Consider the following 144,179-nt stretch of genomic DNA (forward strand, 5'->3'; position numbering starts at 1 on the left):
AATTGCAGCGGTGACTACCACAATCTTTTCTGTGGCAGAAAACATGATCCCTCGCACTGTGGAGTGCCTCCACCCTCACCCTTTCCGGCAAAAGACAGTCCCTTAGTGGTCGCCGGAAGTCGCAATTAAAGAGCGTCGGCAACCTCTACAGCGACACCCTTCCCTGGAGCACATCTTAGCCTTTAAATGGCTCCATTCCTGTGTTCACCAGCTTATTAAAAGACAGTAACAGGAGTGTTGGGAGAGATAAGTCTCGATCATTGGGTGCCATACACCACCTTTCCTAGTCTGTACAAAGATCAAATGTGCTTTTGGGTACCAGACCCCAACAGGTGTTCCCGGTGTTAACATAAATGGCGTGCTATGTACCGACGCAAACACGATTGGCGAGAACTTTGCTGAGCACTATGCTCGAGCCTCTGCATCGGAGAACTACCCCCCAGCCTTTTGCACCCTCAAACGGCGGAAGGAAAGGAAAGTCCTGTCCTCTCATTCGCTACACACCACAGTGAACTCTATAACGCCCCATTTACAGAGTGGGAGCTCCTCAGCGCACTTGGACATTGCCTCAACACAGCTCCTGGGCCGGATTGGATACATAGTCAGATGATAAAACATCCTTCGTCTGACTACAAGCGCCATCTCATCATCATCTTCAACTGAATCTGGTGTGATTGCGTCTTTCCATCGCAATGGCAGGAGAGCACTATCGTTTCAGTGCTCAAACCCAATAAAAACCTTTCTTTGATGTGGATAGCTATTGGCCCATTGGCCTCACCAACATTGGTTGTAAGTTGCTGAAACGTATGGTGTGGTTGGGTTGGGTCCTGGAGACATGGCCTGCTGGCTCCATGTTGGGGCCGCTGCTGCCTAGGTCGCTCTACCACTGGGTCCCTTGAGTCTGCTATCCGAACAGCCTTTTCCAGACCCCAACACTTTGTTGCCGTCTTTTTTTAATGGATAAAAAGCGTATGTCACCATCTGGGACACCATATCCCTGCCACATACAGGTTGGATCTCACAGGCCTGTTCCTGATTTTTATCCAGAATTTCCTGTTACTCCGCACTGTCAGTGTCAAAGTTGGTGACGACTTCTGCATTTCATACTGCTCCACCAGTACTGGTGTTGCTGAGAGGCAACTACAGGGAGCCATCCACAAGGTGCAATCATGAGCTCTAGCCCACAGCTTCCAGTTTTCGGCTGCTAAGTTGTGTATCATGCACTTCTGTCGGCGTTGTACGATTTATCATGACAATCCACTCACTGTAGTGGAGAATTATCGGTTCTTAGGACTGGTTTTCGACACCTGATTGACTTGGCTATCTCACCCTTGTCTGCTTAAGCGGAAGTGCTGGCAGCACCTCAGTGTCCTCCGCTGCCTGAGCAACACCAACTGGGGTGCAGATCACTCTGCTCAGCTGCAGCTGTACAAAGCCCTTGTTCAATCCCGCCTTGACTACGGGGTCTGGTTTATGGTTCAGTGGAACCCTCAGCATTGTGTGTACCCGACCCAGTGCACCACTGTGGCATTCACCTGGCGACGAGAGCTTTTAGAATGAATCCTGTCACCAGTGTCCTGGTGGAGGCTGTTGCACAACTACTCACCAGTTAAGTTGCACACATTCGTAGTTCTCCTGATCATCTGAATTACCGTCTCCTTTTTCCACCTGCGGTAGTTCATCTCCCACATCGGCCCAGGTCAGGGCTAACGATTGCGGTTCGCGTGAGATCCCTTCTGTCCGAACTGGAGTCCTTCCCTTTACCACCTCCCATCCAGGTTCATCCTCATACACCTCCATGGTGTACACCTAGGCCGCAGATTTGTCTGGAACTTTTGCATGACCCTAAGGACTCAGTTACTCCTGTCGCTCGCTGTGCCTTCCTCTCGATTCTTGGCGTGTTCTGCGGCTCTGAAGTGGTTTACACCGACAGCTCGATGGCTCATGGTCGTGTTGGCTTCGGCTACGTCCACAGAGGCCATTTTTGAACAGCATTCCTTGCCTGATGGCTGTAGTGTATTCACTGCAGAGCTGATAGCCATCTCTCATGCACTGCAGTATATCCTTTCATGTCCTGGGGAATCGTTTCTTCTGTGTACTGACTCGTTCAGCAGTCTACAAGCTATCGACCAGTACCACCCTCACCATCCTTCGGTAGCGCCCATCCAGGAGTCCATCTATGCCCTGGACCAGTCCCGTCATTCAGTGGTGTTTGTGTTGACCCCAGGATGTCCCAGGCAACGAACTTGCTGACAGGCTGGCCAAAGAGGCCACGCAGAAACTGCTTCTGGAGATGGGCATCTCTGAACTTGACCTGTGTTCTGACTTATGCCGTAGTGTTTTTCGGCTTTGGGAGACGGAATGGCATAACAGTATACACAACAAACTGCACGACATTAAGGAGACTACGAATGTGTGGGCCTCTTGCAGGGAATCAGTGTCGATGCGGCATCTGGTTGACAGTGGGCCACATTCTGGTGCACTGTCCCACTTTGACTGCCCAGCGACGAAATCTTGGGTTGTCGTACTCGTTGCTGCTAATTTTATCTGACAATGCCTCATCAGCTGATTTAGTTCTACGTTTTATTTGTGAATGTGGGTTTTATTATTTGATCTAAGTTTTAGTACATGTCCTGTGTCCTCCACCCTAGTGCATCTAGGGTGGAGGTTTTAATGTGTTGCAGAGCGGCTGGCTTCTTTTTTTTATTCTCATGGTCAGCCAGCCAGGGTAATCCGCTTTGTTGTTTTAATCTCTTCATCACGTTTCTTGCGTTTCTGTGGTTTTCTTGTCCCCTTTCGTCCATTTACATGTTTGTTGTCCTTCATCATTCTTGTGATTTTTTTTCCTTTCATTCTGTTTTGAGTTGTCAGTCTCGTTTATTTTATTCTCACTCTTGTGGCATTATTTTATTCGGAACAAGTGACTGATGACCTCATTGTTTGGTCCCTTTCCCCCCTCGTTCAATCCAACAAACTACATCTGTTCTGACAAACAGTGGGTACTCCACAAGTTCTTATGTGTCACATCACACTAAGATATGTCCAATATGTACATAGGGTGACGGGCACCGTAAAGTGTATGCTACATATGTGGAAAAGTCAAGCTGGAATGACTGGAAGATACAGCAATAAGAGTTCATGAGCATAACGGGTATTACAGACGGAGAAATCAGCCATGGTGAAGCATGTGCTGCATGAGACCTACTTCATTTGTGTACACCTCAATTCTCACTGTGGAAAAGGGTTTGGGGAAGCCACTGAAAGTCATAAAAATGACAATAGTTGTAACAAGAAGAAAGAAAGCTTTAAAGTAAATGAGCTGGATTTCCATGCTGCAATGAGTGCAAGTGACAGGAGGGACCACAGTGATGTGATATTGATCAGAGTGATCATGCAGTGAAAACCTGTGTGCATGTGTCACCACACCAATTTTCAATATTAAGTCGGCGAAATGCATCAGCAGTCTCCAGTATGGTGCTCATCTGAAGCTGGTACGTTGTTAGCTGAAATATTGTGGCGAGAGTCATCTGGCTGCAAGCCCCAAATCTCATGGAATACTCATGTCAGGGAAACTTTAAGTAGTTTCTGGTTTTTGCCTTGTATTTATGTCCTTATAGATAAACATTATGCAAATACCTATGCAGTGCACCATTGAGGTAACCTTTCTAACGGTATTAACCCTTCTCTTGGTATTCCATTCATAAATGAAGTTAGAGAAAAATTAGCTTCTTTTGCCACCGTATTTAATACATATCCTAGTCCGTTTTCTTAACATGTCGTCAACCCTGGACACTCTCTCTTTGACACTAACAGTTTAAACTTCCCCACAATCATGTAATATTTCTTCAAAGGTTTCATACAGGCTACACCAAGTGCATGATCCTCACAGTTCATTTCAGTATTCATTTGATGTCAGCTCTATTTGGTAAGGACTTAACACTGGAGCAGTACTTTCCAAGTATCTTAGATTGTTCCATAAGACTTTCTCTGAAGTTTTACAGTCAAAGTCCTCCATCCACCTTCCCCCACTCAGTTTCAAGTGACTGATAGGCACTCATTTTACTTTCTGAGATCTTTAATGGTATTTCCCTGTGTGTGTGTTTTGGTGGGGGGGGGGGCGGGGCGGCATAATTTTCCAGCTAACTAGAAAGACTGGAGATCATGACCTGTCAAACTTATTTTGAAGAATAGGAGCACTTTAAAATAAATAAAAAAATATGCAAATGAAATAGAAATGTTGCATGACTAACGAGTTGTAATTAAGTGGCACGTATCCTTCATCATCCCTGCTTGCAGCAATTAGAACAATCTGTTCTGTGATGTGTTAAACACTTCAAAAGGAAATACAAAATTGTTTAAAAACTCTTTATGTGCTTAATCAACTGCAACTCATAGGGAATTGAAATTGTTTTATGTGATGCAGTTACAGTATTTAAGTATCATTAGATATTAATTTTTCAGTGCAATGCCCCTGCCCACCTAAATTTGCAGTTTTGTATTTTCTTATATTTTCAAATGAATGATGATCCTCTGAAGTCCTAAAGTTTTCTTACTTTCCTGGAATGTACAATTTTTAGTTGTAATTATTTCCTCTTAACATTCTACATGTTAACAGAGTTGGTGGCTACTTTTTACCTGCATTTTCTCATGGTGTTTGGTTGTCCAGTTATGGTTAATTACTCTCAGATGTACCCATATTTTCTGATCCCCTATCTTACCTTAGTGTTTGTTATCCAATCATATTCTCCTACTGCATCTGAGTATTTAATCCTTCAAAGCTGATTTTTCTCCTGGTATCCCCGACCCAGATTTGTGACAACAGATAAGTCATTTGTGCTGAAAAGAAAATGGCCTTTCTTAGGCCAAGAGGAAATTTTATTGTATCTTGTTATATATTGGCTTTCAATAAACTAAATTTCCATTCAGCACCTTTTGACTCTAAAAGAATCATCCATAGCTCTGAAATTATAGTTGATGTTTTGTTCAGCTTTGAAACAGAGGACATTAAAAATGTATACATGGATAACTGTGTGACAACTCCATGTCTTTGCATGACAATATAAAAATAGATAATACAGAAAATTTCTAAAGTAGGAAAAAAAGACTTGTTAGGTCATTTAATTATGCTGGAAAAAAGTGTGCGATGATAGGAATCTGACAAATGATTGTCACCATGGCAAATATTACCTTGTTTTCACACGTTCACAATGTGAAATTTAAAGAATTGTTAACAGCTTTCCAGACTGTCAGGATCATGTGAAATGTGGCACATATTTACATAAAAGCTTTTATTCACAGGGCATGTCTACAAGCAAGTGTAACTGACACATGTATGAAGAAACGATAATATTGAAATAGTATGTGGTACAAAACAAGAGCAGGTGACACAAACCACTGTAACATCACTGTTCTGTACATAAGAATGGCTCATAAAATGAGCTATGTGCTTAAGTCTAAGTTTTGTACACTTTGATGCAATTTTTTTTTAAATATCAATAATTACAAACACTTCATGCTGTCCTTCATTATCATGAACCTGCATGTTTGAATAGGTAATTGCTTTCACTTCTGTGCCCTGTGGATGCTTCCCTAGTTGGAATTCTTCACCATATCCTCGAGCTTTAATGTGAAAATTTGCTCGATCAAATTCAAGGATTTTTACTTTCTAAAACAACAAAAGAAAGTCAAGAATAAATGTCTAAAACTGAGAAACTTCAGTAAAAGGTGATCTATACAACAGTTCTTAAACAACATATGAGAACTACATTTTAGTTATAGCCTCTCTAACAAATGTGATCTCAGAGGAGAAGCATTTTATTTACTTAAAAACAGCAAATGTATTAAAAATACACTAAGACAAAATATAGAATGACATTAAGAAATATATTAGAAACAAGCTCATTAAGTACAGGGCAAATAATAAAAATATGAACTGCAATTGTGGTTAAAGTACCAACTCTAGGAAAAGAATTAACACGGTCAGCCACCCCGAGAGGAAGGTCAGCTTTGTTGGTGCTCAAAGATTATTTTCACTTTATAAACTGACGCAGTGTTCATCTTCAACAAGTTAGTGTACAAGGGTGTGCTGAAAAGTGAGGCCTCTGAATTTTTTATTTGAAAAAACTTGCAGCTTTTTAAATCAAACAAACTTTATCAACATTCTACATATATATTCATGTCTACATATTTAATTTTCAACAATAGTCACACTGACGTCGAACACAATTTCTCCCAATAAGAGACCGGCTTGTTCAACTGTCATTGTAGAATGTTTGACCTTTTTTTGACAGAGCCACAACTGAAGGTGTTCTTTCTGTTTTGAAAGAGATGAAAATCGGATGGGGGCCAAATTGGGACTTTAAAGAGGATGATCCATGAAAGTGAACTCAAGATGTCTGATTACTGCAGTACTTGGGTGCTGTCTGGCATTGTCATTCTGAAGGAGAGGGTACTCCACGTGTGGCACAAACTCTTAAAATCGAACTTGATTACAGCACATTGTTTCTCATGCACTGCCATAGTTACATGCTGCAATTCAGAGTCCTCTAAGTTTAAAGAGTTTTTGTGGAAGGGTTACCATAGATTTCACAACATAAGCAGAGTTAAAATAATAATAATTCATCCATGCATTTCAGACATTTATGTACATATATAAGTTTACTTCCTGTGTGACCATGTGTGCCAGATCACATTCAAATTTCTACTACTTGTCAACTTAATGTGTGTTTTGTAGGAACAACAGTATCCTCACTCATAACCAGTCGTCCCCAAATTACACTGTCTATTTATATGAAGAAGTTGTACTTTTGAAATTTTTCAGATGTTAATGAGTGTTGTGCATAATGCATTCCATAGTAAATTTGACCTTCTGTTGAAATAATATTTTCACTTTTTCTACTCATTGATCTAATTCTTCGAGTCAGCGTTTGAGGTATTATGATCACAATTACAAATTCAACCTCTGTGTTGCCATATTTTGTTTTGCGCACATTATAACAGTCTTACCATATACCGTTCTATAGTAGTAATTTTTATCAGTATTTATTGTACATTTACACTGTTCTCAGCATTGTTATACGAGTTTGTGAGTGAGCATAGCCTTGAAGAAGGAAAAAAAGTTTGAGGAAGATCGTGTAAATTTTATCCTAGGTTTTTCATTCATTATTTTACCCAACCAATTTCTTGGGTGATGAAGCTTCAAATTTTACAGGAAACATGCAATACTTGTAGCACAACAAATCCAAAACTTAAACCAATACTACTGAGTGTGATTTAAAGTTTATTGTTTAGTGTTCTGATGCACATTGCAGCAGCAATAATGCAGCCTCACTGTGGATGCTGTTCAAAAGCAGCTGGAAATTGCTCTGACTGCTCTCCAGCAATTGGAAATTTTTGTGAATGTGCGTGTTGGATGAGTTGCTGAGAGGAATGCAGTAGAGATACAAAAGGCACCTCTCAAGTCTTGTCCTCTAAAATGGATACTGCTGTCTCTGCAGAAAGCACTTAATTTGTTGAGAAACCTGCTGTCCTGAGGAAGAAAGCACGTAAGGGTAGGGCTCTCTTAACTATTATCAGTTCAAATATATCAAAATTCCAGTGAAAGATTACACTTTCACAGTCAAGTACCTGGATTTAAAGCAGCCTTAAAAAGCTGTGGAGCTCATATGATAACAGTTACAGAAGCTGGCTAAAGTATAAAATTGACTGTAGTAAGAATTTTGGGGTAAATCTAAATTCATATAGAATGGATAGGCTAATGGGAAATGTAGGTGGTGCAGCAGACATGAAACTTACGTCAAACAAGATAGAAATTGAAGTTGCAGACAAGAGCCAATATCAAATGTGAGCGTAAACTTGATTGGATCTTTAACATAACAGACATAACCAAAAACTTCAGACAAAACTGCAGTTTGTTATTATGAGTTAAACTGTCAACAATTTGCCCAGTAACCGGTATGGGAAATTAAAGAGTATTAATGTGGTGGACATGACACGATATCCTGCAATAAGTAACTAAATGCCTTCTCTGAAAACTAACAACATTTAGTTCAGAAACCCATTCATGTTGGAAATATATTAGACATAATGGCAACAAGTAGGACTGCCCTCTTCCAGGATATCCATACTGAAGGATTATAGTGACTGTGAGGTAGTTGTCAACAGTGACAACTACAGTACAAAAAGCAGCTAAATCAAGGGGGATGAATTACATATATCATAAATTCGATCAGGAAACAGTCATGTCACATAGCCAAGAACAATTTACCAACATTTACCTCTACACAGGAGATTGTAGTAGAACTCTGACTCAATTTTAAAGGATGATGCATGAATAGCTACGTATATAGAAGAACACAATTATCGTGAAAGGAATGATCCATGGTATAGTCACTATGAAGAAAGTTCTAGAGAAATAGTGACTTCTGCACAGTAGGTGTAAAATACAGGATAGGGCTATAACTAGATATATGCTGAATAAAACAAATTTAGCTGTTAAGAGAGTAACGTGCGAAGCCTTGAATGACTACTGTATCCAAATCTTATTGCAAATTTCTTTACTAAGGACAATGGAGAAGTAATGCCCTAATTCACAGCTCACACCACAGCAAACATGGGTGAAATGGACATTAATTGCCAGTGGCATTGAGAAACAGCTAAAATTAATCTTGGCTCCAGTGACCTATGGGTCTGTCGCGTCCTGTATGGAATTTGTGGTTCAGTTAGCTTCCATTTTAATAAATACATAACAAACATCCCTCCAACAAGAAACTGTGTCGAATAGTTGGAAGGAAGTACGTACACACACACAGCATGCATAGGAATTATCCTTACAACACATTCTCTGCTCCTGTAATTGTCCTAGCCTCAACCTGTGGTAACATACTGTCCCCACACCCTGCATCCCCTCTGTCCTATCATTTCCTCCCCGTTCTCGTGTCCCACCCGCCCTCTGCCAAATCATCTGCTCATCTTTCCCCACTCCTCTCCTTCTTTGCTCCACCTTCCTGCCAAACAAAATTCTGACACTGTGCCTGTTGGCAGTCTAGTCCCTGCACACTTGACAAGACAGGGTTTGTTTCTCTCCCCACCTGTACACTACTATCCCTTCCCCTTCCCCACCCCCTCCAGATTGCTGCTTGCATCTCACGAGATGTTTCATTCTGGCCCGAGATGTTGGAGTTGGCAGGTGTGTGTGTGTGTGTGTGTGTGTGTGTGTGTGTGTGTGTGTGTGTGTTCATTATGCCTGTCTGCAACTTGACGTGTCTTCTTAACAGTAGGTAGTAATCTGTCTTCTCCTACACTGTTGGTGTAGAATGTTATTATTGTTTGTTTTATTTAGAAAGCTTTAATGGCTTTCACATAATTCATAGGCACTACTTTTCAGCAGCCTCTCATGTATTAATGATGTTGCAGACAACATTAATGTAATCTCATAAGATGCAATCACCTATGATAAAATGACCAGATGTCCTTTTTTGGAAAGGCCAGTACTGTTTTTCAACATTCATTCCTGGTGTCCTGAAAGATTTTGCCAGTATGCGACTTTGCCCCATTTTGTTAGAAAATGGCATTTATTTTTTATTCTCTTTGTTATACTACATAATACGAGGTGCGACAATAAAGCAATGAGACTGATTTTCTTTGCAGGATGTGGCAACCCTGCAGGCTTGCCTAGGCACAATATCTTTGACCTTGGTCTATAAGCTGCTTCTAGTCCAAGCGGCACATCGATGCAACTGCTCAGTCGTGAGTTGTGCTGTTAATAAGGTAACACGTGTTTGTGTGTCTTGTCACGGAAATGGAACCACATAATATTGTGCAATGGTATGCCATTTCTTTTTGCGTTAAATTGGGTGAAAATGAGACTACTTACGGTAAGCTTCAGAAGGCTTTGTCATGAGGTCAAAGGGATCACCCAACCAAAAAAACTCGCATGTCAAAGTCAAAAGTGAAATGCATACTTATGTGCTTCTTCGATTCCAACAGAATTGTTCATAAAGAGTGAGTGCTTCCTGGACAAACAGTTAACCAATATTACTACAAAGAAATTTTAGAAAGACTTCGTAAAAGAGTTCATGTCCATGTCAACATTGCTGATTATTGCATTCTGCATCACGATAATGCACCATCCCATACTGCTCTGTCAGTGCAACAATTTTTAACCTCAAAACAAATTTCAGTACTACCACAGCCACCTTATTCACCAGATATCGCTCCATGCAACTTTTTTCTATTTCCAAGAGTCAAAACAGCAGTCAAGGGACACCATTTTCAAACAACACAAGATTTCCAAAAACCTGTGACAAGGGTGTTGGAGGATATCACAGAAGATGAGTTCCAGAAATGTTACCAACAATGTCAGAAGTGCTGAAAAAAGTGTGTGCAATCAGAAGGGAGCTACTTTGAAGGAGACAACACTAAACTTAACTAAAACGGTAAGCAACAACCCCCCCCCCCCCCCCCCACACACACACACACACACACACACACACGTCTAATTACTTTGTCACACGTCATATTTGAATCTTTATGTCCATAATACTAAGAATGAAAGTTGTGTCGATGGACAAAATTAGTTATGAAAAACAAATATAAATGACCACAATGCTGACAACGTTTTGTTTCCTGTGCTTCACTTTGGCAATTCAATTCCGATCTCTCAGTAACAGTTGGAGTGTGATGTTCATTGTTTCAGCAGTTCCATGACAGATTAAAGATGACAAAATGGCAGTATATGCTCACTGCTGCATTGGAAGAAAAGTAAATTTCTTAGCATGTGATATAGGACTTGCAATTCATAAGAGACCTTTGAATTAACTTGCAATAATTATGCATAAAAATCAACAAATACACCTTTTTTACTTATAATTTATAATGCAGTCAGATTCTGATGCTCATTGCACCATTTGTAACACTAAGTTATGCACACGTCATGGAGCAACATCCAAATTCAAGTAAACATAAAAAAAACAGAAATTGCTGTTGTGTCATCCAAAAGCATAACTTCATTTTTCTAGCCAAATTCAGCAACAGACTGAATTGCAGTTGGCTGGGATTGAAGGAGCCTGTGCTTACCATATGGCTAAAGAAAATGATAGTTTTTGCTCAAATGACACTGCTTTGAACAGAAATTCTCTGAGTCACACAAAGACTGAAGCCATTGTTTCGAACATATCTACCCCTCCTTGTGAAATGTTACAAAAAGAGTGACAAGAAGTCAGTTATGTTATAGTGTTAAATGCTCCCAATCATGGGGAGAGGGAGAGAGAGTTTTTTTTTCCTGTTATGATTAGGTACTTTTTATCACTACATGGTGTCCATGTCAGAATTTTTGATCCTGATGGACGTTCCGGCGAAACAGCAGATACTGTTACCAACTACCTGACTGATGTGCTTGCAAAAAAAAAAAAAAAAAAAAAAAATCACCTAAATAGCAAACTAATCATGCTCTGTGGTAATAATACCAATAGTTCTTGGTTGGAGCAACACGTAACAGAACAAGAAATATTTTTCACAAACTTAAAATGGTATAGAATTTGTGAAATGTTTGGGGTTTAATGCGCAGCAGATATAGCGCAAAACACAATTAAGACTGCTGCAGATTGTATACCTATTGATGTACAAATGGTTATTCACAAAATTTACCACCATTTTCACACAAACGCCCCATAGAACAGGGCTGGCCACGTTGTGTACCATGTGAAGGCCAAGGTCAAGCCTGCAGCTTGGCTTTAATAGGAAATACCCAGAACAGCATGACATTTCATTTAGTATTGCGATGCAGCATTTTGCAGTCGGCACAACTCTCAGACTTTGGCAGAATCGTGGTGTCAGCACTGTTTACACTTTGCTATTTGTTCATGGTATGAATGACGTTCACAGGTCTAGTGGCTGTTTGCACACAAATGCAGTCTAGCAATCAATCACAATCCTTCAAAATAAATGCGAGTAACAGAAGAGAAGGATGAGAATTGAACGGGTACTGCTTATTTGCTATGAAGTGAGATAGTACCATGGGTAAGGAATTTAAACCTTTCAATGACAAAGAGAAAGAAATTATAGAAGCACTTTGTGCTAAATTTGCAGGCATGGAGCACTTCAAGAAACTGGTGGTATGAATATTAAACATTTCTGAAGTCACTCATTATTCTATTTTCATTTGCAACAGTTTTCAATGGAAATGAAGTGTGTACATAAGACTCGCATTACAAGCAGTGTACTGTTATTGAATTCTTGTGTGCAGTGTGTGGCAATGCTGCAGTTGATAGGACTACAATTGGGCAATGGATAAAGAAAGTTACAACCTCAGGATATGCAGAAATAGAGCTCCGTGATCAGCCACGCTCGAGACGTCCTGTCACAACCACTGCTCCAGACATACTGAATTGCGCAGATGCCAACTGGCACATCATAACTCCACAATTGAGTCTACAGATTTCGGTCAGCATTGGAAGTGCATCTGCAATGATTGAGACTCTTGGATTTTCAAAGTGATGCTCACAGCGGACCGTAAGATTAAAAGAAAGGCCATTTTCATCTGAATTGTTTGAGTGTTTTGAGACAGATGGAGGGGCCTTTCTGTCACGGATCGTTACGGGGTACCAAAGTTGGTACACCGCTTTGCGCCGGAAACAAAAAGGCAGTCCATGGAGTGGCCTCATCCTCATTCACCACAAAAGAAGAAATTCAAGACAACCTCCCCGCTGCCAGAAAAGTCATGGAGACAGTCTTCTGGTATTGTGATTGCGTCATTCTCATGGCTGTGATGTCAAAAGGGTCAACCATCAATTCCGAGGCCTACATGAAGACTCAAGAACCGTTTCCGCCGTGTTCAACTGAACAAGAATCCAGCAGGAAATCTTGCTCCAACAAGATAATGCATGCCCACACACAATTCTAAGAACCTGGGAACACATCGCCAAATTGGGTTGGACATCACTGCCTCATCCACCCCACATTCCAGACCTGGCACCCTCGGACTTCCATCTCTTTGGGCCACTTAAAGATTATCTATGAGGAACACTCTTTGAAGATGACAAAGAGTGTCAGTCATGCAATGAAAACACGGCTCCGCCTACAGGACAAGAGCTTATACCAGCAGGGAATATGTGCTCTTCCACAGCATTGGCGTATAGCCATACAACGTGATGAAGACTCTGTAGAAAAATAGTACATGGACAAGACATGTTGATGTATATTGTCACCAAATTCTGACGCTCAACAATAAATATGTTCTGAGAAAAAAAGTGGGGTATTACTTTCCAAAGGACCATTTTATTGAGTCAAGGAGGCACACCTGGAACGATTTTTTAACTTTGATCTCCCGATTGTTGTATTTATGAAGAAAAACAGAGTGCAAGAACAAAAATTAGAACATCTGTAGTGGATAGCAGACTTCATATTTTAAGTAGACTTTCCCACACTACGACACTGCACCGTAACTTCCTCCTGATGTGATGGGGATGCATTTAAAAAGAAAATTGCTTTGTAGAAGCAAAGGCAATCCAGTTTCCTAAGCTCACTGGCATTAAAGAAAGTGCAAGGTTTGATGAATTCATTGTGGCTTTGAAAGAATTACAACAGTTTTATAAAGTGTTTGGTGACAATGACAATCTTACATCTGTTTTCAAGACCATTTGCTGTTTCAATTAAAAGTGCCCCTTGCATGTGCAGATGTAACTATCCTGGACGTCTACATTTTACAAGTCACCATAATGATGTTGCAAAACTGCTACAATATTTCAATCAACATTTGTGTTAAAGGCCATTTTTTGATTATGAAGCTAAATAAGTCATGATTAGATGGCAACTTGAGTGCAAACCTCTGAAAGTGTCTGCGCCTGTACCAGATAAAAATTATACATCTTCAGCATGCAAAAAATAATTAATTAATATTGAAAACTTGTTTTGTTTGTGATATACATTGTTCGCCCCCCTCACCCCTTGCACTCAGACAGCACGGCTTGGTGGTGAGGGAAATGTAAAGCGAAACTGAGCGCTTTGGCACTCGGGGCCCGGGCTGAAATCCTGACCGCCCCTGGTACAGAATCACTGAAGGAGTTCTGCAGATTTTCTGAGACTAAATACAGAAAGTTATTAGGTTACAGTAACAATAAAGCCCACGTCACCTAGGACAGCAGCACTTCCGCACATAGTCAAAGTGAAAAGGAAGTGGATTGGGGGGGGGGGGGGGGGGGGGATGATGAGAACTGCGCATGCGCGGCAGCAGAGTGCTGGCAAACTTAGTCCACATTGCCGAACAACATTGTTGTAGATAACAGTCAGGCTAATTTGCCTACGGCACATTGTTTTATAAGTTCAAATCTATGAGGGGAATAATACATACTAAAACCAATTTTGATCATCATGAGAGAAATGTTAATTCACGGCCACAGCTCCACAGATTTACTCTGTGTGATGTCTGGAGGTGAGAACAGCTGACATGCTTTGTGAAGATGTGAAGTACAATTCTTCTGAAAGCGACATTGAAAATGCTTACAATAATTACCATTTAATGCAATTTGAACTGCATTATAAGTAAACATTTAATACACAACAAAATTAACTTCAAGCACAAACCAAAATCATATTTGCTTAACAACTACTTCTGCTCAATAGAATTTTTAAAAATGTGTAAGGTGTGTGCGTGCATGTGTACGTGTTCGACGATAGTTAAGTGTAATCACTGCGTGTAAAAAAGAATTACTGGTAGGAAAGACTACCGTAAAAATGGTCAGTAAATTGTCATATGTTTTGTTGTTAACGGGCGTTACTAGTGTAAACTAACACGTTCAATATTACAGTGAGACACCGCAATATAATCCATTGAACAAGCAAAAAACCATCATCTGCAAATAACTCCAGGGAATCTGATTGATAACATCATAAACAAATGTTATTGCGACAGGTAACAGTTACTGTCATTTTAGGGCCTTATCCAGTTTGTGCCTCGAAAATGACAGAGGTTTGCAACATGGTGGGAGAAGCTCAACTACTCCCTGGGCAATGTGTTTAACATTATAGTCTGCATAATTAAAAGGATACAAAGTCCTAATCAAAATAGTTAGTACATTCTCATTATTATGTATGGAACTGATATGCGGACAAACATTTTTTTTAAACCACGAGTCTTTAAAACTAAGAAATATTATTACTTTGTTCCAAAGTCTACATCATAATACCATCGTCACTTCTATTTGAGTCTGTTTCTGAAAAATCTAATTTTAAATTTATGATGATAGAGGTTCAAGGCTTATACCCATCATCACTTCCCTGTCAAAGTATTCTTTCTGAAGCGTCTCAGCTTGCCACACACAGTGCCCATGCTACAGGTGGGACTTTGTCTATTGCCTCACGCACAAGCGATTCACTGTATGTTATCTTTAATGTTGTGGTTTGTTTATTTTTTTTCCTCCCACATAGACTTAAAACCCTTAGCCCAAATTAATTCCATGGGGCTACAATGACAGTGGGCATGTGGGTAAATGCAAAACTGTGTGATCCCATTCACATACAAGGAAGTCAAGTTTGTACATTCTGTCATCTGACTTGTACAGTATAAATTAACAAGCTGCAGGAGATTGGCACAAGTCTGGTTCATACGGCGCTTAATATTTTTATTTTTAAGTTGGGGAAAAATATCTGCTTTTCTGGTGTTTGTAATTGATGGTTTCTTGGTGTTTGTAATTGATTGTTTCTCTATAACAAGTAAATTATAACTTGCATTGACAGACTCAGAAGCAAGATATGGCAAGAATTGTGAAAATCACGTCACAAAACTGACAGCATTCATTGCCGAACGGTAATCACTGCTGTTTTTCTTGCACTCAAATACAAGTTTATTCTCAGAAATAAAACTATATGAAGAGTCAGCATGCAGAATAATTATCTGAGAACCTATCCCTTTAAAACTGCCAGTACCATCACTCATTTTCCAGCAGATTATCTTGGACGGATTCTAATTGACCCATGTTTCATCAAGGTAATACACTGTTGACCTATCTCCTCTTCTTTTATCATGGATCTTTATATGGGATATAGTTCATGCTGCACCTAGGTCACTTCTTTGAACTAAAAACCCTCTTCTCAACATATCTGGAACCAATGTCTTTAAAACCCTTTATCTCGACCAAGTGGTCAACATTGAGGCCTGCACAACTGTAACACATTTTTGTTATGTTGGGCATTCATCAATCACATGAAGCACTTTGCGTTACAGGTTCCTTGCAATTTCGATGCTTAGCAGGTGACATGAAACCAACTCTTTCTATAGTTCCTACAGCTCTGACTTCACTCTAAAGTTCTCTTGCATGGTTCTGAGTCTGTCCTTGTGTTTCTTCAATGTCCACAGTAGTAGACCTGCTTTTAAATTCACGTTTGAAAAAGTTATAAAGGCGGTAAATAATCCACTTTGCTTACTTGTGAAGCACTTCACCATCACCTGACATTTTTTTTTTTGTTTTTCATCGCACATTTACAAGATACACATTCACACATCTATACTGCTGCAAGAAAAAAAATTGAAACCAAAACATTAGTAGTTGACTGAATCATTAAACTGTCGCGAAGTGCAGCAACAGTGCAGCATGTAGGAGTGACATTCTTGCTCTCTAGCTGTAACTATCTGCGAGCCGCTTGGAAAGAGAATGAATATGAATATCATTGGCCGCCAGTGGCTAGTGGACGGGGATGCGCAGAATGGCTGAAAATTGGACTGCCTTCTTACATGATGCGAACAATAGATGACTGAAGAGATCTTGCACTTTAAGAAGGACTGAAGTCCTATTTTCTTAGAGAAAAATGTACAGTAATGATAATACAGGTATCCTTTTTTGAAAACCCATTTTTTTTCCATAACCGAGCCACAACTTCTCACCAGCCAGTTCTCCAGGTAGAAGGTGAGCATAAAAGAAATGTAGAAGTAGCTATGGCTCTTTCCAAGCTGAACAGAGAAAAAGGAGAACAATTTTATCTCACATTTTTATTGATCTTGCGTAACAATGTTCTAAAATGAGCTTACGTTGAAATATGTATGCCAAAGATTAGAAATGCATCTGCCGAATCAACAAATATCAATGATAGTACCATTTTCAGCGAAGTTGTTTATGTTAAGCAAATTGCTACTGCATACAAGGTTGGTTAGTGGAATAATGAGGGAATGTTTCAGTATCTCTCTTCTCAAAAGTTATTCAGCAGCTTTTCTAAGGTAGTAGAATTTGAATTATCACTGCCATCTTACTAATGCGCCCCTAGTGTGTGTGTTTTTGCAAGCATGAGCAAAATATGAACATAAAAAAATACAATAGAAAGCATTGTCACTTACCACAACCAATTTCAAATACAGTTGCCTTGAGTTTTTCAATAACTCTGGGCAGAATGAGAAACTTCTGAAGAAAATTTATTCTTCAGAAAAATATGTCCAATAAACAACATTTTTTATAAGTGATATAAATGCCAGAACAATTGTCATATTATATTTATAGTAATGTAATACACAATATTATTTCGTATACTGTAATAACGTTGCCTTTGTCCTAATGAATATGTTAAGTACTCACTCTAATAATCATTTTGTTTATTAATGATAAATACATAAATAAGGTTATATTTTTTAAAATGAGATCAGTTGAGAAGTGTTTGTTTTCTGCTTCAGAAAATATGGTCACATTATCTATAATGAAGTACTGGGTGATACAAGCAGCACGTACATTTACATACATCTTGCAGGCATTTCTAAGTAGTGCAAGGACTGGCAACTGGCTTTCAGTGTTCAGAAATTTAAAATTCTGCACTTCACTGAATGAAAAAAACTTGGTACCCTACAACTACAACAGCAGTAATTGGAATCAGTCAACTCTTATAGATACGTAAGTAACAGATTTGTACAGATATAAAGTGGAATGACCAGAAAGGTATGGTTGTTGGTCAGGCAGGTGCTAAAACTTCAGTTCAATGACGATAATGTGAAAATTCTGTCGATCCATAAGAGCGATTGCTTACGAATCACTTGTTCATCCCAGCCTAAAATAATGCTCCAGTGTGTCAGATCCATACCAAATAGGTCCAACAGGAGATATTGAACATATACGAAGAAGGGCAGCATGAATGGTCACAGAAACTGTCAATACTGAAAAGTAGTTGATATGAAGGATGAGATAAAGGGCGGATGGTATTGTTTGAAATTGTTTCTTGATGGTTCCATCTGTTACTTGGTACAGCAAGGATACTTTTTCTTCAAACTCAATTTTAGGGTCTGCTTATAAACAGAGCAACGAAACAATCAGTATAAAGTTAACTGAATGGAAAATTAATGACAATTTAGCAGCACAAAAAGATTAAAAACTATGTTTTGAAATTTTGGATTTGTTGTTACATTTCCTTTTTTGTATGCTGTTTTTTAACATACATTCAATATTGAGATTATCCATGAGTTCCAAAGATCAGCTGAATGACAAAGGAGAAAGGATAAAATGTGGCCACATGCACCTCTTGGTTTCAAATAATGACTTTTTAAAAACCCTACACTCCTCTTCTGCAGGCAAACAATGATATAACTCACGCTGCACTTTCTATTATTTAGCATTGCTTCCTATGCCTTCACACACTTACTTTCTTCCACTGTCATTGTCAAATGAATGTTTCAGTGAAGCAACAACTGTGTGGAGGCTCCCTGACACTGTCTAGAGTTAAGAACACTGCCTTATAAAGTGCCATTATGTTTTTCGTGAAACTGTGGTATAGCATTACTTGTAAATAAAAGTTTGTGTATTTAGAGATGCTCATCATCAATTTCATCAATATGTGAAATTAACACAACTCACAAAATACGTAACTTTACGGAGCTGCTGAAATATGGAAATGAAACTTAACAGGGCCTCTTCATGCCAGAAATCACTTCTGTGACATTATTACATGAATATGAATAGTCTGATGGAGAAAAAATTGTGACCAAAGGGAAATCTTATTAAACAAGTTTGGGAAGTGTGTAAGTAGCATGGCTTTTTCCTTTGAGAAGTCCAAAATCAACATGTCAGGATTTGCCCAAGTTACAATGTAAATGTAACTGCTTTCTAACATTATCATTTACTTTGACGTCTACAATATATAATATCAACTAAAAATACTTACCTTGAGGCAAAATAAAAAAAAAATAATACGTTCTTTTGCAACACCCCCTTGTTAAGTTTCTCTTAAGGGGAGATGGACCGCCCTATCCCGGTTATGTTAAATTTAACGACTTGGCTTCCCTGTATTTCAGGAACCACTTTACCCATTGACATGAAACTTTCACATGACATTAAACTGTGTGTTCTGAGTCTACTGAAGTACAATAATTGCATTTCAGACACTACTTCAGAAATACAACTTTTTAATTAAACAGTTAAAATTATTTAGGATAATGTACAAAAAAGTACACACAATTTTAATTATACATAACATTATGTTCTCTCAGGATATGTACGTTATTACTCCCTAAAAATTTGAATACTCGAAGTGGTTTCTGATATTTAGGGGAAAATGTAAATTTTCAAGAATGACTTCTAAAGTTTCAAAAGACTAACTCTCTTAATATATGCCTATTTTTTTTTTTTAATTTTTAGTCACTCAGAAGCTCCCTGCACCGTACTGTATATCAACCTCTTGATCTTTTTCCATGTTTTTTCTTCTTTTTGGACAACTGTGCTGCATACCCTGCTTTATCAATGCAAACCCTGACCATCTGTTCAAGTTCTCTGATGCAGTTTGCTCCAGGATTAATTCCCATATGCTGCAGCACTTTCACCCTACCAATGTCCCCCTTTAATGTCTTCATTCCAACAAAAACATTTTTTGGTAAGCAAATTCATATACAATTATTGAACGACTCATTGGGATTTTTAGTCTGACCATGCAGACACTTCTTCAGTAATTCAGGATTTGCCAAGTCTCTGTAAATAGGTTTTATAATATCTATGACTGCTGGGATGGAATGTTTATGGCTGTATGAACTGTAAGTACTGGGCATTGCGGTAATTGCACCATGAATCAGGTCCAGGAGTGCAAAGGTGGTGTACTGGATTTTCATCAGTTGACAGTCTGTGGAAGAAGGTAGCCCATACTGCCTACTTCATTTTCAACAAATCCTCAGTAGTATTTCTAATGTCCATTCCATAATACTGCTGTACTTGATCAATCATTTTGTCTGTCAGCCTGCCTCTTATGGTTTTACCATCAGGAAGTTTCTTGTCTCTCAAACTTTGTTTCAACTTCCTCAACCTGGTGCCCATCCTTTTCTGGACATGACCAACACAATCCAGTTTTGTGATAATCTTCTCACCATAAGGCTGAGTGGCTACTACAATGTTAGTTGAGTCTCCATTACCTAAGAACTTAGTGTAACACACACCCCTTTTGTTCACAGATCGACTAAAAAATTCAACAGCTGCAGAGGCCTCCATACCACCACTTGTTCCTTCATTATTTCTGTCACAGATATGCCCTTCCTTTATTCAATGATTTACACTTATAACAATGTTTGGTTAAAATCTGGAAATTATTACCCTTCCAGTATCCACACTGGTGTGTGTGTGTGTGTGTGTGTGTGTGTGTGTGTGTGTGTGTGTGTGTGTGTTGGGGCTTATGGGCGCTCAACATCGAGGTCATCAGCGCCCTGACACACATTAAAAGGAATGAATGTGGGCAGACCTAATAAAACTGAAGCACACACTCAAAGAAAGCAGGAAAAGAAGGATAACGCTACATAAGAAAGTAAAACCTAAGGAAAGGCAAAACATAGCAACAAGAATGCCACAGGAAATCGTCATTGGCTGGCCACTTACATGTGTGTTGGGGCTTATGGGCGCTCAACATCGAGGTCATCAGCGCCCTGACACACATTAAAAGGAATGAATGTGGGCAGACCTAATAAAACTGAAGCACACACTCAAAGAAAGCAGGAAAAGAAGGATAACGCTACATAAGAAAGTAAAACCTAAGGAAAGGCAAAACATAGCAACAAGAATGCCACAGGAAATCGTCATTGGCTGGCCACTTACATAAAATGTGGGCGAGCTTGTCACACAGTGAGCAAATTAAAATCCTCTCCCTAAAATCTTTGTAAAAACATTTGACATGGCACAGAACTTTAAAACTTTAACCACATTCGTCCGAGTGTTGCCTAAAAGAGATGGCAGGTCCGCTGGCAAGTCAGCTGCGGCCCACTGGTCAGAAAATAAAACACAATCCAATAAAACCTGGCGCACAGTGACCTGAACGCCACAAGCACCACAAATTGGAGGGTCCTCCCACCGGAGCAGGAAGCCATGCGTCATAGGGCTGTGGCCTATTCGAAGCCGAGTGAGGACAATCTAGTCCCGTCGATGGGGCTGAAAGGAAGTACACCACACACGCGTTGTGGGCTTGACTATACGGAGCTTATTGTCAGTCACTTCCAGCCACTCATCCTCCCACCGACGCATGACTCGGGAGCTCAACAGCGAGGTGAGTGCGTGCAGGGGGATAGCACACTGAGAGACTTGTGGGGCGAGACACGCCTCCTTGGCTGCGAGATCTGCCCTTTCATTCCCAGCAATGCCGACATGCCACAGAACCCAGCAGAAAGCTACAACCTTCCCCAGTCGCTGTAGTCGGAGGAGGGCATCCTGGATTGTCTGGACTATTTTATCTGCTGGATACAAATGGTGCAATGAGTGAAGGGCACTGAGTGAATCGGAACAGACAAGAAATTTAGGAGAGGAAAAATGTCTCATCTGCTCCAGTGCCCGCAAGATCGCAGACAATTCTGCATCAAAGGCAGTAAAAGTCTGAGGCAGTCGGACCTTGAGGACATGATCCGGAAAAACAACAGAGCAACCAACGGAATCCCCTTGTTTCTACCCATCCGCAAAAACAGCTACACAGTCGTGGTGCTCAGATAAAATGGCAGAAAATGCTGCATTAAAAACGGTGGCAGGAGTGCAACCTCTCTTGTACTGCAATAAATCTAAAATCACTCCGGGCCTCTTCAGTAACCAGGGTGGCAGGCGGTTAAAACCCCCTGGATTTGAGGTTGTACAGACTCCACACCAAGCGACTCTAGCACACGTTGCACACTGATCCCAAACGGCAACGTAGCCTGGGGGCGGCGGGAAAAAAAGGCAGTCCAGAGGTGGATGGGCAACAAGATGGTGAGCAGGCGTGCTGGGAGCTGCAAGAAAGTGACAAGCCTGGCGCACCAGCAGGAGCTGCCGCCGGATGGTAAGTGACGGATCGCGAGCCTCAGCACAGAGGCTGGGTATGGGACTGGTCCAATAAGCACCCGTGGCCAGTCGAATCCCAGCATTGTGAACAGCGTCAAGGATCTGCAAATAAGACGGCCTTGCTGACCCATATACTGTGCACCCATAGTCCAGCCGTGAACGCACAAAAGCTCGATAAAACTGAAGGAGGCGCGCCCTGTCCGCTCCCCAAGACCTGTGGCTGAGGCACTTGAGGATGTTCAGGGTTCTGGCTTTCAAGTCACGTAGGTGTGGCAGCCATGACAACCTGGAGTCACAAATTAGGCCCAGAAACCACACTGTGTCTCTCAAATGTGGGACAGTATCCCCCATATGCAAGGCAGGCAAAGTAAAAAGACGATGAGAACAATTAAAATGAACACAAACACACTTATCGGCAGAAAACCGAAAACCCGTCTTTGCAGCCCACTCCACACTGGTCACTGTAGCAACAGAATTCTTAGAACTGTAGCCACGCTTCTGCCATGTGCCATCAAAAGCTGCTGGTATGTCAGTCATACTATCTTTTACTTCAACGGCTTCGTTTGCAGCACCCTTCATTGACTCACATTCAACAGATGCCATAGCAGCTCCAATAAATCCTGCATACTTGTCCATTTTACAACATGGTCATGCATATTCACCACAGCACACATTGCTTCTGCTGCACTGTGTACTTTGCCAATAGATCTCAATCCGTAAAACCACCTAACATTTACTTCAAAATAATTATCTTCACACTTACCAGAATTCCAAAATGAATGAGGATATTTACAACTGGCACAAGTCATGATAAGTTTCCTGGTTCCATTTGATACCTCACTGTCTTCATGCAAACTAACTGGCCCCCCACATATGTTACAGCACACACATTCACCTAACACCCTTGTTAGAATGTGTAAATTTATCAGAATATATCCTAACCTAACATTTCCTATGTTGAACTAATGGAGTTGCTGGTAATGGCTCTTGTGGAAAAAACAAATCCTTAAATTCCCACAATTCTACCATGTGGTCTTTTTTCTCTCCTCCTTTCAAATGCTTAACTTTGTTACACAATGCAGTTCAATCGGCAGTTAGGGGTTGATCGCTATGCCTACCTATAGAACACCAGTCTTCGTCATCTGGTAAATCCAAATTCACTATTAAAACTAAAACTCCCTTTTCTCAAATCCGCAGTTAGGGGTTGATCGCTATGCCTACCTATCGAACACCAGTCTTCGTCATCTGGTATATCCAAATTCGCTACTAAAACTAAAACTCCCTTTTCTCAAATCCACATCTACGGCGCTAAAATTATCCACGTTCACAGGACTGCTCGCCAGTCATTTCCCTCTTGCATGCGTACATTACTACATTTCACAAAACAGCCTCATGGATCCAAAAATTCATTATCTTCAAATGGTTCAATAACACATACCGTACCCAAAGCGAATTCCCTGTGCCACCAGACATATACTCACGTGAATTAAGCCTTAATGCTAATGTACGCGGTTCAATTGGTTTATTCATTACATAGAACGCCCCTCACGACAGCTCTGCATTCACAACAGTTTCCCCTAGCGGAAATAACATTCCACAGTTTGATGTCCAAGGTCAATTTTGCCATGATTTTGATGCAACAAATTTACTCCTAGGATCGTGTCGTAGCCCTTGCTTACCCATGGTACTACCTCCATGCATGCATCAAATCGGACTTTCTCTATACGAAAGTCAACTGCCACCGACTCCAAAGGCGTGACCTCCTTATTCCCCACCCCACGCAATCTATAACATGGTGGGTTTAACTTCCTTCGTCCCATTATATTCCTAGTAGCCCCTGAGACTTGCACCCCTGTGTCCAACAAAATCTTGAACATTTTAATTCCTATGGATCCTACCACTGAACATCCCACTTCTGCATACGTATTTGTACCATTGAAATTAAACAGGAGCCCCCTTAGGTGGGTCTTGGGCCCCCTCTGCCATTTAACGATTGTCCACCTCTACTAACTCCACTTCTCCATCATCCATGCTGCTGATTTCCACCCCTTCCTCTATTCCTTGGTGACTGGGTACACTGCCTCTGCATATGTCCCGTACGACCACACTTATAACATTTTATACCCGTTGTGAACACTGTTTGTCTATCACATACCCCCATTGCCACATCTATTTCCTCACATTGGATTGCCATATGAATGGCCTAATACAAATCTTTCGGAGTCCCTTCACGCACTTTCCGCAACATATGCGCCAGTAACTACCTTAAAAATACATCAAAAGCCCTTTGCTCAGCCTTCTGCAACAGAAAACCATTCACTTCATCACTCTGACCCAACTCTTAAGTATATTTGTTAATTTCTCTTATCCTGTCCACAAATTTCTCTACCATCTCCCCCTGCCTCTTCGTCATTGTACTCAACCTCTCCCTGAAGTACCGAGCGCTATACTGTTTCTTGCACCTCTGTAAAAGCCCCTCCTTCAACTGCTTAAACTGTCCTGCCTTCCTTAAGGCCTGAAACTCCTTGCATATGTTTTCGCTTCACCCGATAATCTAATCTTGGCTACATGTAGCAACACCGTCAGGTGGCTTGTGGAGTATGGATGTAGATGTAGAACTGTTCATCAGACCAACCATTCATCACAGCTTAAGTTTCCAAGTCCTCCACAAATGAACACACAGCTTCATATGCCTTGCCAGAAAATGGAATAATCAAACTCGTGGCAGGTAGATCAATCTCCTGCTGCGGCGCCCTAGGCAAAAACGACTGATCTGATGCGGTTTCCCGTGCACTCCTAGATGCTAATTCACTTCTCAACTCCGTACTGTCCGCTGTCGATTGTGCTACTTTTCCAACAATATCTGTACCGCTTCTGGTTCCGACACACTTCATGTCCCTGACTCTACCATTGTGTTGCTTTAGTTTCCAGTTAGTCCTGAAACGAAGCATTTAAGTACGAGAATAACCTGACTTCCTGCAGCTCCGTATCATCATACACCAATACAAAAGTAATCAAATGCCATGAAAAACAACATCTTACTGCCCCAAACACACTAACACTTACTCTGGCAACACAAACAAAGAAAACGTCCAATAATCGCCTTCTTTTGTGACTGTAATGCATGCAGTGAGCTCAAACATCATATTGTACAGACGGATGCCCACTATTCTGACACCAAATGTAGAGGAATGTTGGGCGTGGACGGAAACTGTCAGGATGCTCCATATTAAAACTCATCCACGTTTCCCAAGTGATTTATTATTTCCAGCTACAGTGCCCCCATTCCTCTCGGTCTGTCACCAGGTCCCGCAATGCTGAGGACACCACTTTGATGTCTGCGAAACGGCTTTGTGCAGAATGGCTGCCTCAGCTACCCGTGCAACGCCCTGCGGTGTGTTGGCCTTGTACGGCCGCAGACTTGTGACGACGTCAGGCTGCGGCGGCAGTCGACTCAGCGATCTGCGTCCCTGTTGCCTCAACACCACTCGCAGGGCGGGCTGCTGCGTGTTTCTTCAGACATGGTTAGGATCGCAGCAACAAGCGCCTACGATCCGAGAGCCAAATCTGTGGCCCTCGCCTCAGGATGCCTCCAGCATGTGTTGGGAGCCAACAAGACTGCCCACAGTGTGAGCCATGGCGTGGTCCGCCACTAGCTGGCTGCGGAACCCACGTTGGCCTCAGAGGGTCGAACTAGCGACCTACCTTGGAGTGGAATGCTGGTACCCCAGCTGCTGCTGCACATGTAGCAGGTGGTGTGACATGGCCCTGCTGTCCAGGAGAGCTATCACACTTGAATCCCCCGTTGGAAAATCAGCACCTATTTCCACACGGCTGTACGCCTCTGTTTTGCTAACACGCCGCTCCGAGGCATGTACTCTTAACACCTAGGTCGGGCAAGTGGGCCCCTTCTGTCTGTAACTTGCACCATGCAAAGTGCTGCGTTTACTCTTTTCAGCGGTTCGATGGCCCTGTGGCCTCAATTCCACTTCGCAACCGCTGGTCAGTGTAACTTACTGCCAACAGGCCCGCGCCATACTATAACTTGTGTGCTCAGAAATATTGCACCGAATCTAACTTTCCTATCTTAAACAGTGGTGCCGCTAAACCAGTGAAAGCATCAGCCTGCATGTGTGGAATGTTCTGGAATACTTCTAAGGAAAGCTGGAACTGCAAGTCAGTGTCAAGTGCACAACCTCTTCGCATTTCACACTTACATACATTTCCCGACACGTTAGCAGAACAAACCATACTAAAAATGACATTTTTTGGACTTTTGGAATATACATGTATAAATATGAAAACCACTCAATATAGCATGGCTACTTGGTTACCTCATATTCTCTTCTGTTCACTCCAGTGTAAATGCCTATTCGCAAGTACAAGTATGGATGGTACACACTGGCGAATCCTTGCATACTGTACACACAAATGCACATTCACTCTGTTGGTTTGTGATCACTTCGGTGTAAAGGGGACTTCATATGTAAGCTTACCGCACTACAACACTGCAACATTCCTTCTGCCACATCTAGTTGCCACAGTAATACTGCCAAGTACTCATCATTTATATTTCATGAAACAATGACTAACAAATGTTTGATATGGATGACTCCACACTGTGCTCAGCTAAAGTTCGTAGTAATTCACAAATTGAATACATTATCAGCCTATGTAAGTAATGATGAATAAAACAAACATTTCTTATTTAAATAAGTGTCAAATACAGCGAACCAGTCTTGTTTAAACTGCTCTCCACTGCTCTGAAAACATTAGAGTCAAAAGCTGTATCAGAGTGTGCTCTTCAGTCTGGAAATCATGAAGTGGACTTTTCCAAAATCAAAATTTTTTCTACAGTGAAGACTTATTATCAATAGCTAAATATCTATACAGAGGAGAACCATCAAAATATATAAACATGAGAATAATTTTAACAGAGAAGAAGAAGCAACAAAACTTACGTGATACTGGCAGAACTGCTCTACAGATTCAATACATATGTTTTATCTGTGACAGATGACAGTCTATAACTAAGTTTTATTTCTAACAAGAATTATCTCTGACAATCACATGCAAACTTCGACTACAACCCTCATCCACAGTATTTATGCCCTCTCCAACATCTGACCCCTCAATTAACAAGACTCAGCAGAACAAGGAGCACCTCTGAAGATGTCAAGCACAGCTCTGGATGAAATGTATGAGGAAATAACTGTACAGCATGGGAGATTCGCCAGTGGCCATGAAATGCAATTGTGAAACCTTTAATTGTATTTCCATGGTGCTCTCCTTTGAGATAAACTGGGCTGTCCCCCCTTTTTAATAGATATTCAGTACACACTGAGGTGACAAAAATTGTGGGATACCTCCTAATATCGTTTCAGATCTCCTTTTGCCTGGCACTGCACAGCAACTCGATGTGACATGGACTCAACAAGTCGCATGAAGTCCCCTGCAGAAATATTGACCCATGCTGCCTCCATAGCAGTCTGTAATTGTGAAAGGATTGTAGGTGCAGGATTATGAGCATGAACTGACCTCTCAATTATGTGCCATAAATGTTCAATGGGGTTCCTGTTGGGTAATCTGGGTGGTCAAATCATTTGCTCAAACTGTCCAAAATGTTATTCAAACCAATTGCGAACAATTGTGGCCCGGAGACATGCTGCATTGTCCTCCATAAAAATGCCATCATTTTTTGGGTATCTGAAGTTCATGAACGGTTGCAAAAGGTCTCCAAGTAGCCATGTTGTTGTGGTCTTGAGTCCTGAGACTGGTTTGATGCAGCTCTCCATGCTACTCTATCCTGTGCAAGCTTCTTCATCTCCCAGTACTTACTGCAACCTACATCCTTCTGAATCTGCTTAGTGTATTCACCTCTTGGTCTCCCTCTACGATTTTTACCCTCCACGCTGCCCTCCAATGCTAAATTTGTGATCCCTTGATGCCTCAAAACATGTCCTACCAACCGATCCCTTCTTCTAGTCAAGTTGTGCCACAAAACTTCTCTTCTCCTCAATCCTATTCAGTACCTCATTAGTTACGTGATCTACCAACTTTATCTTCAGCATTCTTCTGTAGCACCACATTTTGAAAGCTTCTATTCTCTTCTTGTCCAAACTAGTTATCGTCCATGTTTCACTTCCATACATGGCCACACTCCATACAAATACTTTCAGAAACGACTTCCTGACACTTGAATCAATATTCGATGTAAACAAATTTCTCTTCTTCAGAAACGCTTTCCTTGCCATTGCCAGTCTACATTTTATATCCTCTCTACTTCGACCATCATCAGTTATTTTACTCCCTAAATAGCAAACTCTTTTACTACTTTAAGTGTCTCATTTCCTAATCTAATTCCCTCAGGATCACCCGATTTAATTTGACTACATTCCATTATCCTCGTTTTGCTTTTGTTGATGTTCATCTTATATCCTCCTTTCAAGACACTATCCATTCCGTTCAACTGCTCTTCCAAGTCCTTTGCTGTCTCTAACAGAATTACAATGTCATCGGCGAACCTCAAAGTTTTTACTTCTTCTCCATGAATTTTAATACCTATTCCGAATTTTTCTTTTGTCTCCTTTACTGCTTGCTCAATATACAGATTGAATAACATCGGGGAGATGCTACAACCCTGTCTCACTCCTTTCCCAACCACTGCTTCCCTTTCATGCCCCTCGACTCTTACAACTGCCATCTGGTTTCTGTACAAATTGTAAATAGCCTTTCGCTCCCTGTATTTTACCCCTGCCACCTTCAGAATTTGAAAGAGAGTATTCCAGTTAACATTGTCAAAAGCTTTCTCTAAGTCTACAAATGCTAGAAACGTAGGTTTGCCTTTTCTTAATCTTTCTTCTAAGATAAGTCGTAAGGTTAGTATTGCCTCACGTGTTCCAACATTTCTACGGAATCCAAACTGATCTTCCCCGTGGTCCGCTTCTACAAGTTTTTCCATTCGTTAGTATTTTGCAGCTGTGACTTATTAAACTGATTGTTCGGTAATTTTCACATCTGTCAACACCTGCTTTCTTTGGGATTTGAATTATTATATTCTTCTTGAAGTCTGAGGGTATTTCGTCTGTCTCATACATCTTGCTCACCAGATGGTAGAGTTTTGTCATGACTGGCTCTCCCAAGGCCATCAGTAGTTCTAATGGAATGTTGACTACTCAGGGGCCTTGTTTCGACTGAGGTATTTCAGTGCTCTGTCAAACTCTTCACCCAGTATCATATCTCCCATTTCGTCTTCATCTACATCCTCTTCCATTTCCATAATATTGTCCTCAAGTACATCGCCCTTGTATAAACCCTCTATATACTCCTTCCACCTTTCTGCCTTCCCTTCTTTGCTTAGAACTGGGTTGCCATCTGAGCTCTTGATATTCATACAAGTGGTTCTCTTCTCTCCAAAGGTCTCTTTAATTTTCCTGTAGGCAGTATCTATCTTACCCCTAGTGAGACAAGCCTCTACATCCTTACATTTGTCCTTTAGCCATCCCTGCTTAGCCATTTTGCACTTCCTGTCGATCTCATTTTTGAGACGTTTGTATTCCTTTTTGCCTGCTTCATTTACTGCATTTTTATATTTTCTCCTTTCATCAATTAAATTCAATATTTCTTCTGTTACCCAAGGATTTCTATTGGCCCTTGTCTTTTTACCTACTTGATTGTCTGCTGCCTTCACTACTTCATCCCTCAGAGCTACCCACTCTTCTTCTACTGTATTTCCTTCACCCATTCCTGTCAATTGTTCCCTTATGCTCTCCCTGAAACTCTCTACAACCTCTGGTTCTTTCAGCTTATCCAGGTCCCATCTCCTTAAATTCCCACCTTTTTGCAGTTTCTTCAGTTTCAATCTGCAGTTCATAACCAATAGATTGTGGTCAGAATCCACATCTGCCCCTGGAAATGTCTCACAATTTAAAACCTGGTTCCTAAATCTCTGTCTTACCATTATATAATCTATCTGATACCTTTTAGTATCTCCAGGATTCTTCCAGGTATACAACCTTCTTTTATGATTCTTGAACCAAGTATTAGCTATGATTAAGTTATGCTCTGTGTGAAATTCTACAAGGCAGCTTCCTCTCTCATTTCTTCCCCCCCCCAATCCATATTCACCTACTATGTTTCCTTCTCTCCCTTTTCCTACTGACGAATTCCAGTCACCCATGACTATTAAATTTTCGTCTCCCTTCACTACCTGAATAATTTCTTTTATCTCATCATACATTTCATCTATTTCTTCATCATCTGCGGAGCTAGTTGGCATATAAACTTGTACTACTGTAGTAGGCATGGGCTTTGTGTCTATCTTGGCCTCAATAATGCGTTCACTATGCTGTTTGTAGTAGCTAACCCGCACTCCTATTTTTTTTATTCATTATTAAACCTACTCCTGCATTACCCCTGTTTGATTTTGTATTTATAACCCTGTAATCACCTGACTAAAAGTCTTGTTCCTCCTGCCACCGAACTTCACTAATTCCCACTATATCTAACTTTAACCTATCCATTTCCCTTTTTAAATTTTCTAACCTACCTGCCCAATTAAGGGATCTGACATTCCACGCTCCGATCCGTAGACCGCCAGTTTTCTTTCTCCTGATAACGATGTCCTCTTGAGTAGTCCCCGCCCGGAGATCCGAATGGGGGACTATTTTACCTCCGGAATATTTTACCCAAGAGGACGCCATCATCATTTAATCGTACAGTAAAGCTGCATGTCCTCGGGAAAAATTACGGCTGTAGTTTCCCCTTGCTTTCAGCCGTTCGCAGTACCAGCACAGCAAGGCCGTTTTGGTTAATGTTACAAGGCCAGATCAGTCAATCATTCAGACTGTTGCCCCTGCAACTACTGAAAAGGCTGCTCCTCCTCTTCAGGAACCACATGTTTGTCTGGCCTCTCAGCAGATACCCCTCCGTTGTGGTTGCACCTATGGTACGGCCATCTGTATCGCTGAGGCACGCAAGCCTCCCCACCAACGGCAAGGTCCATAGTTCATGGGGGGCAAGTAGCCATTCATAACCAATTCCAGTCAATGATAGATCCACTTGGACCTGAGGTTTGTTCATTCCATGTAAACGCAGTGCACACCATTATGAAGCCATCACAAGTTTGCACAGTGCCTTGTTGACAACTTAGGTCCACAGCTTTGTGGGGTCTGCGCCACACACTAACCCTATTATCAGCCATTACCAACTGAAATCAGGACTCGTATGACCAGCCCAAAGTCCAGGATCCAACTGACATGATCACGAGTCCAGGAGAGGTGTTGCAGGAAATATTAGCAAAGACACTTGGGTCGGTTGTCTGCCGCCACAGACCATTAACACCAAATTTCACAGCACTGTCATAACACATACGTTCATCTTACATCCCACATTGATTTCCGAAGTTACTTCATGCAGCATTGTTTGTCTGTTAACAGTGACAACTCTATGCAAATGCTGTGACAACACTATGCAAAAGCCGCTGCTCTCAGCCGAAGTGTTGTGTGAGCCAATGCCTGAAATTTGGTATTCTTGACACACTCCTGACACTATGGATCTCTAAATACGGAATTCTCTAACGATTTCTGAAATGGAATGTCCCATGCATCTAGCTCCAACTTCCACTCCAGATACAAAGTCTTAATTCCCATCGTGCAGCTGTAATCATGTCGGCAACATTTTCATGTGAATCACCTGAGTACAAATGTTAACTCTTGCCAATGCACTGCCCTTTTATACGTTGTGTATGCAATACTACCCCATCTGCATATGTGCGTATCACTATCCCATAACTTTCATCACCTCTGTGTAATCCTTCAGTTCTATTTGATACAGGTCTAACACACTCGAGCAATATCTTAGTATGCGTCGCTGAAGAGTTTTGTAAGCAATCTCCTTTGTAGACCCGGAACCCTAACTACCGTATTTACTCAAATCTAAGCCGCACTCGAATCTAAGCCGCACCTGAAAAATGAGACTCGAAATCAAGGAAAAAAAATTTTCCCGAATCTAAGCCGCACCTGAAATTTGAGACTCAAAATTCAAGGGAAGAGAAAAGTTTAAGGGTGCACCTCCAAATCGAAACAAAGCTACTTCATTGTAATATGAGACTCAATTTAGGTCGAATGAATGACGATACAGCTACAGTAGTTTGGTTCGAGTCGTAAGCTTAGCAGTTAAGCTTTACCAGGTAACGATTACTACGCGTCAGCCGCTCCGTCCGTATTTATACAGGTTCCCTTCTGTTTTCACATGCTTTGTCTGGTTTGAATCGATTGCTTATTTTTCTTCGATCTGATAAGTGCTGTTCTCTTTGTTATGAGTGTTTACGTCACTCTAGCTGAAAATGCATTATTGTACTGTGTCATGCATTGTTTGTCGCATTCTGATGATGTGTGTTTACGACCTGTCGCCGCTCGCGGCATGGCTTGCTTTTGTGCGCCCTATAGCCGCTTACAATTTAAAAAAGAGAGGAATTGTCTCATTAGTGAAACAATGGCAAGAGACTGTTATTTGCTGTTACTTACACTGATGCTTTCTTTGATAATGATCAACAAGAACCAAATAATAGACTGCGTATGATAGAAGATGTTCTGAACGAGAGTTTAGCTAAAAATTTTCTCCGTTTGAAAATCTTTGCAGATGCATCTTTTGTACATTACATTCTGCGCAGAAATTAGAGTCATCTTAGAATTAAAAATCCAGTCAATTGCCATGCTTCATTTCTGACTGTATCACTATTCGGCATAAGAATAATACGAATATAGACATGACATGATATGTATATTCTTCCGCGTTTGCTGTTGTCTCACACTAGTTTTGTAGTTTATTAGGCAGACAGGATTTAAACGAGACAGCAGCAAACACGAAAGAATACATGGCAAAATTTTTATATTCGTATTATTCTTATGGTGAAGAGAATACAGCATGTGATTCACAATTCATAAAAGTTCCTATTAGCAACCATCTCTTCTCACAGGGAGCAAAAAATTCAGAACGTAGAGTTGGCCATATTTACAAACATCCCAAACAGTCTTGCCAGTCGGATTTTCGTAGTACATCGAAATGCTGCTACATTCGAAGATGAACAATATGGAATTTGTATTTACTTTGTTGCACAACGTATGAAAATGCAGTGGTCGAAACTCGGGGCGGAGAAAAAAGCTCGTCTTCCACTTTTTTTTTTTTAATTTTTTTACTGATGCAGAGGTTTTGGCGCCAGTATTTATCTTTATGCATCCAAAGCGTGCCTCTGTAGCGCTACATATTTTCGACGGCAGAAGTTAGTTGTGGCGGCACCTACTAACATTTTTCAGAACTTCCACTTACTTTGCACTCGATTCTAAGCCGCAGGCAGTTTTTTTTTTTATTACAAAAATCGGAAAAAAGTGCGGCTTAGATTCGAGTAAATACGGTACATTTTCCCAGTATGCTGTCAACAAAGAGCTGTCATCTGCTTTATCTGTGAGTGCAATGTGATTGTTACTCCCAAGGATTCATATAAGTTTGTATTGATATGGAAGTGTTCTTTTTTTTTTTTCATTTTGTGAGTGCACATTTTACGTTTCTGAACATTTAAAGCAAGTTGTCAATCTCTGCAGCACTTTGAAATCTCACTAACATCTGACTGAATATTTGTGCAGCTTTTCCCCCAGAAAGTACTACATTATAACTGTTTCATATGCAAAATGCCTGAGGATACTATTAATATTGACTGCAAGGTCATTAATATGCAGTATGAACAGAAAGTTTCCTAGCAGACTTCCTTGTGGCACATCTGAAGTTACCTCTGCACCTACTGATTACTCCCCATCCAGTAAATCACCAGTTCAACAATTATCACTTTATACACCCATGTGTGTCAATGAATGTTAGTACTGTATTGAGCCAAGTGCTTAATGGGATAAAAAAAATAGTGCATCTACCTTATTACCTTGATTGCTGACTTTCAGAATGCCATACACAGATTGGTTTTTGCGTCACCCACATTTCTGGAATCAAAACTTGTTAGCGTGGAGGCACTCCATCTGTTCAAGATACCTCATTAAGTTTTAGCCTGAATTATCTACTAAGATTCTCTAAACAAATGGGCGTAAAACATATTGGATGGAAGTTTGGTGAATCACTTCTGTTACTGACTTCACAGACAGTGACCTATTCTTTCCTTCAACCTACGGAGGGAGGGGGGGGGGGGGGGGGGGGGGTGAATAAGAGAAGGACTAACACAGGTGCAAATCCTATACAAAATCAGACAATATCTCTACCACTCAACTTGGCAGAGGTAAGAAAGACCTAGTAGTACTGTCTCTGTTTAATGGCAGTACTGCTAAATCTCTCTCTTTAAAAGAACATTTTTAACAAGCATTTCTGCATTTGCTTCATTATCCTAAATTTTGATTCCTGTTTCATCCATCAGTGTTCAAACATTAACTTTGGAACCACTAACAGCCTTAACTAAACCAGAAATTATTTGAGTTTTGTGAGAGGTATTTTAATATGATTCCACTATGGCAGTCGCTGAAGGCTTCACACATTGCCCTTTTGGCCGCTAAGCATGTTTGCTGTATGAACCTGCCTACAGATGAATGTGTGAAGTCTTGAGAGATGAAACTAATATCTCTCATCCAGTTTACTTAGTGTACTTTTTCTCCTTGTTTTAGTTTCTCTTTGTACTAGGATAATATAGGTAAAACTACTTCATGGTGACTGATACCAGTTTGTATGCGGACACTCTCAAAGTGGTTCTTGCCAATGGGATGTAATGTATTTCCATTGTGAGTGGGCTTTTAATGTACCTGTTCTAAGCAATTTTCAGAGAAAGCATTAAGTATTGTTTTTCAGAATGTCCTGACACACTCCCCAACTAAACTGTCATTTCCCAGTTGATTTTTGGATGATTAACATCTCCTCCAATTATGGGCGTATTGTTGGGAAACTGTACATACAAGCAAACTGAGGTTTTCTCCGAAGTTTTTAGTTTCATGGTTGGTAGTGGGTTGTATGTCCACCACTGATACTGAATCTTGCCAAAACACTCTAATGCAGCTTCCATTGCTACTTCACTGGATACAAATTTCTTGCCTACAAATACACCACCTCCATTCCCCACTGACCTCTCCTTTTACACACACTAGGATTATCCCGAATATCTCACTGCTGTCAATTTCAGGTGTTTTCTGTACCTAGTTCCACTGCTTCAAATTTTGAGGCTTGGTTGCAAATCCTGCAGCAGCAGATCACTAAGATTTTAAGTCTGATCTACTGGCAGCATTTCTTTGGGTCCCAGACTAATGTTTGGGCTCTCTTACAGATGTAATGATTTGTACTGAAGTAGTGGAAGGAATGTTCAATTAGAATGATAACATCTAGAAACAACTGTTGATATCTAAAGTTATGTTTAACTTTTATATCTTAATAGACTAAAAGAACACAATTGGTACCCTGTACTCATGTTCACAAATCCTTTGTACTGTCCATTCCTTTTGTGGCAGGATTTATAGAATCCTGTGGCTTTTACTTTTGTCATAAAACTTGTTCTCACTTCTTCTGAACAGTAAGTTAAAACTGCTTAACAGTACAGTATCTTTCAAACAACACATGTAATAAATATAACAATATGGCATTTTATGTTTAAGGGTGAGAAAATTTAACAACCTGTTTTGTGGTGAGATCACTTTAGAAACATCAAACCAGTCAGTCCACTGATACCACACTGTGCTGAGGTATACAAAAAGATCCTGGAGAGCAGAATCTAAACAAGGGTCAAAAATAAATTGAGAGAGAAGCCACATGGCTTCAGACCTGGGAGGTCAACTGCTGACCTCATATCTGCAGTGATCCAGGAGCACCACTATGAATCTGGGTATGACCAGTAATTGCCATACAGAAAGGGTATCTGTCAAAGAAAGGTCTGCAAAGCACTAGAAAAGAAGGAAGTGGAAAGAGGTAAGAAGAAGAGTGGAGGAGATGTACTGTGGAAGTCTTGAGTTGGGTGAAAGTGGGAAATGAAAGGATAAATTTGTGTGAAATAGGGCAGTGCATTGTCACATCTCCCCTTCACTGTAGTCTTGTATGAAATAGTAACTAAGGTGGCAGGAAAAACTGGAGAAGATGAAAGCAGTGCTGTCCATGGATGACTTGACGATCCGGAGAAACAGCGAGGAGGAGATTCGGAAACAGCTGGATGCTTGGGAAGAAACTGTGAAACAGCATGGAATCAAGTTTAATGTAAACAAATTTGAGACCTTGGTTGCATCTAGAAAGTAAGATGGACCAACTAACAAAAGAAGGATTGATGGTGAATAATTGAAGAAGGTGGAAAGCGTCAAGTACTTGGGAAGTGCGACGGTGGAAAATGGAAGAAATGAGAAAGATGTCAGTAAATGTGGCAGACAGGCAGAAGCACTGAAGATATCCCACAAAAATGCAAAGAAGTAACATATAGAAGTTACTACATCCCAATACTGATCCATGCATCTCAAACAAAGGCAACAAAGGAAAGAGTTGCAAGCAGATTGCATGTATGTGAAATGAAGTTCCTCAAAAGAAAATAGGATTAACAAGGGGGGAGAGGATGAGAAATTGAAGGGTAAGGGAAATAGTGAAAAAGGAACCCCTTGCACAGCATGGTAGAAACATCAAGGTTAACATGGTATGAGCACTTAAAGAGACTGGAAAAAAAGAGGATTTCCAAGAAGATACATGAAATGGGGATGTGAAGGAAATGACCAAGAGAAAGACCAAGGACTACCTGGCTGAAAGTGTGGAGGTGTATGTTTAAAAAGTAACCTCAGGCTTGACCAGATTGAACACAGAAATATGGTGGGAAAACAGAATTAGATGGCGAGGCTTATGTTCCAAACAGGCCCGGCCTGATGAAACCAATCATTCACTCTTCCTGTTAATTCTGGTTTTAATACTGCAAGAACAACTCACTATTCCTGCATGTTACAAACATCACTGTGAATGAATGTCACTTACAATAAAGGAAGAAGAATATTCGGAACGAAACAAGTGGTATCTAATACCATTATTCAATATGCAGTCGTACCAACTAGTATTTGATTAAACAATATCTTACAGCTTCCAGTATAAAATTTCTCAATTTTCTCCTTTTAAGGACTATAAAGCGGCTCCAGTGGTACACTGATTTATTGCTTCGACTGGTTTTGACTAGTTACTAATCACTGGATTGTATGAAAAGTTGTACTCTTAATGACTGTCTGCAGCATTGGTGTCCATCTAGAATAGTGGTTTTTGAGGTATTTAATGACACGTGAACACGCCACTGGATGATGAATCTGTAACAACTTAAGTGTTTGCTCCACACTGAATGTTATCTACTTGTATATTCCTCAGAAATAAACTATTTTAAGAGGACATTAGCTCAGCAGACACTCATTAGAGGTACAGTTTTTCATACTAATTGAGAATGACTAGCCACTAATTGGTCATTGTAATAAATCAATGTGCAACTGGAGCAGCTATGTTAGAGTACTTATGGACAAAACTATATCCTAAACTTCATTTACTGTTCCCCTTTCTATCTTATACATTTATTCTCTCAGAGGTATACTGAAGTTTATTACCTTGTTTGTAAACAAAAACATAAAATTTCATTTCTCCTGTTCCACTTTAAAGTCTTATTCTCATATCTCACAATATAGTTAATTAAAATCAAATGCACAGATGTTGGAGCAAGTGGCAAAAACCACTACCGAACATTCAGTGTAAATATTGAAATAGATTGGTTCCTTTGTTACAAAATATTGGTATATCCTTCAGTAACTGAAAAAAAAAAAAAATAATAATCTGCCATTGTTTCAAATTCTTCAGATTTCCACATACAAGTGAAAGGTCCTGTCCAAAATACCACATATGAGGTATGTATGTACATTAAGTGTTTCAATTCTGTATCAGTTTATTGAATGTGTGCACGCATGCCCCATGTACACACACGTTTTCTGAATTATATACTGTTGTGTGAATGTGGGTGGTCTTTGTTCCACATTAGTCAACTTTTATGTTAACCTGCAACTGTCACAGACCTTTCCTGAACCCAGCAATAAAGGATACTAAGAAAGAAGTTTGTGAGCTTGTTCCCTACGCAACCTGCAAGTCAGGACAAGGACCAAAGTGATACAAATAAAAGGATAAAAGAGCAGGAGCTTCCAAAGTGTGATTTTCATATCCAAATGCCACCTCTAAGTGCAATGGACTAAAATAGACTCAGGTATGTAAATGCACTTACCCTTGCAATAAAGAATGGTTCAGCACAAAATAGAAAAAGAAATTCATCCAAAAAGTGGAACAGCAGAGACAGCATATCATGACCAGTTGCTTCAATTTCTTGTGCTTCCTTCATTTCCACATATTCAATTTCTGTCATGTAAGCAAACATTGCCATTGCACACTGTTCAAATGCTTCTTCCAAGTTGTCCCCCCAGGCATGCAATCTATAACAAAAAAGAAATCACACACATATAGCATACTTTAAATGCACAAGTAAAGGAGAAATGTTAATTTGAATCACTGTGAAACAGAAGAAACATGGTTTTAGGCTTTGGCGTTGCTGCTCGCTGAAGCCACCAGAGTATCCTCGCATCTTCATCTGGAGCAAGTCTCTGAGATGACGAGATTCCACGCATTATTCAGGTGGTAGCTATTGTTACGGTTCATTAGATTTTCCACGACGTATATTTCAACTTATTCTTTTATAATGGAGTCTCAAAAAGATGTTGCTGTGGCCAAAATTAATGTATTGTCTTACTCCATTGAATGTCCATTGGAGTTTAAATGTTCTGCTGTTAGACGTGCTGGGTTGCAAAAGGGGAGTGCAACATTTATGTTCTGTGCAGTGTTCTTCCGCTGTGCATGCTGTTTGCCTTATATAAACTTTACCACACTGGCCAGGTATTTTGTAAATTCCTACCTTCTGTCCAGGTATTTTGTAAATTCCTACCTTCTGTAATAACAAACCTTCTGTAATAACAAATTATCATTCATTGGTCTCAGCAGGCCCAAAATCTTAGTAGAAAATCACTAAGGATTCTTGCTATTTTATCAAAAATATTTCCAAGGAAGGGAAGAAAAGCTAGGGACTTTGCTGAAGCATTCTCCTATTTATCTATTTCCCAGTTCTTGGTTTTAGCTGAAAATGCCCCGTTAATTTGACAGGCAGAGTATCCACTGTCTCTGAATGCTTTCTTTAAATGTGCAAGCTCTTTAGGCAAACTCTGCGTACGACTCTGTATGGGCTCTGTGTACTAAGGTTTTAAGCACATTCATGTTCTGGAATGGGTCATGGCAACTTTAAGAGTAAGTAAAAATCAGTGAGAGTGGGTTTAAAATAAACAGAATGTCCCAGAAAGCCATCACTCTTCTGTCGAACTGAAACATCCAGGAATGGGAGACAACCATCCTTCTCCAATTCCATTGTAAATCAAATGTTCTTATGAGTGGAGTTGAAATGATGTAAAATCTCCATTAATTTATCTTCTCCATGGTGACACACTGTGAAAGTATCACCCAAGTACCTCCAAAAACACTTGGTTTAAGAAACACTAATTCACGTGCTCTTTCCTCAAAATCCTAAATGAAAAAGTTAACGAGATGTCACAACTGTGGCATAACGCTAAAATTTACCAGCATGACATTTTATTAAGACTGCCACTGCATGGAAGACAACGTGCAGTGGAAGACATGTACACTCTTGAATTATTCCTCATTACCTCCAGAGACCATCAAGCGGATAAGACAACATGGCAGCATTACCACCAAGACTGTATGGTCTTCCGTTACGACCCATAGTGAGTAATATTGATGGCCCCAGATATGATTTTGCAAAATATCTTGCTTTGTTGCTGAGTCGATTGGTTGGCAGATGTCCACATCATATACAGAACTCAGCAAATTTTATCAACAGGCCCTACACTTAAGTGGTTCAGATCTTTTAGTGAGTTTTGATGTAGTATCTCTTTTTACAAAGGTACTTCTTGCCGATTCCTTGGCGCTGATTGGTAAACAATTTCAGGCGGGCATCACTGCTTTGTTTCGGCAAGTTCTTTGCTCAATCTATTTTATGTTCAACAAAGAATATTTTGAACAGACTGATGGTGTCACCATGGGCAGCCCCTTTCCCCCTCCGTGGTTAACTTTTTTATGGAAGATTTTGGGGAAAGTGCACTTGAATCAGTGGTTCGTAAACCAACAATTTCTTTTTTTTGGGGGGGGATGTATGTGGATGATACTTTCATAGTGCGGCACCACAGAGAAGATAAGTTAATGAAGTTTTTACATCATCTTAACTCCATTCATGATAACATTCAATTTACAATGGAATTAGAGAAAGATGGTTGTCTCTCATTCCTGGATGTTTTGGTAAGATAGAAAAGTAATGGCTCTCTGGCACATTCTGTTTGTTGTAAGCCCACTCATACTGATTTGTCCTTACACTCTTCATGTTGCCATCACCATCCCAAACCATGAGTTTGCTTAAAACCATTGTACACAGAGCCCATACAGCATCGTATGCAGGTAGTTTGCCTAAAGAGCTTGCACATTTAAAGACAGCATTCAGAGACAATGGATACTCTACCTGGCAAATTAACAGGGCATTCTCAGCTAAAACCAAGAACCGGTGAATGGATAAAGAGGAGAATGCATTGGCAAAGTCCCTAGCTTTTCTTCCCTTCCTGGGAAATATTTCTGACAAAATAGCAGGAATCCTTAGTAATTTTCAAGTGAAAGTAATTTTCTGCTCACTACCTAAGATTTTGGACCAGCTGGGATCTGTGGAGGATAATTTGTTATTGCAGAAGGTGGGAATTTACAGAATACCTGACCAGTGTGGTACGGCCTATATAGGACAAACAACACGCACCGTGGAAGAACACTGCACAGAATATAAATGTTGCACTTGCCTTTTGCAACCCAGCAAGTCTGCAATTGCTAAATATTGTATCGCCAACGGGCATTCAATGAAATATGACAAAAACATTAATTTTAGCCACAGCAACATCTTTTTGAGACTCCATTATAAAAGAATCCATTGAAATACGCATCCCGGAAAATCTAATGAACCATGACAGCAGCTACCAGCTGGGTAATGGATGGACTCCCTCATCTCTGAGATTTGCTGCAGATGAAGACGCCAGAATACTCCAAAGGCTGCCGCGAGTGGCAACACGGAAGACAGCTGATTTTTGCAGTTCCATCAGCGAGGACTGCCGCTGGGCGGTGCGGTCCATCTGTCACCGTGTCTCTGACGCATGCACAATACTCTCAGCGAGCCGTATAGGACAGAGGGGAGAACGCCATCAGTCTTCGATGGCTCACCTGAATAGGACTGGCAGGTGTTCAGTTGAAATATCATGGAGGGAAGTTTACAATGAACAGTTGTAATTCCAAAAGCTCTTCAAACATTTAGTTTGCTAGGAAAATTTTAAGTTTCACTTCAGATCTGTTGTGTTCTCTAAGTGTTCTGCCAATAAAACACAGTCCTTGTTTCATCTTCCCCACAACATTATCTATGTGATAGTTCCAATTTAAGTTGTTTGTGATTGTAATCCCTAATTGACAGCCTTTAGATTTGTGTAATTTTATCATGGCACCAAAAGTTGGATGACTTCATGCTTTTCATTATTCAAAGAAAACTGCCACTTTTCACACTGTTACAGATATATTACCTAAATCATTTTGCAATTGCTTTTGATCTTCTGATGACTTTACTAGATGGTAAATAAACACACTCATTTACAAACAATCTAAGAGGACTGCTGATATTATCTCCTGCATCATTTGTATAGATCAGGAATAGCAGAGGGCCTATAATACTTCTGTTTTACTTCATGACTTGCCATCAACTATTACAAACTGTCACCTCTCCGGTAGGAAACTGTGAATCCAGTTGCACAACTGAGATCATATTGTCGCAGAAGAAGCTGAGTGGCATAGTCACCATGGTGTAGTGGTTATGATACTAGACTTGCATGGAAGGTTGCAAGTTCAAAACTCACCTGAACTGTAAAATTTTAATTTCTATATTCGGTTTTGGTACATTCTAGAAGTATCCACAAATGTCAAGAATTATAGTTACTGGAATGTTCTGTAACTGTATATATACCGTATGTGTTCTGGCCAGAGGCAGTTCACTCCTCGCTCTTGTATGGGCAAGTGCTGAATAAACCCTCGTTAAGTGAAGTTAGAGTTCATCATTCATCTAATTACACCTTCTTCTAGGTGACATTATTCTGGTGGAGGCACTGGATATTGGAACTTGTGACAGCGCACATTATCGACGACACAGGGGCTCCCATCAGGCCATGACAGAGCCGCCATTTATGTGGCGAGAAACCAGAGTTCAAGCCATATTCAACAGATCGCAATCTAATGGAGACAGAGGAAGAAGAGGACATTACAATGACACCAACTGTGTGCCACCACATGAGACATCCTTCCGGGTTCTCTGGTGACGTGGCGAAGATCCAAACAAGAAGCTGAAGGTATATGAGCGTATAGTCAAATTTAACAAATGGGATGACACCATGTGTCTGTCTAACATATTTTTCTACTTGGAGGGCACTGCCAAGCAATGGTATGAGAACAACAGGGAGAAGTTCACAAGCTGGGAAGAATTCCAGGCAGAACTGCGCAAGTATTTCATCGACGCACAATGACAGAAGTGCAAAGCTGCAGATAAATTAAAGTGCAGGGCACAGCGTCCAGGGGAAACTACAGCATCCTAAATTCATGACGTCTTGGAGCTGTGTAAAATAGTGGATCCTAGAATGAAGGAGGAAGATAAGCACATCTCATGAAGTGTGTTGCTGAGGACATGCATCAAGCCCTACACCTGAAGGAGGTTTTGACAGCAGACGACTTCATGAAATGATGCCAGTATATCGAGACAATGCACCAAAAAAGAACTACAAGCAAGAAATTTGAACGGCTTCCAAACATCATATCAATGTCTGTGATGGAGGAAGCAACTGATTTCACAAGTGTTCTTCGTCAGATAGTGAGAGAGGAAGCTCAGAAAGCACTTGGATTGCACAGTGAGCAAAAAACTGAGACACTTCAAGAGGTCATAAGGGAGGAAGTGGAACAGACATTGAACCCAATCTCTTTTCTTTCATTTCCCTTTAAAATGGTGAAAAAGTCGAGACCAAGGCGAAGCTGCGCTTCCACAATACCGCATGAGGGAACTGTTTGGGCACCAAGGAAGACTGACGTCTGGAGGACCCAGGATAACCAACCAGTATGTTTCCACTGCGACACTGTGATACGCTATTGTCGAGAAAGACAGCGGATATTTAATGACGCCCGCACCAGAAGACAGCAGATCGATCTTAGCCGACGCCAACTCCTGGACGACGAAGATGAACAACAAGATGAGTGTGCAGGACAACGTGGGTCTCCATCACCAATTAGAAGCTCCAGCCGATTGCCTTGTTGCCGCATCTTGGAAAACTAAAGGGTGTGACCTTCCTTGGAGGTGAGGCCGCCGAAGATGAAAATCCTCCGTCGATCACTACAAAAATGATAGGAAACTACGTCGATATCCTAATGGATGGCTGACCAGCCCAAGCTCTTGTGCACTCTGGAGCATCATATTCAGTCATTTCAGAGAAGTACCGTCATCAGTTGCAGAAAACCGTATTCGTAGACAACAATACATCTCTGCTGAAGGTGGCTAGTGGGAAATCTGTAAAACCTACAGGAAGATGGGTCATTCGTGTGGGTATAAGTGGCCATACGCAGCCCTTAGAATTCATCATCTTACAAGAGTGTAGTCATGACGTCATTCTTGGATGTGACTTTTTGAAAGCTCCTCAGGCAGTTATAGATTGTGGTCTCTCGAAGATTATGCTAGACGAGATGAGATACTTCAGCCTTCGCAGAGCCCATGGTTGTCACCAGTGGTTCTCGTCAGGAAGAACGATGGCAGTTGGCACTATTGTGTTGATTACAGGAAGCTTAATAATATAACTAAAAAGGACGTTTACCCCCTTCCATGAATTGACAATACACTAGATTGTCTGAAGTGGGCTAAGTTTTTCTCAACCATGGACATGTACTAGGGTCACTGGCAAATCGAAGTAGATGAGGCTGATCGTGAGAAAACTACATTCATCACCTCTGAGGGCCTGTATGTGTTTAAGGTAATGCCGTTTAGTTTGTGTAATGCACCAGCAACTTTTGAACAGATGATGGATAATTTTCTAAGTCACCTAAAGTGGATGATGTGTCTGTTACTTAGATGACATTATAGTGTTCTCAGAGACATTTGATACACGTGTAAAAAGACTGAGGGCTATACTTAAGTGTCTCCAACAAGGCGGACTGAGACTTAATCTATGAAAGTCTCTTAGGAGCAAAATAAATCAAAATACGTGGACACCTTGTGTCAAACAAAGGTGTGCGGCCAGACCCAGAAAAGGTGAGATCTGTAACAGAATTTCCTATTCCTAAAAGTATTAGAGATGTGAGAAGCTTCCTCGGATTATGTTCTTATTACTGTCGTTTTATCAAAAACTTTTGTGTCAAAGCCGGGCCACTCCAAGAGTTGTTAAAAGCCAATGCTAAATTTATCTGGGATGGTGCTCAACAATATTCTTTCCATGTGCTGCGTAAAGCTCTGACGACTGACCCTGTACTTGGTCTGTATGATGAGAGAGCACATATAGAACATTCCAGTATAATGATTCTTGACATTTGTGGATACTTCTAGAATGTACCGAACCGAATATAGAAATTAAAGTTTTACAGTTCAGATGAGTTTTGAACTCACGACCCTCCATGCAACAGTCTAGTATCATAACCATTACACCACAGTGACTGTGCTACTCAGCTTCTTCTGCGACATTGCTCCCTCCTTAAGAGAACAGCATCTTGGTGTTACATCCTCCAAGTCCGGAAACAAGTCCTCAGTCCTGCATACTCCGACTCCCGATGACTGGTGTTTGCCCTGGCAGTGATCAACTGTTATCAATACTACTTACTGTGAATTTAAGCTGAATCTGCTCTATGGTTATATTGTTAGTTGCGAAGGAATGGAGACTCTTTTAGGAAGATTTCAAACACATTTTTATCAGCCTTTAAAAAAAAGAAAAAAAGGAAGAAGCTTGTTAGATTGAGTAACTATCAATATTCAAAAATTTGTAATCACAGAATTATTTTTTGCAGTAAATGTAAGGACTCTAAATGGAGGAGTGACAAACAAATGAAATATTAATGTAATTGTATTTTGTGTTCATTTTCATACAATATATCCCGAGGAAATAAGCAAAGCCAATGATGAAATGTTCTTGGAGCAATTCAAAGAACTATTCAATCTTTTGTGATGCCAGAAGTCTGAATTTAATCAGGCAGACTACAGTAATCAGGCAGACTACAGTAATCAGGCAGACTACAGTAATCAGGCAGACTACAGTAATCAGGCAGACTACAGTAATCAGGCAGACTACAGTAATCAGGCAGACTACAGTAATCAGGCAGACTACAGTAATCAGGCAGACTACAGTAATCAGGCAGACTACAGTAATCAGGCAGACTACAGTAATCAGGCAGACTACAGTAATCAGGCAGACTACAGTAATCAGGCAGACTACAGTAATCAGGCAGACTACAGTAATCAGGCAGACTACAGTAATCAGGCAGACTACAGTAATCAGGCAGACTACAGTAATCAGGCAGACTACAGTAATCAGGCAGACTACAGTAATCAGGCAGACTACAGTAATCAGGCAGACTACAGTAATCAGGCAGACTACAGTAATCAGGCAGACTACAGTAATCAGGCAGACTACAGTAATCAGGCAGACTACAGTAATCAGGCAGACTACAGTAATCAGGCAGACTACAGTAATCAGGCAGACTACAGTAATCAGGCAGACTACAGTAATCAGGCAGACTACAGTAATCAGGCAGACTACAGTAATCAGGCAGACTACAGTAATCAGGCAGACTACAGTAATCAGGCAGACTACAGTAATCAGGCAGACTACAGTAATCAGGCAGACTACAGTAATCAGGCAGACTACAGTAATCAGGCAGACTACAGTAATCAGGCAGACTACAGTAATCAGGCAGACTACAGTAATCAGGCAGACTACAGTAATCAGGCAGACTACAGTAATCAGGCAGACTACAGTAATCAGGCAGACTACAGTAATCAGGCAGACTACAGTAATCAGGCAGACTACAGTAATCAGGCAGACTACAGTAATCAGGCAGACTACAGTAATCAGGCAGACTACAGTAATCAGGCAGACTACAGTAATCAGGCAGACTACAGTAATCAGGCAGACTACAGTAATCAGGCAGACTACAGTAATCAGGCAGACTACAGTAATCAGGCAGACTACAGTAATCAGGCAGACTACAGTAATCAGGCAGACTACAGTAATCAGGCAGACTACAGTAATCAGGCAGACTACAGTAATCAGGCAGACTACAGTAATCAGGCAGACTACAGTAATCAGGCAGACTACAGTAATCAGGCAGACTACAGTAATCAGGCAGACTACAGTAATCAGGCAGACTACAGTAATCAGGCAGACTACAGTAATCAGGCAGACTACAGTAATCAGGCAGACTACAGTAATCAGGCAGACTACAGTAATCAGGCAGACTACAGTAATCAGGCAGACTACAGTAATCAGGCAGACTACAGTAATCAGGCAGACTACAGTAATCAGGCAGACTACAGTAATCAGGCAGACTACAGTAATCAGGCAGACTACAGTAATCAGGCAGACTACAGTAATCAGGCAGACTACAGTAATCAGGCAGACTACAGTAATCAGGCAGACTACAGTAATCAGGCAGACTACAGTAATCAGGCAGACTACAGTAATCAGGCAGACTACAGTAATCAGGCAGACTACAGTAATCAGGCAGACTACAGTAATCAGGCAGACTACAGTAATCAGGCAGACTACAGTAATCAGGCAGACTACAGTAATCAGGCAGACTACAGTAATCAGGCAGACTACAGTAATCAGGCAGACTACAGTAATCAGGCAGACTACAGTAATCAGGCAGACTACAGTAATCAGGCAGACTACAGTAATCAGGCAGACTACAGTAATCAGGCAGACTACAGTAATCAGGCAGACTACAGTAATCAGGCAGACTACAGTAATCAGGCAGACTACAGTAATCAGGCAGACTACAGTAATCAGGCAGACTACAGTAATCAGGCAGACTACAGTAATCAGGCAGACTACAGTAATCAGGCAGACTACAGTAATCAGGCAGACTACAGTAATCAGGCAGACTACAGTAATCAGGCAGACTACAGTAATCAGGCAGACTACAGTAATCAGGCAGACTACAGTAATCAGGCAGACTACAGTAATCAGGCAGACTACAGTAATCAGGCAGACTACAGTAATCAGGCAGACTACAGTAATCAGGCAGACTACAGTAATCAGGCAGACTACAGTAATCAGGCAGACTACAGTAATCAGGCAGACTACAGTAATCAGGCAGACTACAGTAATCAGGCAGACTACAGTAATCAGGCAGACTACAGTAATCAGGCAGACTACAGTAATCAGGCAGACTACAGTAATCAGGCAGACTACAGTAATCAGGCAGACTACAGTAATCAGGCAGACTACAGTAATCAGGCAGACTACAGTAATCAGGCAGACTACAGTAATCAGGCAGACTACAGTAATCAGGCAGACTACAGTAATCAGGCAGACTACAGTAATCAGGCAGACTACAGTAATCAGGCAGACTACAGCTGCAGATTTAAAGAGATACACAAAATGGAAATCAAAGGACTAATAATATTGTTACTCATTGTACTTTTTGTTTAAAGTTAAAGCAAAATGTTGGTTATGCAGAAAGTAATATCCAAGAGCACTCTTTAGAATACCACCTTTTTGACAATCGTATTGGAGTGTACAGGTGTCTGGCATGGGCAGAATTGAAACATCTTTGTTGCGAACTGGCAACAGCTTTTATATATATTTTAGGAATTGTATGATATCCAGCAGTCTTTGTTTTATTTTTTATTACTAATAACTCACCCTGGCTTCACACAGATGGCACTACGTATCTACAACTGGACGTATTGTTTTTAATGTGAATGATATACACGAGCCTTCCTCGTGACTCAGTCTGTCTATTGAAATTCATATCAAAATTCTTTCCGTAGTTCCTGAGCATACTAAAAAAAAAGAAAAAAAAGAAAAAAAAAAAGAACCACAGTGGGAACTTACACTTATAGTATGTCTACATCCTGGTTAGCTTCACTACTATCTGGACTTGCGGCGGCTGTTACATTGCGGCACTTTTCCTACCGAATACTGCCTCCTCTCATACTGACCAGCTTTCAGCTCTCATCACTACCACAAGACGACTCTCCAAATGCCAATTATATATAGAGCAGATAGAAACACATATTCCACACTCATTACTTAGTAGTAATAAATTTTATATGTATAAATCTTCCTCGTTGATCAATCTGCCAGTGAAAACATATCAAAATCCCTACAGTAGTTCATGAGATTACCCCAAACACAAAAATAAAAATCACAATGGTACTGTTTCGTAATATAGAAGGTTAAAACCAATCTGTGAACTATCTTCACAGCGTAAAAATCATTGTTATGTGTCATGTTGATCTTCGACATGGCACGTTTAATAATCACGTTTATTAATCAAGAGAAAGTACAATGGCAGTGTTCAAGATGTGAAGTCATAGTACTTCATCTTGATTATGTATTGTCTGTTGGATATTCCTCTTTTTTAAGTTGTGGCGAGATACAAATCTGTAATAATAACCTTTCCATGTCTATGATCGATGTAACAGTAATATTAGATTTTTTTATACTGTGAAGATTGCTGATAACAGACCGGTTATAATACTAAAATGCTGACAGCTGTATACCATGCTCTTCTTCAACCAGGCACCATTTGTTCCTTATTAAGGCTTAGCATAGTCTGGGACAATTCTGTTCTATTTAGTGAGAACAATATTTTCATAAACGTAAAATATATGAAATAGAAATAGGTAATTTTCAATTATGTAACTTACTTTATGAGCTTTGTTCAAGCTCAAGACATTACAACCCCGTGCCAGACCAGGACTAAAGCTGTAAGGGTGGATTGTGAAACATGCCTAGATAACTCAATTGATAAGACATTACCCGGGAACATACAGGTTCGAGTCCTAGTCCAACACACCTTTTATCCACCAGGAAGTTTCAAAGTGCAATCAATTTCTAGATTATGTAGTCTCACCAGTTAGCAAACATGCCTCAAGAGCTGAGTGACTAAAATACCAAGACAGTTGCTCCAGAATAGGTCAACACCGTAGAGAAATTAATCAAAGGGTGAAACTTAGCATTCCGCACATCATCTACCCACAAAGCAGGAAATCCAATGACTGCTTGTCATACTTGTGGAGCTAAATTTTTGTGGGACATCTGAAATATTATCATGGAATATATAGCCTTGAATTCTATTGTACATTAATTTACCATCAAAACAAAATGTCTGATATAGCTGTGTGGAGAAACTGACATTGTACTGCAATAATATTTAAGGTGTTTTCACTAGTCTTAAGTGTTTAGCTGTAAACTACAATACTGATATGTAATTCATATAAAAATGGGCATGTCTGAAATTAATACTACAGCATTCATCCGTTATCAAATGGCTGGTAGCAGGTAATGTAACGTAAATCTGAGTCTACATATGTAAACTGATATCAGCCCACCAGATATTAGGCTAAATTACATACTGTGGTATTCAATATGGAACAATTATTTAGGTTAAGGATTCTTGCTAAGAGATTCACATTTTCCTACACAACAGGGATGTAACTAGGCTTGGGAAGCAGTGGAGATGGTGTCCTACATTACTTTACTTTACTTTACCTTACCTCCGCTCCCCCCCCCCCCCCCCCCCCCCCTCCCCTTATCATACCAAGTGACCCAAAGCAGTCAAAATAATAAAATCAAAAACTAAGAAAAACAAAGTCAAAACTAAAGAAAATATGATCTGCATCAATCTATATTTTCAAATTTTCTTAGAATGCTGACAAACAGCTGAGCCCCAGATCCAGTCCTTTGATAACACAAATTAAATGAATTTTAGTCTATTCAGACAGTAGCACTAACTCAAAGACAGCCGACTGGTATACAATGGGCACTTTATATCTGCTAACACACTTTTGCAGGAGAACCTAAGCACTTCACTTCATGGACAGTGAACAATAGACACATGCAGCAGATTTCCACAAGTGCAATGTGGTGCCACAAAGTATGTTTTGCAGAGTAGACTGCGGAAATTACTGACTTTCTAAGGTTCTTCAACTTAATTACCTGTATTATTTACTAACAGGCAAAGCTCACACCAATGTGGGATGACAAAATACTCTTTTTTTTTTTTTTTTTTGTGGTTTTTAGGGCGCAAAACTTCTATGGTCATTAGCGCCCAGCCCGTGACGTAGAAAACAGGAAAAAAACGAAATTTAAAATCAGCAGCAATGGAAACAAAGTCAGAAAATTTGAGAAACTAAAGGCAGAAGGAATGCTTAAAAGTCCACTATAGAAAGGGGTTGGTTGTCCCCCTAAAAAAAGCTTCAAATGACTGACGTCATTTCACTGTCACTAATAAACTGTACAACGCGGTCAGCTGAGCGCGTGTCATCTGCTAAAATCGACGATAGATCAGGCGATAGCTGTAGACGGGAGCGTAACGGATTAAAATAGGGGCATTCAATTAAAATGTGTCTGACCGTCCACAGCTGAGAGCAGTGGGGACAGAGTGGGGGAGGATCACCGCTTAAAAGATGTCGATGACTAAAAAGACAGTGCCCTATCCGGAGTCGAGCTAAAATTACCTCCTCCCGACGACGCGTTCGGGAGGAAGAGGTCCAAGCGCAAGGAAGGGCTTTCACTTCCCGCAATTTATTGTGGGGAAGTGTTGACCAATGCGCATGCCATAAATGAGTGACTTGGCGACATAAACCGCTCCGTAGATCGGTAAACGGAAGAGACTGAAGAGCTGGCCGAGGAAGAGAGACTGCAGCCTTGGCCGCTATATCGGCCGCCTCATTTCCACAGATACCAGCGTGTCCCGGGAGCCAGAGGAACGCCACTGAGACGCCCCCCAGGTGGAGCAAGCGCAGACAGTCCTGAATCCGGTGGACCAGAGGGTGCACAGGGTAAAGAGCTTGGAGACTTAGGAGAGAGCTGAGAGAATCGGAGCAGATTACGTACTGTATCCGCTGATGGCGGCGGATGTAGTGGACAGCCTGGAGAACAGCGTAAAGCTCCGCAGTATAGACCGAACACTGGTCGGGAAGCCGAAAGTGATTTGGGGTGTCGCCAACAATATAGGCACTCCCTACACCTAACGATGTTTTCGAGCCATCGGTGTAAATAAATGTGGCTTCCGTCATTTGTGCACATAGAGCAGCAAATGCCCGACGGTAAACAAGTGTAGGGGTACCATCCTTGGGAAATTGACATAGGTCTCTGAGCAAGTCGATCCGGGGACGGTGCCAAGGCGGTGCTGTACCCCAAGTTGTCAAGAAGGTTTTAGGAAAGCGGAAGGAAAGAGAATGGAGCAGTTGACGGAAGCGGACTCCCGGGGGTAGTAGGGAGGAGGAGCGGCCTGAATACCAGACATCAAAGGAGGCGTCGAAAAAAAGGTTATGGGCTGGATTAGCAGGCATGGAAGACAGATGGCTAGCATAACGACTCAGAAGGATTGCCCGCCGATTGGACAGCGGAGGTTCAGCAGTCTCAGCATAAAGGCTTTCCACAGGGCTGGTGTAAAAAGCTCCAGACACTAAACGTAATCCACGGTGGTGGATAGAGTCGAGTCGCCGAAGAATAGACGGCCGAGCAGAGGAGTAGACTATGCTTCCATAATCCAATTTCGAGCGCACTAAGGCGCGATAGAGGCGGAGAAGGACCACTCGGTCCGCTCCCCAAGAGGTACCATTCAGGACACGGAGGGTGTTAAGGGAACGCAGACAGCGAGCCGAAAGATAGGAAACGTGGGAGGACCAGCACAGTTTTCTGTCAAACATAAGACCCAAGAATTTAGCGACGTCGGAAAACGGAAGGTTGACAGGGCCTAGATGTAAGGAGGGCGGAAGAAACTCCTTACGTCGCCAAAAATTAACACAAACGGTCTTACTGGGTGAGAAACGGAAGCCGGTTTCGATGCTCCACGAGTGGAGGCGATCGAGACATCCTTGAAGACGTCTTTCAAGAAGGCTGGTCCGTTGAGAGCTGTAGTAGATCGCAAAATCGTCCACAAAGAGGGAGCCCGAGACATCAGGAAGGAGACAATCCATAATTGGATTAATGGCGATGGCAAACAGTACAACACTCAGCACGGAGCCCTGGGGTACCCCGTTTTCTTGGGAGAAAGTACGGGAGAGAGTAGTGTTCACCCGCACCCTAAATGTGCGCTCTGCCATAAATTCGCGAAGAAAAAGGGGCAGCCGGCCTCTAAAGCCCCAAGAGAACAGTGTACGGAGGATGCCTGTCCTCCAACAGGTATCGTACGCTCTCTCCAGATCAAAAAATATTGCTACCGTTTGGCGTTTCCGGAGAAAATTGTTCATGATATAAGTGGAGAGAGCAACAAGATGGTCAACAGCAGAACGATGCTTTCGGAATCCGCATTGGGCAGGTGTTAAAAGACTGCGGGACTCCAGCCACCAAGCTAAACGGTAATTCACCATACGCTCCAAAACCTTACAGACACTACTCGTGAGAGAAATGGGGCGATAGCTAGAGGGGAGATGTTTGTCCTTTCCAGGTTTCGGAACGGGAACGACAATAGCTTCCCGCCATCGCCTGGGAAAGGTACTGTCGGTCCAAATTCGATTATAAAGGCGAAGGAGGTAACGCAGGCTATGGGTTGATAAATGCAGCAACATTTGGACATGGATACCATCCGGTCCTGGGGCGGAGGAGCGAGAAGAAGAGAGTGCATGTTGGAGTTCGCGCATGGAGAAAACAGTATTGTAGCTTTCGCGATTTTGAGAGGAGAAAGCAAGATGTCGCACTTCCGCTGCACGTTTCTTCGGGAGAAACGCCGGCGGGTAATTTGAAGAGCTCGAAATCTCAGCAAAGTGCTGACCCAATGAGTTAGAAATTGCGACGGGGTCCACTAAGGTATCATGCGCGACAGTGAGCCCAGAGACCGGGGAGAAACTAGGCGCGCCTGAGAACCGTCGAAGCCGACTCCAAACTTCCGAGGAGGGAGTGAAGTTGTTAAATGAGCTAGTAAAGAATTTCCAGCTTGCCTTCTTGCTATCGCGGATGACGCGACGGCATCGCGCACGGAGCTGCTTATATCGGATACAGTTAGACAAAGTTGGATGGTGACGGAAAATGCGAAGAGCACGTCGCCGCTCACGTATTGCGGCACGGCATGCCTCGTTCCACCAAGGGACTGGAGGGCGCCGGGGCAATTCGGAGGTGCGTGGTATTGAACGTTCCGCAGCTGTGAGAATAACGTCGGTAAAATGTGTGACCTCATCGTCGACGCTGGGAAAGCGACGGTCATCGAATGTCGCTAGAGACGAAAAAAGTGTCCAATCGGCTTGGGCAAACTTCCAGCGTCGCGAGCGCATATATGGCAGTTGAGGCTGCAGTCGAAGAACACATGGAAAGTGGTCACTCGAGTGTGTATCATCAAGGGCGAACCATTCGAAGCGCCGAGCTAGCGGAACAGTACCGACCGCAAGGTCCAAATGGGATAAATTTGCCGTGGAGGCAGACAAAAATGTGGGGACCCCAGTGTTGAGGCAGACTAGATCCGCTTGGTGGAAGACGTCTAGCAATAGTGAGCCACGTGGACAAGGATGTGGAGATCCCCAAAGCGGGTGGTGGGCATTGAAGTCCCCAACCAGCAAATAGGGGGGTGGAAGCTGATCAAGAAGATGAAGGAGATCAGCTCGTGCCATTGGTGTAGACGATGGAATGTATACCGTACAAAGAGAGAACGTGTATCCAGAAAGGGAAAGACGGACGGCGACAGCTTGGAAGGAAGTGTTTAAGGGGATTGGGTGATAATGGAGAGTATCATGGAGCAGAATCATGAGTCCTCCATGGGCTGGAGTGCCTTCAACAGAGGGGAGGTCATATCGGACGGACTGAAAATGAGGGAGAACAAAGCGGTCATGGGGACGCAGCTTTGTTTCCTGAAGACAGAAGATGACCGGCGAGTAGGATCGTAAGAGGATCGACAATTCCTCCCGATTGGCGCGAATGCCGCGGATATTCCAGTGGATAATGGACATAGGGTGAACAGAAATGGAGGAACGTCACCAAGGGTGCTGTCAACTCAACGACTGCTCAGAGCTTGCGACCGACAGGATGGAATGGCATTCAGTCGAAGGCAGAAGATCCTGATCCATAGGTTGGTCAGGAGCAGCTCCTGCCACCAACGATCGGCCAGTTGACCGGCCACCAACAGTGCGCCTCGGCGACACAGAAGATGGCCGAGGGCGATTTCCGCCAGGTGGTGCTGTAGATGGGACACGCCTTGGCGGAGAAGGAGAGGAACTGTGTTTCTTCGTAGCCTTCTTGGAGGTATGTTTAGATGAAGGAGGAACCGATGGTTGTGAAGTTGCAGTACGTAAAAACTCTTCACGAGAATGCTCTTTTTTGGAAGACTTGGCGTCTGACTTTTGGGCTCGAGATTTAGCAGAACCCGACGAAGGGTGAGCCATAGAGTGGGCAGGCGAAAGAGGTGAGGTTGAACGGGCGATCTTTGCGCTGGCCGATCTGACGACCGTGGTACTAAATGTGAGATCGCAAGTCTGCGTGGCCGCCTCCTTTGTTGGCCGAGGAGAAGCAAGGACAGCGCTGTATTTTCCTTTCTGAGGCACGGTGGGCTGTCGACTGGCGAGTAACTTTCGAGCAGCAAAGGTCGACACCTTTTCCTTCACTCTTATTTCCTGGATCAGCTTTTCGTCCTTAAAAACAGGGCAATCTCGAGAGGAAGCAGCGTGGTCACCCATACAGTTGATGCAGCGAGGGGATGGAGGTGGACAAGCACCCTCATGGGCATCCCTGCCACACGTAACACATTTGGCCGGATTGGAACAGGACTGGCTGGTGTGATTGAACCGCTGACATCGATAGCAACGCGTAGGGTTTGGGACATAAGGGCGAACGGAAATTATCTCATAGCCTGCTTTGATTTTTGATGGGAGTTGAACTTTGTCAAATGTCAAGAAGACAGTGCGGGTTGGAATGATGTTCGAGTCAACCCTTTTCATAACCCGATGAACAGCGGTGACTCCCTGGTCAGACAGGTAGTGCTGAATTTCTTCGTCAGACAATCCATCGAGGGAGCGTGTATAAACGACTCCACGCGAGGAATTTAAGGTACGGTGCGGTTCCACCCGGACAGGGAAGGTGTGGAGCAGAGAAGTACGCAGCAATTTTTGAGCCTGGAGGGCACTGTGTGTTTCCAACAACAGGGTGCCATTCCGTAGTCTGGAACAAGACTTTACAGGACCCGCAATTGCGTCGACACCTTTCTGAATAATGAAAGGGTTGACCGTGGAAAAGTCGTGACCTTCGTCAGACCGAGAAACAACAAGGAACTGTGGCAACGATGGAAGAACCGTCTGTGGCTGAGACTCAGTGAACTTACGTTTGTGAGCAGACATAGTGGAAGGTGAGGAAACCATTGCGGAAGAATCCCCCATGATTACCGGCGTCTCCGATGGCGCGCTCCTCCCTTGTGGGGGCCCTCACCGAGGGCACACCCGCCTTAGGTGATTGTTCACACCTCAGGTCACACCTCCCGACAAACGGACGGAGGGACCAATCGGCACTTTCGGAAGGTATCAGCTCGGGTAATCACCCCTCCCTGGGCCTGGCCTTTACCAGGGGGTACGTACGTGTCCTACCTGTCTACCCGGGGCGGGGAATTACGCGTTACCCCGTCACCGGCTACGCATGGAAGTGCGTGGGTCGGCCTTCAGACACGCACAGGGAGGAAGAAAGAGAAAGGGAAAGGAAAGAAGAGGGGGTCTCAAACGCCGCAGCGGAGAAAAGGGTAAAGAGAAGAGGTAAGGAAAGGAGATGGACAAAGGAAGGAAGAAGACATACAAGCAAGGAAGAAGAAGAATGCGGTACATTTACAAGCGTCCGTCTCCGGACGTAGGCGCAAACCATACTCCCAGAGGGGGAGAAAGTGAAGGAATCAGCCAGAGGTGAGGGGGGGGGGGGGGGGGGGTGAAGACAGGGGATGGGGAAGGATGCGGAAAGGGAAGGTATGCAGCCCGGAAAGGAAGGAAGGCCACATTAGCTCGGGGCCCCGTGCTCGCTACGCACGTATCCACAAAAGAGTTGTGGATCCCCTGGGGGGGACAAAATACTCTGTGTGTGTGTGTGTGTGTGTGTGTGTGTGTGTGTGTGTGTGTGTGTGTGTGTGTGTGTGTAAAAGAGGGGGGGGGGGGGGGGACAGCGGCACATGCAGCAGTCTTCAGATGAAATGCTGCTTCAACAAATAAGATAACCAACCCAACCGCCGACACACCATACGTTCCAGCAGCTTACAAAGAACGTTGGTGAGGCTGATGGGCTGATGATAGCTATCCACATCAAGCAAGTTTTGACCGGGTTTGAGCACTGGAATGATTGTGCTCTCCCGCCATTGCGATGGAAAGACACCTTCGCACCAGATCCGGTTGAAGATGACCAGGAGATGTCGCTTGTAGTCACACGAGAGATGTTTAATCATCTGACTGTGGATCTGATCAGGCTCAAGAGCTGTGTCTGGGCAATGTGCAACGGCGCTGAGGAGCTCCCACTCTGTAAATGGGGTGTTATAGGGTTCACTGTGGCGTGTAGTGAACGAGAGGACATTTCTTTCCATCCGCCGTATGAGAGTGCAAAAGGCTGGGGAATAGTTCTCCGATGCAGAGGCTCGAGCATAGTGCTCAGCAAAGTGCTTGGCAATTACGTTTACATCAGTAGATAACATGCCATTGATGTTAATGGCAGGGACACCTGTTGGGGCCTGGTACCCAAAAAGACATCTGATCTTCATCCAGTCTTGGGAAGGTGACATATGGCACCCAATGGTCGACACATACCCCTCCCTACACTCCTGTTTCCATCATTTTATAAGCTGGTGAATGTGGGCACGGAGCCACTTAAAGGCTATTAGGGCGCTGCTTATGTCACTGTAGAGCTCACCATTGCCCTTTAACTGCCTCAGCGACTTCCGGTGACTACCAAAGGACTGTCTTTCGCTGGGGGCACCCTAAAGAACGAGATAATGTATTTTCTGCCGCAGAAGCGATTTTTGTTGTGACCTGCTCAATGACAACATCGATGGCACCATGTGGGGGAGATTCAATGGTGACAGCAGAGGTGAAGGCTGCCCTGTCTGCCTTGTTTAAAGCCCATCTGGTTAGGCATCTGTGGGCATGACGCTGGGGGAGTTACAGGAAGATGGAGAAGCAGTCACTACCATACAGGTCATTATGTGCTTTCCAGTGGATAGATGGGAGAATACAAGGACTGCAAACCAAGAGATCAATGGCCAAATATGTGCCATGTGCCACACTGAAATGCGTGGGGGCAGTTGTATTTAAGAGGCAGAGGTCGAGGTCGAGTTGCGACAGTAAATTTTCGACGTCCCAACCTCGGCCAGTTAGCACGGCACCACCCCACAAGGTGTTATGAGCGTTAAAATCTCCCAAAAGTAGGAAAGGTTTAGGGAGTTGAGATCAATCAGTGCAGCCAATACGTTGAGGGGCTCTGCACCATCTGGAGGAAGATATACATTGCAGACAGTTATTTCCTGTGTCGTCCTTATCCTGACAGCCACAGCTTCAAGAGGCATTTGAAGGGGCACAGGTCCACTACATAATGAGTTCAGGACATTGACACAAACTCCACCTGACACTATTATAGTCGCTACGGTTCCTAAGTATCCCTTATAGCCGTGGAGGACAGTGGTCCGCATTGCCCAGAACCAGGTTTCCTGGAGGCAATGCAGAAAGCAGGTGTAAAGCTTAACAGTTGCCGTAGCTCAGCCAGGCGGTGGAAAAAACTGCCGCATTTCCACTGGAGGATGACATCATCGTGAGACTGGCAAGGCATGGAACATTCAATGAGGCAGTTTACGCCTCAGGGTCACCTGATGCCTGTGCAATTGACATCCATTGTATCTGAGGGCCCAGCAAGATCTAGAACCTCAGCGGATGCCAGAATCTCCACCTCATCCTCAGACACAGAGTTTGTAGGTAGTGGTGGTGAGAGTGCCACCTCAGTGCCTTAGTTCTTGAGAGTCTGTTTATTTTTATGTTTCTCTCACTACTACTTAGGTTTGCCCGGCTGGGAGGACTTCACTGCTTTAGTCTCAGGGACTGAAGAGGACCGTGAAGCCTTACGACCAGATACCTGTGGTTGCTTAAGCCACTGGCGTGTGTCAGCTTTGCCACTGGTAGGAACCTGGGAAGGGAGTGACCCAAGGGATCCCTTCTTGGCGAGAGGAGCTGAACAGACTTTACGCTTCTCCGGCTGAGAAGTGGGGACTGATGTCCCAGATGGGGGAAAGGGGGTGGGGGGTGTTGCTCCTGAAGTAGGTTGTGCAGGAGCAACAGGTAGGGGAGAGTCCCCACCATCAAGGGGGCAGGTGGAGTCTGACAGCTCTGAAAGCCAACTTTACATGACGAAACGGAAGACGGTAGCACTGTTGTCACAGCGGCAGTGTAGGTTGTTGTCATATGCAGAGGATGTAGGCTCTCATATTTCCTCTTCACCTCAGTTTAGGCCAGTCTGTCCAGGGTCTTGTATTCCATTATTTTCCTTTCTTTCTCGAGAATCCTGCAGTCTGGGCAGCAAGGTGAATGATGCTCTCTGCAGTTGACACAGATGGAAGGCGGGGCACAGGGGCTATTGAGATGTGAAGGACATCCAAAATCCCGACAGGTGATCTGGAAGTACAACAGGAAGACATATGGCCAAACTTTCAGCACTTAAAGCACCGTATCGGGGGAGGGATTTATGGCTTTAGGTCACAGCGGTAGACCATCATCTTGACCTTCTTGGGTAATGTGTCACCCTTGAAGCCCAAGATGAGGGTACCAGTGGCAACCTGATTATCCTTCGGACCCCGGTGGATGCGCCAGACAAAATGTACACCTCGCCGCTCAAAATTGGCGTGCAGCTCATTGTCCCTGTGAAATATGATACCCTGGACCATATTTAAGATCTTATGGGGCGTGATGGAAACAGAAACATCCCCCAGCTTGTCACAAGCAAGTAGCACCCATGACTGGGCAGAGGATGCTGTTTTGATCAAGACCAACCCTGACTGCATTTTGGACAAGCCCCCCACCTCCCCAAACTTGTCCTCTAAATGCTCCACAAAACACTGAGGTTTCACTGACAAAAAAGATTCCCCATCAACTCACGTACATCCAAGGTACCAGGGTGAATAAGCTTCGCTGCCATCCTTAGCCTAGTGTTCCTCCCATGGTATGGCCAGGGGGGCAGGGAAGAGGGGGGGGGGGGGGATGACGATTTGGGGTTGTATTTCTTAGCACTGAAGTTAGGTCTTGACCGCTTAGAGACTGCTGGTGTTTGACCACCAGCAAGAGATGATTTGCTACACTTCATGGCGAGTCATCCGCCCTGATGCCACCCACTCCGACCAGAGGTCCTCCCTACAGGCGCCACCAACCCACAGCAAAGGTCACCTGGCAGGATGGCCATTGCCGGGAGTCCCGATGCCCCAGGGTGACATGTATCTACTCCTTGGCATATGTGGGGAGTTAACAGCGCAGGCATCAGCAGAGCGATCCCTGTGTGGTCAGGGGGCTACAACAAACAGGTTACATGGCAACCCCACAACAAAGGACTGGCTACCGTGCTGGATATCAGGCGCAAACGAACTAAGAAGTCTTGTGATCGACAGCGCAGAAAGCGATACTGCACAGAGGATGGAGGAAAATGCACCTAGGAGAGTGATCTCAACCAACAGCTGGAGAATGGGCGGAAGTGTAGATACAAGTCAACGAAGGATGCAAGAGGTCTCAGTGCATGATGAACACTATGCACCATGTAATCTTACAAAAGGCAGGAATACCTCAGGCCTATTCTAACCCCCAGACCCACAGGGGGACCGGACACCTGGCTGAAAATGACTCGCAAGATCGTGGCGTCCCTCCATCGGTAATGCTGGAATTCATTATGGTGTTGGCCCGTTCTTAGCCTTGATGACAGCTTAAATTCTCACAGGCATTTGTTCAATCAGGTGCTGGAAGGTTTCTTGGGGAATGGCAGCCCGTTCTTCACGGAGTGCTGCACTGACCAGAGGTACTGAAGTCAGTCGGTGAGGGCCTGGCACGAAGTCAGCATTCCAAAACAAACCAAAGGCATTCTACAGGATTCAGGTCAGGACCCTGTGCAGGCCATTCCATTACAGGGATGTTATTGTTGTGTAACCACTCCACCATAAGCTGTGCATTATGAACAGGTGCTCGATCATGTTGAAAGATGCAATCGCCATCCCCGAATTGCTCTTCAACAGTAGGAAGCAAGAAGGTGCTTAAAACACGAATTTAGGCCTGTGCTGTGACAGTGCCTCGCAAGGCAACATGGGGTGCAAGCCCTCTCCATGAAAAACGCGACCACACCATAATATCACCGCCTCCGAAGTTTATTGTTGGCATTACACACGCTAACAGATGACGTTCACTGGGCATTTGCCTTACCCACACCCTACCATCGGATTGCCACATTGTGTACCATGATTTGTCACTCCACACAACGTTTTTCCACTGTTCAATTGTCCAATGTTTACGCCCCTTATACCAAGCAAGGCATCGTTTGGCATTTACCAGCATGATGTGTGGCTTATGAACAGCCACTCCACCATGAAATCCGAGTTTTCTCACCTCCCGCCTAACTGTCATAGTTCTTGCAGTGGATCCTGATGCAGTTTGGAATTCTTGTCTGATGATCTGGATATATGTCTGCCTATTACACATTACAACCCTCTCCAACTGTCGGCGGTCTCTGTCAGTCAACAGACAAGGTTGGCCTGTACGCTTTTGTGCTGTACGTGTGCCTTCACGTTTCCACTTCACTATCACATTGGAAACAGTGGACCTAGGGATGTGTAGGAGTGTGCAAATCTCGTGTAAGAATGTATGACAAGTGACACCCTATCACCTGACCGCATTCGAAGTCAGTGAGTTCTGCGGAGTGTCCCATTTTGCTCTCCCCAATGTGTAAAGACTACTGAAGGTGCTGATATGTAGTACCTGACAGTGGGTGGTAGCACAATGCACCTAATATGAAAAACATATGTTTTGGGGGGTATCCGGATACTTTTGATAACACTGTGCATCTACAAAATAACATTTTCTGCCAGGAAGCAATCTTCCACACATGTGGAAGGTTAATGGGTAAAACATTCACATCTGGGAGTGAACTAGTTTTCCAACTTTTCAGGCAGATCTTCCAGTTATGCACATGGAAGTTACAGGTTTATTTCGATAGTGAGATGATGTAACAAGAAGATAGATAAAAAGACTAATATGTGACCATAAGTAATGTTTATATGGCAAGTTGTATTGAAAAAATAATTCTGGTACTTCCTGGATGAGTGGGTGGCATTTTAATTCATATCCCCTGCCAGCTTCCGTTGTGATAGCTAACTGGCACTGATCACTCACTTTTTACTATGCATAAAAAAATATACTGATTGTCAAGATAAAATTCTACACAACTTCTCATATAAACATTACTCACGGCATTATATTCACAATTTAGTAACTGGCAGCTAGGGTGTACCTCAACTGGCAGAGAAGGTGCTGCCTCATGATTTTTCTGAATTTTACCACACAGAACTTAAGTTTATTTCATTGGAACATGTTGTTTTTGCAGCAACATTTTTTTTGTCTTGTTTCCTAAATGGAAATAGAATTAGATGCTGTTGGTACTAAATATTGTTTAAAATTTAGTTTCTCATTGAAAATTACTTAGTTGCATTTGCCTTAGTATGAAAAATTTTGAAGGATTTTGGAGAACAATGTCCTATGTCATATTCTTCACAACACTACCTGTTATTTTTTTATTGCCACATTGGCAGATTTTGTCTTGCTCCATTCTGCACAAATCTTTCATATCCTCTGAGAGCATTTTCACATTTCTGTAGCTGGAAGCGATTTAGGAGAATGTTTTTCGCTGAGTCTGTTTACAGGTGAACTACTCTGAGTGGAAGCTGAATTCACCCAGGCCTTTCTTCATCAAAACCACTGCCAACCAGCAACAAATTCAAGAAAATGTTTGCTAGTATGCCTCCATTTCTTGTACGAAATATACAAATTTACAACCATTGTCATAAAAATGTGGAAAAAGCATTCTTCCACCACTTTATTCAGTTCCTCTCAAAAGGGTAGTAGCCCATTAGCTGATAAGCTTTGGTCCCCACCGGCCCTGTATTTATTATAATCCACAATACATCTTCTCTATAATTCCGAATTTTCTTCTGACATTAATTGTAATCTTGAGTGTTTTATCACCAAAATAAATACATTTCTAGTTTCTTCCTATTTCACTAACTGCAAATGGTCTTATCTGCAAAATGGAAGTTCATTTTTTTTCAGTTTGTGGGCAATTATATCTTCAGCTAGCCCTTTACTAGGTTTCAGTACTGTATTGTAAGGCTGCCTCGAAAATGAATACAAAGTATGCAACAATAACAGTCGAAGCCATTTGCCTTGTGTGTAGCACGACACATGGCAATGAGGGGTACGTGAACATAGCCAAGCAAGTAGCACACAGTGTTTTCTCTATTGTTTTTTCCACCAATAGGAGAGAGAAGTATTTTTTTGTGATAGTAAAAACATCATAGAGTATCTTTACACAGATGACAAACTTAAGGAATATGTTGGAATACATTCACAAAACTGAGAAGCAGCCACTCTAGGTCCGACACCGGTCATCATTTTTGAATGCACTTCATGCAACATAGGAGCTACATTGCTAGTTTCCGAAGAATTCAAGTCTTTATCTATCTTCAAGTCACAGTCAGCACCCAGCATCATACTACGGATATAAACTTACTGCAATGTGTCTTAAAAGGTTTGAAAACTATTTAACAGAATGAATGAAACAACGGAAAAACCAGTATGAAATAATGATAACATTATGAAATTTCGCAAAAATTAACAGAATGTGTATTTTTTTTAAAGTGACTTTATGCTGTTTTTTGTAGGCCCATATTTTATTGAGTTATAGAATGTATTGTAAAAATAAAATTCTTCTCCAGCTGTCTCTCTGTGCTAAGGTTTGCCACAGAAAGAGATAATTTAAGAGTGAGAGACTACCTGATTATTCTTTGGGTAAGTATCCAATTTGTTGATATATGTAGTTCTGCAATGAGAAATAAAGTTTGTTGTGGATGCAGTACACAATACTACAAAGACGAGATGGACAACAAGAAAAGGCATACATTTCTACTAGAATGCAAATTGGTAAAATGTGTAATACCTCCTACAGGCTCTATGGAAGTAATAAGTTAATTTGATGCTCAGGACGTAAGAGGGATACTGTATATTGCCTGTGAATGTGTGCTTCCGTCACCGTTTAAATCAGTTGTCTCACTTGTAACGATAATAAGCGCTATTCAGAAATGTTACTGCAAATGCATATATGACTACTGCTGCCACCTGACAGCTGTTTACTAACTAGTGCTGCCACTAGACTGTTGTTCCTTGTACTACTCAGACTAGTGATCCTCAGATAACACAGATTCAGGAACCGCTGATTGCGAGTTGACGCTTTTCATACATTTCCAAGAAATGTGGTGGATTGGACATGGCGGGCAATAATTCAGAAGCACAATTACACGGCCTAAAGAAGAAATACATGAGAGGCAGAGCAAAGATTAAACGCTTTGTCGCAGAAGTGACAACAATATGTTTTGGACCAGCCCAGAGAACTAGATGAAAGGATTCTAGACCTATTAGATGATGACAAAGATGAGGCCGACATTCAAAAAATGTGAAGGCTATATAGATGCTGCGAAACATGCTATTTCTCAAATGTTGCACAAAATAGAGGAACAGCTCACAAAATCTGCAGCAAGCTTAAATATTTCCGATATCCCTGCAGCACAATCTGTAGCAACGAGTGTTCCTTCACCTTCAATAAGACTTCCACCAACCAAGCTTGAGACCTTCCAAGTAACAGACTGACTGCAGAGAATCTCTTCTGCCAACTGAGAACAGTATTTCAATGCCCAGAAGTCTTTAAGCAAATGTAATATAACTTAATCCTGGACTAGATTAAGATGGGGTAAATAGAGATTATTCCTGCCCAGTTCTCAGGGATGGCACTGTTTTCTCCTCCTCATCATGTAGAGAGGCAAGAGAAACATTGGAAGACTAAGTGGACAATAGTCTTAGATGTGTCCTCTCATGAAAGCTGTGCACCCTCTCTGGATGAGAGACTAAAGGCAGGACTGAATCTACTTACTCGAGATCCTAGAGATTTTACTGTGATTGAGACTGCGTACCACCGTTACTGTCATGGACATCATGCAGTAGTCCCTTCAACAGGTCTTGAATGAAGAAGACGAAGACTTGACCATATTCTTCTGGTTCAGAGTAAAACGGGAGACCTTCAAACTACGTAATACAATATCGCACTTCACTAGGCTCCCATTCAGCCTGACCTACAGCCCATTTTTATACTCCAGTGCTCTAAGAGAACAAGCCAACAACTGTAAGAGATTTCCCACCATGGGATATCTTATAAACAGCAATACAGACTTTGTAGTCACAGAAAGTCATAATTTGGCGATCACAATAAATGAGGATTCAAATGAAAATCTTAAAAGCTCCATAAAATTTCAAAAGGTTGTGTGATGGAGTTTATACGTGGCAGTAGTGTCCCTTGCAGATCAGAAAGTGACCAACAGGTGGCAGAGTGATGCTACAACACAGGAGAAGGCAACATCATCTACAACAAAATGCCCACCCCACCATCAACATACACCGCAATTGAGCAGGGATCTGTAATGCGTTTTTTGTGGATTAATGGTGCCAACGAAATGAAATTCATCACAAGAATGACCACAAGTGGTGTAGGAAGTTTAAAAGCAGTTTAACTTCTGTGGAGGATACTCCAATACCAGGACAGGATCACCGCATAGTGACAGACGAGAATACTATGTTAGTGGAGGAGCTTGTTAAGGAGTGCATACACTAACTTTGAACAAAACAGCCCTAAATTTGAAGATTAGTGTTGGTTCAGTCCAGAATATTGTTCACAATTCACTGCCCTTCAATAAAGCACCTGCAAGATGAGTGCCATGTCACTTGACTGCTGAACTGAAAGACAATTGCATAGATGACTATGAAGAACTTCTGCATTGTTTCCACTTCGAAAGTGATACACTTCTGGAATAAAGTGTTAAAGGTGACAAGACTTTGGTCCACTATCACCAACCAGAAATGAAATGTCAAGCAAGGAATGGCCCTGCAACTCATCATTGAAACCAAATAAATTCCACACTCAACTGACTGCTGGGTAAGTCATGCTCATTCTCTTCTGGGGTAAATTGATTAATTTTGAAGTATTACATGGATAGGGAAGTGATGGTAACCAGTACTTCTTACTCAGGCATACTGAAAAATCAACTTAGGCCTATAATCAGGAGTAAACAACTAGGACTTCCAACTTCAGGAGTATTGTTACAGCATGGCAACACCCGGTCACAAACAGCCCCCCCAAGACAGTTGAGACTATTAAGGAAATTAAATTTGAATGTCTGGTACAGTCTCCTTATTCATCAGACCTTTTCCTAGTGACTCATTTTTCGGTTCATACACAGAAGTAATGGGAGGCAGGCATTTTAGAAGTGACGAAAACTGCGGTGCACGATTGCCTCAGAACTCGACTGGCAAAAGGAATGCTACACTCTTGCTTTGCATGTAAAATCCTGAGGAACCCACAAGGGCAACAAATTGAAGCAGCCCTACAATCTGAACAAGTTACATCTGCTAAACCATTTGCTGTAACAGGGATAGAACCTGGTGAGCCATTATTCATCAATGTGGAAAGAGAAATGCACATGTCACATATTCCTCTTTTCATATGTGCTATGACAAAACAAAGCACCTCAGATTTGTAGTTAAAATTTTGCTGCTCTGGCTCTAATACCTTTGGAGATTCCATTTTGTAAACAGAGCTAAGAAACCCGTTTCTCTGACTAACAGGTTTTCTTTATCTAAAACTGCTAGTTCTATATCTATGAAATTTTAATGCCACTTCATTACAACATAGTAATGACAAAAATAATACAACTTGGAAAAAAAAGTACCCACTAATATGGCCATCTATCAAACTCCCCAACTTCACAGCTGTAGGACTACCAATTTTTGAGGAAGCAAACATTTCATTCAGAAAAAAAACAGGATTTTTAGTTTTTCTTACATAATGGAAAACATTCAATCTCCAAAAGTACACACACCAAAAAAAGTTCTCCATCACCCTGGTTTCCAGAACTGAAGATAGACATTGACTGTGGATATTGTATCACAGACACAGTCCCCTTGACTGTTCAGAGATGTCACTAAACACACCTGAAGATGTAAATAACCAAGCATGAGCAGCACCTATTAGACGGAGACGATCCAACAGCCGATCAGTTCCAGTCATTTCACCAGGGAGGAGGTAACCAACTCACATTGCCTGTAGTTCAACCATGCCTAGATGGTCAATACTGTTGTTTAATCTCATCCGCATTGTAACCTTGTGGCAGGAAGGGCTCTCAACAAGGGAAATATCCAGGCATCTCCGAGTGAACCAAAGCGGTGTTGTTCCGATATGGAGGAGAGACAGAGAGACAGTAACTGTCTACGACAAGCCTCACTCAGGCCGCCCAAGGGCTAATACTGCAGTGTATGACCACTACCTACGTATTATGGCTCGGAGGAACCCTGACAGCAATGCCAACATGTTGAATAACGCTTTTCGTGCAGCCACAGGATGTCGTGTTACGACTCAAATTGTGCGCAATAGGCTGCATGATGCGCAACTTCACTCCTGACGTCCATGGTGAGGTCCATCTTTGCAACCATGCAGCATGGTACAGATGTGCCCAACAACATGCCGAATGGACCACTCACGATTGGCATCACATTTTCTTCACCGATGAGTGTCACATATGCCTTCTACCAGACAATCATCGGAGGCATATTTTGGAGGCAATCCGGTCAAACTCCTTTAGACACACTGTCCAGTGAGCGCAGCAAGGCGGAGGTTCCCTGTTGTTTTGTGGTGGCATTACGTGGGGCCAATGTAAGCCGCTGGTGGTCGTGGAAGGTGCTGTAATAGCTGTACAATACGTGAATGCCATCCTCCGGCCCATAGTGCAACCATGTCGGCAGCATATTGGCGAGGCATTCGTCTTCATGGATGACAATTCGTGCCCCCATCGTGCACATCTTGTGAATGACTTCCTTCAGGATAATGACATCGCTCGACTAGAGTGACCAGCATGTTCTCCAGACATGAACCCTATCGAACACGCCTGGAATAGATTGAAAAGGGCTGTTTATGGACCACATGACCCACCAACTACTCTGAGGGATCTACGCCGAATTGCCGTTGAGGAGTGGGACAATCTGGACCAACAGAGTCTTGATGAACTGGTGGGTAGTATACCATGACAAACACAAGCATGCATCAACACAAGAGAAATTGCTACTGGGTATTAGAGGTACGGGTGTGTACAGCACCTCTGAAGGTCTCTCTGTATTAAAGTTAGAGTAGTGAAATTTTAACCGAAAACCACAATGAAGATGACTAATAAAGTCATGTACAATCCTGTTACTTTAGGAATACATGCAGATTCAATAATATACAGACCTGTCCTTAAATTTTCTTCAAGCACCGTAATAGGCCAAATTTATTGTTCCCAAAGGCAAAGAAGAAGACGCTATTGGCAGAAGACAGCAGTATGCTTAAAATGAACTATATCCAGGAAAACCGAGTGATCATATGGAATCCATTTCTTCGGTTTTGATGAGACATTAAATCCTGTTCCAAGCTTGCTTTCTCTTTATTTCTCTGACATGAGTCCTTAATGTTTCCACACATTTTCTTGAAAATATTGTTTAAAATGCCATGAAACACAGGTTTATTAAAAATGAAATCATACTAGCTTCATTAAATTTTTTTTCATGTTGTTACCAATAGGAGAATCTTAACCATCTACAGTATTTTTCTACTGAATCTCTACAGAATACGTTACAGAAATGTGGGCTCCTATTTATTTCCCAGTTCCTTTAACAGAGAAACATTCAGAACAAGCAAAGGAATTTTTAACCAAATGGCAGTTTTTTAACTGTGACACTGCTGGAAGGAAACATCCTGGTACACACAATGCTTTAAATCAAAGAAACACTGACCTTGAGAGATTAACAGAGTATTTCTGTGAGTGTCTCACTGCAGTATTCTTTAGCTACACATCTTGCGACAAGACCGTGGAATGCGTCAGTCACAGGGCTACTGCCTCAACACTTGTCACTGAAGCAGCAGAGCAGTGGGTGGCAGCTGCACCAGCCACACGCTTCAGCCCAAAATCAAACTGCGCATGCACAAGCAGGCAGCCCCTCTAAGCGTGGAATAGGTCCTGTCGCTGATGCAGGTCACTGTCACACCTTGGAAACGTACCTTTAACAATTCCAATACGACCACAGTCTATGTCAAACACCAACCTAGTAAAAGGATTCCAGCTGATACAGCAACTCTCCAACAGCTTTTATGTAGTTTTGTAATGAGAATTTGTTGTGGATCTTATGCACATTGTGATTACTATATTTTCACACCATCACAGAGTTATAAAATTTGGGATCATTTAGACTCGTTAGTTCCCCCATGGAAACATGCATGTCTGAAGTATGCTGATCAGATGGTTTGAGCGTTTCTCCTCTGATGATGTTTCAGGGTGTTTTCCTTGGTGTTGGTTTGTCTGCCCCTACACCCTTTTCCTACACTGAAATGGCTGGAACTGAGCATAAACTGCAATGCTGCAACCACTTTAAAGTATTTTAAATTATTATTTAAGCCCTCAAGCATTTTTAAATGTAAAATGTGAGCTCTTAAAAGTTATTTATATGCTGTATACCAATAAAAAAATATTTTCTGATAAGTTCTCCAAGTTAACACAATTCATTCCCAATTCTTCTCTTCATTGCTTAGTAAAGCAATGTTGTTGTGACATCTGTTGCATGGTTGCATGGTTGTACAACAGCAAGGTCTTTAGCACTCACACTAAAAATTTTATGTAAGAGTGTGGATCACATTTTATGAAACTTTACTACTCTTACACACACGCGCGCGCGCACACACGCACACACCATGAAAATCAGATTGTCATATCTCTAACATAAACTAAAAAGAATGAAATGATCACTGGAATTTACAGGATGAGGCAGCCACTCTGCAAAATACCAATGTCTCCAGCCAAAAAGCTCTGATGAATGACCTGAAAAAAAGACTGCCCACTCTGACAAAGCTTTGCAATCTGAGTAATCTAACTATCACTAGGTAGAAAGTTAATAAGTGTTCCAGAGCTGCAACAACTCAATTAGAGATTCAAGAACATTTTGACAGAGAGAGAGAAAGACAGAGAGAGAGAGAGAGAGAGAGAGAGAGAGAGAGAGAGAGAGAGAGAGATCAGTAAAATGCTATGAACTGATTAATTGTGGCTAACTTAACCACTCAATTGCATAACATTTGTTACACAACACTCATGACACCATAGCTGCTTTAACCGATGAGCACTCGCACTATGAGCATTTTGCTCACAGAAATTTGAAAACACCTGACATTTTGTCAACAATGCCTCCAGGATTCTCATTTGCTCAGTAGCTGGGTTTTATACATCCCCCCCACCCGCACAAACTGTTGTCGTCATGTCAGCATGCGGGTGTCACTTGCACAGGTCAGCTAGTTGAACCGGTCATCGCCATGTGGCATTTAGCTTATCGCCTGAGCATCGACATGTGTATCTTGCAATTCATATTTTTTTAAATGTCATTTTGTGCGTGTTGCTCTTCGTTTAATGTGTTTTTTGGTTATTTATGATGGCTAAGTACATATGAAATAAGTAAACTAACATTATTTTGTATTTTTATTGATGGCTAGACAAGAAGAAAGAATTTTGGCATGAGTGGAAGAAGGAGGAGAAGAAGAATCTGGAAGAGGAAGAAAACCTAGAAAATAATTAAGTAGCATCTATCAGAGCTAATAGTATTGAAATTTGACCAGGGCAATTAACACAGTGACCATTGTACCAAGTTAGAATGGTCATCAGAAGAAGATGGAGCTGAGATTCTTCCATCTAATCTAAGCATGTGATCAGTTATTTTACTTAGACAAAGACAAGCAAATGAAGTGGAGTTACTGTTATTGGTAGGAAAGAGGTAAAAGCTGGGACAAAAGATGGCGAAGATATTGTGGACTGTTTTCATCTCTTTGTAACTGAAGAAACACTGACTAATTACATATACAAATACTCACATTGTTCAATTAAGGTATATGCTTTGTATGAGCCAAATTCTTTTTACAAAAAGTAATGCAGATATTTATTAGGGCTAGCAACCAAATGGTCCATACAAATTTGATAACACTGCACCCGCTGTCATGAAACGTTTAATATATACAGGTAGAAATATAACAGGTGATAATTAAAGCTCACCTCAATTCCATTGGCTGATGAACTGATGACCCAACAACAACTATAGTTTAATTTAATTGGATAGATAAAAAAATCTATTCACAAAGCGGTGGCAGAAAAACACACACACACACACACACACACACACACACACACACACACACACACACACACAGTAAGTCTCCTCTGACATGCAGTTATGATACTGATCAGACTGATCCAACAACAAGGGAACACGCAAAACCCGAAATCGTCACCTATTATAATCAGCCAACAAGAAATGTCAATGTGATGGAGCATCTGAAAGAACAACATTCCATGACTTGAGTATCATGTATGTTGTCTACGAGACTTTTTTCCTTCAGTTTTAAATAGTACTATCACAAATAGCCAAGTAATATATAAAGAAAAAACAAATGTCATTATTACTGGGAGACAATACCTGGTGCTAACATAACCACAAACTGTGCATAGGAGTACAATGGAAAATTTGTCTGATCCTCTACAACAAGTTACCAATGAAACTGAAGTTTCTGACATTGAAAAACTCAGTGGTATATGTCAAGTCTATCCACGATGCAAAAATTAGAAGACAAAAAAGGCATGTATTAATTGTCAAAAATATTTGTGTAATGAACATGCTTGATAATGTGAAGTGCAAAGCTCAGATGCATGATAAAGATTAAGTCACAAAAATTAAATAAAAAGAAATACTTTTTTCCAGTTCTGTTTTATAAGTGCCTTAGAAGACGCAGTTTTAATTATCCTAATATTATTACCAACAATATAGATATGCTGATTGTTCTGAATTGCAAATAAATATTTTAATATGAGTCTTATTATAAAAATAACAAGAAACTCACGAGTTTACTCTTAGGTACATTGCAGACTGCTTGCTGAGTAAGAGGGGAAAAAATGCTACACACACACACACACACACACACACACACACACACACGAGATTAGATCACATCCCCAGGCAATCCTCACCCTATCTCTGATCACAAGTACACCTATGTGCCACCACCGAGCGAGGTGGCGCAGTGGTTAGACACTGGATTCGCATTCGGGAGGACGACGGTTCAATCCCGCGTCCGGCCATCCTGATTTAGGTTTTCCGTGATTTCCCTAAATCGCTCCAGGCAAATGCCGGGATGGTTCCTTTCAAAGGGCACGGCCGACTTCCTTCCCTGTCCTTCCCTAATCCGATGAGACCGATGACCTCGCTGTCTGGTCTCCTTCCCCAACACAACCAACCAACCAACCTATGTGCCACTCATCACTCACAATGTTTGCCCGTCATTTTCGTGCTTTGTTCCCTTTGTGGATTTTCGCATACCTTAATATTTTTACACAAGTTAATATGCGTACATTTAATGCTTATTTTGTGGAAATTGTATGGAGTGGTCCTAAAGGTGGTAAAACAAGTCAAGATACTTCCTAGCAGATTAAAACTGTATACCAAGCCAAGACATTAACCAGGTTCCAGTCTTTCTCTTGCACACAGTTTTAATTTGCCAAGAAGTTGCAAAATGGCACACGCTTGGCAGCTGAGTGAGAGAACCACATCAGAAGTGAAAAACAGCAGTGTACTGGTGTCAGTAATTATTTCCTTTCTGCTGATACATATTGCACAGAAATTTCTCACACTCAATATGATATATGATTTCCTTTATATGGCTTTTAGAGTAGCCCTGCTGCATTTCATTAAACTGGAACACCAAGCAATCATAAAATTGCCTGCTTAAAATGGATTATCATAAACAAAAATTATATTGAACCCAGAGGAGGACTACAAGACACCTGCTCCATTATCAATAGTTTTTCCTTGAAGGTGATAAACGTGAAACAAGGCTCAAAATTGTAACCATGAATGTATACATTGAGGTAAAGCACAATGTGGTATTGGACATCAGCAAGTACGTAAATATGGAAAAACTGTTTTTGAATGCTGGGCAAAAGCAAATGTGAAAAACTTCTCAGTAATGTTTTTAATTTTAATAAATACAGGGTGTATACGACCCCAGACAAGTGGGAGATCTGGGAATTTTTTCATCTGGGAGAAAACTGGGAAAACTCGGGAATTTTTCATTGTTCATTTTCAGTTAAATTTTTGTAACTCTGACTGGTAATAACTGATATTCTAAATGTGGCCAATGGCTGTATAAGCAGCTGCAGCAAGCAGCCACATGTTACCCGGAAAAATTTTACTGGTGTGCCCAAGCTGTCAGATTCATGCACGTGCAGCAGGCAGGTAGAGTGGGGGTGGGGAGGGGGTGCCAAATTCATATTTTTGAGGGAAAAAACCTTGTTTCACAAAGCACCTAGCATTCAGTGCACTTGGTCTATTGGTTATTCATGTGATTTTAAACGCATCCCTTTTGGCTTTTGAGCTTTTTGAACACATTCTAAATTGATATCTGAATGAATCTAAGTTGACTTTTGAACGCGAGCAAAGTGTACTTGATGTCTCTGCCAGGGGAATACTCATCGCCCCTAGAAAAAAACTTTCCTGCATACAAATGGGGATGGGGCTATACGAGCTGAGTGGAATCCAGCCAAACGGATGAATGCCAATCGCTGTTTGTCTATGTGGTTGACAGGGTTTGCGAATGACCAGTGTTTTTATAATTAGTAGTGAATCCATAGGTTCAGACCACCAGAGTGGAAATAAACGACTCACAGGAATAACAGGTAAGAAAGCGTGTGAATTATCGTCTCGATGTATCCAAGAAAAGAAATTTTGATAGAAAATCTTGGACCAGAGCCCTACACTAGTAAGGGTCAGTTGTACAGTTAAGTTCCATTCTGCCGCTTAAGTTCCATTCTGCGAGTAGCACGGAACAAGTGTTGTACGAACATGTAATAATGCCTAACCGGAGAATAAACATGGGATAAGTAGACCAGCTGATCGTGGCAGGATTAGTGAAGTTAACTGGAGAATAAGTTTTGACACTGGCAGAATACACTCCTGGAAATTGAAATAAGAACACCGTGAATTCATTGTCCAAGGAAGGGGAAACTTTATTGACACATTCCTGGGGTCAGATACATCACATGATCACACTGACAGAACCACAGGCACATAGACACAGGCAACAGAGCATGCACAATGTCGGCACTAGTACAGTGTATATCCACCTTTCGCAGCAATGCAGGCTGCTATTCTCCCATGGAGACGATCGTAGAGATGCTGGATGTAGTCCTGTGGAACGGCTTGCCATGCCATTTCCACCTGGCGCCTCAGTTGGACCAGCGTTCGTGCTGGACGTGCAGACCGCGTGAGACGACGCTTCATCCAGTCCCAAACATGCTCAATGGGGGACAGATCCGGAGATCTTGCTGGCCAGGGTAGTTGACTTACACCTTCTAGAGCACGTTGGGTGGCACGGGGTACATGCGGACGTGCATTGTCCTGTTGGAACAGCAAGTTCCCTTGCCGGTCTAGGAATGGTAGAACGATGGGTTCGATGACGGTTTGGATGTACCGTGCACTATTCAGTGTCCTCTCGACGATCACCAGTGGTGTACGGCCAGTGTAGGAGATCGCTCCCCACACCATGATGCCGGGTGTACGCCCTGTGTGCCTCGGTCGTATGCACTCCTGATTGTGGCGCTCACCTGCACGGCGCCAAACACGCATACGACCATCATTGGCACCAAGGCAGAAGCGACTCTCATCGCTGAAGACGACACGTCTCCATTCGTCCTTCCATTCACGCCTGTCGCGACACCACTGGAGGCGGGCTGTGCGATGTTGGGGCGTGAGCGGAAGACGGCCTAACGCTGTGCGGGACCGTAGCCCAGCTTCATGGAGACGGTTGCGAATGGTCCTCACCGATACCCCAGGAGCAACAGTGTCCCTAATTTGCTGGGAAGTGGCGGTGCGGTCCCCTACGGCACTGCGTAGGATCCTACGGTCTTGGCGTGCATCCGTGCGTCGCTGCAAGTATGGTGGGTCTGACACACCGGTGTCAATGTGTTCTTTTTTCCATTTCCAGGAGTGTAGTTACAAGAATAAGTGATGACCAGATTGTTTGTTAGAAGGAGGAAGGAGAAGAAATGGGGAAATCGCACAAATTATGGAAGAATTTGAGAATTCCAAATTTATATAAAAATTTCGTACTACTACTTTTTGATCTCATGCTTGAGAAACTGGAGCGTATGAATGAAATGTGAAACTGTTTCCTAGTCTTGGGTACTATTTGTATTAACAGCTTTTTCAGTATTAGACAACGACATTTCTGTTTTTAATGTAGCAAAACATTTGATGAACTCTGATGAGGTAATAGATTCTTTCGCAGAAAATAAAGCACGCAATGTAAAGCTGGCAAGATTAGAGAGAAAAGACGTTAGGACCTAAGGATTGAAGAAATGTGTACTGTCTTGCTTGTCTCTTGTCTTTACTGGTTTTAAGTATCCTATATTTAATTTTATGTCACACAAAACAGAGAGTAATTAGCTAATATGCAATAAAGAGTGCAAATTTTCTGAAGAGTTCTTGTTCTCCCGGTTACAAATAATCCCGTCCAGTATTAATTGCGAGTTTTTTTTTTTTTTTTTTTTTTTTTTTTTTAAGAGGGGCACGATGTCAAACCGGCCAACTGGGGGCAGGAGAGGCACCACAGGACATTTTAATTTCCACTGTCCTGAATATAGCTTGATGGCATCCGTTGCAAAATACACATGTTTGAGTCCCACAGAGGGAAATACAGTGACGTGCAGTACAAGAATGCTGTGTGAAGAGGTGTGGCACTGCACGTTGGCATGCTTAAGTCTAAATAACATGTCTTATATTTCCACGGACATATATGTTCTATGTACCAGACTCTTCAGACAGATGTGCACTATAAAATGAACGTATATTTGAAAAGTCAAATTTTTTTTATGTCCTATCTCAAACGCTCGAGGGAGGAGGGGGCACTATCCAGTATTGCCCCGGTTCAGAAATATTGTAGAGCCAGGGCTGATGAGCAGAGCAGTCTGTGTTGTAGTGGGAAGGTGGGTAGTTTACAATTAGGGATTTTGGTGTTTCCTCTTCGTTTACTGCTCTCACATCAAATGAAAACAAAATTGAATTTTGTGGCTGAGAACTATCAACTGAATTAAAATACATTCACATAATTACGGAAGGCTAAAATATGTTATTAGTTTGACTATTTTATTTCCACCTTTTTGATAGTCAAGCATTAATGCCTTGCACAACAATGAAGTTATTTTTGTCGTTTGGCTAAAGAAATTTGGCTTTTATTAATCTTTTCCGCTGAGGCAGTCAGTTTATTTGAAATGAAGTACTTATTCCCACACTATTAGCTTGTTTCAACTGTCCACTGCATTTCAAGTGCACTTTAACATCTTCTAGCATGTATGGCATTATGGCAGCATAAAGAACCAAACATGAGAATACAGTACTGGTACTCCAAGAGAATTTACATCTCGAAAACTACACTGAAAAGCTTAATATCAGGCCAATGCCTACTTCATTGGGAATCTGGATATACGAATGTATGCATTTTAGAATGATTTACGAAATTCTGATGCTTTGGAGTATCCTCTGATGTCTTGTTTCTTTTATGACAAACTGTAAGATCTTTTAATGTTTTACACGTACGAATGGGCTTCCTAACGTCATTGTAGCTACGCAAGCTCAGTGATGCCTGTTATCCGGCACTGTCTAGTAACTGCTGAAATGAACCTATTGCTAACATGTTGCGGGAAAATATTTGGAATGGTGGTTTGAAACGCGTTGCTTTCAAAGCAAGTTTCCTTTGACACAAGATGAACTATGTGCGAGAATGAACGATGAATTTCTTATATCACAGAGCATTTAGCTCTCATTTAAAAATCAACTCTTTCAGGAAGACCATGACATTTATGTTGTCATTAAAAATTTTACTGGCACATTTGTACAAAGTATCTTATAGTGTAATACGTGCAAAAAAAATCAACATTATATGTGAAAGCTTAGCTTCTCTTCTTCGAGACTAATGTGTGAAAGCTTTTCTTTTCTTGTAGTAACACTATGTATATTAATTTAAACCATTAACATTTCCTATCTGTGTTTCGCGCTACTTAACAGTGATGTTGCTATTAGCTGACTACATCATGTGTTCTATGCTCTGAATATCCGCTGTCATCAGCTGGCGAGATCACATGACATGAGCTATGACTGAGTTACAAAAGTGCATTGCAATCTCAATTACAACACTTCAGAAAGTAACATGCAGTGTTTGGTGGAATTCGAATTTATACTTCGTAATATGAAAATATGCAGCATACATGTTGCTGCACATCAAAGATCTTTCCAAAAAAAAAAAAAACCGTTTTCTTTTTCCCCTGAGTTTCATTTTCCAAAGTGCCAGGAAATTCTACGCTGGGTATAAAACCATAACCATTCAAAGGATTGACATGTTTTACAGTTCCGAGGGTAAGTATACTGTGATTTAACTCACAGGTGAGAAAGTGTATTTTTAACTGGGAAATCCAGGAATTTTTTTCCTTTTCCATGTATACACCCTGAAATAGCTTTTATTGGACCTACTACCTGTTACAACTCTTTGTTATCTTGCTTGCATCACTTTATTCCTGCACCGTATTTCAATGTATGACATTTTCACCTTCAGACAAACATCAATACAAAGTGACATTGAACATAAAAACACATATTTAACTCTAGAAATTTTTAATCTTAGTTTAGCAAATTCTCCTCCTCCCATCACTGTGGTACTCTGGATTCTGTTAGCCACAGTCTGCAATATCAAGAAGTACACTAATAACACATTGTTTGTTCAATACCAAAGTTTAAGACTGCAACAGCCAGATCACTAATTATAATTTTATTTAATATGAGCGGTTCCAGCAAATTTACGTTGCTGTCATTGGAGTTGTGAAGCATATAGCTCAAAAATACAAGCATAATCAGGTCAGATCTAATAGATGGGCTACATATTTACACAACATGGATATAGAGGGTGTCCCAGAAATGTTGTGAAAAACTTTAGGTGAGGTAGGGCACGTAAGTATTTAGAATTGCATAGCAACCCATGGCCACAATGTCAGGGGCAAGTGATAGCAGAGGCCAAAGATCAGAAACTAAACAAGAGAGTTGTTCACTTGAAAGAACTATTGGATGAAATGAGTACACATGGTGTACAATGTGAATACAACTCTAACGGTACAACAGAGGCTCAAAGTTTTAACATCAGACACCAAGCACATCTTGACACACTCAAACACACTAGAAGTTTCTTTGAGTGTAGCAGCTGCACAGACATTTCTAGCAAGAAGATCCATTTCACAGTCCACAGGATCATGATACATGAGAGATTTCATGGCTCCCTACAGAGAGAAATTCAAGGCTCGAAAAATACTTTGAGCATGGGGGCCAGGAATCAGTCAACCATGCCCAACCCACTGATGCGGGATGACTTGTTCAAATGTCTACGAACATTCAGTCCAAAATGAGCAGCCACCCCATCATGCTGGAACCACATGCTACGGCTCACATTTGCTAGAACATCTTCAAGCACACTGGGAAGAACCTGAAACGTCTGGTAATTTGCAGCGGTCAAGCGGAATTATAAAAGGTATGGTCCAACTAAGCAGTCACGTTGTGCCATGAGGTGCCACATATCGAGGATTTTCTGGTGCTAACAAATGCTCATTGTGGTGACTGAATACAACATTACTAGTGAATGGGGCCTCATCAATGAACAACATATAAGGTGAGAAATGCACATATCTGCCGGTTTTGTAGCAGAAACCAACTGTAAAAAACGCAGACGTGTGGGATGGTTATCAGGGTGCAGTAACTGCATCCTTTGGAGATGAAAGGACTGTTCAAAATATGCTGGACACTGCTATGAGACATTCTTAATTTCGAGACAATGACACATATGCTGGTGCTCTGATTGGTCTCTACGGCATCCAGCTCACTTTCTTCCCTAACAACCGAATGTGCTGACAGTGGCCTGCCCTGACTGGCCCTTCCACTTAATGACCTGTACTCGCACAGAGCAAGATACAAATGTGCAAACAAACTTATGTGGTTGACATCTGTATGGGAAGTATTCTTGATAAATGCAGGCAGTGGCTTGTCCATTGCAATCAGCTATTCCATACATTAAGTCATGCCTGCAAGCTCACCATTTGTATACCATTCCAGGCTCCTCATACGCTGGCTAGCATTCGAATAAGGAAATCTTCATATTCCCCTTCAATACTTTCATGTACAGCACCATCTAGCATCATGTGACAACATTTGCAGCCATGGACTGTTATGCAATTCTCAATCCTTATGATATGCCCCACCTCCCCTAGGAGTTTGTCGCAACATTTCTGGGACATCCTGTAAACAGCATACCTTATTCAAATACACATCAATAAATCTACATTGTATGTGTAATATATAATATCAAGTTGTAATAAGTCATTCCAGGAACATGAAGGAAGTAATATGCCAGCACGTCAATAACACAAGATTTATGTAAAATTTGATTCATGTTGCACCAACTGCACAAGCTCATTTTCACTTACAATGAAGACAACTGAAAATCTGACATCATTATGCTTGTATTTAAGTCATATGCTCCACAAATCCCGAAATGGCAATTTGTATTTGCCGAAACTCATCATAAACAAACAATGTAGGAAAAGACAGATTGCTACTTACTATAAAGAAAACATGTTAAGTTGCAGACAGGCACAATTAAAAGACACACAATGCTTTCGGCCACAGCCTTCACCAGCAAAAGAGAAACACACATCATTCATACACGCAAGCAAACCAACCCCACGCACACATGACCACTAACCTCGGCAGCTCAGGCCCAAACTGCTGGAGTCGGTAATCATGTGCGTGTGCGCAAAATCGCTCTTTTCCTACATTGCTCATATTTCTTACCTTGACTGTCCATTGTCTCATCATAAAATTATAATTAGCAATCTTCACTGTTTAAGTTTTTACTTCTATATTTCGAACTACTCTACATCACCCTCATACTTGTGTGATCTCAAGCATAAATGACACTACTGTAAGGCATAATCCGTATAACTTCAGGCAGGGAGGTTACCTCCATAGACTCTGATGTTATTGAATTTAGCATATGTAAAAATTCAAGAGTAAGCAAGGACAACGTATTTGTTTTCCCCAAAAAAATTCCTGCCCCGAGATACAGGCCTCCAAAGACGACACTGCAAACACCATTTTGAAGATGCAAATTTCAGAATTTTTTTTAAAATGCTGTATCTCTATCAGTTCTAGATGTTTTGTTAAGAGTTCTTTTATTTGAAAGATAATTGCTTTATGATTACAATGGTATCCTCCATTTGGACATATCTATCAAAGTTCTTTTGCTGTCACCTTTTGAATTTTTTTTATAATTTATAGAAAATTTTTTTTGTCTTCAAAAACGCCAATACAGAAAAGTTACATTACTTTTCTGTTGATTAATAACATATAGTACTATATTCTTGTAAAGGAGAGCTTCCACTTTTATGCTGGACAGTTTTTATTTTTAAAAAATCATTCTTTTTTAACTTTCAAGGGTAATGTATGTCTTATGAAAGTTATTTCTTACTAATTTCGTTGTTACAGTGTTTGTTTATATTGTCTTTGTTGCAGTTATTTCTTGTCACTTTCTTATTTCTTACACTGCTATAGTTTCTTGTCAGTTTCTTTGACGTGGGTGTTCAGTGCTAAATTCTTTACTGAAGAGGCTTCTAAGAAACCTGAGACCATCCAGTGAGTTCTGTGCTTTTGTGACGAATTTGCCAGTTGACACAGTTGCAGTGTGTTCTGTGAAAAGGACTGTTAAAAGTGATACAAAGATGATGTTACTTACCAAACGAAAGCATTGGTATAGACTGACATCCCCATCCCCAGACTGACATCTCTGCCCAAACTCTTTGCCTTTACAAATGTCTGCTTTGTCTGTGTATGTGTGGGTGGATGTGTGTGTGTGTGTGCGCGCGCCAGTGTATACCTGTCCTTTTTTCCCCCCTAAGGTAAGTCTTTCCGCTCCCGGGATTGGAATGACTCCTTACTCTCTCCCTTAAAACCCACATCCTTTCATCTTTCACTCTCCTTCCCTCTTTCCTGATGAAGCAACCGTGGGTTGCGAAAGCCTGAATTTTGTGTGTGTATGTGGTTTTATTTGTGTGTCTATCAACATACCAACGCTTTCGTTTGCTAACTCACATCATCTACACACTTTGTTCCGGTTGGGAATAAGTGTTCTCATTTAAGATATTTCCAGTGACGACTTTTTGTGTTCTAAATTTTTTGTCAAAACAACAATTATATGAAATTTAGGTATCTTCTCCACATTTCATTCTCAACATTGTGGCAACTAAAATCGACCATACGGAAAGTATACGATATGGACTTTTACCTCTGCAAACTCTTCAAAATTTCGTGCAATGGTTTACTACATTTAATGCTACATAATAACTGTGTTGGACATCGAAACAAAATTATATCATTTATGGGGGGAAGGCATCAGTCAAGAAGAGGTGTAAAAATCAAAATTTTGGGCCAAATAGTTTTTGTGAAATCGAATGATACGAGAGCGCATGATATCAGGCGTCACCGCAGGAAGCCCGAAAGTTCCTATGTGTAAGACATTAAAAGAACTTACATTATGTCATAAAAGAAATAAGACATTAGAGAATACTCCAAGACCATCAGAATTTCGTGAACCATACTAAAATGTGATTTTTTAGTTTCTCCCGGCGTATTTGATGATCAAAATATCCACGGGTGTACTGCCGGTCTACAGTGTCCACTGGGCACAATATTTCGGCGATCATACATTTCGCCTGGAAGAGCAGTTGAATGGAATGGATAGCATCTTGAAAGGAGGATATAAGATGAACATCAACAAAAGCAAAATGAGGATAATGGAATGTAGTCGAATTAAGTCGGAAGATGCTGAGGGTATTAGATTAGAAAATGAGACACTTGAAGTAGTAAAGGAGTTTTGCTATTTGGGGAGCAAAATAACTGATTGATGGTCGAAGTAGAGAGGATATAAAATGTAGACTGGCAATGGCAAGGAAAGCGTTTCTGAAGAAGAGAAATTTGTTAACATCGAGTATAGATTTAAGTGTCAGGAAGTTGTTTCTGAAGGTATTTGTATGGAGTGTAGCCATGTATGGAAGTGAAACATGGATGATAAATATTTTGGACAAGAAGAGAATAGAATCTTTCGAAATGTGGTGTTACAGAATAATGCTGAAGATTAGATGGGTAGATCACATAACTAATGAGGAAGTGTTGAATAGGATTGGGGAGAAGAGAAGTTTGTGGCACAACTTGAATAGAAGAAGGGATCGGTTGGTAGGACATGTTCTGAGGCATCAAGGGATCACCAGTTTAGTATTGGAGGGTAAAAATCGTAGAGGGAGACCAAGAGACGAATACGCTAAGCAGATTCAGAAGGATGTAGGTTGCAGTAGGTACTGGGAGATGAAGAAGCTTGCACAGGATAGAGTAACATGGAGGGCAGCATCAAACCAGTCTCAGGACTGAAGACCACCACAACAACAACAACATGTCGGCATCATCAGGTGAACTGACGGAGTGAGCTCCTGTGAACGTGACGGCATGGAGATCCGTACGCTATGGCTGCTCACAAGGAAGTGGGTTCGGTCGCTCGCTCGCTCGCTAGAAAATCACGGACCTCCTCAGTCCGGAGATGGTGGAGGCTAAGCAGTAGTGCTGCTGTTCCTCCTTAACTCCTCTGTTGTCGTACTTCTTTTGGCCTCTCGTTGGAATGTGCCTCGGCTACCTCGCTGATTTTTGACCAGCGAAGTAGTTGTTTATCTCTATGTCTTCTGGGGCAGGCTGACGCCTGCCAGAGCGCCACTCCTCCATCACCCACTTCTGTGTGACCCGGCAGAGGTGTTGCCAGTCCGAAGGGGTGAAGATGGGGCGGCTATTGAGCCGAATCAGCTCCTTCTTCGTTACTGCCTCACGCAACATGTCACGCATGAGCGTGAGATCGCACGGTACGTGAGGCAGTGGTGGCTTCGCACGCGCCGGCGTGAAGGGGTATGGGTTGTCCCCGTGAGGGTACGACCCGTCCTTCAGCGACGCCGCGATCTTCTTGAGGAAGGGCTGCACGCTCCGCTCGTCTGGGAGCGGGAGGGGCAGCTCTTCGTCTGTTGCTGCTTCTTCAGCTTGCGAAGAAGCGGTCTTCGTCCTGTGGGGTGCGGTGACTGGACAGGCGTTGTTCGAGAACTGGTATGTCCCGTCCATAAGAGACGCGACCGTCTGCAGCAGCGCAGGGTCCATGATGGAGTCCTTAGGGAGCGTCCACCGTTCCGTCCCCGCTGCAGCAGCTGTGGGTGTCTCCGTGTGCGTCTCCTCTTCGTGTGCCCGCGGCTCGACCTCCCCGTCGGGAGGGAGAGCAGGCTGCTCCACCTCAATGTCCATGGGAGCCACTACGACGCCCGTTTCATCAACTGGCGGCGCAGGTGGCTCCGTCTGGGTGGAGGCGTCGACCCCCACTGGCCGACTCGCGGTGGAGTTGGCGTTGGTGGCAGACGTCTTCTTGAGGACCCGCAGCTCCTCACGCAGCTGTTGCAGCTGGCGGTGAACAGCCACGAGTTCCTCCCTCATGGCGGCCCTTTCGGCCGCAAGGGCGGTGTGCAAGACGGTCAGTGCGTCGTCCGTGGTGGCTTCGCGACGGCATGGTCCACCATCCCCACGGGAGCAGGGGGGTGGGACGTCCGTCTCGACGCCAGGTACCTCGGCAGGGCGTGGGGCGGCCATCTTGCTTCTGTAGCCCCGCACGTAAGTGCAGCTGCGCGAGTTTGCGGCGTGGGCACCGCCGCAGTTCACGCACTTGGCAGCCGCGTCGCGGGGCTTGGTGCAGTTGCGTGTGTCGTGTGCCTCGGCACACTTCAGACACGCAAAAGGGCCCCTGCACACTTTAGCGATGTGCCCCATCCTCTGGCACTTGAAGCATTGCTGCTCCGTGCTCTTCTTCTTCTTGTGGCGCCGACTGCGTCCGCGGTCCGTCCCGATCGCATCGACCAGGAGTTCCAGCGCGGCCGCAATCTTGCTGCCCCTCCTGCGTCCAGCCATGTTCGCTCGTCTGCGTGTAGAGATGCGTGCGCGCCGGCGTCTCCAGCGCTTCTCTCTGTCTGCGGTCTTGGGTTCGGTCGCGGTGGCGGCCGATTTAAATATCTTCCGCCCGCGGCGCGCTCCTTCCGCCATCCGCGCGCCGCGCCACGGTCGCGAGGTTGAACGGGACTTATGTAGCAAGGGATACAACCCGTCGGCTTTGGACAATGACGTCACAAGTCGCCAAACGAGAAGGGATTCTTCTTAGTGTTGTAGCTCCCTTCAATAGCTGATAAGTGTTTTTTGGCTTTTTTAAAAAATCTCACGAGTTAGAATAAACAGATCCACTTTATTAAGCAATCAGTAAAAAAACGAAACAAACATAACAGCAAAAGCGAAAATGGTAAACTGTTCTCTGGCGACTTGTGACGCCATTGTCCAAAGCCGACGTGTTGTATCCCCTGCTACACTAGACCCGGTGGAACAGATTGCGACGGTGTCCGAGATGACGTCGGTGTGATGGCTCTGTCAAACGTATAGTTGTGACGACCACGGCGGACAGAACCATCACACCGACGTCATCTCAGACGCCGTCGCAATCTGTTCCACCGCGCGACCGTGGCGCGGGGCGCGGACGGCGGGAGGAGCGCGCCGCGGGCGGAGGGTATTTAAATCGGCCGCCACCGCGACCGAACCCAGTTCCTTCTCAGCAGCCATAGCGTATGGATCTCCGTGCCGGCACGTTCACAGGAGCTCAGTCCGTCAGTTCACCTGATGATGGCGACATGTATGATCGCCCAAATATTGTGCCTGTTGGACACTGTAGACCAGCAGTACACCCGTGGATATTTTGACCATACTAAAATGCATAATTCGGCTTAAAGTGCACATTCACATGTCCTGATTCAGATGTAAATAATCTTGGAGTACCAGTACTGTACTATCTCATGTTTGGTTCTTTGTTATGGCATAATGCCAAACGTGCTAGAACATGAAAACGCGCACTTGAAATTCAGCGAATAGTTAAAACTAGCCAATAATGTGGAATTACACATTTCGTTTCAAATAAATTGACTGTCTCAGCGGAAAAGATTAATAAAAGCCAAATTTCTTTAGCAAATCGACAAAAATAACTTCATTGTTCTGCAAGGCCATTAATGCTTGACTGTCGAGAAGGTGGAAACAAAATAGTCAAACTAATAACATATTTTAGCCATCTGTAATTATGTGAATATATTTTAATTCACCTGATAGCTCCCAGTCACAGAAATCCGTTTTGTTTTCATTTGACGTGAGAGCAATAGACGAAGAGGAAACAGCAAAATCACTAAACGTAAACACGGGTCACATGGAGACTACCCACCTCCCCACTACAACTCAGTATGCTCTGTGCATCAGCCGGAATTGACGATATTTCCGAACCGACAATATTTCCGAACAGGGGCAATACAAGATAGTGGCGACCTCCCCCCACCCCCCCCCTTACCCTTCCCACTTGAGCGTTTGAGTTAGGGCGCCATTAATTTAAAGAAATCGACTTTACTAAAAATGTTCATTCTGTAGTACCCATCTTTCTGATGAATCCGATACATGAAACATACATGTTCGACAAAATGGGAGACATTTTATTTGGTCGTTTGTGTGCCAAAGTGTAGTGCCACGTCTCTTCACACAGCATTTTTCTATCGCACGTCACTGTATTTCGCTCTATGGAATTCAAACATAATTTTTGTAATGGATGCCATGAAACAATATTCGAGACAGTGGAAATTAAAATGTCCTGTGGTGCCTCTCCCGCTCCCAGTCGGCTGGTTTGACATCCTGCCCCTCTTCAAAAAAAAACTCGCAATTAATATTGGATGGGATTATTTGTAACCGGAAGAACAAGAACTCTTCAGAAAATTTGCACTTTTCATTGCTTGTTAGGTAATAACTTACTGTTTTGTGACATAAAATTAAATATAGGATACATAAAACCAGTAAAAACATGAGACAAGCAAGAGAGTACACATTTCTACAAACCTTGAGCCCTAGCTTTTTTTTTTCCTCTCTCTCTATCTGCTCTTGCTACAGCTTTACATGGCGTGCTTTCCTTTCTGGTAAAGAATCAATTACCTCATCAAAGTTCGTCAAACGTTTTACTACTTGAAAAAACGAAATGTTGTCTTACACTGTAAAAGCTGTTAATACAAGTAGTAACCAAGACTGGTGTGGTTTCTCCATCTGATTAAGTGTATTTGTTACTGTCTGCTACATAAAACGAAATAGGCCTGCCTCATATGGCAGCAATTGTAATACACGCCAAATAGACAAGACTGTTTTGGCATTTTTATAACACCACAGAATATAATTCACTTAGTACCGATATCAAATACCTATGAGGCCACCTACAAGCAAATATTTTTATGTTAGGAAATAGTTTCACATTTCATTCATACACTCCAGCTTCTCAAGCATTAGATCGAAAAGTAGGTACGAAATTTTTATATAAATTTCCAATCGTCATATTTTTCGATAATTTGTGTGATGTCACCGTTTCTTCTCCTTCCTCATCCTAACAAACAACCTTGTCATCACTAATTCTTTAACTATTCCTGCCAGTGTCAAACCTTATTCTCCGGTTAACTTCACTAACCCTGCCACAATAACCCGGCTTAGTTTTCCCACGTTGGTTCTCCGGTTAGGCGTTATTACATGTTTGTACACAATGTTTTCCGCGTACTCCCAGAATACAACTTCAGGCCGGTATTACACTATCAAATTTCTTTGTCAAAGATTTGATCAAAGATGTGATCAAATATTCGGTTCAAATATATTTGACAAAGATCTTTGACGTAGCGCTAGAAGGCGTTTTACACTGTCATCAAATTTTTCGTCAAAGTTCAAGATGGCTGACAACAACTTGTTATTAACCGCAGTAGTTGCACGTACCGCAATTGCATTGTGTGCACATGCGGAAAAGAAGTGGGGGAAAAAAAGGAACCATACATACGAGGTTGACAGTCTTAAATTCCTGGGATTACAACTTGATAATAAATTCAGTTGGGAGGAGCACACCACAGAACTGCAGAAACGCCTTAACAAATCTGTATTTGCAATTCGAGTGTTAGCAGACATAGGCGGCATAAAAATGAAAAAGCTTGCATACTTTCATTCCATAATGTCATATGGGATAATATTTTGGGGTAAGTCTTGAAGTGAAACAGAAGTTTCCAGAATCCAAAAGCGCGTAATACGTATTATTTGTGGAGTAAATTCACGGACGTCCTGCAGAAACCTCTTCAAAGAACGGTATACTAACTACTGCCTCTCAATATATTTAATCCTTAATGAAATTTGTCCTAAATAATATATCTCTTTTTCCAGCAAACAACTCAGTTCATATATACAATACCAGGAACAAAAAGGATCTGCACAAGGATTTAAAAGCACTTACTTTAGTTCAAAAAGGGGTCCACTACTCAGGAACACTCATCTTAAATAATTTGCCAGCAAACATAAAAAAATTAGAAATAATGATCGGTTTAAAAGGAGCCTGAAAGACTTACTAGTGGCCAACTCCTACTCCATTGGCGAATTTTTTAATAGAAACTAATGATGTATTTATTCATAGTATTAGTATTGTTATTTCAGCTTAAAAAATCGACATGTTCCACATCCACAAGGATCTCCTCAGCACGGATCTATGGAACGAAAAACTAATCTAATATGGGTGAAGCCGTGGGTTTTACGACGACACGATAAAAGCATTCAACTAAACTTGTTACATGAACTTACAGTGGAAGACGCCAAGTCGTACATCAATTACTTAAGAATGGATGAGCATACATCTCTGTATGTGCTCAATGAAGTGTATCCTCATATCACAAAGCACAATATTCACTTAAGAACTGGGGTCTAGTGCAGCAGGGAGCTAGAACACTAAGAAGAATCGCTTCTCGGCTTTTGACAAGATATTGCTTAATAAAGTAGGATCAGTTTATTCTATCTCGTGAGATATTTTTTTTTTAAAGTCAAAAAACACTTATGCTTTTGACAAGATCAATGTTTATCTCTCTCGCATTCCTTTGTTTCTCAACATTCTCCTCAGCTCTTTCATCTTTGTAATACATGCTCTCTGGCGACTTGTGACGTCATTGTTCAAAGCCGACGGGTTGTATCCCCTGCTGCACTAGTCCCGAAATAGCAGTGGCGGAGGGGTACAGGACCTAGGTTCCTTAACTGCGACTCTTAACTGCGACAAATCACAGTTAAGAATAACAGATACTGAAAAGTAGCATTCACAGAAATCACTGATATCGGAAAATCGCAGTTTAGCCCATCACTATAAACAGCGGTTGGCATTCACCAGTTCGGCTTTATTCAGATGCGACGGGGATTCCCCTGGCAGAGACATCCCATATACTATGCACGCATTCAAAAATCAACTTATGATTCATTCAGAAATCAACTTAGAATTTGTTCAAAATCCTACAGGGATCCGTTTCAAAATCATATGAGCAATCGATAGACCAACGTGCGCTGGATGCTAGGCGCTTTGGGAAACATTGTCGAGAATATGAATCTGATTAATCTCCCCCCCCCCCCCTCCCACGCGGAATTACCACCCGGGGCAGATATCCCGGTTTGCCACCTGTCCCCTAGATCTGGGCCTGCGTGAATCTGCCAGCTTATGCGCGTGAGTAAAATGTTTCCGGGTAGCATCTGGCTGCTTGCTGCTATTGCTTATACAGTTAACTGTCCCATTCTGCAGCCAGAAGCAGGAAAAGGTACTCGTGCACGACTCTACTGCGCAACTGCTCAAACGAATCTAATGTAAGCAGTTGTGACGTCACGCTCCTCGGAGGCAATTTGTTGTCACAAGGCACTGCACAGTCTTCCTAACGCCTTTGACACATTTTGCTGTTGGCAGACGCTTGTATGAGCACTGTGTTTTGATGTTGTACAGGGCGCATTTCCTTTGCAACCTAAGTCTTATTTTCATTTTCTTTTCTCTCGTTCATGTTTTATTGCTACAGTATTATTCTGCAGTAGAGAAATAAAGCAATATCCTTTGTTACACTATCGGTTCTTATCATTCAAAGATACAAAAATTTAATTGAAAACTAAAACAATGAAAAATTCACCAGAATTCTAAAACATTCCTGGGTTTTTCCCAGTTTGCCCCCGGATGAAAAAATTTTCGGGTTTTTCCCAGATCTCCTGGTTGTCCCGGGTCGTATACATCCTGCAAACTTTTGTCTAGAAACAGCAAAACAAAGCCAAAGTGTACAGAAGGCATTCCAAAGCAACAAACACGTTGCATAAATAAAATAGTTTAAGCAGGCTAATATAGAATAGTTACTAGCAGTGGTCTCTGGACTGCATTTATAAATGTTAACAGTCTACAACTACATGGCTACTCTGCAAATCACATTTAAGTGCCTAGCAGAGGGTTTATCGAACCACCCTCACAATTCTCTATTATTCCAATCTCGTATAGCGCGCGGAAAGAACGAGCACTAATGGCCAAGTTATAGAAACTTAGAAAGAATCAAAGTGATTTTATGTGCAGGTTTGTTACTATTAATGAGGCCTCGGTCCACTACAACATGCTTGAAATTTAACTATTGTCAAAGCAGTTGGCTGAAGATAGTCCTGCGTGAAAATCTGCCTCAAAGGTTACAGCAAGTGGTGTTTGGACAGCAATTGGTACGTCTTCTCACTGTATTCCTCTCAAATAGTAAAACAGTAACTTTCTAATACTATAATAAAATCACTGACAGTTGAGCATGGAAGGGGGTGATTGTTCCCCTTTACCAAAATGTGAAACATGGCTGTGGCAGCAACAGCTGATCAGTTCTCTGCCAGACTGCAGTTTTGGATTTGCTTTGCAGGATCTTAATCTCATTATCTTATATGGGGCTTTCACTGTGAGCTTCAGTCGCTACACTTCAAATGCTGTGCTGGATAAAATATGCTTCTCCTGATAACACAAAAAGCCTGGTAAGAGTGCTGAGAAACACCCTACTATGGGGCACTGAACCATCTGGCATCAATGGAAAAACATGTCACAGGGAGAGAGTTGCCATCATTGTGGTTACCCTGCACTAAGAAGTAAGACTGACTTACACTGCTACAAGGCTCACTCTGGAATCTGACAAAGGGAAATAAATTAGCTAGCACTTCTTAAGGGTGAAGTTGGACAGTGTTACAGCTCTGGCAAACAAGAAGAGCACAACAAATTAAGTCATCAACAGTCAATGGTCCCAAATCAGCCCTGATTCACAAATGAATTCATTCAGCAGACATCCAGTTACAAGGGAGAACCTGTGACGGCACGCTGCCTACGTGTGTAACAAATACAAATTTATATGGAACTGCAAGTCCCACCATGGGGACTTCAGTGCAGCTAGCTGCAGCACTGCAATTTGTGGCAAGGCCAATGTGGTGAATTCAGTGCCTTTCATCCAGCAGACCTCCTGCTGGGCTGTAGCTTCCGCCTGGAGATGAGCACCCTCTCTTCCACTATTGAAAGGGTAGCAAACTCTAAACTGCCTGGTTCTGTGTTATCTCTCCAGTTTTAGAATCCACAGGGTAATCTGGCACATCACAGCTTGTCTTATGTTGAGATGTTTGACTGCTGCTATGCAGAGCAGCAGATGTGTGGGGGAACAATCTCGGCAACCACATGCCACCTCTGAGATCAACCACTGCAACAACACTGGTCACGTGCTGATGACAGCATCCATCAGCTGGGCACATGCTGCTTCTGACTTATGAGCAACTGACTTAACTAGCACCTTATGCACCAGAGGATATGACAACAGTGTACAAAGGTAGTCCAAGTTCGCTGTCCCATTGGTTATCCCTATGTAAGCTGTCTCTAAACATGTAATTGTCTCACTTTGTTAACCATGTATTAAGAAATCTGTGGCTGCAAAAATGTTTGGAGTCTAAAGATGATGTTATGGTAACCACAGATGGGTAGCTTGCTGATGATCAGACTCTGCATTTCAAGTGTGGAATTCAGTCACTGGAAAAAAAAGTTGGCAAAGTGCCCCAATATAAAGAAAACTACACCGAAAGTAAATTTTACACTTAAAATGCAGTCGTACAACCCAACAAAAAACACTGTAAACTGACTGCATATAAGTGCACTTTCATTTTCAATAACTTCCTCATTAGGTGATAAAACTGGACTCACAATTGTGCTCGCCTATTTATTTCTTTGCTTTCATAACTTCATTCTTTGAAGGGATGAAAAGTGGCAACAGAACACTCCCTTGTTACACACTTTCTGAATGTCCCTTAACTTATTTCACTTATTTATTAACTATGTTAATCGACTACCCGTTTTGGAGGGCACAAAAATTCAACTTTGGTTTCGCTTCTTTGTGTTTAATTTTCACTGCTCCCAGACTTACTTCATCCTTCACGACTGTTGTTCCTTTTCTTCCTGGGTCCACTTCCTTATTTTTTTTCTTTCCTGAAATCTTGCCTTTTGTGTTGCTTCTCTAAAAAGTATCCTGTTATCAACTATGACCATTCTAATTCGTGTTTTCCGTAACTTTGTTAATATCAGTGAGCCATGTAGTTTTTGCAGCTATTCAATAAGTTGGACATATCCTTTGCCAATCTTTTGCTTTTCATTCAATTTTTGTGCCCCTAAAACTATAGTCTTCTTTTCCTCATTATGTCAGTTAGCTTTTCCACTATCAAATAGAGCTCTCTGGTCCTAATTTGTATTCAGCATTACTATTACTTTTAGGTTCCCATAGTTTCCTTAGAACTCCTCCTTCAACTTTTAAAAGTTTTTGAAGATCTCTAATTATCATGTCCAAATTTCTTTATGATGATGATTAATGCATTTCTATCAACTGAGTCACATATCTTTTTAAAATCAACAATAGTTATCACTTATTTCACTGTCTTCACCTCCTCAATTTCTATAATATTCTTTAGATTTAGTATCTGCTCTGGACAAAACCTTACCTTCCTAAATCCTGCTCAATATTCTCTTAGTTTCGGGTTGAGTATTCCTTCAGCACTCTTCAAACGTGCAATGGAGAACATCTTTTACATCATAATGGTCAGGATCTGCTTTCTTCCTTTTTTATGTTGTGGATGTATTAATGTCAATGTTCATTCTGATGGTAAGCTATTTGTTGTCCAAGTTTCTGTTGGAGCTAAGATGTCACTAATTCAGCAACTACACTGAGGTGACAAAAGTCTTAGGACAGTGAAACACACAAATACAAGTGGTGGTAATATCATGTACACAAGGTATAAAAGGGCAGTGCATTGGCAGAGATGCCATTTGTACTTGAGTGATTCATGTGAAAAGGTTTCTGGTGTGATTATGGGAGCACAAAGGGAATTAAGACACTGAATACAGAATTGTGGTTGGTACTGGACACATGGGATGTTCCATTTTGAAAATCATTAGGGACTTCAATATCTTAAAGTCCACAATGTCAAGAGTGTCCTCAGAATACCAAATTTCAGGCATAACCTCTCACCATGGACTACACAGTATCCGACGACCTCCATTTAAGAAATCAATGTACAATGAACATATCTGATACGGCAGTGCAGCAAAATGTGGCATTAATGGGCTGTGGAAGCAGACGGCTGATGCGAGTGCCTTTGCTTACACCACAACACTGCCTGCAGCGGCTCTCATGGGCTAGTGACCACATCGGTTGACCCTAGACAATTGGAAAACCATGGCCCAGTCACCCAAGTCCAGATTTCAGTTGGTAACAACTGATGGTAGGGTTAGTGTGTGGCACAGACCCCATGAAGTCATAGACCCACGTTGACAACAAGGCAATGTGAAAGCTGGTGGGGGCTGTGTTTACAAGGAATGAGCCCATGACTTGTCACCTCCGAGTATAATGTTTTGTCTTGATGCTGTTTTTCATAATTTCTCTAATTCCTTTATTGATGGTGGCTTTGGTCTGATCATATTTTGATTACGTCACAGAAATTAAATTCTTCTTTTGGTGGATGATAGTTGTGTAGTTCTTTGAAGTGATCCACAAACATTCTTCAGTTCCCAATATTTGTTATATGCAGTCTTGTGTGTTTTTGGATCTATAAACTGTAAGCTTTGTGTGTGGACTTCTTTAATCTATTTTTAATACTTTATAAATGTCCCTCGAGTTGTTCTGCTTAAAATATGGTTCAATTGACAGTTTATCTTTTATATGGTGTACTCTGATCTTTTTGAGACCTTTTTAGGCAAATTTCCAAGTTTCTATAAAATTTTCCCTGTTCTTATTTTTATTTGTGTTCCAGAGATTCTGAGCTCATTGTCTCTTTAAAATTAACTCTTAACACTTATCATTCCACTGACCATGTTTCCATTTTCTTTTTAAAATGAATAGTTTCTTCTGCAGTCTGAATGTTGTCTATTTGAAGTTGTTCCCCACACTTAGGTAGTTTTTTTTTCCCAAAAGCTTACTGAAATCATTTCCTCCAGACAAACTTCTATATGCCCAGCTTTTTTGGGTGATATTAGTTCTTATTTATAAACACTTATCTAACCTTGAACTTGGTGATAGGTAGTGGTCTGAATTCAAACCAATGCTTTTAACTACTTCACCTTCTTTGCTATAACTTAAACAGTGTCTTGACAATCATTTACAGTTTTCAGCTCATGGTTGGGTCTGTTCGGAATGTAAACCTCACCAACTTTTCCTGTCATCTCACCATGCTTCCCTCTACACCCTGTCACAGTCTCGCCCTCTTTTCTTCACAAAATCTTTCAGCCCAATAATCAATGTGTCTCTGATGATAAAATCACCGGAGTCGTCAGGCCATGTCCTATTCCTCTTCAAGTTTCAATGCTTGACTGTTCAACCCCTCTGCTATGACTTCTTCAGGAGTCCCCTGGTGTCGGAGACCCCTGGTGTCCCTGGATGGCTGAATACTGATGAAAGAGTTTTACATCCACTTATAAAAACCTGTGCTGTTTCACAGGCATAACAAAGCAGGTGGATTCTTTCCATGTTACATTTTTCTTCCCCCAAAACTATATTTATTTTATTTTTTGCAAATATCTCTAACAGTGTCATTTTTATGATTTGTACGGTACCCAAAATCTTTATTATTAACTCAGGGCTAAGCCAACTTTACTATTATCCATCACATTCATTTGGTTAATTATAGGCCATTGGTGTGATTAGTTTACCTAGAAACTGTGCTAATTACAAATATCAGTATTATAAAACTTCATTACCACTGTTCTTATGTAAACATATATCTACTGCTAACTTTCAGAAGTAGTAGTTCAAAAGCAAACACAAATAACTGAAGTATCTAGACAGATGATGCTGCAAACATGTTATCAACTTTTGCAGTCATTTAGTTTTAGAGTAAATAGAATTTTTATCTAAAACATTGTTACTGAAGTAGAATCCTATATTTTGGCAAACTAGACAGCATAGTACAAAATCAATTATTGTTGTACCTAAAAGTTCACATTTAGAAGAATCTCTCTTTACCATTCATTTGTTCAGAAACATACGTATTATTGTAACTTGTAAAATTCCAGCAAGCAATAGAGAAATATACTTTTAATCAATGTCATCTTATAAAAGGAAGGCTGCTGGGAGCCATTTGCGTCAGTCTCTGGAAGGGTGTGATGTGAGCAAGTTCTGTGCTCAAAAATTATTGCGCAATGTACACAGAAGAGTTAGCACAAATCACAAGTCATAAGAATGTGCCAGGTTTTATCTAAATTCCATGTCCAAGAGTTTGTACAGTGACCGTTTGACAATGACTGGCTATGGAATCTTAGTTTCATGAACTGTGTTACTCTTCAATAATGCTAACTTTGCTGATAGTTTTGGATCATGAACTGTGTTATTTCTAAATGCTATTTACTGTGTTCACTGATTTTTGTGTTGATATGACTGTTATACTTTAAGGAGTAATTAGAGAATGTGTTAATGATTTACTTTCCACACAAAAACTTTTCTTGTCATTTCAATGTTAAATTACTGCCATCTAAAAATCATCATTATAGGACATCAATTAAGCGCAGTATGTGACTTATCCTTTATCTGTGCTTAAATTACAGTGAATGAGTTTCAATCTGGTCATAAACAGGAGGTTATTTAATATCAAAGTGCAATTAAAGTGCTTTGAACTGTAAACCTGGTGTGAGCATCATCATTTGAAATAGCCTACTTTCACTAATTACTTTTCACCCAGCAACAGAGGTGCAGCTGTTAGAGGCGTGTCAGCTCAGTTACATAGTGTAGTTATCAAGTAAACATCTTCGGGGCTGCTATTGATGAACTGTCGTCCATTACATACATACTGAAAGCAGATACTGATGGGGAGGAAGGGGAGGGGAAGGAGAAACCCAAAACATTGTTATTGTTGTGCAGCCTTGCTTGTTTCCTGGTCTCCGTATGTTCCTCACTTACTGTAGTTCCGTGTTTACTTCTATGATAGATGGTAACCACAAAGATTGAAGCCTGTAGTCATCATCTCTATTGAAATTGTGCTTGTTATTTGTTATTTTGACTGCTTCACTCGCTTTCCTTTTACAAATAGTATGTCCTCTGGCAAGCACGTGCTTGTTCTTAAAAGTCAATAACCTGGTTACATTCTCCTTGGTGTTCCGCAATTCCCAATTTTACCTTTTTGTCTTACAATGTGTATGGTGTTCGTGCTCTTCAATGTATTCTTTTACTGCCCCGGTTTCAGTGCTATATTCTTGCCACACAAATATGAATGTTTTCACCTAATCATCAAAACCTCAAAAAAGAAGGTACTTGCTAATGGAACTGCCTTTCTGGATTTCTATACCTTTAGCCTTTCAGGATTTCAGTATCTGTATTTGCAGCACATTTTGGAACAAATAGATCACTTTCTTTATGTAGTAACTAGATTACCAACTAATTTCTTGTTGGAAATGGATGCAGAGAACAGAAAATGTACTGCTCATGTTACTTTTAGATGTCTCACACATTAGGGTGTTCCTTAATAAAGTTCCAATATTATGCACAAAATGAATAGTGTATGATACTATGCACCAAATTAACGGTGTATCAAGCACTTTTTGTCCTTACCCTGCTCTACCATTGTGAAACCTGAACGCTACATCGCCGTGATGTTAAGAAACAACACTTCAACCATCAGAAGCTGAGATACATGGGATAATTTCATATCACGCAACTGTTCTGGAGAAAGCAAAGATTTACAGTATAGAAGCCAATGTGATTAGTCAGATGAGGAATAACATACCTTCTCATCAAATTTTTTATAGTGAAGCGAGCACAAGTAGAAGGTCTCATGGTACTCATCTAAAGTGCTGGAAGGATCAGTTCAATAAGAACTTAAGGAGCAGTCACTGACATGAGTAACTGGTGCACCGTATCAGAGGATCGCACTCACTGGCACACAACTACTTCAGCTCTGTTTTATATTTTGAGCAGGAATGTAAAAACTGGAAAATGGGAAATCTCAAGAGGTGCAAACTGTGCCAGACCCAGCCATGCCCTCTGCCCTCAATGCAGACAGAGGGTGAAGGCCATGGCTGTGTCTGGCCACATGTTTCAAACCAGGGTTGGTTTCCTAAGCTGTCTAAAGAGTCTCCTCACCTGAACTGCAAGAAAATACTGGAGAAATGGAAACTGATATGAGTTCACCAGACAACAATGACACTCTTACACCATTTCATATAACTTCATATAACCCCAAAGAGTAGAGACCATGAAGCACATTTGCTGTAGGCTAGGCCTATGCTGACAGCATAGGCAGATGCATTCGGAAGAATGGTTGAAAGACTATGTTCTTCAGTCGACACAAGATAACAGTCTCATCTAGTGTCGACTGAAGAACATAGTCTTCCAACCATTCTTCCGTATGGATCTGCCTATGCTGTCAGTTACTCTAGACACAAACAGTAATCTTACAGAACGTGCAGCAGGTTGTTGTTGTTGTTGTAATCTGAAGACCCTATTTATGGAAAGATCATAGCAATTGGCGATTAATGCTTCTCTAAGAAAATTTAGCTTTGATCACAACTGCCTACTGTCACTAATGTGGTATGCTTGCAAAAAACCAAGTGTTCAGAGCAGCTTACTTCTGGACTGGGTGCTGGTGATCCAAAGGGGTATCTAAATACCTGTATGTAAGTAGGTTTCCTGCAAATACTGTGCCCTAGAGTATTGTCAGGTCTTCTGTAGATCTGGAAGGACACATTAAAGAACACAAAGTCCATTCATGTTTTAGACAAAAGCTAAATTCAGCAGAAATGGAGCACAAGAAGAATGTAACCAGGTTATGGATTTTTAAAAACATACCATTGTTGCCAGAGGAACTAATGTTTATAGAATAAAAGTCCATTAAGCAGTAATACTAATGATGAATGAGTACAGTTTCAACACGGATGACAGCTACAGGCTTCTTTGTGCCTACCCGCTATCAAGTAAGTTAATATTAAGTCACAACAAGCAAGAAACAAACTGTTACCAGGAAACAACCAAAGTGGCACAATAAAAATATTTTGGATACCACAAGTCAGTATATGCTTTCAGTATTTACCCAATAAATGACTGTCCACCAATAGCAACCGGAATATGTTAACCCAACACCACCACCCCTCTCAAAAAGTCCGGGAAAGTAGTCCTTTATAAGTTAATGCAACACTGTCTTTCAATAGTGTTGGGGACACTGGTGGAATCATGAAGAAGATCCCAGCAAAGGGGTTTAACTATCATGCTGTGAAGAAGTCTGAAGTGGGATATGACTCGTCCTATTGACTCAGAAGTTTTTAATATCAATAACAACCAATATGAAAGACTGTAGACTTACATAATCCCCTGTCTGTCTTTCTCTAGGTCTCCTGCATCCTGTTATTTCATGAGCCTGTCTTGATACCCTAATAATTTCCATTCTTTTAACACATTCATACCATCTTGTCTTTTCTATGGTCTCCTGCAATGGCATCTCATTCACTATTTCTCTTACCATCTCATTCCTTACTATATCCATTTTCGTTATTCCTAGCATGTTTCTTTGAACTTTTATCTTGCAGCGACCCTCTCGCTCACCTGCCTTTTCTTCATGAACCATGTTGCCAATGCATGTGTAATTTGAGTGTAATATGCTTGGTATAACATTTGCATGGACTTGCTGCACTCCTAACAGCACATTTTCTTAGTATTTTTGTGAACTTCTGGCTGCTATTTGCATTACCCTGAAGTTATATCTGAAATTAAGAACAGTTTTGTTTTTATTCTTAGTGTGAGAGGTCACTGATTTTGTATACATAACTATTTCTATACGTCATTATCATCTCCAAACTTTGTACCATTGTGCAGAACGAATTGTCATTCAGTAGCTGTGCCAATAAGAATGCTGTTGTTCCATAAAAGCACGGGAGAACTGCCGGATATCAGTAACGTTGAATGCCACTGTAGTACTACTGAGTACTACTACAGTGGCATTCACCTGAAGATTGCCAGAAGACTCTGCGCCGAAATATCGCAGCAGAATGTTACTGATACCTGGCAGTTCTCCCGTGCTTTTATGGAACAATCAGTATGCCGGGTAAGCTTTAAACATCACAACAAGAATGCTGTTGTGTGAATGAGATTTTATTTCAGGTCAAGAGTAGTTTTCAGTCTCTCAAGAAATAAACAGTGAAAGTTACTACTCTACCTATGTCCCTATTCTGTGAATCACTGAACTCAATGGCACATGGTACTTCCCACTATACCAGTTATTAGGGCTTCTTTCAATTCCACAGGAATAATGATTGCTCAAGTGCCTCTCTGTGCAGTGTAATTAATCTGATCTTGTCCTCAAAATCCCGACAAGTGCAATATGTAGGGGTTGTTAGTATATTCCTACAACTACCATTTAAAGACTGGTCTTGTAACTTCGTAAGTAGTTTTCTTGGGACAGTCTGCATCTCTCTTCAACAGTCTGCCAGTTCAATTTCTTCAGCATCTTTGTGACACACTCTCACAGGTCAAACAACCTGTGACCATGCGTGTTGCCTTTCTCTGTATATTTCCAATGTCCCCTGTTAGTCGTATTTGGTATGGATCCTGCACACTCTAACAATATTCTAGAATGGGCGCTCGAGTGATTTTTATGCAACCTTCTATATAAATTGATAGCACTGCCCTATTATTCTACTAATAAACTGGACTCTTACCACTTGCTTTACATATGACTGAGCCTATGTGAGTGTTCCATTTCATATCCCACAAATAGTTACACTCAGGTATTTGTACGAGATGACCATTTCCACCTGTGACTCATTGGTCTTTTAGTCATATAATATGTCCTTTCATTTTGTGAGGTGCATAACTTCATTTCTTTGAACATTTAAAGCAATTTGCCAATCTTTACAACACTTAAAAATTTTCAAGTCCAACTGAATACTTGTGCAGCTTTTTTTTTCAGCCAGTACTTCACATATAACTGCACCACCTAAACAATTTGCAGTCACTATTAATAGTGACTGCAAAGTCATTAATACACACTGAAGGGCCAAAGAAACTGGTACACTTGCCTAATATCGTGTAGCCCCCCCCCCCCCCCCCAAGTATGCAGAAGTGCTGCAACACGATGTGGCATTGACTCAATGTCTGAAGTAGAGCTGAAGGGGACTGTCACCATGAATTCTACAGGGCTGTCCACTAATGCATAAAAGCATGACAGGGTGGAGATCTCTTCTGAACAGCATGTTGCAAGGTATCCTGATATGCTTAATAATGTTCATGCCTGGGAGTTTGGTGGCCAGTGGAAGTGTTTAAACTCAGAAGAGTGTTCCTGGGGCCACTCTGTAGCAATTCTGGACATGTGGGGTGTTGCTTTCTCCTGCTGGAATTGCCCCCGTCCACCAGAATGCACAATGGACATGTGGAGTGTTGCTTTCTCCTGCTGGAATTGCCCAAGTCCAATGTGTCATGTGTCAAAGTTGTATCTGGACTTATCAGGGGTCCCATATCACTCCAACAGCACACACCCCACACCATTACAGAGCCTTCACCAGCTTGAACAGACCCCTGCTGACATGCAGGTTCCATGGATTCATGAGGTTGTCTCCATACCCATACACTTCCATCCACTCAATACAATTGGAAAAAGAGACTTATCCGACCAGGCAACACGTTTCCAGTCGTCAACGGTGCAATGTCGGTGTTGCTGGGCCCAGGCAAGGTGTAAGGCTTTTGTCATGCAGTCATCAAGGGTACATAAGTGGGCCTTCATCTCCGAAAGCCCATATCAATGATGTTTCGTTGAATGGTTCGCACACTGACACTTGTTGACGGTCCAGCACTGAAAGCTGCAATAATATGTGGAAGGGCTGCACTTCTGTCACAATGAATGATTCTCCTCAGTCGTCATTGGCCCGTTCCTGTAGGATCTTTTTCTGGCTGCATTGATGTCTGAGATTTGATGTTTTGCCAGATTCTTGATATTCGTATACTCGTGAAATGGTCGTACTGGAAAATCCCCCTTCATCACTACCTCAGAGATGCTCTGTCCCATCGCTCAAACTAACTTAAATCTTGATAACCTGGCATTGCAGCAGCAGTAACCGATCTAACAACTGCAGCAGACACTTGTTGTCTAACATAGATACTGCTGACAGCAGCATCACATTCTGTCTGTTTACATGTCTCTGTATTTGAATATGCATGCCTGTACCAGTTTCTTTGGCACTTCAGTGTATAACATGAACAGAAAGGATTTCAACACACCTCCTTGGTGCACATTCGTGGTTACTTCTACCTCTGTCAACCACTCTCCATCCAACATAATACGCTCCGTCTTCCCTACCATAAAAGTCTTCAATCCAGTGACAAATTTCACTTAACACCATACAACCACACTTTAAATGTAGGTGTGGTACTGTCAATCGCTTTTTGTAAGTCAGAAATGTACCTGACTCGCTTGATCCATGTCACTTCAGAAAACAGTTGGGTTTCACATGATCAATATTTTTCCGAATTCATGCTAGTTGGCATAGAGCACGTCATTCTGTTCGAAGTATCTTACTATGTTTGAGTTCAGAATATGTTCTAAGATTCTACAACAAATAGATGTCAAGTATACCGGACAGAAGTTTTGTGGATCACTTCTGCTAGCCTCCTTGTAGACAGCTACAAACTGTGCTTCTTCCAATTATTGAGCACACTTTGTTTTGTTAGAGGGTTCTATGGCTAGATTATAGTTAAGATTTTTAAGTAACACACACCTCTCTGAAATGTTTCCTTTATTCTCATCATAATCAGCCTTCCAATCACCTTTTTCTTATGGGTTTCCAAGAGCCTGCTTTCTTCCACACTTACCACATCCATAGTCTCTTGTAGCTGGCTTACACTAAAAATCAGATCCACTGTCGACCTTCCTGGTGTAAATCCATAATGTTCCTCTGTTAGTCTACTACCTACCACATGCTTTTTTCCAAGATCTTCTCAAATACCTTTGATTCATTTTTTTTCTTTCTTCAGTTACTGCCTGCCATACTGTTCTCATGACCTCACAAAACTACTGCAATCCAACAATGCCAGCTGCTCTCACTATTTCCACATGTATTTTATTGAGTCCAGCTGCCTACCGTGCTTTCACACACTTTATAGCTCCTCTACTTCTATCCATGTTAGGCTCATTTTGATATCTGTTGATTTACATCCCCAGGTTGCTCATGTCCACTTTCATATTTCCATTGGCTTTTATTTCAGTTATTTAATCTGATCTGATCTCTCTTACATCAGACCATGCTTGACACACAGTACTTTTTTTACATCACAGTTACCTTAGAAATAATAATTTTAATATGACAAATAATATTAAAATGATATGAGTGTGTATAGAGACAATGTGAGTACATAATACTGACTATGAACTTTTAGTTAATACCTTAACTTACTTTCCTTCTTTAGTGATCATCCTGACATTTTCCATCATGCACTTCTTCTTACTGTTAACCAAGCCTTCCTACTACCCTCACTGCCCTCATCATCATTTTTGTCCACTCCTCCATCCATTTCATCTTCTCCCCTGCTACCACTTTCTCAGCTGCCCTTCTCACTGTGTTCCTTTCTTGCTTCCCAGGAGTCACTGGCAAGGATTCTCTGACCCACCACGTAGGGGTGTATTTTCAATGTTAAAATATATAATGCATTTCCACTTTCAATTATGTTTGTACGTTTATCAACATTTTAAATATTGTGCAGGAAAAATTAATTCCACCCTCCTAGCAAAATGGTTCAAATGGCTCTGAGCACTATGGGATTCAACTTCTGCGGACATCAGTCCCCTAGAACTCAGAAGTACTTGAACCTAACTAACCTAAGGACATCACACACATCCATGCCCGAGGCAGGATTCGAACCTGCGACCGTAGCGGTCTCGCGGTTCCAGACTGTAGCGCCTAGAACCGCACGACCACTCCGGCCGGCCACCCTCCTAGCAATCTTGACAATCAACCTTAAGGTGCAATTACAATCCAACAGCTGTAGTGACAAGCCACACAGCAGTATCCATTGCCTGTCGAATGACACTAAAGCTGCATGTGACCAAAGTGGCCATTTTGTTGTCTGGTGTCGCGTGACTACAGACATGCCACTGGAAGTGCTTGCAGTCAGTTACAGTAATGGAGTGTCACTGGATAGGTGCACAGATGCTGCCATACAGCTTCTGTCATTACAGCCATCGCATTGGAATCTCACGTTTACTGTGAATACCAATCGTGTTGCAGCCACATATGTTGCGTAGTTATATTACATATCTTCAAACTGTAGTTGCACAAGATCTTCTGGTCTTTATTCTACAACTCCATTATTTCCAGTCTATGATAGGAAGAGTATACTTCCAATGTTGTTGATTAATGTTTATGCCCATTTTAAAATAATGGGCTTATGACATCTTTGGTCCATTCTCTAGGGTTCTTTTTCTTTTTTCCTTTCCAAATAGAATACATGACACTCCCTAATGTGATGCATTCCATGACTCAGCATTTCAGAAGAACTTATACTTTAGCTACATGCTTATGGAATTACTTTACATATAATTAATATGTACTTACTGTACATCTGCAGTGTGATCCAAATCTGAAAAAAAAGAAAAATATTATTTGTGCTGCATCAAAAAACAAGATGCCTGAAAAATCTACCAGTAGGTGGATAAAAAATATTGGTAAAAACAGGACTCCAGCATATGCAAAGAGCAGCACAACAAACAACCAGTTTTAGTCAGTGAATAGAAGAAAATAAATTCTTTATCTTCAAAATGAAAACTTCAATGGAGTTGCTAACATTGCAGGCAAAATACTAAAATCTTGAACCACTCACAAGGTGCTGTGTGGTGGCACATAAACTGAAGTGACAAAAATCATGGGATACCTTCCAATATTGCTTGGACTTCCTTTTGGCCGATTTAGTGCTACTACCCAATGTAGCATGGACTCAACAAGTCATTGGAAACCCCATGAGCCTCTGTGGCTGTCCACATTTGCAAAAGTGTTGCAGGCACAAGATTTTTTTGTATGAACTGACCTCTCGATTATATCCCATAAATGTTCAATGGGATTCACGTTGAGTGATCTGGATGGCCAAATCTTTTGCTTCAACTGTCCAGAATGTTCTTCAAACCCATAGCGAACAACTGAGGCCCAGTAACATGATGCATTGGCATCCAGAAAAATTCCACTGTTGTTCGGCAACAGGAAGTACGTAAATGGCTACAAATGGTCCCAAATCACCAAACATAACCATTTCCAGTCAATGATCACTTCAGTGGGAGCAGAGTATCTGGTCCATACCATGTGAACCACAACTCACATGATTAAGAAGCCACCACCAGCATGCACAGTGCCTTGTTGACAACTTGGGTCTATGGCTTCATGTGGTCTGTGTCACACACTAACCCTACCATTAGCTCCTACCAACTGAAATTGGGACTCATGTGACCAGGTCATGGTTTCCTTGTCATCTAGTGTCCAACCGATACAGTCATGAGACCACAAGAGGCACTACATATGATATCATGCTGTTTGCAAAAGCACTCACGTCAGTCGCCTGCTGCCATAGACCATTAATGCTCGATTTTGCCGCACTGACCTAATAGTTACATTCATTGTACATTGATTCCCGCAGCTATTTCATGCAGTGTTGCTTGTCTGTTAGCATGGACAACTCTACGCAAATGCCGCTGCTCTCTATTGTTAAATGGAGGCTGTCTGCCACTGTGTTGTCTATGGTAAGAGATAATGCTTGAAATTTGGTCATAATACTGAATTTCCTAATATTTCCAAAGTGGAATGTCCCGCGAGTCTAGCACCAATTACCATTCCATGTTCAAAGTCTTAATTCTTGTCGTGTGGCCATAATCATGTCACATAAATCACCTGTGTGCAAATGATAGCTCCACCAATGCACTGCTCTTTTTATACCTTGTGTATGGGATACTATTGCTATCTGCATATGTGCGTATCATTAAGCCTTGATTTTTGTCATCTCAGTGAATATAGACTGCTTGACAAAATACGTCAAGCATCCGGAAGAGGTATGACCCACTTATCAATGATTTGGCAGTCCCTCCAACCTATATGCATGAACTGATTTGGCTGGGAAACCTGCTGTATCCTCTCCTTTAAATGTTGTAACTGGGCCTCGATATCCTAGATACTGGCATTGGGACTGAGTTGACATCCAATCTAGTCCCACCCGTAATTCTTTCAGAGATCACACCAGTCATGCGAATACCTCAACACCACGCAAACATTTCATTTCATAGACACGCTCTCATTTGTGGAAGATCACTGTACCACTGTACTGTTGAAAAGTGGCCCACAATATTGTTGCACGACAAGTGACATGAAGATGCAGGATGTCCGTGATGTATTGTTATTTATCACGAGAGATCCCTCAACCACTACCATCCATGACCAGAAATCACACCTGATGGCTCCCTATACCATGACACCAGGCTTAACACTGCTATGCCTCTCCCCAGGTCACTGCCATACTCACTGACTATGGTCATCCGTGATAGTGCAGAATCACAATTTATCACTGAACGCAACATGATATCATTCATCAAACCACACTTCCATGTCACGGCACCACACAAAACGCAGCTGTTTGTGCTGTGGTGTTTATAGCAGCCTACACATGGGACAGTAATTCTCTACTTTGGCTGCTGCTAGTTTTTGACCAATGGAGTGGGATGACAGAATGTTGCAAAGAATTCATTACTTGTTTCAGATGGCAAGTGCAGATGTGAAGGGGTTACAAGGCACTTGGTGTACAATACTATGATCCTCCCTTGTGGTAGTCAGACATGGTTAACTAGAACCTTAATGAGTATGTCTGCCCTCAGGTTCCCACGCAGTCCAACATCAGGCCAATGTCACACCAGAATGCTTCCAAAAGTCTCGATATCACACGAGTCAACCAGCCAGCAAAATGGAGACCCACAGTGAGACCCCTTTCAAACTGCCAGGTGCCGATAACATGGTCTCACATGAGTACGCAGCATCTCCATGTCCTTCACATTGATCAATCAATAAGTGAAGCTGTTCATGCTCCTTATATACCCTAACAGGCCGGGTAACACCACTAAATATGTAAATATGAACAACACTAAATGTACTCCAGTGGTCATTCTACTTGGGAGAGTGAATTGAAACCCACTCACTTATATACCCACCAACAGTAAGTACATGTGTGAAGTTACACTTACATCTCACTACGTCTTGTTATTTCCTGTTCTCTTTGTTTCACTTTGCTATCTGAATAATTGCAGAAATGGAAATGTACCATAAAGTACACCTACTACTACTGCTACAGTTTTTAGTACAGAAGAACATGACTAGAAAAGAGCACTTTTGAGTGACACACATTTTTCAAAAAATCACTACGAACAAATTTAAAAACTTACTACAGAAATCAGCTTAAAACCAGAGGAAGTGAGGAAAACTTCACAACCTTTGAAATGGAATATGGTATACAATCAGCAGGTCTATCGTTCCTACAAGTCATTCAAAACAATGTATAACAACTTTGCCATGCCTCTCCAGTCCAAAATATCACTGGGAATTGTCAAAATTGATAACAGTTCAGCTGTTGCTATGAAAATTGCATACCACATACAACAGACATTTTGTTGGTATGTACATCATTTTAAGGTTTTCCAGCATCATACTTCCTAAATTCATCTTGTGTACAAAGTATTAGAATCTCTAAGAGGCATTTGGTACAATTACCTTTGTGCCCTAATAGTTTTGCCAAAAATATTCATTCTTGATCAGAGGAATTTTATGTTGGCACATGCCTCAATCATCCACACTCATTGTGTCATGGGTAATTTCCAAGACACCTTGGGTATCGAAGTAGCACCCTCACTGCGGGTGATACATACTGAATGCCCAACTGTCAAGGCACACTGAGTAAAAGGATCAATGATTTTAGTTAAATTACAGGGAAGGTAGGTGGATCAATGTTTATTAATAATAGAGTAACATATCTGATATATTTATTAAACATTGATCCACTTATCTTGTCCCACAATTTAATTAAAAAACATTGATCCACCTACCTTCTTCCACAATTAAAAGCATGACTATTAATAATGTTATACCACATTCTCTTGTCAACGTCCAGACTCTGCACCTCGACACTCGGGTGTTCAACATGAATCGTTCGCAGTGAGGGCACAACTTCAGTTCCCAAGGCGTCTAGGAAACTATTGTGGCATGTTTTCCAGATACTGCCACAGATACGCAAAAGTGACAAACTGCAACAAACACACAATTTGAATAATTAGGTCATAAAGTATCAGAAATGACACTGAAGATATTTGCCTTGAGACAAGTACCACCCCACATTGTTTTACTTAAAGAATATGATGTAGAGATATTTATGAAGTCTCTTGTGACAGAGCCCTTAGATAAAATAGCAAGCTCTTGATGACAGTCCCTATCATCCACCTTCAGCTACCTCCAAGGCAATATCTGACATTTTCAACACCAGTAAGGCTTCCACTTTTATGCTCAAGGAACACACCATATTGTTTGGCTTATATTGTCAAGACATCACACAAAATGTAAACCCCCCAGTGCACACAGATTACATTTGCACTTGCTGCTTAGTGTGACTTGTAGTGCCATTCAAAACAGACAGTAAACTTCAGGATCATTCATCTGTGAGTTTCCTTTGACAAACACCTGCTACTGTGAACTGCTGAGTGTATGACCTGTGTGTCTGTTACAATTTCCCCACAATCTAATTTCAAACAGGTTCTCAGCAGTTTAAAACAATGACTATAAAACTCCAATGTGTTAACACTTTTTCCAGTTTCTGACATGCTTTTTCAGCTCAGCAATACTCCACATAAGCTGCTTAACATAACTGCTGCAACGTTCGAAATCACTAGGACCCTCAGGCACAGATCTTTTACAGGTTACAACATTTCCATTTAATTTTTCTTGGGGGCTGGAAGCCAGGACTGATTCAAGACCAGATTTAACTTTCTCGCTGTAGCATTGCAAAAAACATATAGGTCAGTATGCATCCACCAACCTTGCACGTAAACTGACACTTACAATTGGCCACTGTGAAAATGCCAAGAATTCTAAAATGTTTCAAGAGCCTAAAAGCAGCTAAGAACAGCCTGGGTGAAGCTAGAGTCAGCTTCACGATTTCCTTCCTATTTATCAAAGAACCAGTAGAAGAAAGATTTACTGTCCAATCATTTCATAACTGACAGAACACCAATATGTTTCCTGTTGTCACCAGCTGCTAATTCTTTCATGGAGGATTTCAACACACCTCCACTCCATTTACCAGGAATCTTCAATCATGAAGAACATGCATTTTAACTTGGCTGCAGGACAATAGTGTGCTGCAGCAGTTCATTGACCACATAAACGTTACACCTACACATGAGATTTGCTGTAGAGATGGCAAAGAATCAAAGTTGGCTTTCTTAGCTGTATTAGTTGAATGGAAACAAGGTGAAAGGTTGGCCATAGAGCATACAGCAAGCTCACTCATATAAGGTAGAATCTCTGCAGGTGTAACTTGCATCATCCAGCTCAGAAGAGCCTGGGAAATTTCCTCTCTTGCGAAACTTGTTAACGACAATCACCAATCTTCCTCTGGTACAAAATGATTTATGGTGAATGGATGAAGTTATATTCTTTTGAAAATGCAGCTGATGTGGTAAAGACCTACGCACAGTAATAGCTATAACTCTTCAACCTACTCCAATTCTGTAATCGTGTCATAATGTTAAAAGATTACTGTAGGTTATGGTCAGATTGTGTACACGAAGTTATTTCATTGTTGTTGTTGTTGTTGTTGTTGTGGTCTTCAGTCCAGAGATTGGTTTGATGCAGCTCTCCATACTACTATATCCTGTGCAAGGTTCTTCACCTCCCAGTACCTACTGCAACCTACATCCTTCTGAATCTATTTAAAGTACTCCTCTCTTGGTCTCCCTCTACAATTTTTACCCTCCATGCTGCCCTCCAATACTGAACTGGTGATCACTTGATGCCTCAGAACATGCCCCACCAACCGATCACTTCTTCCAGTCAAGTTGTGCCACAAACTCCTCTTCTCCCCAATTCTGTTCAATACTTCCTCTTTAGTTAGGTGATCTACCCATCTAATCTTCACCATTCTTCTGTAGCACCACATTTCAAAAGCTTCGATTCTCTTCTTGTATATTTATCGTCCATGTTTCACTTCCATATATGGCTACACTCCATACAAATACCTTCAGAAAAGATTTCCTGAAGCTCAAATCTATACTCGATGTTAACAAATTTCTCTTCTCCAGAAACGCTTTCCTTGCCATTGCCAGTCTACATTTTATATCCTCTCTACTTCGACCATCATCAGTTATTTTGCTCCCCAAATAGCAAAACTCCTTTACTACTTTAAGTGTCTCATTTCCCAATCTAATTTCCTCAGCATCACCTGACTTAATTCGACTACATTCCATTATTCTCATTTTGATTTTGTTGACGTTCATCTTATACCCTCCTTTCAAGACACGGTCCATTCTGTTCAGCTGCTCTTCCGCGTCCTTTGCTGTCTCTGACAGAATTAAAATGTCATCGGCGAACCTCAAAGTTTTTATTTCTTCTCCATGGATTTTAATTCCAACTCCGAATTTCTCTTTTGTTTCCTTTATTGCTTGCTCAATATAAAGACAGAATAACATCGGGGATAGGCTATAAACCTGTCTCACTCCCTTCCCAACCACTACTTCCCTTTCATGCCCCTCGACTCTTATAACTGCCATCTGGTTTCTGTACAAATTGTAAATAGCCTTTCGCTCCCTGTATTTTACCCCTGCCACCTTCAGAATTTGAAAGAGAGTATTCCAGTCAACATTGTCAAAAGCTTCCTCTAAGTCTACAAATGCTAGAAACATAGGTTTGCCTTTCCTTAATCTATTTTCTAAGATAAGTAGAAGGGTCAGTATTGCCTCTGCATGTTCCAACATTTCTACGGAATCCAAACTGATCTTCCCCAAGGTCGGCTACTACCAGTTTTTCCATTCGTCTGTAAAGAATTTGCATTAGTATTTTGCAGCCATGGCTTATTAAACTGATAGTTGAGTAATTTTCACATCTGTCAACACCGGTTTTCTTTGGGGCTGGAATTACTATATTCTTCTTGAAGTCTGAGGGTATTTCGCCTATCTCATACATCTTGCTCTCTAAATGGTAGAGTTTTGTTAGGCCTGGCTCTCCCAAGGCTGTCAGTAGTTCTAATGGAATGTTGTCTACTCCCGGGGCCTTGTTTCGACTTAGGTCTTTCAGTGCTCTGCTTCATGTACTGCATTTTTATATTTTCTCCTTTCGTCAATTAAATTCCATATTTCTTCTGTCACCAAAAGATTTCTACTAGCCTTCGTCTTTTTACCAACTTGATCCTCTGCTGCCTTCACTACTTCATCCCTCAGAGCTACCCATTCTTCTTCTACTGTATTTCCTTCCCCCATTCCTGTCAATTGTTCCCTTATGCTCTCCCTGAAACTCTATACAACCTCTGGATTACTCAGTTTATCCAGGTCCCATCTTCTTAAATTCCCACCTTTTTGCAGTTTCCTCAGTTTTAATCTACAGTTCATAACCAATAGATTGTGGGCAGAGTCCACATCTGCCCCTAGAAATGTCTTACAATTTAAAACCTGGTTCCTAAATCTGTGTCTTGCCATTATATAATCTATCTAATACCTTCTAGTATCTCCTGGGTTCTTCCATGTATAGAACCTTCATTCATTATTCTTGAACCAAGTGTTAGCCATGATTAAGTTATGCTCTGTGCAAAACTCTACCAGGCAGCTTCCTCTTTCATTACTTCCCCCCAATCCATATTCACCTACTACGTTTCCTTCTCTGCCTTTTGTTACTATTGAATTCCAGTCACCCATGACTGTTAAATTTTCGCCTCCCTTCACTATCTGAATAATTTCTTTTATCTCATCATATGTTTCATCAATTTCTTCATCGTCTGCAGAGCTAGTTGGCATATAAACTTGTACTACTGTAGTAGACATGGGCTTCGTGTCTAGCTTGGGCAAAATAATGTGTTCACTATGCTGTTTGTAGTAGCTTACACGCACTCCTATTTTTTTATTCATTATTAAACCTACTCCTGCATTACCTCTATTTGATTTTGTATTTATAACCCTGTATTCACCTGACCAAAAGTCTTGTTCCTCCTGCCACCAAACTTCACTAATTCCCACTATATCTAACTTTAACCTATCCATTTCCCTTTTTAAATTTTCTAACCTACCTGCCCGATTAAGGGATCTGACATTCCACACTCTGATCCGTAGAATGCCACTTTTCTTTCTCTTGATAACAACGTCGTCCTGTGTAATCCCCGCCTGGAGATCCGAATGGGGGACTATTTGACCTCCGGAATATTTTACCCAAGAGGATGCCATTATCATTTAACCATAAAGTGAAGCTGCATGCCCCCGGGAAAAATTATGGCTTGTAGTTTCCCCTTGCTTTCAGCCGTTTGCAGTACCAGCACAGCAAGGCTGTTTTGGTTAGTGTTACAAGGCCACATCAGTCAATCATCCAGACTGTCTACTGAAAAGGCTGCTGCCCCTCTTCAGGAACCACACGTTTGTCTGGCCTCTCAACAGATACCCCTCAATTGTGGTTGCACCTACAGTACGGCTATCTGTATCGCTGAGGCACACAAGCCTTCTCACCAACGGCAAGGTCGATGGCTCATTTGGGGGGGGAGGGGGGGTTATTTCATGAATGAAAATATTTCTTTTGACAAACTACGTACACAGTGTGAATCATACGTACATATCATATGGGGATAATGAAGATACATAAAATAAGTAATAAGAATAAAAGGGGACAACTAGAATGTGAAGAACTGCGCACATTGGGCGACAAAAAAAGCTTTCAAAGTAGGCATTCCGTTTGGAAAGCTACAAATCACACAAGAACCAGAATTCTGGCTAGAAAACATAAAAGTACGTCGATTTCGTTTCCCAAGACGATCAATGTAAGAGGGAGCAGAGCTCAACTAAACTAAGAAGAAAACCAGAAGAGCAAGAAATAAAAGCAGTCTTGTGGAATAAAGAGGGAGTAAAAAGTGCTCTTAATCTAACACCAACAGACATTCTGCAAAACTCAGATCTGGCAATTCTAACAGAAACCATCCTGATAGACAGCTGGCAACATACAGATTTCTACAATCATCACCTAATGGCAAAGAAGGGAGAAAGAGGACAACCCATGGGAGGAATATCTAACCTACTGAAACACTGGATGACCAACACCAAAAAAAAACATAAAACAAGAAAATAGTATGCTAATAGAAGCAGCAAACATAAATATAACTGCAGCCTATTTTAAACTGCACACAAATGCTGTATAAATAATTGACGAAATAGTCACGCTCATCAAACAATGCGACAGCAAACCCACCATTATTGCAGGCGACCTCAACTGCAGAATAGACTCAGAAAACTATAAAACAAAACTAGTCATTGAAACCCTAGAAGAAGATGGTTTCACCCTACTTAACGATAGACAGATACCTACATACATATGCCACAATGGGAAAAGCACCATTGATATCGCATTAACAAGAGGAGAAATAGAAGGAAGTATTCAACCAAATGGCATGACTCCATTACTCCTATATGAAAGCACATTCCAATGAAGATAAAAATAAATATTGTCACGTTACCGCCAGCAAGAAAGACCCACCAAATCACACAAAGAAAAATTGATATAGAAAAATTAACAAACCAGCAAGAACAATTAACACAAATAGAAACTGTAATAGAGGAAGGAGACCTTGAAAAAGCAACAGACCAAATAGAAGACCTCCTAAAAAATTCAGTGATACAAACAAACCCAAAAACAAGGACAGCAAAAAGATGGTTTGATGCTGAATGCTACAGCAAAACGAACACTGTTCTAGGAACGCTCCACAGATTAAGAAACCAGCACGACAACTGTACGCAGAAGAGAGGAGAATCTACAAAAAACTAATAGAAGAGAAGAAAAAAGAATACATAGAAAGAGAGGCAAAAAGAGAAGTGGATGAAGCAGAGAAAGACCCATACATAGCAGCAAGACCAAGAAAAATGGCTCATACACCAAATATAGTCATGAAGGAATGGGAAGACCACTTCAGTAAGATACCGAATAAACGAGGAATCAAAGCATCCCCAAAGAAAGAGAAACAACATCAAACTAAAGAAAAAGACAATATATGGGAACCTCTAAATGAAGAAGATGTGAAAGAAGTAATAAAAGCACTGAAGAACAAGAAAGCACCAGGACCCAAAAATATATATAATGAACATATAAAAGATGCAAAAGAGGCTCTCCAAAACATATGGACCAAACTATTTAACAAATGCCTGGAACTTGGAAGAATTCCGACACAACGGAGACACTCGACAATAAAAGTTCTCTACAAAGGTAGAGGAGACCCAATGGACCCAAAGAAGTACAGAGGCATAGCCCTAGAAAAAACTCAATTCAAGATGTTTTCAAAGATAATTACACAAAAAATCCAAGCCTCTGCAGACAGTCATCTCCCAGAACGACAAATGGGTTTCATATCTGGAAGATCAACACTTACGGCAGTCAGGCTTCTTTTAAACAACATCGACGAAGCGCTACAAAAGAAACAAATGTTCTACACAGTGTTCATAGACTCTACCAAAGCCTTAGGCCTACTGGAAAGAGATCTCATAGTCCTAAAACTGGAAAACACAATGGGAGAAGATAGTGTATGGGCAAGAATAATCAAGTCAATCCTCAAATACAACTTAATCACAATATCAGACAACCTCTCTTTTTCGAACCCCATTCTGCAATCGAACAGAGTCTTACAGGGTGAGCCAATGAGCCCTTTGCTGTACATTCTTGCCACTGAAGAAGTACTCCGAATTGGAGAAAGTGAAGAAGATGCATATGTATATGCATATGCATACGCTGACGACATAGCCATAAGTTCAACAGATATACAGAAGCTGCAGAGAATCATTGAAAAAAATAGACAAATGGTGCAGTGAACACAAACTACACATAAACATAACAAAGACAGAAAAAGTAATTTTCAGAAAAGGAGGCAAAACACCCAAGAAGGCGGAAATCAGCATCAGAGGACAAAAAATAAAAATCTCATCAGACTTTAAATAACTAGGAGTGAAATTGCAACCAACAGCCAAATGCTTCACAAAACATACAACAGAACATGCAGCCCAAGCAATAATAGCAATACAGGACATCAAAAACATCCGCCTACTCAGTCTAGAAACAGTCATGAAATTATTCAACACAAAAATCTTGCCAATCCTGGCCTATGAGATGGAGGTTATATGGGAACACCTGACAGAAAAAAATCTAGAAACACTAGAAAAGGTAAAATCGACTTATCTAAAAAGAGCACTAGGTCTCTCAAAGACAACAAGATCTAGACTAGTGTACCTGCTACCGAGAGAGACGTTCCTAATTGAAGACATCAGACTTCGATATATTATTCCACACACCAGGGCTTCCAGAAAGCAACTGAATATCAAAGAGGGCAAACGAGAAAAAATATGGCCCGAGTTCTATGGCACCGAAGCAATGACGAACCGCTCATGGACAGCACCAAAGTTCGAACAGCGACATGTCGTAACTAGACTTTCTATTCACGGCTTTCATCATCTAATCTGCAAAAACAAAACTTATCACAACCCAACCACAACATGTGTATGTGAACTGTGTAACGAAGCCTGTGAACGGTATCACATAGAACTGTGCAGTAAAAGAGCGAAATCGATAAATGAATATGTAAAAATGTAAATGTAAAATGTTAAGCAAAGTAACTGTATATGGCTATTTGGCTGCAATTTATTACATAAAATAAGTAATTGCAATACAAATAAGACAATCTGGTACTCACGCAACATGGCACGTATTCTGAAGGCAAGTGCCTCTTGTATCAAGGCATGCCTCTACGGCGATTTTCAAGGGCTGCCATCACAGACGACATACAAATACATCTGTGATGTATGATAAAGATGCTTGTGAATGATACTCTTCCCAGCGCAAAGCATGTCATAACATGTTTACATTTACCTCCTATTAGTAACACTTCAAAACTGAAACAATAACAGGCAGCGAAATCCAGACTACACCTGCATTGTCAGTATAAATAGAAATGCTGTTACACACCAGCCACTGACGACTGATCATTTTCGGACACAATGGTCTTCACTCACATTCATATTTCACAGGCGGCAGCTTTAAATCCTCCTCTGTAAATTCCTCCATGGCCTTTGTATTGTGTTACATATAACCATGCAACATTGACAGCGACACTTCAAAATACACAGATAATAGATACATTTAACCTTATCAACGCAAAGATACTAATCACATTCTTAGAGAAAAGCTTAGCATCCATATGCATGTATTACTTGCACGCACGTTAACTTCACAACCTGTTGGGTAAGACGAGCAACACGTGGAAGCAGCCTGCTTGCACACTGTCATGTGCATGTTACAAAAGCTGAAAGGCGCTTTAACTTTCTTAAGCCAGGTTTCCACCGGCATGAATTCCTTACAAGTGCATACCTCCACCTCCTTTTGGATACGTACTGTAAGTCAACGTATATGTGGAGAAACTCAATTTGCACACAGTCATGCCAACTTACACGTAAGTTACGAAAGTTAAAAAGTGCTCTACTTTCTTGCACGATGGCGCTACTCCCAGCATCGCCCACGAACTTCGGCAGTGACCAGCAGATGGGTCAGCTGTCATTCTGCTCAGATTCGTTCGACAGCACAGGTCTAGAATCGTTTGTTTATGCACGTAAAAGCTAGCGTCATGCCAAAATAACCTGCTTAGTCTACAACTATGTAAATTAATCTTTTCTCAAGTAGCAAAATGTTCATCAGTGCTGTGACATAAATATCATTCTAACATTCAGCAACTTCTTATTATTACTAATCTGTCGTAAAGTAACATTCCATGGTTTGAAGCGATGAAATTGATGAAAAGTATTGTAACTGAAAGAGCGAACTTGCTGAGGTTCGTATTACTGCAGAACAGCCAGTAATGTAAATGCGTTTTTTTTTTTTAATAATGATCATAAATTTTTGCTTTAGTTATTGAGTGTAAATAACACAATGTAATGGAAACTTATTCATGCCTATAGAGATTTAAAACTATTCTTGACCATCATTATAATCCTACCTAAATATAACAATGTACGAATTGGAGTGATGTTTGAGTAATGAGTGTTCTGCACAGTAGCACAAATTTTGGTTACAAAATTAAGTACTGTCCAGTAAAACAAACATATAATTACAGCACTTAGGATCTGTCATAACCTTGCCTAACTCTATAAACAAAAACAAAGCTGAACTGTGGAGACAAATACCTCACTTTCCGATGATTCTTCAGTGTATTGCTAATAACATAAAAATTTAGAAATACTGCTGTTCGGAATGCAATACTTCTATTGCAGGGACTCCAGTTGCCAGATATTTCGTCGTACAGTTCCACAAATATGGCTCAAAAAGATTTCAAAATTGATTTTACTCATCTGAAAATGACTTCTGATTGAAACATAGTCCTTGGGAGATAACTCCCTCCCTAGTGTATTGGAAGGTCCCAAACGATTTTTATGAGATGCTGATTTCCATATGCAGTATTTGTGGGTACGTTTTTTCTTCGTCAACGCCACTATAGGCACTTATGCTAAGATCTGCTCAATTCCCATACAAATAATTTCACTTGTCATCACCCCAAAAGACACGTGAGTAACATTTACAATTTCGGCGTATGGAAACACTAATCTTCATTTAAGTGTAGCAGTGGAATGATGCATGTGTAAGAAATTCAGGCTTTGGAAACCCGACTTACGCAATATTGCTTCGTCCGCCATCACCTACAATATTTTTTATCCCATTGCAATGATAACAATTTCTTGCTTCAGTCACTGAGAGTAAATACTATGGTGAAACTGAAATTTATTTGTGACTTTAGAGGTTTTAAACTACTCTTGACCCTCATTAAAATACTATGTAAAGAGATCACAGTATGGTGAAGGAGCTACCCTTATGTGACAAAATATATTCTAAGTTTGAGGTTGAAAATGGTGTTAAGTAGGCCATAACCTATAGGAACCCTGAGAAAACAGACTGGGATTCCTACAGGAAAGACATAAACTCAAGCTTATCTAGAGTCAGAACTTCGATAAGGAATCCAGTAGATTCTGGGGGGATGGCAAAGCAGTGAAGTCAGCCATTACGACCCCACATTTAGAAGACTGTCTTATCACCAAGAAGTGCACAAACAGGAATGTCCTTGGTGGAACAACAATCTGGAAGAGTGCAGGAAGCAGGTAAGAAAACTGTTCAGCCTTGAAAAAAAAAAAAAAAAAAAAAAAAAAAAAAAAAAAAAAAAAAAAAACAATGGTGAAAATATCGAGACACCCTTTTCAAATACAAACTTGTGATTAAGCAAGCAAAGTTATCTTTCTCGAGGGGTATTCTGTGAGGAAATGTGAAAGGTATAGCTACTTACACTAGACTTCATAAAATCCTCACTAGAATACCAACTAATCCAAGAGGTACTTCATGGATGAAGGATGGTGAGTATACAAGGACAGTGAATGAGATGCTGGATGTGCTCCTCAAGACTCACTTCCCTCAATGCAAGCTCACAGAGAACACAGGTCAGGAGTGAGTCAATGAAGACACCAGTTTACAGATAATCAAAGGGAAAACAGGGAATCTGCCAGAGAAAGTGCTGATTTTAAACAAATCCAGTGGGTAGTGAGGATATTTCAATTGCTCAGTCACCAGCCCCAGATACTATCTTTCCAGCTGTGCTACAACACCAGGAGAGGATGTAATTCGATTCCTTTGTAGATTGTGTAGAGTCAGACCAGCAGCGTGATTTCCCTAAATCACTCCAGGCAAATGCCGGGATGGTTCCTCTGAAAGGGCACGGCCGACTTCCTTCCCTAATCCAATGAGACCGATGACCACGCTGTCTGGTCTCCTTCCCCAAACCAACCAGACCAGCAGCAGCAATCATTCCTAATGCTTGGAGGACAGAGAGGGTTGCTTTCATTCTGAAGCCATGAAGAACTGATAATACCAAGGCCAATGATATGAGATCAACCAGTCTGTCTGCTTTCCTTTAAACACATTAAACAACTTGGTTTATGTGCACATTAGGGAGAAGATGTTAACTGTGATTCCTCTAAATGTAAACCAACATACATATCACCCAGGTGAAGCATGTGAAACAACACTTCACCAGCTTGTAGGGAAAGTGGGAAAATTCTTGCACCTTCAGGAAATAGCTCTCTGCTTCTTTCTGGATGCCTAGGGAGCTTTCAGTAATATGACATTTGGAACTGTGGTTAGAGCTACTGAAGAGCATGGCACAGAGACCACCATATGCAGATGGATTTAGGCCATGCTAAGTAGAAGAAAGGTAGGACTCACGACGATGAATGAAAAAATCTCTATCAACACCACGCGGGAGTGTCCACATGGAGGGAGTCTTGAAACTACTACTGTGGAAGCTATTGGCGAATGAACTCATTGAAGAGTTCAGTACTAGAGGCTACTTTCTCCTAGGATACAAAGATGATTTAGGCATAATAATACTTGACAAATTTACTAGTACTGTCAGAACGATGGCACAATATGCATTAGACACTGTATCAAAGTGGTGCAGAAAACAGTATCTTAGGGTCAGTCCCAAGAAATCTGTTGCAGTACCATTTATGGGGAACCAAATCTAACACAAATATTAGAATCTCAAACTCTTCAATGAAACTCTACCAGTAAAGGGGAAAGCAACAGGATAAAGCTGCTGTGGATCCCTGCTCACTGAGGCATTTGTGCCAATGAACAAGCTGATAGACGGGCCAGTACAGGTGCGACGACTCCATTTATTGGGGCAGAACATATCCTAATCGTCACAAGGTGATGGTAAAATCAAAACTACGTAGCTGGATTAGGATGCAACATGTGCTTGTAGAATATTGGACTACAGTCCAAAAACAAATGCATGGCAAGTTAATGGTGCCAAAGCCATATAATTCTGAATCTGAACAGGAAACAGTTCCAATTCATGTAAGGATTAATGACTGATCATAGGAACTGTAAGGAACACGCATACACAATGGATGTAGAGGAAGATGCCCCAAAGGGTAGTCTATGTGGTGAGGAAGAATATAGCCACACCACATTTAATCCTCCAGACTGAAGCTCTGGAGGGCAAATGATACAGAATATTCTTGTTGTTAGGGCATGAAGAAATAATTTCTAATAAGGAACCAGGAGAGGGTCTCCTACTACTTCTTAAGGGCATAACTTGGCTTTAATAGAATTAAAGGGAGAAAAAAGGCACAATAAACTCAGTTTCAGTGCAGGCAACGGTCATCTAAGATCACTGTTGTTTTTGTCATCCTGCAGAAACCAAATCAAATGGTTACAAAATTGAGTACTGTACTGGTAAAACAACTGTGTATTTACAGCACCTGTGACTTATCAGAACCTTGATTAACTCTGAAAATAGAAAGAAAGCTGCAATGTCGAGATAAAAACCTTACATTCTGGTGTACCTTCAGAGTATTGTTGATAACATTGCAACTGATAAATAATGCTCTTCATAACACAATACATATACCGCAGTGAATCCAGTAGCCAGATATTTCAATGTAACTTGTACAAGGGCTATCTGGAAAGTAACAGACGTTTTGAAATAAAAATTAACAACATAGAAAATACAAATTTTATTACATACCTTTTAAAGATACGCTTCTATGCTATTTTTCAACATAATCACCTTTCAAATTGAGACACTTATAATACCGTGGCACAATTGTCTCAATATTGTCTCTGTAAAAATCTGCCACTTGTGATTGCAACCACTGGTTTATATCAGCATAAAGTTCGGCATTAATATCAAAGCATTGTGTAACAAGCTATGTCTTCATAGCTGGGAAGACGTGGCAGTCCCTCAGCGACAAATCTGGGCTGCATGGTGGATAATCGAACATTTTCCATCCAAACGCCTGTAGAACCTCACAGGTACGATTAATTCTTTGTGGACGTGCATTATTGAGAAAAAATAAGACTTTAGCGCTAAATTTTCCTCAATGTTTGTTTTGTATCGCACGCCTTATCTTTTTCAGTGTTTCACAATTCTTTTCTGAGTTAATCATTGTGCCACGTTCAAGGAAATCAACAAACATCACTCCCTTAATGTCCCAAAACACAATAGCCATCAGGTTTCTTAATGACAGCATTTGAAAACATTTCCTTGGTTTGTTGGGAGAATTTGTATGTCCCCATTCCATCGACTGCCTCTTTTTGTTTTTCAACTGACATGCTTCACCCTAGTCTCCTCCACAGTTACGATACGATCGATAACTTTGTTACCATTTTGCTCGTAATGTCCAGGAAAGTCAGTGCCGCATCTGGTTTGTTTTTATGGGCTTCCGTTAGGATTTTGGGAAGCCACCTAGCACAAAATTTGTGGTAACCAAGCTTCTCCACTACAATTTCATGCACCAAACTCTGTGCAATTAGGAAAAAATGTTGCAAAAATTTCGAAATCGTGAAATAACGATTTTCACGAATTTTGTTCTTGATTTTCATCACCAGTTCAGCAGTCACTAGGCTACACTCATCACTGCAGTCCTCATCTTGAGGATTGGTATCGCCATTTTTAAAATCAAGTCACCATTGTCTCACTCGGCTTTCACTCATTATTTCTTTTCCATACACATCACAAAGGTAACAATAAACTTCAATTGGTTTGCAACTTTTTGCCAACAAAAAACCACAGAATGCACCTCACAAGTGTCGGAATTTTATCATGCAACAAACATTTTAACACAACATAGAAAGCAAAGTAGCAGAGACACAGACCACACGCTACCATCACCGGATGCGTACTGAGTATAGGAAGGTTATGGGACTGCAGCCCCAATTACGGCCGCGATAGACCAAAACGTCTGTTACTTTCTGCATAGCCCTCATAATTAAATGCAAAATTGCACAGCATCTCACACATATATACATATTTGTTAGACATTTGTATAGTGTCACAAATACGGCTCAAAAAGATTTCAAAATTGATTTTACACACTGAAAAACAATTTTCGAACGAAAAGTCGTCCTCGGCACATACTCGCTTATTCGGGACTTGGATGTTCCCTGATGATTCTTACGAGATGCCCATTTCCATACCAGACATTTGTAGTTCCATTTTACTTCAGCGACATTTATATAATCTCTACAGCAAAAAGCAGTACAACTGCCATAGAAATAATTTCAGCTGTCATCGTCTTAAAAATCATGTAAGTAGCATTTCCAAATTCGGCTTGTCGAAACGCTAACTTGCATGTAATGTACTGGTGGGGAGATGCACTTGTAAGAAATTCATCCATGTGGAAACCTGCCTTAAAGCTGTATTCCCAAGGGCGACGAGAAGCTGCGCAAGCTTCCCACCTCTGCCACACTAGGCAGACAATGGGCCTCTGGAAACACCCTACTTGCTCATGGCCCTGTGTGATAAGTCCATTTAAGCACCTGTGAGTGGGCTCACTTGCATATGCGTGGCCAAAGTCACATTTATGCAAGAACTGCTACAACTTCTGGCTACCACGAGTGTGGCTGTTAGCTGTTTAAGCAGTGAGCAGCAAGCAGCCAGAACCCACCCAGAAAAATTTTTCTGACACAACCATACTGCCAAGTTTGCGCATCAGTACACCTGTATGAGATATTTGGGAAGATGGGGGTTGGGTGAGAAGGGGCATTCTCAACGTAACTAATTTTATTGTTGTTGTTGTGGTCTTCAGTCCTGAGATTGGTTTGATGCAGCTCTCCATGCTACTCTATCCTGTGCAAGGTTCTTCATCTCCCAGTACCTACTGCAGCCTACATCCTTCTGAATCTGCTTAGTGTATTCATCTCTTGGTCTCCCTCTACGATTTTTACCCTCCACGCTGCCCTCCAATACTAAATTGGTGATCCCCTGATGCCTCAGAACATGTCCCACCAACCGATCCCTTCTTCTAGTCAAGTTGTGCCACAAACTCCTCTTCTCCCCAATTCTGTTCAATACCTCCTCATTAGTTACGTGAGCTACCCATCTAATATTCAGCATTCTTCGGAAGCACCACATTTCAAAAGCTTCTATTCTCTTCTTGTCTAAACTATTTATCGTCCACGTTTCACTTCCATACAGGGCTATACTCCATACAAATAATTTCACAAACGACTTCCTGACATTTAAATCTATACTCGATGTTAACAAATTTCTCTTCTTCAGAAACGCTTTCCTTGCCATTACCAGTCTACATTTTATATCCTCTCTACTTCGACCATCATCAGTTATTTTGCTCCCCAAATAGCAAAACTCATCTACTACTTGAAGCGTCTCATTTCCTAATCTAATTCCCTTAACATCACCCAACTTAATTCGACTACATTCCATTATTCTCGTTTTGATTTTGTTGATGTTCACCTTATACCCTCCTTTCAAGACACGGCCCATTCTGTTCAGCTGCTCTTCCAAGTCCTTTGCTGTCTCTGACAGAATTACAATGTCATCGGCGAACTTCAAAGTTTTTATTTCTTCTTTCTTTTGTTTCCTTTATTGCCTGCTCAATATAAAAACTGCTTCCCTTTCATACCCCTCGACTCTTTAACTGCCATCTGGTTTCTGTGCAAATTGTAAATAGCCTTTTGCTCCTGTATTTTACCCATGCCACCTTCAGAATTTGAAAGAGAGTATTCCAGCCAACACTGTCGAAAGTTTTCTCTAAGTCTACAAATGCTAGAAACGTGGTTTTGCCTTTCCTTAATCTATTTCTAAGATAAGTCGTAGGGTCAGTATTGCCTCACGTGTTCCAACATTTCCACGGAATCCAAACTGATCTTCCCCGAGGTCGGCTTCTACCAGTTTTTGCATTCGCCTGTAAAGAATTCGCGTTAATATTTTGCGGCTATGATTTATTCAACTGATAGTTCGGTAATTTTCACATCTGTCAACACCTGCTTTCTTTGGGATTGGAATTATTATATTCTTCTTGAAGTCTGATGGTATTTCACCTGTCTCATACATCTTGCTCACCAGATGGTAGATTTTTGTCAGGACTGGCTCTCCCAAGGCCGTCAGTAGTTCTAATTGAAGGTTGTCTACTTCGGGGGCCTTGTTTCGACTCTGGTCTTTCAGCGCTCTGTCAAACTCTACACGCAGTATCATATCTCCCATTTCATCTACATACTCTTCCATTTCCATAATATTGTCCTCAAGTACATCGCCCTTGTATAGACCCTCTATATACTCCTTCCACCTTTCTGCTTTCACTTCTTTGCTTAGAACTGGATTTCCATCAAAGCTCTTGATATTCATAAAAGTGGTTCTCCTTTCTCCAAAGGCAGTATCTATCTTACCCCTAGTGAGATAAGCCTCTACATCCTTACATTTGTCGTCTAGCCATCCCTGCTTAGCCATTTTGCACTGCCTGTCGATATCATTTTTGAGACGTTTGTATTTCTTTTTGCCTGCTTCATTTACTGCATTTTTATATTTTCTCCTTTCGTCAATTAAATTCAATATTTCTTCTGTTACCCAAGGGTTTCTACTAGCCCTTGTCTTTTTACCTATTTGATCCTCTGCTGCCTTCACTATTTCGTCCCTCAAAGCTACCCATTCTTTTTCTATTGTATTTCTTTCCCCTATTCCTGTCAATTGTTCCCTGAAACTCTGTACAACCTCTGGTTCCTTCAGTTTATCCAGGTCCCATCTCCTTAAATTCTCACCTTTTTGCAGTTCCTTCAGTTTTAATCTACAGTTCATAACCAACAGATTGTGGTTAGAGTCCACATCTGCCCCTGGAAATGTCTTACAATTTAAAACCTAGTTCCTAAATCTCTGTCTTACCATTATATAATCTATCTGATACCTTTTAGTATCTCCAGGGTTCTTCCATGTATACAACCTTCTTTCATGATTCTTAAACCATGTGTTAGCTATGATTAAGTTATGTATATATCATTATTTTCCTGTTTTCTGTTTTTACTTCACACACACGTTTCACATGAAATGAAAACAAAACAGATTTCTGTGGCAGAGCTATCAAGGGAAATAAAACACATCCTCATATTTACAGAAGACTATTTTCACTATACTAGCAGTTCAAACGTCAGGCTTGATGATCTGAGGGTAAAATGTGCGCCTGTAAACAGAGAGAGAGGTTGAGGGATAAAACCTCGCTCAGAGCACGGATTCTTCAGTTTCAGTTTTAGCCTAGCCTTCACCTCTCAATGATATGCAGAGTCCCCAGAAACAACTTATAGTTCGGTCCCCACATTAAACTGTCGATTCCATTTCCCTGGTCAGATCACTGGTGTATGTTCAGGATGTGTAAGTCACCGAAGTGGTATCCAGCAGAAAGACTTGTACCCAGACACTGAGCCACACTAGATTATCATTATTATAGCAGATCAAGCATAAAACGTTATCATGAACAGTGAAGTTAATTTTGTTAATTTGTTAATGTAATTTGGCCTTTATTAATCGACAAAAACGAACTGTTTTTTTCCACAGAGGTAGTCAATTTATTTGAAACAGTGTGTGTCGTTCCACACTACTGGCTCAGTTTCAAGTGCACATATGGCATTAACAGATAACATATTTTTAACTAACTAACCCCACCACCGCCCAAGAGCTTCAGCAGCTGACACTAGATGGGTTTCCTCTTATTCTGCATTTATTCATTCAACGTTGAAGATCTTGAATCGTTTCTTTATGTATATGAATAATTAGTGTGAGGAGAAAAAACTGATATTCGACTTTTCCCCAGGAGGTTGGAATCTATGGAGATTCCCTAACGCTATAAACATGAAGCCAGCAACAGATGCCCTCCACCATATGTTGGAGACCAAAACAATGTGAGTAGCGTGTGCATGCTGTAGTATTTTTCAACGAAAAACAGATGCAGATTTGTGTAAAAATTGTTGCTTGTGTTACCTTTGGATGGACAAAGAGAAGCAGAATGTCTGCTGTTACTTTTTACCGGTAAATGCTTTGGCTGAAATGATTCTCTTGGTTTAAATATGGATTATTTGTTTCGATGTTTTTACTCACAAAAATTTATGTTTATAATATGTATGTCTGGGAAGGACAGCGCAGTTAAATACAGCACAATATGTTCAGAGCTTTTCCATATATCTCAGTTTGATCGAACGTCAACATCATATGCTCGTGTCAGAATCTTGTATTTTTTCATCGTTTCTTTCATACATGTAGAAGGTAAGACGAAATAAATCTTGGGTGAACAGCCTGGTATGAGTGTGCATAGGACACAATATTTCGGCAATCGACCACGTTGCCATCATCAGGTGGTCGTTTGCCGAAATATTGTTTCCTATGCACACTCATACCAGGCTGTTCACCTGAGATTTATTTCGTCATAAAATATGCCTGGAGAAATTGAAGAATCACATCTAGAAGGTAAGTTGCACAACATTTTTCGTAAATAATTCTAATGTTTCAGTGTATGATACCTATTTGTTTGACAGAATTTGATGTTCAACTTGTATACCTTTGCTGTTGCCAGCTGGTGTTACAGCAACTGTCCATGTATTGTATACTTTACTTAAATTTTTACATTTCAGATAACCCACTGAGTGAATGTTGTGACTAGAAAACAAATTATTCGTTTAAAAACTTCAACATATTGATACTTTTTTTTTGCATATGTGATCATTCTGCACTGCACTGATTGCCGTGCTGAAATAGTTTTCTGTATTTTGAGAACAACTGCTCCAGAAAGTAATAACAATTTTTGTGGATCAAAAACATAGACATGGGCATTTGTTTGTTTTTTGGTGTTGTCAAAAGTTGTTTTCTTCAATCCAGATGCACCACCTCATGACACTGTCGTTCATATCGAGATATTATGTGTGAAATAAATGTGCAAAATATGAAGAAAATCCAGCTTCTTCAGCAGGCGAATTATTGCCTCAGGCAGCAAACTAGTTACTTGATTCATGTGATAAAGGTGTTGCAGAAGAAGAACTACATAGATGAATGGTATTTCAGTGCTTAATTATGTATCCAATGTAAGAGTTAACTCATCAGTTTGCCAAGACAACATATTCTGTCATTCCTACAAAATATTACTCAAATTGACGGTCTTATCCATCAAACCTTAACTTTCATTCTACAAGGGCATATTATTATGTCAGGGTTATATTTAATACTTGCTTGCCACATCCTATAACAATAAGTGATAGCAAAGTGGGGCACCTGCTTTCACTAGTGATGTCATGTGTAAGTCAACAGAATTCTGTTGATTTAATGGCTGGTATAAGTAAATGTTTAAACAAGTTTCTATTTCTGAACTCGAGACATCAATGGTCAGTTGATAATCACTCAGTATTATAGTTTAATAAGACTCATGCAGTGAGAATACTGGAAGTCTTTTCTCACATAAACAAAAGCAAATGCAACTACAATAATCTAGTTCTACTTGAAGGGTAGTGAGCTAGATTTGTGATAAAGTGCACCAGTTAATAAGTTGCAAGTTTATTTTGTTCTGTGTATATGAAATAAAGATATAATTTCAGAAAGCACTGGAGTATTGTTTTGTTGTATATAAAACAATAATTTAAGTGTATAACTCATTTTTGTTGAAATTCCTTTTTACAGACATCAGCACTGAATATATGTGCACTGCTGATTGTAATGGTAAGCTAAAATTGTTGCTAAAATATGTATTTCAAAAGGTTCAAATGGCTCTGAGCACTATGGGACTTAGCATCTGAGGTCATCAGTCCCCTCGAACTTAGAATTACTTAAACCTTACTAACCTAAGGACATCACACACATCCATGCCCTAGGCAGGATTCGAACCTGTGACTGTAGCAGTCACGTGGATCCAGTCTGAAGCACCTAGAACCACTCGGCCACACCGGCCGGCAAAATATGCATTTCAGAATGTATAAAATTCTAAAATTCTCACGTGAAACTGATAATATGTAGAATGACCTAAACATCCTTAGAAGTGAAAAAAATCTGTAATAGAGTCAAAGATATGCTTTATTTGACATTTAGTGTAAGCCTTTGATTTTAGTGATAATGCTTACTTGCATCTATACTCAGTCAAAAATTTCCATACAATATTGTCATATCCCTGTAACTAACAGAGTCACGTCAATGCTTACAATTTGCAAATCATACATGTTGGTAGTGAAATGGTGAGCAGGATCTAGTGCCGATTGTACTTTTAACTGTTACAGCTAAAGGCCAATTCACACTGACATCATCTCACATCACATCATGTCAAAACATTCCTTAACACTCAACAGACAGACTCGTCACGTCATGTCACGCCAATTCCTGTCGAATTTTCTCCAGAAGAAAGTTTCGATGGTGTCAGCGTCTGCCTATATCGGACGTTAACCTATTTTCATCGCACTCACTCACATTATAGTAGTGGAATGGTGGAATTCGTGTTTTATTGTCATTTTAATCATTTTTTTTATTATTTCGCTTTGTTTTCGTGGCATATTGTAAATGTTCCATGACGACTATGATACTTTTTCCATTGAGTGTTCTTCCACAAGCGAGGTTAGATACTTGAAAGCGAAAAATGATTTAGACTTTACAATAACAGATGCAGATATAATACCCACACTGTGTATAAATAAGAACATAAGTTGATGATACAATTTTATTAAATAACATTTCAAGCAAAAAGGTCAGCTCTAATGAACCAAAAAAAATACAGTTATTTACGTTATTAGATACATAAGGAAAAATGGCTAATGTAAACAGACACTGTTTACTGCCTTATTAATATTGGTTGAAGTGTTTAATGTGCTTAATATTGGATGATGTTGTTGCGAATTGGCTTCCATCTCTGCTCATTAAAACACTTTAAAAAAAAACTTATGTGAAATCAATTCTCTAAGTGTCACAGATTGGTGTTGGGAGTGACACACTAGAGATACGGACTGATCGAATTTTAGAAAATGCACATTGCATATCGGAAATTGATAACCACTCTATGCTGTATGATTGATTGAAAACATCTCGGATTTCTTCTGTGAATGACTACAGGTTCTAGATGTGCAATAGGCAGAAATGGACATTGTACATTTGTAATAAAATCACACTAATGGGAGATTGGTGCCACATTGAAACAGTCTGAGAAAAGTTGAAAAATAAATTTGTAATACAATAAGTATTGACATAAACATGTGATTTGGAGGATGAATAAAGATACAACACTCGGTAATTCAAAATCAGTTGCTTATATCAGAAATCCTTAATAACTATGGCCCACAATGCTTACATTCTAATGACTGGAAATAGAGGGACAAACACGAATAGCCAGGCTTCTCTAGTTGCTATCTAAAAATTTGAAGGCTGTGTTTTCTTTTGTTACAGAAGTATTTGAACAAAAAATCTCTGACTATTAATCGACACATGAAATTTTCACACACACACAAAATAATTCATATAAAGGAGGCCTTATAGTGCCCACTTGAATGACTACAAAACGGTGGGTTGCTTTATTTTGAGCAGTCATTCAACTTTTATATATCTAGAAAGAATAGTTAATCTAATGGCTCTGTATTTATGTTACTTGATCGATAAGAAACGTTTCAATAAATTTTCAATTCGTTCATCCTTGGCAAAGGATTGTGGTCAACAACATAAATGAGCAACAGGTTGTTATGAGGATGTCAGTTGATTCTAAGCACTTGTGGGTTTGTGCACATGACACAATGCTGGCTGTAAGTCTATCAGAGGAGTGACATCAGATGTGGATTGTGACTTCAGAAGTAGGTTGTGGCGTTAGGCACAGGTTGCATTACCGTTACCTAGGCCACGTCAGGTCAGTCAGTTTGGTTTCCTTAGTACATTTGAGGCCCATGTACACAGCGCTGTCTTATTGCTTCTCACCCCAGTGTCTGCTTGCTCTCATGCAACAGAGCCAAAGCTACAGAATAAATGAAACATTTGTATCATGCCATCTGTCTCTTGAAAAAGATGCACTTCTACGGTGCATACAGAGATAAAATATGGATATAAATACATACACCATAGGTAAAGTTTGAGCAGTAACATGAGTTTAGGACTTCCATACTATGAACAATATGAGTTATTTCTTAATGAAGAAACTTTGACATCGTTCATCGTAAAAGCACAGTTTGAATTCAGACGAAATTAAACATTCGTTTCTCCTTTTTTATCGTTATAATATGCCATTTATCTACAAGAGTTAGAAGCTGATAAGTTGACACGAATATTACTGTGTCCACCTTCATTTACATATACATGTTTTAGCATGTGTATTTGAATGTCCAGTAATGTGCATTGCTCTTTGGTAGCACACCCTCCTGGGGGATGTAGCTTCAGTTTTTCTTTGTGGCAAGTGCGTAATTCAGAATCTGACAGAAATACTGTTTTCTTGTCCTAATGTTCCTTTAGCACCCGTCCAGAGTTCAGGATTACACACAATGCACTAATTCCTGCCCCAATATGCAATTGGTCATTGTTTATCACTTAAACACTACTAGCCTTTTTTCACTATAATAGAAGTTCAGGTATTTTCATATGTTATTTCTTATATAATACTTAAGGATTTTCTGCCCAAGTTACGTCATCTACTAAATCCGGTTTTTAACCAGTCACATATTTTTCATAAATTTCACTTATCCTAGTTCCAGTCTTTTAAAATATACTTTAGAATCTGGGTGTAGGGTTCATATATCATGAAGCTAATATTTCATTTTCTTATATACACATAAAAGTTAGCTCAGTCACTACAGCACACCACTGCCTGAAGTATGTGAGTGCAAATAGCACAGTGCCTGATGCTCACCAAAAAGGACCAGAGGAAAAAACTTCTAGTTCTAAGTTTTGCATCAACAGTACACTACCATTCATTTCGTAAGAGTGTACTGCTGATGTTTATTTTACGAATAGGCTAGTACTTTATGTAAAGACATGTGACTGTGTTACATTTGGATGTACATGGCACACAATACAGTATATCTGTATAAATACTTTCACTTATTGACAGGACATCATTTTCTGGTGTTTCGCTATTTGCTGAGTTCCATCATTTCATGAACATCCTTTACTATTTCAACAAAATAAGTGTCATATTATTAAAACGCGTTAAACATAGAAGGTATTCAGCAATGTGGAAGTCTGAGATGCACCGTTGCAATCAGAGAAAACGACGTTATAACTACACAGGTGAAAATAATTAGTATCATAATAAACATGGAAAAACCATAGATAATACTGAGTTGTTGCAATGCACATCTTCTTCATATTAATACAAGTCTCACACGCAAATGTATAAATACGAGTCCTGCTAGTATAGATCCTGGGTCACTAATGTGTACACATATTGCAAATAAAATGCTCATTCCTGTTTTGGAATGAGCATCAGGATTGTGATGTTTCATGTGTTTTAGTTCATTGGGCAAAGGGGCTGTAGCAGTATTTTAACTTTACAGACTTTGAAAAAGCATCATGTAATTCAGTAATTTACAGACAGGCAACTTCAAGAGAAAATATGTCAAGTGTTTTGCTAGGCAAAATAGAGCGCAATTCAGTCCTATTAATTTGATTGATGGTTTTTGCTTTCTGACAGATGACACAAGTGCTTCGTAATCGATGTACTCGTCTTTTCGTCACATATTGGGAAACTAGCAAAATAGGTTAAGTTTCCTTACACACTTTGTCATACTGTAATGTCTTCAGGCATGATGTGTATACCGAATAAGTTTATCTACATTTTCAGATGATTTCATATACAACAAGGTGTAACATTATTCCAAACTGCTTGCACTATTCTGTTTCAGCTGCCTTCTCACCTTGTGCCAAAGTGGAACTGCTTTTTGTAGTTATTTCATGTTCCTGCACCTGTGATGTTGTGTTCTGCCCACTCATCTAATATGAGTTGCATAGGCAACCTGATTCTCGGATAGTTAGACAACAATTTAAGCAAACAGTATTAACTGATTTTTATTACAGCAAGATAATTGACAATAATTAACTTTGTGAATTTGCAATGGGATGTCACAAGCAAAGGGCGACATGAAACATAAGCAATCTCTTCAGTATATACAACTCCAAAACAAGTCCAGTAATACTGTTCATAGGTCACTGCTGTAGAGTTCGTAGATCGGCAAGACTTCATCTCGGAGACAGTCAGGCGGGGCGACGCTGATGTTCTCTTCATGTAGATGGTGCCACCGTCTCTTTGTAGCCCTAGAGAGGGGTCAATCAGCCTACAATTGCCTGATGTCTTCTCACAGCCCTCTCTGCTGTAACATTCCTGGCCGACGTGCTGGCGCTTAATGTTACTCTGGAACAATCAATACTCTACATCGGTAGTGTTTGTCTTTCATGAGTAAGATAGCGATAGTCTATTACTTGTTATAGGGTTTCTGCATTTTCGGTTTGATCTTGTGGCAGTCTATACCATGGATGAGCTACAATATTTTGTTTTCCTGCTATGTGCATTACTTCAAATGAATATTCTTGAAAGACAATGCCCATTGAATCATATTATTTTCTTTCTTTTCTTTTCTTATATATAAGCTGTATGATATTTGAATTAGCTATAAACCAAAGACACCGCCAAAAGTAAATTAACTAGTTGTTTTGTGGCAAGGATAATGTTTCGATACATTGTTAAATATCTGTCTGAAACAAAGTAAGAAATAAGCTCTTCAGTTTGTTAATTCATGTATCTTCACCCTTTTGTTTCAGGGATAGGCAGCGTACAGATGTATGCTTGCACCCATCGTACCAGCATTGTTAAAAATGGGTATTTTAACCCCATTAGTTAAAACTTCCATGCTGAGAGATCATGGTCGATCTGTAAAACTACTTCCTGACATTTTGTTACCAACTGCAGGCAACATCTTCCGAGGTGGGTCAACGACTGGCTGCCAGGCCGTGGAGGGACCGTTTATGTAAAGCACATAGAGGGTACCACCATATGTTATGTGGGGCCAACTGTAAGTCTATCTCTGACTAATGTCATTATTCTAGATTGATGGTAATCGATTGTCACATCGTTGGTACAAAGTCGACCGCCATATCTTATATCACTTTCAGCCTTCTTCTTTTCAAAAATGGCTCTGAGCACTATGGGACTTAACTTCTGAGGTCATTAGTCCCCTAGAACTTAGAACTACTTGAACCTAACTAACCTAAGGACATCACACACATCCATGCCCGAGGCAGTATTCGAACCTGCGACCGTAGCGGTCGCGCGGTTCCAGACTGAAGCGCCTAGAACCGCACGGGCACACTGGCCGGCAGTGTGTCTTGCGAAAAGAGATGTAATCGTCTTATAAGCGACCAGCTATTAAAAACACGATTGCAACGACTATTCTACTGTCACCCTGCACGAAACGCGGTCTTGGTTCTACAGGCACACAAAAGAGTTGCTAACAATATCCACGTTAAAAACAGTACATGCTTTACAAATTGGGGTATGGTATTGCCTCTAAATGAAGTGGTCTACCACAGGAATACTGCGACGTTGAATGTAGATGGGGTGTGTATTAACAGACTGAAAGTCCTGATGCACGTCGCCAGCAGTGTAAGCTCCTAATAAAATCACCCTTCTCACAAAATTTAGAAAGTGATTCGGCTAAGCAACGTGGCATTAAGCCGATATTTTCAACTCCCTCATGTCAGTGCTAGATATTTCTCACACTACCAAATAATATTTGTAAAGCATACTATCTGACTGTCATGTGGGCGGTGTAACAGAGGTTCTGCGAAATATCCATGGAGTTATAGCTGAGGGAGGACAATGGTTGATTGAGTATGATCACTTACAGTATATGGTATGCTATGTGAGGAACCACTTAGAAAATGCAACGCTATATTGAAGTCATAAGAAATGTACAAAAGCCTATGGCCAATACACTAGCCTTCCAGATCTATAGTGTTATGCTTTCTGGTAGAAATTCTGTCTGCAATCTAGAATTAAGTCTCTCCACTCCACAACACAATTTCATCGAATGCCATGGAGGTGTCTTTTAATGAGTATGGCCATTGTTGAATCATGGCACTCTCATATCTTGAAACAAGTCACCTCTTTGAAACTATCTTCTAAAGATTCCATACAGCATAACCCAGCAATGTTTTAGACAGTCTCTTTCCCTGGCTATTCCTCAGTCTCTGCCCCATACCCCATGCAGCATTGTCCATGTGATTTTCCAGTTTGAGTTGAAACTGAGTGGAAGTCGGAAAGCACTGTGTCTACCACCTTTTGCATGCCGTGGAGAAACAGGGTGATCTGAGTTAATGCGACAGGACCTTGTTTTGACCACTTGGTGGAAATGGGAACATGTCATAGCTCCACCAACCATGTACAGTGCGTAAGGCAGACACCAAATGAAGTTTTCTCCTGTAGCAAGAGGTAGTAGAAAAGACAGTGCAAGCAGTTACTGTGGTGTATCTTAGGGAAAATTAGGAAGACTTCACATCATATGGGAACTGGAAGAAGGACGATGATTTTGCTTCTGCATTGTGGTATGTTTTCAAACTGAGTACATACAGATACATGTCTAAATGAAATTTATATCTCTTAGGGTGCATTCATGTCTGTCACCCAAACATTTTCTCCCTGCTCGTTACTTTGTGGCATCCAACAGAGAAAAACTATGAACTATAAAAACTTCCTCAACATCATCTGGTCATAAGATATTACCACATCCATCTCTTTCGATATAATGAAAACAAATACCATCTGTGTGCTGGCATCGAGCATATGTGACAATCCTATTACATACACATCTATTGGTCCATTGGAGCAGGTGTCCAGTGATCCAAGTTGCTTGTACAAAACAGTATAAAGTTTTGTCGCCCATGCTGTAGAAGGACCACATCCCACAGACTATCAATGACTGTGTTGCTCTTTCATAAACATTTTATTGCTTTGTTTTTCTGCTGTAACACATCCAAGCAAAGCATGAGTACAGCTTTGTACATCACCATACACTTTGTTTTTCTACAACAACAATGACATCTGTGTCAGGTGCTAAACTGGTATTAACACATTTCAATCCATTGGCTTTCTCAGAAAGCTGGACATTGCATGATGTAAACTATGCTGCTGCCACACCTAAGATAGAGAGAGTGTTTCTTATTGACAAAAATGTGTAGGACATCGCGACATATTGTACTGTGGAGCATTTCCAAACAGCTGTCCAAAGGTGATCATCTATACATTTAATCTGATTTTCCACAGTGATGAGGTAGCAGGTATCTGAGTATACCGTTTTTCGAAGAGACCCTGAGCATTCATTTCTCATTTTGATGATGCATACTGCACCCAGGTATATGATCGATGTTTCGGTGTCCTAGGTGGTAGTCAACCTGACCTTCAAATCTTTGGACACTGCATCTTTCATTTTTATGACTTACAGTGCATAACCACATGTGAGACAAAGGGACATTCTGCAGGTCTTAAAGCCATAGAGCATGGAGAGCATGCACCAACAGTTGTCAATCCCATCTGTGGAGGAATGGAATGATTTTCATACAGTAAGGCGAGCATGTAAGTACCCTCATCCCTCCACATTTTTTGTCGTATCTTCATCGATTTTACGTATTTCATCAATTTTCGAAATCTTACTAGGTTTTCCATGATTTCAACGCATTTTACATAATTACTCGAGGTGCAAACTATCACTCTCGACGAGTTGTCACGTCAAGAAAAGTCTAATCGCATCGTTCTTATGATGCTATCAACCTAAGACATTGCAGGATGGTTATCACTTCCTGTATTTTTGTTAAATTACCCTCTCTATTACTTTGCAGGGCTTATATAGGTTGTACATAAAGACCGGGAACACTTTCCATTATTTTTTGCAGAAGAACCAAACATCGTACAGACATTGTACATATGTCATTTTGACGAGAAATCCTGAAAGTTTTATTTTCATGTGTACCGCTACAATGTAGTTTGGTAATTTGCCGATAGTCAGCGCTAGTCGCAAACATGGCGAGTTCAGGTGCGCAGCGAGCTGTTTCATGAAATGGCCTCACTGATCACCAGATCTCACTCCGTGTGACTTTTTTCTGTGGGGACACATTAAAGATCTGGTGTGTGTAGTGCATCTACCACCTGATGTAGCAGAGCTCTGAGAGAGAACACAGGAAGCGACTGCCACAGTTGACGATGCCATGCTAGGATGGATATGGCAGGAATTCGATTACCATATTGACATCTACCAGGTCACTCATGGTTCACATATCGAATGTTTGTAAAACAACTTTCACAGTTTCTCTTCAAAATGCGATAGGTATGACATCTATACAACGTTTAGTTCTTGTGCAATAGATAATTGAAAGTGTTCCCGGACTGTATGTACACCCTGTATACATGTGGACACATAGCAAACCCTGTTACACAGCCTACATCACATGACACAAATACTGTTTCTTAGTGTAGGAAATAGTCGTTAGTAGAGAGGAGGTGCAAAAACTACATTCCTCAGCCGAAGCACTTTATAAATTCAGTAAGATTTTATTACGATTTGCCACCTTCCCCTATGTGTATGGAGTCGCAAAGTATTCTTGAATTTATGCGATAAAGTCGATGATCCAAACTTCTAGCACTCGGCCCTCTACTTCGAAACAACCTATCCCTTCATTGAACCAACAGGCTAAGGACAAAGAGCAAAATTCAATATGGCCTCTCTCTATGCATCTCTTAACTTTTCCTCTGTCTTTAAGCAATCCCTACCGCCTATAACACTGTCTCCAATTTAATTTGAAACTGACCAGAACTAGGAGGGTACTACAACCGTTACATTCACAAAGAGTATAACACCTGTATTGACCAGTGCCAGTGATATAGACCAGTTTTCTCTTTCCAATACTATGACTGCCATTCTGTGAAGACTTGTCCATACCAATCTTACTCACGCCATGCATCCCATTACGCACGGTCTCTCGAGATGCTTATGTGCTGAGGAGTTTAGTACTCCTGACTGGTGTATAGTAGATATGATCCTGATACATTTGAGGGTGTTGTGGTGATGTGACAGACGATTAAGAAGAAGAAGAAAAAGAAGAATAATAAAAATTTGAGTTATGCAAGCTGGAGCTCCAGATGGAAGGAGTTTCAAACATTTTAACATAAATCACTTGTGCTATCAATTCTGTAGAATTATTGTAGTGTCTGCATTCCATACCAAGAAGGTGCTGAGGAGAGAGAAATGATTGTAGAATATAAACACATACAGATAGCAATGGTGTTTGATATGTGAAATTACATGCCTTGCTGCAGTAACCCCATGAAAAGAACACACTCTCTTTCACACACAAAACTTTTGTCAATGAAACATATACATAGGTATTGCAGTCCCTCACAAACCCCTCTCACTAACATAGAATCACTGCAGTTATGAAACTCAAGACACAATTTATATGTATGATTTGACAGAGAAACGGAGTACTTCACATACATCTTCATTCATATATACAAGGGTGTTGTAACAGGTTTTCTATCGATGGGCATCATTCATCACACATGCTTTGGAAATCCCCTGCTGACAGTCGTTTGGAGAGGTTTGCTGTTAAAGAATGCAAGTAGATGGCAATCTAAATCATGCACAGAACACACAGCTGTGCACAAGTCAACCGCATGTTATACCACACAACTGATATACCTCGCAAAACAACGGGAAAAATGATTAAATGCATGATAAATGACCAGCCACAACATCTCTCTCTTTAGAGTGCATCATTGGTCTACCATTAAATCGTACCTCATTACAACCCCTCTCCACATGTATATAACTCTTGCAAGCTAAAGGAGGGGGCGGTTTAGAAATGATACAGGAACTGATCCATCGTGCAATGTCTTTGGTTGATTGCATCATAAGAACGATGAAATGAGTCATTTCTTGATATGACAACTCGTCGAGAGTGATGGTTTGCACGTCGACTAATTAAGTAAAATGCATTGAAATCATGGAAAACCTGATAAAGTTTCGAAAATTGATGGAAATATGGAAGACTGATGAAGATACGACAAAAAAGGTACTTACATACTTGCCTTAGTGTATGGAAAGCATTCTATTCCTCCACCAGTGAGACTGACAACTGATAGTGCTTATCCGTGTTCTATGCATTTAAGACTTGCAGAATATCCCCTTGTTTCACATGTGGCTATGCACTATAAGTCATGAAAACGAAAAACACAGTGTCCAAACATTTGAAGATCAGGATGACTGCCGCCTAGGACAGTAAAACGTGGATCATATACCTGGGTGCAATATACACCACCAATATGAGGAGTGAATACACAGAGCCTCTTCGAAAAACGGAATACTGAGGCATCTGCTACCCAATCGCTGTGGAAGGTAAGATTAAATGTACAGATTATCACTTTCAGATAGCTGTCTGGAAGCGCTCCACAATACCGCAAACTCTTCCAGTTTCCATATGTCGCGATGTCCTCCACATTTTTGTCAATAAGAAACACTGCCTCTGTCTTTTATTTCGACCATCCTCTGAAATGTAGGAGCAACATAGTTTACACCATGTGATGATCAGCTTTCTGTGAGAGCCAATGGATTGAAAAGCGTTCCTGTTGGTTTACCACCTGACACATATCTCGAAGTGATGGAAAAACAAAGCATATGGTGGTGTACAAAGCTATAGTCATTAACTGCTTCAATGTTTTACAGCAGAAAAACAGAGTACCAAACTATTTATGAAGGAACGACAGAGGAACCCTCCTACAGTATGGGCTACAAACCTTACATCAGTCTATGCAAGTAACTTGGGTACATAAGTCCCTCCAATACCTCCAGCACCAACACTAGTGTTGCCGCTGGAGATATTGATAACATCCGAATTCCTACCACACCAATCATCCCTGGCCGCCATACGCGACCGGTTGTTTCTCTCCAGCAGGCCGAATCTGGCCGCTGACCTGGCATGATCGCTGAGATGCGCGTACAGGGCGGCAATTAGTGCTGTCCTAGTCTCAGGCCTCGAGCACTACATGTGGACAGCAGAACATGAGCGCGTGAAACGTACGAGTGTTTCAGTGATCCGTGAGATCTACTCATGGCAACTAATGACATGGATTAGATTGTGGTTTAAGAATATTGTGTTTACTACTTCTCAATACATTGCAGTGGACTCTGCCTTGCAGTGGTACTTGTTGTTGTCTCTATCCTATCACACAGTAGGCCCTTCCTTCTCCTTCTGAATGTAGCAGAGAGAACCAACTTCGGAATTCTATAGTGCTTTAAAAACCTAATCGCAATGTCAAATTCCCGATTAATAAATTTATTGTCTCCAATAGTGGTATTGCCAGTGTGCATCTATCCAGCTGCTCCCACAAATTGTTTAAATATATAACATGCAACAGAGTTGCAATTTGAAATTTTTAGCTACCTTCAACGTAATGATCTACCTACCAAATGACCTAACTGTGCCAGTATCCACCAATAGGAGGCGAGGAGGAAAATCCAGAAGGGGAAAGGGTAGGGCTTGGAAACCAGCCAGTTGCTGGATCTAATCCCGCCAAATACACCAGTCCTAGTACCCACCAATAGGATGCAAGCAAAATCTGGCCGCACATAAAGGGTATCAATTTAGTTAATTAGTCAATCAATCTGACAGAATGAGGGAGTCTTTCCGAGACACCCACAATTGAGGATTTGCCAGGTATCAACTACTTTGTTCAGGACAAAGATGGCGTTAGTGTGGCGCATGACAAACTCTCACTGGGTGGAAAGTAGCCATCTTGGAGGGGAGAGAGAGAAAGAGAGAAAACATATGCTTCGAGAGGAATTTCCCAGATATCAATATCAAAGAGCTGCCACCACTTGTATCAAATAGTTGCCACCACCCGATGATTTGACCAACTGGAAGTAACCAGAGGGATGAGGGGGAGGAAAGGAAGGAATTGGAGGTAGAAGGGGTGGCGTGTTCCTTCTCCTAGCGTCCTCTGCTGGCAGTACTATGAACTAACTCAGTAAGTATCTATACAGCAGGGTGAACACGTAGAGCAGCTGCTTCCACTGACGTAGTATATAAGGTGTGTGTTTGGTAGCACATTGTGCAGGTGATGGAACCAGAAGTAGTCATTTGAGGTGGCAGAGTACACCGGTGGTAACAAAGGGGACTGTTGTTGTGGGGGTGACCTGCCTGCCAGACAATCACAAAAAAATGCTTGCAGTACCCTGAGACACTATGGTCTTCTGGTTTGGACAGATTGATCTTAATACTCCCAAGTATGGTATATGACAGGAAGTAGCATCTTGCGATACGGTAATACCATGAGATGGCTGTCGGTGAGGTGGCTGACAGTGGTCTCAGGACCCTAGTGGGTGTAGTGCAGCCTCTCAGAGACTGGTACATGGTGTAGCCTGGCAAAGTGGTTGGTGCATCTGCCCTGCTGTCGGTGCAAAGACAGGATCGAGAGATTTTTATCAGTGTAGTTATGTGCGGTGAGTTACTTTAAAGTCTCTTTTGTGATAATACTCCTTGTACAATCCGAAAAAAGCTATCCATTCAACTACTTCTTTTCAATGAATTTCACAAGACCTGCGTCTTCTGAAACAGCAGAGAATGAGATCTCCCCCCCCCCCCCCCCAAAAAAAATAAAAAAGAGAGCCAACCCCTGTGAATTGAATTTTATAAATGAAAAGTACATCCTTTGCTATGTAATTGTTGCTATTTATTTGAATTTTCTATCGTGAGATCCTTCCTCTCCAGCACAGTTTGTGTCTTTTTCCTATCATTTTCCAGATGGAGGAGGGGAAGGTGAGTGGGGATTGGAGGGGAGGGCTGGGAGATTTACCGGAAGGGGGTTTTATTAATTTATCAGTTCAATTAATTATTCAATTAATTTGATGTCAAAAGTGTGTTTGTATCAACAAGGGGATTTCCCAGAGGGTTCGGTGAAATGGAGGGGGAGCAATAGAAGGGGGGATGACTTGGAGCAGAGCAATAGGTTAAGAGGGGACTATAAATTTGGTAACCATGCAGATTGGCGTGATACCACAATTCCATCTTGAATAACTTTGGCAACAATGCAGAGTGAGGTGATGCTAGCTTTGCTCTACTACTAGGGCGATGTGTGCTCAAATTCTTTTGCCAGTTTAAATGCTGATATAGATACTGCCTATCTGCTGGGAACTGCATTTACGTCTGTACTCTATAAATCACTGTGATGCTTATGGCATAGGGTACCTCCCATTATATCATTTATTTAGGGTTCATCCTGTACCATTTGAGTGTGGTGTGTGGTAAGCACTGTTCTGTACACCAAGGTACTTCCCAAACTTCACACTCGAATAGAACAGGAGGAACTTCAAATAAGTGCTTTAATGTAATTAATTTTGTAATAATTATATCTAAGGTAGCAATATGCAGTGGGTTGTAGTAAATTCATAGAGGCCTCATTTCCAAGCGTCTGTCGCCTTAGGTTTTTAGATTTCCCATGGGAGAGACGAACCTGTAACTGCTCGAGTTATACTTCTTTGTAAAAATTGAAATCCCATTTATACTTATATGGTATAGCTCTTACACACTTGTGCAATATTTTATGAGGAATATAGAAGGGATTTGTTACCAATCTCCTTTTAAGACCGTTTGCATTTTCCCAGTATCTTGTGACTGAGGCTATGAGGTCGTTCCATTCCATTCCTCACAAGTTGTTGCATCCTGGTAGTTGACCGATTCCAGTTGTAAATCGTTGATATTTTATTCACAGTACAGTACGTTTTTGTGTATTGCAAAGTGCACACTTTTACGTTTAAAGCATGTATCGAATGTCTGCATTGCTTGATACTGCCTATTTTCCATGTAGGAGGTGATTCTGATCGTAGTACCTCTTTATTCTAGTGCTCAAAATATATTTTAAGGTTAAGATACTGGATGACAGTTTTGTGGATCACTTTTGCTAACATTTTTGTAGACATGTGCAGCCTATGCTCTCTTCCTACTACTGGGCACAACGTAAAAAACCAGGGGATATTATGGTTAAAAGAGAGTTAACTTAACGAAATGTTTCTATACAATTTGATTGAGATCCCATTGTGATCTAGAACTTTGTTTTTTTTTTTAGATTTCACCTGTTTCTCAACACCACTGCCACTAACTTCTGTGTCTGTCACCTTTGCAGTAGTGAGACAGTCATTGTGAATTTTTCTTTGTAAAGGGAGATTTGAAAACAGTGATCAGCATTTCTGTTTTATCTTTGCTACCTAACATTTCAGTTTCTGTATCATCCATGAGTGTCTGGGCACTAATATACTTTATATATGACCAGAGAATCTTTGGGGTTTATAAAAGATCATTTGATAACATTGTCTTACATTTGATGTCAACGTTTCAAGCATGGTCATATAGACAGTCAAATGCATTAGTTTAGTGTCTGACTATCTATAGTTCTATTTATTATTTAAGACCTGTTGTACTGTACTCGCTGTTTACTTATAGAAATTGCGTATCATTATAGATACCTCCCATGACGAAATATTCTATTAGGTACATATGTACCTGATGATTGGCCAAATTTTCTTATAAACTTCACCCATGGTTCCTCTACATTCTACTGCCCTGAGCATGACACAAGGGCTGTTCAGTAAATAATGATTTTTTTTACAAAATACCTTTATTCATTCATTTTGGTGGTCCTTCTCCAAATAGGATCCTCTGGATGTGATAGACTTGGCCTAATCTTTCGGTGAGTCTGACTGATGTGCTGGAAATGTGTTTTGAAAAATCCTTCAAAATCGCCTCCGCTCACTTCGCAACTGCTTCTGATTATGGAGAATGCCTCTCTTAAAGATGGTAGTTCAGGGTAAGAAATAGAAAAAAAGTGACAAGGGGTTATATCCAGACTATAGGAAGGATGATAGATGCATTTCATATTGATTTTTTCAAGATCTTCAGTTATAACATGTGTAATATGCAGCCGTGCATTATCTTAGTGCAGCATCCAACCTGTTTCATGGACATTCTAACGGTTCTATTTTAATATTCTATATTGATTATACGCTTTTTGATACTACATAAAATAAGAGGTTAGCATTAATTATTTTCTTTACATAGGTGAGACCGTTAGAAGCAGAGTATCTTATAGGAGGCCAAAATAAATGTTTGTTTTCAATTTCAATGAGCGCCAGGCTCCCTACAAGATCATCATAACTGGTTGTCACTTAAATACAGTCAAGGCTAAGTTCACAGATCTACGACAAATGATGTCTCTGAAAGTATTTGAACTCTCGCAAAATTAACTTATGGCCCCGTTCAGATTTAAATTAAATAACGTTTTAAAATGATTTTATCACTTCTACTCTTGTGGAAAGCTGTAAGAAAAGTTAATATCAAGTCCGATGTGTAATGGCGGCCAATTGTTGCCAGTCAGTGATCACTGTTTTCATCTTCTTCATAGCTAAAAAATACTAATTATTCTCTCTTTTCAATTAAAACATTGCGATTAGTGGCTGGCATGTTCTTGAAATAATACAATGAACTCACTTTTACACATATATTTCCACCAATAACCTGATACACACCTTTTTTATCACCTAGTCGAAAGAACAAAGGGAACATCTGCTACTGTTCAATGCTACACACAGTCTCTATCTAACAATAGTAACATGAGAATCAGAAACAGCAGAAGAGAGAGTGAAACTTACTTTTCCATCTTCTATAGGAGAGTAGTAACTTATCTTTTCCAGCTTCTATAGTTGTACAAAGCTATAAATGTTTTATTTCACACAATTCTTTACTGCAATATTGTTTATCATCTTTATTGTCTTTCCCTATCATACTACCGACGTTGTACGTTCTGTAAATAATTTTATATACTTTCACAATTAACCTTCAGTCTGATATGTTTGGTCTTATTCAATATTTTTATACACACTTCACACGCATTATTCTTAAACATCGCAAAAGGAATACTACATGGCCCCCTGGGCTACAAGGAACATACTTTTCCAATGTCTGGGCCTTGTGGAGACCACAAGTGTCACTCTAAGATCGTTGGGTTGTAATTCTTATTCACCTTCATTACAGTTTATGTATTTAGTTCAGTTAGCTTGATATATTTTGTTTTTAAAAGCTGGAGACTGATAATTGACATTAAGCTCCTCCATTTGAACGCGAGCTGCAGGGAAACCCCAAAATATCCTCAGTGGAACTAGCAATTTATATCATCTACATTGATTGATACAGATTGATTTTAACGCTATCATAACATGGATACAGATACAAGATACATAATATTTCACTGAAACAAAAAGCAGATACATAAACATTACATAATGGTGTTCATTTCTTTTATTGTGCTGTGTTAGGTCGTAATTCTGTCATGATATTAAATGATCTGATTGGCGGCGACTTCCTCGTTCCGCGTCTGTGTCGATGACGTCATCTTACGCCACCCCTACGTCTCATGCCTGTTGCTATGGAGTGTCGGCTGGAAACCGATGTCTTCTTGCTTTAACGCCTGGCTGGAACCGGCATTCAGCAGTCGAAGGCGAGACCGTCGTTGTTCTATCAGCCTGGTCCATCAGCATTATGGTGGGATTGTGCACTGTCCACACCCGTCCTCCGCATGGCACATAATGGTGTCTCGTACAGTTCATAGAACAAATGTACATATATTATAGTTGACTGATTGCTACCTGATGTTGAAGTTGTGGGTAGGAACGGATTAATAGGTAATATTGCTTTGTCAAGTCACAGACTCTGTCACTGGTCAATTTCTTTCTACTTGCATGAAATGTGGTGTTAAAGATGGCAGTAGATTGTATGCCTAATTATACACTCACATATCTGATGCAATCAGTTCACAATAAAAATTAATGTTTGATATTTGCTTTATTGGATGCATTTATACTGTATCGCCGTTACTCAAACGTCCCACTACACTGTTCGTAACATCGTATTGTTGGCGCAACAAAGTAGCGTCCAAACCAAAGATATTGTATTCACCTGTTCCAACCCACACTTATTACGATTTTTGTGTCTCACCCCACTGCATATACACATTTTTTGCCATTGTTCCGACATCGTACTGCTAACACTACACTCCACATGTGGGTTTACCATCCATTTTCATCACAATTACAGTTTACAATGTTCACACTTCACTTGCTGATACGAAAACATCTTTTACAGTTCTTGTCAGTACTGCCTGCAGTATGACTTTGCCAACAGTGCATTATATGATCTTGGTCTGATCATTCATATAGCAGCACAAATGTCCATGTACATATATAAACATAATACAAAGAAGTGAAAGGGTATTATCCACTTCATGCCAAATTTTTCTTTTCACACGTTTGATACATTAGACTTGCAACTGACTCTGGCCTGTCTTTGCAATATTTTCATGTTTATAGCCAACGAATTCATTTGCATTATTCATTTATATTTTGATCAGGACCTCTACGCATACTCTTGCTTCATAAAGGAGTAGCGAAAATGTGCATCCTATATTAACATTAAAATTTTATCTCAAAAGCTCCAAATGTGAGCAACATCATGCACGTAAATGGCTTGTTTTGAAAACTATACCTAATTCTCTGTCTCAAA

At 41.0% G+C, this 144,179-nt stretch overlaps 1 protein-coding gene and 1 long non-coding RNA gene across 4 annotated transcripts; one reads left to right on the forward strand and one right to left on the reverse strand.

Annotated features, from left to right (window-relative positions):
- Positions 1 to 5,273: 5,273 nt before the first annotated feature.
- On the reverse strand, positions 5,274 to 114,910 carry LOC126458148 (protein archease). Of its 3 annotated transcripts, XM_050095006.1 has the most exons (5): positions 114,635 to 114,651; positions 114,459 to 114,558; positions 103,082 to 103,106; positions 38,488 to 38,692; positions 5,274 to 5,665 (listed from the first exon to the last, which is right to left on the reverse strand). In XM_050095006.1, the coding sequence occupies exons 2-5, from the start codon at positions 114,463 to 114,465 to the stop codon at positions 5,486 to 5,488; spliced, it is 417 nt and encodes a 138-aa protein (XP_049950963.1). In that variant the 5' UTR covers positions 114,466 to 114,558; positions 114,635 to 114,651; the 3' UTR covers positions 5,274 to 5,485. The 3 variants fall into 3 exon arrangements, with proteins under 3 accessions (XP_049950963.1, XP_049950960.1, XP_049950961.1); XM_050095003.1 differs by lacking the exons at positions 114,459 to 114,558; positions 114,635 to 114,651 and adding an exon at positions 114,778 to 114,910; XM_050095004.1 differs by having other exon boundaries at positions 114,459 to 114,754.
- Positions 17,677 to 71,706, forward strand: LOC126458149 (uncharacterized). The gene is made up of 3 exons (XR_007585584.1): positions 17,677 to 17,867; positions 38,073 to 38,119; positions 70,430 to 71,706. It is a non-coding gene; the product is annotated as an uncharacterized LOC126458149 (long non-coding RNA).
- Positions 114,911 to 144,179: the final 29,269 nt, after the last annotated feature.

This window comes from Schistocerca serialis, chromosome 2 (assembly GCF_023864345.2).
Source record: "Schistocerca serialis cubense isolate TAMUIC-IGC-003099 chromosome 2, iqSchSeri2.2, whole genome shotgun sequence".
Lineage (NCBI taxonomy): Eukaryota > Metazoa > Arthropoda > Insecta > Orthoptera > Acrididae > Schistocerca > Schistocerca serialis.

Coding starts and splice junctions, on each gene's coding strand:
- LOC126458148 (XM_050095003.1), bottom strand. CDS start 114,829: ATGGAGGAATTTACAGAGGAGGATTTAAAGCTGCCGCCTGTGAAATAT. Junction 38,693..103,081: donor GATCACACTGCAGATGTACA/GTAAGTACATAT, acceptor TTTTTGTTATAG/ATTGCATGCCTGGGGGGACA. Junction 5,666..38,487: donor AACCATTCTTTATTGCAAGG/GTAAGTGCATTT, acceptor TTGTTGTTTTAG/AAAGTAAAAATCCTTGAATT.